Source organism: Elgaria multicarinata, chromosome 1 (genome assembly GCF_023053635.1).
Source record: "Elgaria multicarinata webbii isolate HBS135686 ecotype San Diego chromosome 1, rElgMul1.1.pri, whole genome shotgun sequence".
In the NCBI taxonomy this organism is placed as follows: Eukaryota; Metazoa; Chordata; class Lepidosauria; order Squamata; family Anguidae; genus Elgaria; species Elgaria multicarinata.
Genome location: NC_086171.1, coordinates 74841783 through 74985961, shown reverse-complemented (window position 1 = coordinate 74985961; position 144179 = coordinate 74841783). Strand labels below are relative to the sequence as shown.

The 144179-nt window shown below is 42.9% G+C and overlaps 1 protein-coding gene across 11 annotated transcripts; it reads left to right on the top strand.

Moving 5' to 3' along the window:
• Nucleotides 1-44672: 44672 nt before the first annotated feature.
• IKZF1 (IKAROS family zinc finger 1) lies at nt 44673-142372 on the top strand. Of its 11 annotated transcripts, none has more exons than XM_063130404.1 (9): nt 44673-44833; nt 67426-67479; nt 79988-80107; nt 103413-103472; nt 108640-108894; nt 122858-123025; nt 124399-124512; nt 133619-133723; nt 137570-142372. In XM_063130404.1, the coding sequence occupies exons 1-9, from the start codon at nt 44686-44688 to the stop codon at nt 138274-138276; spliced, it is 1731 nt and encodes a 576-aa protein (XP_062986474.1). In that variant the 5' UTR covers nt 44673-44685; the 3' UTR covers nt 138277-142372. The 11 variants fall into 11 exon arrangements, with proteins under 11 accessions (XP_062986474.1, XP_062986465.1, XP_062986490.1 ...); XM_063130395.1 differs by having other exon boundaries at nt 133619-133753; XM_063130430.1 differs by lacking the exon at nt 44673-44833 and adding an exon at nt 44885-44999 and having other exon boundaries at nt 133619-133753.
• The last annotated feature ends 1807 nt before the right edge of the window (nt 142373-144179 follow it).

The following is a 144179-nucleotide window of genomic DNA, read 5'->3' as shown; positions in this document are numbered from 1 at the left end:
TACACTGCCAATTATCTTCTCCTTATGACTCACCTGAGTCACTCTCCCATGCCCGTACATAGGATGGTTGTCTTCCAAGATGACATTTAGTCGACGTAATAAGTAGATAGTGTCTGACCTTTAGTTGAAGAAACAGCAGCATCTATGAAAGATTCCAAAGAAGATGAGCAGGTGCTCATCACATACACCCTCCCTGTCTTGTCCTGCTGACATCACTCACAGCAGTGAAACAGTTTGTGGTGAAGAGTGTTTCTTACCAACTACATTTGACATGTCTATTCTCAGTCAATGTTCGAGTGAGTTCATTGGCTTTGTGTCCTTTCTAGGGTTGGGACAGCAGCTGCAGGGTGACAGGATCTACACTACTACTTTATAACAGTATTGACAACTGTTGGGGCCCAGGACACATTTCAAATACTGTTTTCAAACCGTTTTCAAAGTGTTATATCCTGCTTGGTGTAGATCTGACCACAGCGTTATTATTGATAAAGTCAGTTACTGTTGTGGTTAGGTTTTTAACCACAGAAGGAAAAGGACTCTAAAGAGTTAAAAAGATGTCCTTGGCCAGATTGTCTCTGCCAGGAGAAGTCCAGTATGAAGCAGATTCTTCCCTGGCCTACGTGCGGTACGAGATGTACAAGATGAAGAGACTATTGGTTAATTGGGCCAAGGAGAAAAGTGTATTTAAGAAGTCCATGTTGTATGGCTTCTTACTGCTGGAACTTACTGCTGGAACTTACTGCTGGAACTTACTGCTGGAACTTACTGCTGATGTTATACTGCTACGTTGTTGCTGTACTGTTGGTGAAAGGACTGTATATATGACCATTTATTCTGTAAGTAATTTATTTAGTGTCAGTAAAGCTTCTTACTGACCAAAGACCGTGAGTGCTTCTTTTTGTTCCTAAATTCAAGCTGAAACCATTTCCAGACTTTACGCTGCTGCTATTTCGCACTCTGCTATATTTTTGGGTAAGCAATTACCCCGATAGGTTATGCGCCCAGAGAAAGTCTGGAAGGCATAATTTTTGGTTGCTGGAAAGCTTGAGAGCAAAGGAACGCTGGAGGGAAAGACGGAGTCGAGCTCAGGCAGTTCATCGAGCTCAGACGGGTCTGTATCCAGTGTGAGTCGCGCTCCAGCCCAGCCGGTGAGGATGGCCCAGGTTCAGATGGCATCCAGTATTCCGGTGGAACGGCTGAATGAGAGAAATTACTTAACGTGGTCATTCAAGATGGAAATGTTTTTGAAGCGGGACAGATGTTGGAACGTCGTGAGTGTCCCGAGGCCGGTTGGTCAGACTGCTCAAGAAGCACAAGTGTGGGAAGAGCAGAATGAAAGGGCCAAAGCAAACATTGTCTTGAGTATGGAGGACTCGCAAATTGTCCATATCAACAGAGATGAGACGGCAAGAGACAGCTGGAATGCGCTGAGACAGATTTATGTGCGTGCGTCGGCAAGCACACGGCTGAGCCTCACCAGAGAGCTGTATCGGTTAAAGTTGGAGGAGGCTGGAAGTTTGGCAAATCATCTCCAACAGGTGAGATCTCTATTTGTCCAGTTGCAGGAGGTCGGAATCGTTTTTACGGAAGAGCATAAGTGCTACCTGATTTTGGGGTCGTTGCCTCAAAGCTGGGACGTTCTGACAACTAGTCTGGAAAGTATGAAGACTGATGAACTCACTCTTCATTATTTGACGGGTCGTTTGCTCCAAGAAGAGAAACGGCGTCTTTCCAGGAAGGAGGAAAACTGCCAGGAAAGGGTTAAGCAGTCAGCCCTTGGCAGCAGAGAAAGAATGCAGAAAGATAAGTGTTTCCAAGACAACAGTGTGGAGAGAACCGCAGTTGCAATAAGAAAGTGTTATTTTTGCAAACAGCCGGGTCATATCAAACGCTTCTGTAAAAAGAGGAAGAAGGGAGTTACACAGGCTGGAGAGGAGAAAGAATGCTCGAATGCATTTGTTTCAGCCACAGTGAGGTGTAACGAGGCCCAAGAGGTTTGGCTGATTGATTCTGCGTCGTCCAGAACAATTTCTAATAATCCAGAGGCGTTTCGGAAGTTGGAACCAAGCAAGGTGAAGTCAATCACGCTTGCAGATGGACGAACGTCGAGGGTGGAAGGAATTGGCTGTTGCTACGTTCCATGTCTGCAAAAAGAGTGTGAACAGGTTCTGTATGTTCCAGATTTAGATTTTTGTCTCCTTTCTGTTAGTGCTCTAACGTCTGAAGGATACGTTGTTACGTTTCAGAAGGATGAGTGCCAAGTGATTAAGGATGGACAAAATGTGGCACTGGGACATGTTAAAAATGGACTGTTCTACATGGGTGCAGGTAAAGAAAGGGTGGCACAAACTGGTAACGTGCCAGACCATAAAAATTGTGTTCATGAGTTGCACAGGCGTTTAGGTCATGCAAGTTTTAAAGTGTTAAGTCACATGCCTCAAATGTGTACAGGGTTAAGCTTGCGAAACTGTAAAAATTTCTTGGATTGTTCAATCTGTCATCAGACCAAATCCCGGGTGCAGAACATCTGCAGGAAAAGTGACAGGGTGTCACAAAAGCCTTTTGAATTGGTGTTTATTGACTTGGTAGGGCCATTCACGCCTACACAAGGGGGATCCAGTTACGTGCTTGTAATTCTGGATGATTACACACGCTTTAGTTGGTGTTATTTACTGAAGCGAAAATCAGAAGCTTTTGAAACTTTTAGGGATTGGAAAACTTGGGCGGAAAAGTTCTTTAACAAGCCCATTATTTCTGTGCAGTCGGACCGTGGGGGTGAGTTTGTTTCTGGAAGGTTCTGTGAGTGGTTTAGGAAAACAGGAATCACACACAGGTTAATAGATCCCCAAACTCCTTTTCAAAATGGGTCAATTGAGAGAAGAATTGGAGTACTTCAAATGAAGAAAGATTCTCTCATGGCTGATGCAAACGCTGAGCAAGATTTGTGGGGAGAAGCATTTTTAACCGCAAACTATCTGTGTAATAGAACCTGGAGCAGGGTTACAGGCAGTTCGCCTTACTGTTTACTTTTTGGTTCAAAGCCAGATTTGTCTCACTTGAGAACATGGGGGTCTTGGGCATACGTGCATATCCCAAAGTCCAAAAGATCTAAAGGTGAAACCAAGTCTGTGAAATTACGTTTTGTGGGTTATTCTGGCATGCAATCCAAATCTTGGCGTTTTTCCCTAAGTCATGGGAAGGTGGTTGTTTCTAGGTCTGCTACTTTTCAGGAGGCAGGTTGGGACAGGATTCAAGGTTCCCAAGTTCTGTTAGAAACTGTGAACAACCAGGAGAAAACAGTAACTCAGGGGTTAACTTCTCAGAGCCCTCACATCTCTGAGAAGAGTGTTTCCACTCCCAAAAATGGAAGGGAGGAGGGAAATGAAAGGGAGGAAGAAATTGCCAGTGTACCTCGTCGTTCACAAAGAAAAAACAAAGGAATTCCACCTTTAAAGTATTCAGATGAATTCAGTGTATGTTATGTGAAGTCTGAACCTGAGAGTTACAGTGATGTGTTGAAATTGTCTGAACAAGAGCAAGAAAAGTGTTTTCAGGCAGCGAAAACTGAAAGGGGGTGTTTTCAAACACACGTGTCTGTATGCAAAGGGGCAAGCAAAAGAGTACATGATTGTGGAGCTAGTGGTTCGTCTACTGGTGGCAGGGAGTTCCCAAGACCACATTCAAGAAAACTCAGCCCAAAGCTGCAGGAAGGGTTGAAACTGAAGTCTCTGGGGAAAGTTAGGTGTTACCTTGGTGTAGAGGTAGAAAAGTTTCCAAAGGAAATTACCTAAAAAGCCAGAAGCAGAAAGTTTTAAAATTGCTGAAAGTTTGCAAGTTGGAAGATTGCAAAGTAGTTCAACGCCCCAAAGCACAAAGTTTTTCAACAGTGCTTGGAAGAAGAAGAAAAGAAAAGCTTACATATAAATAAGTCTCTGGGAAATGTAACACACAGAGAAATGTACACAATGTTGGGATTGTTGTAAACATGTAAAGTTGATTTCTTACAGGTGAAATGTAATGAAATGTAAATTGTATTTTTTCTGTAGTTAAAAATGAAAGGGTGTTGTGGTTAGGTTTTTAACCACAGAAGGAAAAGGACTCTAAAGAGTTAAAAAGATGTCCTTGGCCAGATTGTCTCTGCCAGGAGAAGTCCAGTATGAAGCAGATTCTTCCCTGGCCTACGTGCGGTACGAGATGTACAAGATGAAGAGACTATTGGTTAATTGGGCCAAGGAGAAAAGTGTATTTAAGAAGTCCATGTTGTATGGCTTCTTACTGCTGGAACTTACTGCTGGAACTTACTGCTGATGTTATACTGCTACGTTGTTGCTGTACTGTTGGTGAAAGGACTGTATATATGACCATTTATTCTGTAAGTAATTTATTTAGTGTCAGTAAAGCTTCTTACTGACCAAAGACCGTGAGTGCTTCTTTTTGTTCCTAAATTCAAGCTGAAACCATTTCCAGACTTTACGCTGCTGCTATTTCGCACTCTGCTATATTTTTGGGTAAGCAATTACCCCGATAGTTACAGCCTAACAACCTCTAAGAACCCCTTAGCATTGGTATAGTGCTTCAACAATAACCTTGCAGGGTAGGACAATGTTAATATCCCCATACTGCTGCTAGAGAGCTGAGGCTGAGAGAGAGCTGAAGCAATAATTGCCAAGCCCTGTGTTGTAAGGGAACAGGGAACATATCATCAAAAATGGCTCCTCTGCACCCAATGTATCTACCCATACAGGGGTGGGCAACTTGTGGCCCTACAGTTGTTTTGGCCTGCAACTCCCATAATCTCTCACTGGCTATGCTGGCTAGGGCTGATGAGAGTCAAAGGGCAAAATATCTGGAGGCCAAAAGTTGCCCACCCCTGCCAGAGAGGATGAGGCTCACTGCGTGACTCCCTGACCTGGCCCTTCCTCTTCCTTTTCCAAGTTAGAAGGCATGCTTAGATGAGTAATTTATGCAGAAACGCAGGCACTGGGCAGGCCTGGCTGGAGGTATTGGGGCTTCCTCACTTGGGCCCCTGAGCAGCACCTCTGCAGCTGTCAGCCCCCCTCTTTTGCTCTGGTCTCGAAGCCAAGCAATCACCATATTTTATCTTCCACAGTATTGTGGAAGCTAAATGCCAGGTGCCAATCAGAGCCAGTTTGGCTCCAGTCCGTTACAATGCCACCTAGGTAAGCCTACTCGCTTCTGAGCGCAAATGGAAAGGGCTGGCAGCTGCAGCAACCTGGCCAGAAGACCAAATTGGTGCTGGGGGGAGGTGAGGGGAGGAGGGCAGGCAAGGTGTCAATGCTGTTGGGCCCTGCTGAGGTGTGTGGGTCCTGGCAAATGCCCTATTGTGCCAGTACTTGACACCAGGCATTGCAGTGGGCTCCTCTGGGAGCAAGCTGGTAATTCTTACTCTTGCACACTCAATGCATGAATCATTTTGGCAGTAAGAATGAGGGGTCCCTCCAAGTTTATCACCAAGGAAAAAGTGCCTGACCTTCTCAGAGGTTTGGGAAATAGTGATCTAAAGTCACCTAATGAGTTCACGGCTGACGAGAAATCTGAATGGGAGACCTCCAAATCGCAGCCTTCAGCCATTTCACCAGTCTTGGTGAAAATACTTTTAACTGAGAAAGGGTGGCACCCTCCTTCCATCCATGAACACGCAATTCTGAGCCTTAGATTTGGTTATGACCGTTTTACACTTAAGGGTGTGTCGTCTAAACCACTGAAGAAGTACTTAGGAAAGAATTTGCCAGAGACTGCAAGAAAAACGCTATCAAGTGTGTTCTGTTATGAGTCTAAGTAATGTTGCATTTTTAAGCATATGGGAAGGAAATCCTCTACAGATAGATTTAGGAGACTTGAGGTACAATCAATAGGCACAATCGCTAGGAAATAACTCTGTTGAACTCACTATATAAGTAGGGAAAATAGACAGATGGGTGATGGCTCTAAAATTGGAAGCACTGGGGTTTAGAAAATATGGAAACGGCTGGATAAATTAAAATATCTCTTTAAAAAAATAAAACTTGCACTTTCATGGTGTAGTATGCAGAACTCACAACGGGGACTTTCACTTTCCAGTCCCCTCTGCCCCCCACCCCACCAGCTTCAACTGACCCCAATTGCTGATAAAACACTGCCCCTTGTTTTGCTTTGGAGGAGAATGTTGGTTCAGGACCCTGTAGTCCCACCCTCAGCCCAATGACCTCCCCCCAGAGCACAGGTGATTGGGGTTGCAGCACCTGGGGCCTACATGGACATACTGTGGGCCCACCAGGACTGGTACTGGTCACTACAGCGTCCTTCCTTAATTTTAATAATATTTTATAGTCAGGCTAGACGGCCAAGCATGAACATGGTTACATATGCTCACTCTATTAATTTTACTTTAAATGTATATTATTTTCTGCAACAAAATTGTCCTTATTTCCAAGTAAATGTGTTTTGCATGCAGACAACAGAAGAAATTTTATTCCTATATGACTGTACTATGGTTTAAGTGAGTTTAAAAAGTGAAATTGCACTTGCTCAGTGTATTTCTTCTTCTGCCTATCAGCATTGACAAACATCATCTTTGTTTGTTAACGTATCAGGAATGTAGAAGCAGTTGTAAAGCATGGAACGGGGGTTGGGATGGGAGTGGGAATATAAATACTTGTGTGCTTCACAACTGAAATAATACACATGGTCATCTGAAGGCATAAGCCCATTAAGACCAGGGTCTAAAATTACCTTGCTGAATTACTGCTTCCTCTCACAGAGTTCATGCAGTGACAAAGCTAGCAACCTCTGTGTAGCGGCTCCTTTGGGCCTTTAATTTAGTTTTATATTTCATAGCACGCTGAGGCCTGTCCTGAGGCCCCTGTACCAAGTGGCCAAGGCCACAGCTAGACCTAAGGTTTATCCTGGGATCATCCAGGGTTCGCCTCTGCCTGAGCAGTGGATCCCCTGTGTGTGACCTAGATGAACAGGTTTGACCCCTGGACGAATCAGGGATAAACCTTAGGTCTAGCTATGGCCCAAGTCTGTGAGCTACCATTTTAAATTTGACATAGTTTCTGGAGCATTCTGGGAAATTTAGCATGGCCACCTGTTGCCATGAGCAGGTAAACCCCAGATTGGAGACCCCACACACACAACATAGGAGGGGCCCCACAAGAGGGAACTTTGTCAAAGGGCCTCTCAAACCTGGAGCCAGCCTGCCCAGGAGACTGTTGGGGAAATGCTATATATAAATAGTCCCAGTAAGGCGGAGGTGCTCCTAAGGCCTCTAGCACCTGCCATCACCAATAAAAGAAAAATGGGGGAAGGAGCAAAGCACTCTAGAAATGGGCTCTATACAGGGCCGGTGCCAGACTATTTTGCACCCTAGGCAAGTCAAGCTACTTGCCACCCCCCCACCCCAAATTGCACGCAAGTCCGAACGTGTGCGGCGAGTGGAGAGCTGGGACTGGCTCACTTCGATTTGGGACCCAGCCGTCTGTAATTCACCAGGACTTACTTCCATGTGAACACAACCCGCTATGCAGCCTGGTGTCCTGATCCCCTCCGCACATTTACTCGGGGGAATAAGGCTTCCGAGTAAGGAGGCATAGGCGGATCGGGCCGCACTGGTGGCTCCCGGTGCAATGCTTTCTCGAAAGCAAGTCCCGTTGATCCACGCGTGCAGGATTGCCAAGCAGGAGAGTTTGCCTTGCGAGGAGTCCACAAGTCCCTAGCTTTCCTGGGGGAAGGGAGAGGGAGTCCCGCTTGCCCGCCTGCCTGGACATTGCGGTCTGTTTGAGAAGAGAAGCGAGGCGACCTGGTGCCCTTTCCTCGGGAGTAAGGCAGAGGCTGGCTTGGGCCAGGGTCGAGCTTGCCACGTGCTTTTTCTTCTTCTGGCGGCGGCAGCCTCCCAGCTCTGGGAGGGCGGCTTCTGGGTGGCTAGAGTGGCTCTGGGAGGGCAGCTTCCAGGCAGAAGTCCAAACGTGGAGCCCCCCCACCCCAGTGTCCCTGGCTTTGCTTCGGCTGGGCGGGTGCGGGGTCCAGCTCACAGCCAACAAGGCGCATGAGTGCTGCACGGCACCCGGTGCCCCTCTTAGCTTGGCGCTCTAGGCAGCCGCCTGAGTGGCCTCTATGGTAGCACCGGCCCTGGCTCTATAGTTTCTGCCTTAGAAGCTTCATTCCCATAGCATCCTAAGCCGTGCTCAACGTTTCCTGCCGGCTTCCTAGGACACCCTGGGTATGCTCTAGGAACAAGGCTTCTATGGCAGGAGCCATAAAGCCCATTCCTAGAACATGTTTCTTTTCTTTTTTTAGTAGCAGAGGGAAGAGTTAAAGCAGGGAATTAGTCCATCTGCATATGTGTGAGTATGTATGTGAGTGAGTGCATGGGGGAGAAGTGAGTGTATCTGAATGGGGAAAGTTTGTGCTTGCGAGGGGGGCATAGGCGGACCCCAGCATCTGAGAGATTACCCCCAAGGGAATGTCCACCACAACTGACACGCACACACACTGTCCTAAACTGAAGGTTTTTAAAGATTAGAATGTATACAAGACAAGCACAGTGGGAGTGGTGTGTGTTTTGAATGTGAATATGTGCAGATATGTGCGCACATGTTCAGCCCCTGCTACCTCAGCAGACAATGGAATGGGCCCTCGGGACTGAAAAGGTTCTGCACCCCTGCAATAATGCATAGATGAGTTCTCTCTGCAAAAGAGGGAGAAGTATCGTAGGTGTTCCTCGCACACTAATCTATATCCTGTTGACAAGTCAAATGGCACCAGGACATTTATTGGTCTCTAGTGGTTTAACTGACATGGTTTTGGTCACAGAAGATGTACTATAAATATCACGCTCAGTGTGGCTTTGCTACTACACAGTTCACTAACTACTCAGGTGCCGGAGAACATTGTTTCCCAATGGGGAAAACATGGCATTTGGCAGCTCTTCCTTCCTCCGGGAGAAGGTTTACAAGTTAAAGAACTTCAACAAGTGGGATAATTGCAGAGGCAAAACATATGTTGAGCGAAAAAGAGAGCCTGTGAGCAATGAACACCAATATTCCACAGATGTAAACAGGGATCTGGGTATTTGTAACAGTTATTCTCACACCAACTATAACTACCTGAGCCCCCATCATTAGGCTTGGCTGAAGAATGTCTTCTGCCTACTGGACACAGAATGCATTTATGCTGAAACAGCAAGTCCTTCACTGGCCTCTGAAGCAGAGCATGTTAATAAACTGACCGGGACAATTTCATAGTTTCATTGTTCAACTTACTAGTGCATTAGAGTTGCCAACTGTTTTTTGTTCTGTTTTTACTAACCCCTGCTCCTGTGCCTATAACAGCAGCTTCGTTGACAAGTAGTGACCCATCTATGCCTTGAAAAGCTCCACCTGTTGATTTTTCCAGCTCAGACAGATTGATCCTCAAGGCAGACCATTTCAGTTCAAGTCTCTTCAATCCCACTGAAATCAAGGTTTCCCTTACCACTAAGCTAGGAGCAGGGAACCTCAGGCTTGGGGGACAAATTCAGCCCTTTGGGGGTCCCAATCCACCCTCCAGCATTCCCTTGATGGCCACGCCCCCTTTCCCTGGCCCCACCTCCTTTTCCCCAACCACCTGATATTTGATGGTTTCCCAGTTTTTGTGCAACCCCCCCCCCCCTTCTAAGAAGTTGAGATGCTTTTCTAAGGCTTTCTTGTGGCAGTTTTAAGCTAAAATTATGCTGTTATTTTGCCCCCTCCCCCTTTTCCTTTGGCTCCACCCACCATTGGAAACCACCTCCAAGAGTTCTCTGAAAGTGAAATCAGCTCTTGGGCTGAAAGAGGTTCCCCACCTCTGCACTGGGCACTCTCACTCTTTGGTGATGCTGCATGGCATATCGTTTAATATTTAGGGTGCATGCAAGAACACTCTTAGTCTGGATTCAATCTAGCCATCGGCATTGTTTTCACAATCATTAGAACAACGACCAACCCTGGGCTTTTAAAATGTAGCATCCACCCCACCGAGTTGAATTCAGCCCACTAGCCATGTATCGTACAGCCTAACAGGTGCTTGCCACCCCCACCTCTGAGTTTTTTGCAGTCCCAGGCAGAGCAGGCCTGATCTAGCCTTACCATTACCTTTTCAAGACTGTCAATTGTTGTTATTATTACTGTGATTTAATTACCCTTATTTTCACCCAACTATGACAGCAAAAGTGTGTTTAAAAGAAGGGTGGCGTGTGTTTCCCGCCCCCAACGGAAGCAATCTCATAACTTCTTGTCAGTTAATTTAGTTATCAGGAATGCTTTTAGAATCAGAAACACATTAAAAATCAAGTACTCCATACTAAGAAGCAAAGAGAAAAAGGGAAGGAAGAAAACAACTTCACACCTTTTTGCCATGCTTTACACACTGTGCTGCAGCTAAAGGTCAACAGACACCTTTAACCGATCTTGAGATTATGCCCACGGATACACAAACATGCACATGCACACACACACACACACACACACACACTTCTTTCCTGCCTCCTCTCACTTCAGTTTTTAAAGTCTTCTGATAGGGATCAGTTTGCACAGTTGGATGAGTACAGCTTTTCATCAAAGTAAAACTGTCAACGCTTCCTGAACCCTTTGGAAGAAGTACTGTTAAGGCATGGCTACACTATGCCTTTTAACCAGCCGCATGCCTGTTTAACTGTTGCGGCTCTTAACCCCAGAAGGAATTATAGTTCTACAAGGGCGCTAGGAAGCTTCAAACATGCTGCAGCACGGTAGCGTGAGACACGCGTGCTGTCTCTCACCCCAAGTATCACTGCCTGACCACTGATCTCCGCCTAATATATACTACTGAAGTTTCCTGTACTTTATTTTACTCCTTTGTGCTGGAATAGCAAGACCTGCGGGATCGCCTTCTCCCGTACAATCCGCCCCACACACTCAGGTCCTCTGGGAAGAATTTACTCCAGCCAACAAAAACAAGGCTGACAACTATTACCCAGAGGACCTTTCCTTCTGCCGCTCCCAGTTTGTGGAATGGCCTGCTGGGAGAGATTCATCAACTCTGTACAGCACCATGTACATTGATGGTGCTATATAAATAAATAATAATAATAATAATAATAATAAACTTAACAGGCTTCCGGAATTTAAGAAAGCCATAAAGACTGATCTCTTCCGGCAGGCCTACCCAGTTGAAATTTATGATGCCTTTGAATAATGTGCTGCTTTTAATAATGTATTAGTTTTAAATGCTTTAATCAATTATATGTATTTTATGGTGTTTGCATTTGTGTTGTACCGGTGTAACACCAATCCAGAGGGAGAGGCGGGTAACAAATAAATTTATTATTATTATTATTATTATTATTATTATTATTATTATTATTATTATTTACTGTACACTGATTTAAAAGCAAAGCGGATCTTTATTTTGTTGGTTAAAAATATACTCAGAAAACATTATTGACAAGATGCACCTGTCAGAGACATAACATCTAGAGCAACCTTCCCCAACCTTCTAGACGTTTTGGCCTATAACTCCCATCAGCCCCAGCTGTCATGGCCAGTGGTCAAGGATTATGGTAGTTGTAGGACAAAATATCTTGAGGGATTGCCCAGAGAGTTTCAGGTATTGGGCAGTATAGAAATGTAATAAATAAATAAATAAATATTCCAGGTTGAAGTGGGCTTTCTAGAGACTCAGAGGAAGGTACTGGATTCTAAAGACTAGTAACTCTGCTAGTAACCCCCTGCCCTCCAGACTGAGTCATACTTAGAGTAGACCTATTGAAAACAATAGGACTTAAGATAACAAGCCCCATTTATTCTGATGCGTCTGTTTGACTAAATCTGGATCCAATCCCAAATCTCCCCAGAAGGCAAAATAGGCCTACAAGACCCAGAAAATTGGGGATGTTCTTAGCAAATAGGAGCCATCACCGTTCGTAAAAAGAGGAGATGTTTGTGTAACATGCCTGCTGATACTATACATGGGGAAAGCCTCACGGTGGCTGCGGATCTGCGCTGTGTCAGTTATACGATGCAGGTGCAGCTTCGAAACCACCGCAGGGCTTCCTGCAAAGCTGCGAATTGAAAAAATCGGGAACTTACCCAGACTTTTTCAATTGGAGCGACATCAGTATGGCTCTTTTGCCGTCTGATGTCGCTCTGGGGCCAATCCCGCTCCAATGCGGGGGTGGTCCCTGGTCACTTTCCACCAGGAAGAGGGCAGGGAGTGGCTCCAGTACCCAGATGGCTGCCAGAAACCTCATGCTCCCTCCTCGGCATGAGGATTCCCCAAAGCTACCCTGGAGGAAAACTGCAGGGTTTCGGAAGGAGGCGGCACGATCCCAGCACCAACCTGGCGCCATGAAGACAGACCCTTGAACTAACTGGCCCCATTGCCGGATGTGCAGCACAGTCTTATGTATCCTTAAAAAGTAAAACCCATTGAGTTTGAAAGGGCTTATTCCGATAGGATTCCAGTTTTAGGTTTCTCACCCCAGTCTTGCACCCTAAAGCTAGTGTCTAATGTGGTAAGTGAGCCTTATAACACAGAAAGGGAAATACAAGTATGAAAACATGCCATATTTATCTACAATTCTAATTCTCAACTTGCCATCTATTTCATTATCCCCGCTTCCTGAATATAGCAGTGTCCTCACTTTTCCTGTTACCCAAGGTCACTTTCTTGCATTTTACGGAACATGGTGCTTGCATACCTAATGCTAATTGGGAACAAGGGCTTCTTAATTCTTCTTTCGGTTTTTTATGACGACTCTTTTCCCATTGGCAAACAGGAAGTATTTTCAACAAAGGTCTCAGCCCCTTCCCCATCCATAACCATGACAAGATTTCAACACAGTTACTAACTGGAGACGGTATTGCCAGTACCATGTGAAGAGGGAGCTTTGTAGTTGGATGCCATCCTGGGTCCTTCCAGTCAAGGCTTTTATTGTGCAGCTGCACTGCCTCATGGGGAAGGGGGTGTTTCCAGACATCATCGTCTTCCATTTGTAGACCATTTGTTTTTTCACTGCTTCTTCCATCTTTTTCTTTTCATCTTCTTTCACGAGTAAGTGCAACACCAGGCAGGACAGGCACCCACACCACCCACGGTCTCAGGACGATCCCAAGACTGCAGGAAGAATGGGGTTTTCCCAGTGTTTCTTTATCCCTGGGAAAACCCATTCCTGTGTCGTCGTCGTCGTCCCCCCCGTCTCCAGGAGTCCCTGAGCGTCATTTGGACACATGGAGACTCAGCTGTGACCAGCCAAGACTATCAGGCTGGTGTAGAAATGGCCCAAGTAGGTGGCCATCACCACTTCCTGCAGTAGCAAATTCCACAGTTTAAATATGGGCTGTATTAAGAAGTACTTCCTAGTCTAGAGCAGCGGTCCCCAACCTTTTTGGCACCAGGGACCAGTTTCGTGGAAGACCATTTTTCCATGAACTGAGGAGGGAGTTGAGGGGATGGTTTTGGGAAGCCCCGCCCACCCGCCCCCCACTCCAGCATCCTGGCTTCGCTTCGGCTGGGTGGGCGCCCAGCCGAAGCGAAGCCAGGACGCTGGAGCGTGTGGGCGGCTTCGGAACGGCGCGCCTGGAAGTCACTCTCCCAGAGCAGCTGCCGGGTGTGCCATTCCAAAGCTGCCACCCCCACCCCAGCGTCCTGGCTTCGCTTCGGCTGGGCAGGCGAGATGGCGCCCTGTGCCCAGGTACATGGGGGTGGGGTTTGGGTGGGTGGGTGAAAGCAGCTCACCTGCGCGGCCCAGTTCCTAACAGGCCACATACCAGTACTGGTCTGTGGCCCAGGGGTTGGGGACCCGTGGTCTAGAGTAAAAATGAATGAATGAAAAATGACTTAGCTGCTATTTATTTTATTTATTTATTACAATTACATCCTGCATTTTAAACATTTGTTGTGACCCACAGTGCTGCTGCTGGGAGGATAAAACAGGATAACCCTGTGGACAACGCTGCACTCAGCTCTGTGGAGGAAAGGCTAAACCCACAGCTGTCACTAATAACAATTGTGCCGTGAGACTGCGTCAGGCAGTGCAATGCTTGTGGCTGGCCCAGGGCAGGGCAAAGGCTCAAAAGTTTGGGGCCTTTCTGGAATGAAAGCAATTACAGCAAAAACAACACGCAGTTAACATGTTAGCGAGCTGGCAATTAATTACAATAGGAAGTAGGCTGAGAGTTTTACTCTACTTACTGACTGCAATAGGAAGAGTATGGAATCAAAGTAACAATGGTTCGTCTCTAAAGGGCTGCCGCTTGCTTCATTTGACAGCTGTGGGGTGGAAGATGGATCACTCGACGATTGTGAAATGAATATTTTCCCTAATCAGAACGGAGAGCTTTATTAGCCTTATAACTGCTTGTTTAACAACCACTTACTGGATATATTTTTTTTAAAAAAAAAGATCTATGAGTAATAAAATGAGCCTGTTTATTAAATAACAGTTTTTAATTAGGGTTCATTTTTAACATGTGACATGTTCTTAATGTTTTCTCCCCTTGCAATTACTTAGATGAACGCTTGCATCGGTTACAACTTCATTGACACCAGTAGCCAAAGCAGCTGTGCCAGTGTTGTTGAACATGTTGCTGTTTTGAAGCAACCTCTGACCTTCCTCGGAGACAAAATTTAATTTATTCCTGTAAAATGTCACGTCCCGGCACACAGCGCTCTCTGTACCATGAGCCTTGCTTGAGATGCTCTGAGTCATTTCAGACGTTTCGAACCTGGGCTGTGCAAGTCCCACAAATTCAGTATTGTATACAGACTTCAATCAATGGGATCGTTCAGCTTTCTATAGATTGATGGATTTCAAAATGTTTTTTAACGGGGGGGATTCTAGCCCTTAAGGTTGTGAAGCTAGGCTTAAAACAATGCCTGCTGAGATTTCAGAAACCAAAGATGGGCTCGAGCAGGATTTCTAGTGATAGGGTTTCATTATGCTGTGTAGATTCTGGACCCTCCATAAAGGTGCAATCCTATCCGGCCATTGGCCTCTGAACTCGGAGGCTTACGCCCATCAAATGTAGACGGGGAGGATCTTCACCTCTGTGCTCCTGCCGCTCTGCATTTCAGTTAGACAAGCTTTTTTGCCCGTCTAGCTGGGGCTGGGCAGATTGGGAAGGAAGGGGGCTGGGGAGGCCTGGGCATATGGCATAAGCCGTCCTCCCTATTCCCTTCCCGCCCACCAACACACTTCCTTTCCCACTTGGTCACCTTTTCTCTCCACGCTGGCTGCAATGGGGAGGGGAGCTTGGATTGCTGGCTCCGAGGTTGGAGGGCTGACTCTGACCTTGGATCCAGGAATCGGAACTATCCTATGGCCCCCAGGGTCCATCTAGGAGCCATTGGATTGTTCCCTAAGAGTAGTAAGTTATGCAATAGTAAATTATGTAAAGTCAGCACCTTTTCATGATCTTGAGAGGTTGCAGAATTACGTATTTCTTGGGGTAGAAGCTGAGTTACCATGACATGGAATTTTTATTCTTTTTTTTAAAGCAGAGTAAACTCAAACCAAATTATCCCTTTGGACATTTTTCCATAGTCAAGGTTTTTTTAATACTTCACCCTGGAACTGGTGGTGCAACTAAGGCAGGACCTTGGGGCTAAAGTCCAGAGTCCCGCAGCCCAGGGGGGACTCCTAGATGACCACCCAGAGAATGGTATGTGAAGAAGACATAAGGAGCAAATTCCATTTAAAAACTGTAGTCATGACAGCATTATGATTTGAGTTTAATATGCAAAACTACATTGACTCAGATGAAGATGAGGAGCAGGGTTTGCAAACAGTTGTGCTGATGTTCTAACATATCAGGAATGCAGCAGCACTTTTAAAGCATGGAATGGCATTCAGAGAAAAAGAGAAATGTTAATCGTGTGCTTCACAATTGAAGTAATATACATGGCACTCTAAAATGGGGGTCAGGGTAGACCATTAAATCCAGAGTACAAAATTATCTAGCTGTACCACTGGGCTTGATATCTGGTCTAGGTAAATCAATGGAAAGCATTATTAAGGATTACATTATCAAGCATATAGGAGGACAAGTGTTGCTAAAGAAGAATCAGCATGGCTTCTGCTAAACTAAATCTTGTCTCACTTGGTGAGTATCAACAAGTATGCTGATAGGGGTGTAGCTGACTTGGGGCATGTCTACACCATACGGTATAGAGGAAGGGAGGTGGGATGATCCTGGACTTACATGCTTCTGGGATTATCGCAGGGTGTCTAGACGTGGTGCACGATGTCCCAGGAGGAAGAGGATGTTGTGCCCACCTATTTGTTTTTTATCGGAAAAGAGCGCAGGAGCACTCCACTAAAAAAGTTTTTTTTAATATATATATATATTCCCACTCACCCCACCCCCACCCCTGAGGAGCGCCATGCCCGGGTCCTGGCTCTTCGCGGTTACTCGTGAGGAACCAGGACGAAAACGCAGTCTCGGGATCATCCTGGGACCATGGGAAAAGTCGGGATAGAAGGGTAGGGTGATACCCCTGGGAAAGGGAGGGATGATCCCTCCCTGCCCTCAGGATCCCCTGTGTGTCATGTGGATGCACAGGGATGATCCCGGGGTGATCCCCGGGATATCACCCCGTCTAGCCATGCCCTTGGACTTTTAAAAGGGTTTTGATAGATTTCCTCACCAAAGATTCCTAATGGCTGTATATTACCACCAAAATGAGGTAGTATGCCTCTGCATAGCAGTTGTTAGGCTAGGCTAGGCTCTGAACATGAATAGAAGGGTGCTCATGTGTCCATGACATTCTTGTGGGCACCATGTAGGCATCAGGTTGGTTACTATGAGAACAGAATACTGGACTATACTGGATAGGTCTGATCCAATACGGCTCATCTTCTATTCTGAAGTGCAGGCAGGAGCTCTTTCTCCAACACATTCACAAAGCTGAGGCAGCTGCCTTTCACATTTTGGCATCCCTGGCAATTGTCTAGTTTGCCTCTCTAGCTGAGTTGACTCTGGTGAATGAGCCATTCTCTGACCTCATGTGGGCCTACTTCCTGCTCCTGGTGGCTCCAGAATCTGGGGAAGACTTCGCAGAGCAGTGTTTTGCCTTCACAGAACAATGTCCCAGATTGCAGCCCATTTTCTTTGTCCCCCAAAATGCAGCATTCTGACAGAGAAATAGTTTTGTGTCCAGTCTCTGGCATCTTCAGAAAAAGAACCTTAATCATTAATTAATTAATTAATTAATTAATTCATTACATTTCTCTACTGCCCAATAGTCACAGCTCCCTGGGTGGTTTTCAGGGCTGCTGTAAAAGACCTCAGCCACAGAGACCGTGAAAGATTGCTGCTAGTCTGAATATGCAGTACTGGGCTAGGCTGAAGTGAACTGTGGTCTGACACGATAAGGCAGCTTCATATGTTTACCACAGCAGTTGCTGGGAAACATGGGTGGGAGGGCGCTGTTGCACCTGTGTCCCGCTTGTGGGTCCCTGGTGAACATTTGATTGACCACTGTGTGAACAAAATGCTGGACTAGATGGACCCTTGGTCTGTTCCAATATGGTTCTTGTAATGTTTTTACCAGACCTTGAGAAATTTCATTAGTTTTATCAAAAGTCCCCTCAATATTCTTCCTCAATTTTTTTAAACTTCATTTTCAGTGAAATTTGGTGACAATCTAAGGGTGCAAAGAGCCCTCCCTGGAAAATGTTGCTAGCCTTACAGCAATTCTCTCTCCCCCCCCTTCTAAAATTCCTTACATGTTTTGCCTGAGGAGGAATATCGCCAACTCCCAGCTGCTTTGAAAGGTGACATTTCCTTGGTGAATCGACTTCGCACTCTTTGGCTTCTCCCTACCGTTGAATGCCTATGCCTGGGATTGGGTAGGTCTTTGATGAGCTCAATCACAAGAGATGGACGGGCAGCCCCCGCTTTGTTTAGCTCCACCGCCACTGAGCCAGTGGATAGGAATTACTTACTCATCATGATTGCCTCAAGAGTTACCCGTGCGAAACTAAGCCAATGTGTTTGGAAACATCCTTTGAGCTTCCCTTTAAAAAGAGAGAATGAGCAGCCTGGACAATTAATAGATGCTTTCTCCATCTTACCGGCTCCTGGTGTGTCATGTCCAGATTCAAGGAGGGCGGAAAAACAATTCTTGTCAAACTTGGCTCTTTAAAAAAAACAACGCTTGCTTTTTCAGTTGCTGGTGCCCCCTCGGTTTCTGTTGCATTGGCTTGTCCTATTTTAAATTTGTAATGAAGGGGAAAAAGCCCCGAATTTCTAAAGCTGGTAATCACGCTCCTTCCTTGTATAAAACACATCTTGTTTTTATCATCGGTAACCTGTACTACACAAGAGCTCTGACACTTGCATTTCAGGATAGATTAGGAATTGCCAGCTGCATTTACATAACATTAAAATCACTGTCTAGATACGCAAAATAAAATGAATACCATCCTGATTCTCCAGCATGGGCTTGCATAAAAACCATTTTACCTTTCTTTCATTTTTTTTAAATGCTAAAGTCTCTCTCTCTCTCTCTCTCTCTTTGTGCAGTAAATTTAGGGGAGAAAGATTTGATGGGTGAGGGAGGTAGAAAACCCACACAACCCATTTACCTTTGACATTTTCAAACACACACACACACACACCTTTAACCACTACAAGGAAGTTTAAGGGTGGTGAGAGAGCCCACCAGCCCTATTGATTCCCCATCATTCCTTGCAACTGCTGCAGAACTGTTGCCCGTCCTAACTGCATATTCTCGCATCTTCTTTTGATGCAATTTCCTCTGGTTTAAAGGATTCAAAAGGTGGGAAGGGAGAAACCAAGAGCGTCATAACACAGGAGAATATCGCTTTTCCTTACCGTTGCTTCCCTGCCTGCGCGTTTGTCCCTCATTACTTCCTCTTTCGAAAGAGGAAGTAAACAACGTGCACGTGGCCTCACATGCAGCGGGATCAAAACAGTGGGCCATTTTGATCCGGCTGCTTCTCCTGCACACAGCAGGGGAGAGCGTCAACTTCCGTCTCAAAAAACAAATCGGACATGGAGTGTGTTTTTTGTCGCACGAAGATGGCAGATGACGTCATGGCAGGGACCCGCGAAAATCTGTGAGTGCCCAGTAAAGAGCATGCAATAAAATGCTCACCTGATGGAGCTCTAAGAGTGCGTTCACGCACACCTGGTTAATCACATCAGTTGCAACCCCTGAGACTTGGGGAAAATAATACTTACATACCTTCTACAGTGACTGATGCATGTAAACTACTTTTCTTGGTCTGAGAAAGGAGTGGGCAAATTCTGGGGACCACATTGCCTCTCCCAGAACACAGGGGAGAGTGCACCCCTCCCCTGCCATCCCTGAAATTGCCACCAAAATTGCTGAGAGCGCGGCAATTCTGAAAGGAGGGAAATCTTCTATCTGAATTTATCATTGTAATGAGAAGACAGACACATGTTGACTTTGAAGTGTGAGTTCTCAACTCTCCCCAAGAGCCCACTGGGTGGAAGCATGCTCTCCATCTCCTTTTAAATGACAAAAGTCAGCCATACCCTAAACTAGCCCTTCTCCAATTTGGTGACCTCCAAATGTGTTAGATTACAATGTATGGCTGGTTGAGGGATTCTGGGAGTTGTAATCTAACACACCCAGACAGCACCAGGGGCCAATCTTCACTGAAACGCTTAGAGAAGCATTTTCAGGTTTTCTCCATTCCCCCCCCCCCCCGAAATTGGTTTTGGTCTGTCAGCAGCACACAAAGCAAGGAAAGCCGAGTGTGCACTACCTAAACCCTCTTGTTTCATGAGCTGCTCATGGGCCAAAGTCGATTTCATCATGACAAATGTCATCAACCCCATAGTTGAGGTTCTGAAATTGAGAGAGTTGTTCCCCACCCCTGTCTGCACTCCCCTGCCAACTGCCTGAGAGAAAGGGGGCAGTTCTGTGGGCAGGGAGGTGGGGGAAAGACTGGGGTGGCCAGCGTACAAAGAATCTTCCGGCCTCCCCCGGCTCCTTCCCTCCCATTCTGTAGAACCCCAGCTAGACAGGGGGGAAAGGCAGTCTAGAGCGAGAGGAGCATGGAGGCAAAGGTCGCCTCTGCACTCCCCCTGCTCTGCATAGGATGCCCAACAATCTCCAAGTTTGGTGGCTGACCAGCATCCCAGAAGGATTTCAGTCTAACTATGAGAGAGAGAGAGAGAGAGAGAGAGAGAGAGAGAGAGAGAGAGAGAGAGAGAGAGAGAGAGAGAGAGAGAGACGGAGACGGAGACGGAGACAGAGACAGACGGAGACCACAATGGCCCCATTTAGAAGACACCTTAAACCATGGCTTTAACCATGGTGAATAAAGCAGAAAGGCCTTATTCATCGTGGTTAAAGCCAGGTGACTTCTGAACACAGCTTGGCTTTCTGGCTTAACCACCATGGTTAAAGGTGTCTTCTGAATGGGCCCTGGGTAGGTGGGTGGGAGTTCTTCAACTCTCATCATGACCTGTGAAAGTCAACAAGGAGTGTTGACATTCCACTGCAAGTATTACTAGAGTTGGCCAACCAACCAACTTCTGACTTGGTCTTCCTTAGACTATTAGAAATGGGGCACATGGCACCATGACAAATAGTAACTGGAGGCAGATTTTCAATGCAAACTCCTCCATTCAGCGTGTGATGATACTTCTCCACCGGGTGACTCTCATTATTATTATTATTATTATTATTATTATTATTATTATTATTATTATTATTATTAATTGCATTTTTATACTGCCCAATAGCCAAAGCTCTCTCATGATGTCAGGTCCAGCACCAATTCTCCAGGGTAACTCACTGGATATGCACCTCTGCTTTCCTCTCTCTCTCTCTCTCCTTTGCCACCCCCAACCCTAGTCAACTCAAATTGAGGCAACCAAGCTTCCTCTGTCTCTCAGGATGAGTTTGTGGAAGTTGGAAGACAGCTGGCTATGCGTCCAGTCTTCACTGGCCAAGCAATCATGCAGCCTTTCCTTCTCTCCCCTCCCTCTGTGACTTACTGGGTTAGTGGTTTATGGAGGAAGGGATTACCTGTACGGAATATTTTTAAAATAAAAAAATGGAAAATACATACAAAAATGGCACCTCACCAACTTCAGTCCAAACAGTGCAATTCACTCTACGTCTCCATTTAATGTACTGGCTCCCTCCCTGTGGGATTCCCTGCCAGTTGATGTCAGGCGAAGGCCAACATTGCTAAAGACATTTGAATTTATACAAGCATTCCTTAAATGATCAGCCATGATTTTATGGTTTTTATTGTTTTGTATTTTTATTCTTGTTTGTTTGTTTGTTTTAGCATCCACTGCTTCGGAACCTTTGTTAGATATAAAGTGGTTAACAAATGTTGTGAATAAAATAAAATAAAAATGCCTCCTCATTCCACTACCTTCTGTTTCATGTGTTGCATGTGTAGACAAGGCCGGAAGAGAGATAATTAATAACATAAATTCTCTCTCTCTCTCTCTCTCTCTCTCTCTCTCTCTCTCTCTCTCTCTCTCTCTCACACACACACACACACACACACACACACACACACACATTTTATTAGAATGTAAGCCTATGCGGCAGGGCCTTGCTATTTACTGTTTTACTCTGTACAGCACCATGTGCATTGATAGTGCTATATAAATAAATTATAATAATAATAATAAATAGCAGTGAACTAACAAGTATAGATCCATGTTGGCAAAGGATGCAAATTGAAGATCTATGCATAAATCCTGTTAATAAGGAAACAATGTGATATCTCTGAGAAGTGACTGGGCACCCAATGAACCAGTCCAATGAACCTGTCCTGAATAGAGGCAGAATACTCAATTACACCCCCACTCAAATAAGCAATTGTGTCTTAAAACAGACCACACACACACAAACAAACAAACCAAGATCCACATTTCTGAAAATCCCAACCCCACCAACAGTTTCCTGACTGTTATTTCAACATGATGTCAGGAGACCAAGAAGTTGAAGATAATAGATAGCGGCATGTCTAACTAAGAACTTCCTCAGGATAATCATCAGATCCTGACAGAGATGATTAAAATGTTGGCTTCCTGACAGGAGATTCTTTACACAGTTGCTGAAAGGGTGGAGTTAGCCGGGTTGTCTTCTGGGGAAACCATGGAACACCTGGCTTTCTTGATTCAAGGTGGTGCTCTGGAATGGATGCATAAAAATACATGCAATTGTGACGTGAACTTGTTAGGAGCATACGAAACTGCCTTATACTGACTTAGACCTTTGGTCCATCTAGTTCAGTATTGTCAACACTGATTGGCAGCAGCTCTCTTATTGTGGATTGAGCCTAGGACTTTTTGTATGCAAAACATGTCCTCTGCCACTGAACTAGGCCCCCTGGTTCTTCTCTCGAAACCAGGCTTGTATGTCTTGAGATCCACCAAGCTTACTGCTCAATGCAGCCCATATTGTGATCTGCCAGGGACTTGAGAAACCAAAGGAGGAAAGGCACAAAAATTAAGATCATTTTATTGGCTCAATTTGCTTCAAAATGCCTTCTCCAGGGGGCACTGAAGAGGCATACCACTGTCAAGCCCCCTCTGGAAAAATCTTCTTCAGAGGATGACCTGGAGTCCCCTGAGCTGAACGAAGGAGGGGCCTTTGTTGTGGGACTTTGAGGCAGATCAGGGGATCTTAGGCCCTCGGGGGAGATGGCCATCACACTTTCCCCTCAAGACACACTTAGACCCCTCTCAGACTCTGAGGCAGATGCCGAGCAGCCACCTAGCCCCAAGGAGTGCAGGCAACTAAGAGTACATGGCTCAGCTGGCTACGAGATGCACAAGTTCCTGCCTGAGGAATAAGGGTTCCTTGTGAGTAAAGATTATACTGTCCCTCAGGTGGAACTGTGGGCCTGCAGCTGTGTTCTTAGTGGGGATTTGAAAGCTCAGACATAGAAGCCTTCAGTTCCAGGCACAGGCTGCTGGAACAACATCGTTCCACCGCCAATCTGGGGTCAACCCAGGAGCAGAACCTGGAGGAAAGCGATGGTCACCTCCCACTAGGAAGAAGGGGGCAGCTCTGGGACCCAGATGGCTGCACAGAAGCCCCTGCTCCCTCCTTGGCATTGGGACTACCCAATGCCTCCTCAGGAGAAAGAAAGTGCAGGGTTAACTTGGCTCAGTTTCCCTTTTCTGTATAATGGGATGTTGCAGTAACTATGACCCCTTGGCTCCACACCAGCCATCACTGTGTTCAGAACCCCACTCAAAGCACAGCTGCAATCCACCAGTGCCACCTGAAGTATGGTCTGCTCAGGAGCAGAGGCTTGCTCACAAGTATACCTTTACTCATGAGGAGTCCTTGTTCCTCAGGTACGCACTTCTCCTTTATGCACGAAAACTCCCTGGGACTAGGTAGCCGTTGAGCATGTGCCTCTGTGTTTGAGAGGGGCTAAGTATGTCTTGAGGGAAAGGTATGATGGCTGTCTCCCTGAATCCTCCTGATTTCCCTCAGGGTCCCTCAACACAGGCAACTCCTTTTTGATTCTCTGCTCAGGAGTCTCCAGGTCATTCTCCGCAGAGAAGCCCTCCACAGCAGATATGAGAATAGGTTTCAGGTACAATATAAAGTTTATGTTCTTCATGCTGAATGACAGCTCACCCTCTCAAAAGCTGGGGTGTTTGGGTAGGATAGAGAAAGGGACCACAGTGTATGACAGAGGAAAGAAAAGAACAAGAGGAAGAAAGTACAGTGGGGGCAGAAAAGCATATTAATTGTCAAGGCTCAGATGTTTGAAGGAGCCAGAATTCCTGCTTTGCACTTCAAGGTGTGAACTGCAGCTTCTAAGTTCTGGTGTGTGTGTGTTTGTTTCACCTTAGCTTACGCACAGGAAAATGAAGTCAGAGAAACAGGGAAAATAATTACTATTCACGACTCTTGAGATGAATAATATTTTTCACTGAATTCAGCTGTGGTCTGTCAAGATCCATTTGTCAGCACAATGCAGTGTTAGTAGGTAACCTCAACGTTATTGGCTTGTCAGAAGGTAAGTCCAGAAGCATTCTAGCGTTGTTCTCATGTGATTCATCCAGTCAGCCTCTTAGAGTTTTCCTCTCATACAAATGACATAGAACTAAGCTTGAATTATATAAACTAATTATAGTGTAATGGGGCAGTTGTGGTAAACATTTCTTTTCCTGACGTTTACTCTCTGTATTCTAATAGCCCCAGTATGACATTTATCATCCTCTGGAGATTTTTTCTCTGTGGCTTATTTCCCCATCTCCATCTTAAATACATCTTAAGGTATAACTTAGTGAGAGAGGACAACCGCAGGTACTCAATGCAGGTATCATATGAAAACATCCCCCAACGTTTATTTTGATTGAATAAAAGGCTGGATATATAGAACAAATCCCATCAATTTGGCTTGGATGAGAGGCAATAGGCATATTTCTGCAAATGGCTTTTCAGAATCCCTACTGAATGGTTTGTTTAAAGAAAGCTCCCACTTAGTAGAAAATTTGAAGTAGGGATGGGTGAGAATTTTGTTTCAGTATTGATTTTGTTACCAAAACTCATGAAGTTATCCATATCTGGAACAAAAAGAATTTTAAGATTTTTTTAAAAAAAATCATTGGAGGAGAAACTGAAACTGACTGATTTGTCCATCCAGGTCTAGGGCTTTGAGTGCTGTTAGAAGTCTGGGTCTAAATCCCTCTTTTTCCTGACAGCTATATTTTTGTTCTCTTGCTGGCATCCCTCCAAGAGTCAGTAATGACTCAGTGCTTGCATGAGAGGTTCCTTTCCTTTCCTTTAACTGCTCTATGGCAGGGAGCTACAGCATGGACCTCTCCATGTTGGAAATATTAGGGTGACCATATGAAAAGGAGGACAGGGCTTCTGTAATCTTTAACAGTTGTATTGAAAAGGGAATTTCAGCAGGTGTCATTGTAGGCATGTAGCACCTGGTGAAATTCCCTCAAGTCAACAGTTAAACCTGTAGGAGCCCTGCCTAGCGTCACCATCTGTTGTGATGAACAGGGGATTTAATTGTTGTGATGAAGAGGGAATTTCACCAGGTGCTACATGCATAAAGATAATACCTGCTAAAAATTCCCCTTTTCAGTACAACTGTTAAAGATACAGAAGTCCTGTCCTCCTTTCCATACGGTCACCCTAGAAATCGCTACACCTATTGAATTTGGCTAGTGAAGATGGATGGAAATTTAGTTGATTCATTTTTGATATGTTGAGGCAAAAGCTGAGTTCCTAAATTTAAGTTTGCCTTGTACATTACTATAGGGCTGGAAGGGCATTTGCAAGGGAGGATTGGTCATTGCCAGTTCTCCCCTGCAAACCCCACCCCCACCCCATTATCCCTTTCCAGCAGATCTCCCCAACCATCTCCAAGACCAGAGTTGTTTAATCAAAGTTATTGCAACTCATTTGAAGTGCATGGATTGAGGATCACAGGCCCCAAACACTTACACAGTTATCCTGATAGTTGCCTAGAGACTTAGCTGAATCACATGGTATAACCTGTATCACATCATTTAAATTATGGCAGAGTGATATGGACTCTTAGGCCAGATCTACACCAAGCAGGATATAGCAGTACGAAAGCGGTATATGGTGTGTGTCAATGGGCCCCAACAGTTGTCAGGGCACTTCAGTACTGCTATAAAGCAGGAGTGTGGCTCCTGCCTTTTATATACCGCTTTCATAGTGCAATATCCTGCTTGGTGTTGATCTGGCCTTAGTTAGCATGTGACATCTGCTTTTGGATCATGGAAATTTTGCTCGGTTTTCTTGAGTTGACATTTAATTGAAGCAGACCTTTATTTATTTATTTATTTATTTATTTATTTATTTATTTATTATATTTCAAATCTGTCCAATAACTAATGTTCTCTGAGCGGATTACAATCAGTTAAAAAACTAAAATGCCATATAACAGTTAGAAATATAAAATACAATACAAATATTTAAACAAATAAAATACAATATAATGAAAAACAAGCAGCACAGGAATGGATGAAACAACCTAAATGCCTGGGACAAAAGAAAGGTCTTCACCAAAAAGGTAACAACATAGGCACCAGATGAACCTCTTCATTCCATAAGTGGGATGCCACATCTGAAAAGGCTCTTTCTCTTGTAGCCTAGCTTGTAGCCTAGCTTGTTTCTCTTGTAGTCTAGCTTCCTTTGGTGAGAGCACCTGGATGAGGGCCTCCAAAGATGACCTAAGGGTCCGAGCAGGTACACGTGGGAGGAGATATTCCTTTAGATATTCTGGCCCCATTCCATTTAGGACTTTAAAGGACTGGCTCAGAAACAGACTGGAAAACAATGCAGCTGGCAAAGAACTAGTAGCCCATGATAATATTGGCCATGCTCCATGGCTAGCTGGGGCATGCTGGAGTTGTAGGCCCTTTCTCTGTCTAAACGTGCATAGGATTGCACCTTAAATAGTCTATAATCTAACTCTAGTCTGATTGGCAGCCGCCCTGCAAAGTCGCATTGTCTAGATCAAGGGTTCTTAACCTGGGGTCCATGGATGGGCTTCAGGGGGTCCGTGGAAGTCAAATAAATTTACTCATACTTTGTGTATGTCATACACAATATGAGGCAATCAATTTTCAATAAAATAAAGTATATTCATTGCATGCAAAGTTGTGTTTATGTGCTTATGTGCATTTTTCTAGGGAGGGGGTCCATAGCTTTCACCAGATTTTCAAAGGGGTCCGTGACTCAAAAAAGGTTAAGAACCACTGGTCTAGATATTAGAATTCAGATAACTTTGATGTTCTGAAGATAATCAGTATACCACCAAAACTAAGTAAGGATTTCTTACCTCTGTGAAAACACTTTACAGTGCTGAATGCCTTCAAACAATAATTGAGAAGAAATGGCCACCATAAAAGATGATTGAACTTCCCACTGAAAAGCACACAGACCAAATAAGCAGGCTCTTCCAATGCTAGGATTTATAGTACGCCTGCATAACAGTCTGAAGGTATGTACCACAGTTTTGTTGCTTAAGCTATGTGGATCGGGTGGGCTGTTCATCATGACCAATGCTTTCATGGGAAGCTGTTGTGCAAGCTTTGACCATTGGCTGTGCTGGCTGGAGCTGATGGGAACAGATGTCCAAAACATCTGGAGGGCACAAGGTTGGGGGAGAATGCCATACTTTAAGTGCTCTGCATTGCTCGGAAGGGGGTACAAGTATATTTGTCTACCATTGCTGAAGAATGGGATACTCTAAAATCAACTTACTGGTGTGATGTCACATCACATGTCCAACACTAGAAAATCTGGAGGCTTTTGTGAAAAGTATTCTCAGAGTCAGAGCGTTTCTACATGAGGATGTTAATCCACTGTATCTACTTCCAGTTTTGTCACAGAATTGAGATCCGAGCTCTACACAAAGAGCTTTTCCTTTCCTGTTTTTCTGCTACATAAACTCTAGGTGGCACTGTACTATAGTGGAATATCGCAATTACACAAGTAGGAAAAAAACTTTCTTTAGCTTTCAGAAATAACACTTCATTTTTTCCATATAAAAACGGGCAAGTGTTCTTAAAAACCAGAAGTGAAACTGGAAGATCACGACACCGTCTAAAGAAGTCATAAACAACTGTGAGCAAGGAATGATGAGTACACAATAAATGCCTCATGGAGAAAAGCTCACACTGTGCATGCATAGTCCATGACTATGGAAAACCCAGATTGCTTAATTATGAAGCTCTTTAGGTAGCCGTTGGAAAGAAACAGTGTCATCTCTCTAACTTCATTTCTCAGCTCTAATACTGGGGAGGGCTGCTGTGTCTTGCTGCATTTTTCAGCAGTTATGCTTAGCTTCACGCTAGGGATGGGGAAAACTCAAATTTTTAAAATCTCAAGTTCCAGAATATGAACTTTGTGAATTTAGGTAAATTCTTATTTTTAAAAAAAAAACTATGTGAAAAAAAATCTAACCAATTTGCACCTACCAAATTGAATAGGTACAACACTTCCAGCATGGAGAAAACCATGACATACTCACCTGCCATATAGATAAGGAGCCTGCCCCATCTAAAAAAAGATGGCAACTAGCATGGTTGAATACTTAGGGATTCAAGCCCAGACTTTTATTATTATTATTATTATTTATTTATATAGCACCATCAATGTACATGGTGCTGTACAGATAACACAGTACATAGCAAGACCCTGCCGCGTTGGTTTCCCCGATTTTTTAAATCCCGAGTTCTTTTTGTTTCATTATGGAGAACTTGTCGGGCAATTTCACCTTGGGTTCCAACCCTGGCTTGTCTCCCCCCTCCACAGAACCAGAGTTCTTGGTTCACATGGATGGAATTTCCCTGGGTTGTTTAGCTTGTAGCGATCAGCTGAGACACACCAACATCCTGTGCAAACCAGGCTAGCAAGCTGAAGCTGTCCATATTTTATTTATTTATTGCATTTTTATACCACCCAATAGCCGAAGCATCTGTGTTTCATCCAAGTTGACACACTAAGCACAGTTTTGACTACAGCTTCCCCAACCAGTTGCTCTCCAGATGTTTCACAATCAGGTAATTATGAATTTGGGCAACATCGCTAATAAAAATGGAACGAATGTTAATAAAACAATTAAAATGGATATATTTTTCCCCTCTCTTTCCCATAATACTAGAAGGACTCAGGGTCAGCTAATGAAATAGAGAAGATTCCTTTGTTTCCGTAAGTAACTTGTTTTTGTTGCCCAACTCACTGTTCTTGGAATTATGTGTTATTGTTTTGGATATTCGACTTGAATCTTCGTTCCTGCAGCCTGAGCCCCATTTCTTCAACGGCAAAGCAAGAACAATTGCTTCATACCTTCTTCTGAAGTTTGTTAACCTTTCTTTCCACAGTGTATTTTTCTCTAGGCTAAATCCAACCAGTTCTTCGCTCTCTCCTCACATGTTGCATTTCTTATGATAGGAATTTTTCACCTCTAAACATTCTCCAACTTCCTATAATGTGGCAACCAGACCGAAGGTCAATTGCATAATTCTGCAGTTTTCCTTAGAAGATCCCAAATTGCTTTACAACAGATGACTAAACACATTTTGTAACATTTGGGAGTGTCAACCCACTCTCTATCATAGTAGAGGTCAGGACCTCTGTTTACCTCAGAGGGTCTCAAAGATTTACCTTTGTTTTCCTCTGAAGGTGTAGGCGGATTCTCCCTGTGCCTTATTGGAGATTCAAGCTCCCTACAGTCTCTTACGAGTCTCCTGCCAATCCATTCCATTGAATGCTCCTGGCTTCCAGTATTCTGAGATTATCCACTTTCTCCGTACCATGCATAATTTTATACACATCTATCATGTACTCCTCTCCCCGTCACCTTTCCCCCCCACAACATTTTAGCCTTTCCTCATAGGGAAACTGCTTTAGTTCCCTGATCATTGTGGTCACCCTTTTCTGCACCTTTTTCAGTTTTATGATATCTTTTTCTTTTCTTTTTTTCTTTTTTTGAGATGGGTGGGTGAGTAAAGTCAAAGAGTATGCCAAATATGGCTGCACAATAGATCACAATCGGTGCTATTTTACTAATTTATTGCGCAGCCACATACACAACTATTATACTAATCAATTTTCAATCCCTGTCCTAACAATTCCTGGCATGGGATTCACCATTTCATGGCTGCCGCTCACTGGGTCATCATTTTAATTAAGGTATCTACTGTGATACCAAGAAATCTAGTGCCTATCTTGGTTAGTAATTACCAGTTGCATGCTCTCTGCTCTTTTTCAACAACAGCACCGCAGGTGGCAAGTGCTATTACACTACTGTCTTGGTAGGAGTTCAGTTGCCCCATGAGCCAATGGAGTTTCATGTGGTTCCGTAAAGTCGCTGACTTTGGTTTGATTCCTCTGTCTGAACACCTTTTTGCTCAGTACAGCCTCACCTTTCAGTAGTGTAGTGGTAAATTTCAAAATTCAGGAGCTCGTATGACTGTCCCACAGCCACACCCTCAAGGAGAGCCCCAAAATTCAGGCTGCTGTGTTGATCCATATCAACAAATCAGTTCTAGCCATTTTTATTTCTACCAGGAGCTGGTCTTTTGTAAATCTAATGTATCTTAATTGCCCATTCAAGTGTAAGACACCCCACAATACTTTGCATTTCAACAGGGATAACTCACAACAATGTATTGCTCTTAGGAAAATCTATTTCTTGCTGTCATTCCTCCCTCGGATTCTTCGGATGATGAAGAGGAAGGTCTGGTTGAAGATCCAGGTGAGGGTCCTAGCACAGAAATAGCCCCACAGCCCTCAGCACCAGATAATGGCCGATGCCCTGCCACAGTCCCTCTATGTGATTCAGAGGACCAAGTTCCATTGACCCCTGCAGAGTGAAGGAGGCTTAATGTAGGAGAGCAACAGAGACAAGTGTCGGCCCATTTAAGGAACAAAGCCTGCCAGAAGCCTGGGGACTAGTTACCAGCAGCTGCTCCAGGATGCTGGAGGTAAAGCTGCTGGAATTCCACAGGTCAGCACTGAAGTGCAACTTCAGATCAACACGCCAGCTCTCCTCTGCCTGTTCTGAGACCCTGAACCTTGCCCCACCTGGACACCTGGACTTCCCTGGATTTTGGACTCTGGACTGGAAAAAGGATTCTTCTCTGCCTCAGTGAATTGGCTTCGAAGAACCGGTAACATCCCAAGCCCTGCTTTGTCTCATCTCGCCCTTCCCTGGCCTTGACGGGTTTACTGCTGGTTATCTGCAGGAGATTTACGGCCATTCCTTGCAAGTCAGCATTCGTCAGCCGGCAAAGCCTGACACTTGCCCAGCTTCTGTAAGGATTGTAGCTAAGCTCAGAGGGAACAGAGAATTCTGGGATGGGGGTGACAGATGACATCAGAGTCCCTGCTAACCATAACATCCTGGTGCTTTGACCCGGCAAGTCCTGGTTCCACTACGCCACTGCTCCTGACAGATGAACATACGCAACTTACATATTGCCCAGGCCTTCCTTCAGTGTTCCCTCACCTTGCTATTCCCTTTCCAACTGTTGAGCCATATTTCTTAATTCCCTCTCCAACCTGCTTAGGACAAGTTCACATGAAGTGCCAACGCAAGCCAATCTGGGAGTTCTTTTCTCTCTGGTGAAGCATCCTGAGGCATTGCATTGGGAAACAAAAAAACTTCCCAACGTCCTTTTAGCTTGTCACTGCAATTAAAAGTGAACGTTGAGATCTCCTCAAGAAAAGCCCCGAATACAGTAAGCCCGGTGAAATTTCTCAGCAGGTTTCACTGGCCTCTGAAGCTGATTGCGCTTGTTCCAGATAAAAAGCCAAGTTGAGTAATCTCCACTCAAATGAGAATAGACTCACAGGTGCTTCTAGACAGGCGATTGGAGAGGGGGCGGTTAGGCTTCATGATTCATCACAGTTGATACCCACAACCACATAGGGACTATGCAGATTACTACTGTTGATAGGGGGGCGTTAGCAAGATCAAATACAGATTGGCCCAGAGGATGTGTGTTGGTGGGGGGCTATGTGGGTGGGGTCCAGGGAGTGGAGCCGGATGTCATCAACCCCAGAAACAAGTGTCTTTCAGCAAATGAGAGCCACTTCTTCCCCATCACTGTCTAGGCTCCCCACTGCTAATGCACTCTGAAATAAGGCCACATACAATGGGGAAAGCAGCTACTGCTCAATTCTGAAGGCTAGAAACAGTGCAATTGCACATTTATGAATGAGAAATAGGGGCTAGGTATTCCACATGACTAAAGCACCTACTGCGTAATTGTGAAGCCTAGAAACACTGCAGCCCTGCTTTTATGAATGAGAAATAGGGGCCGGTTACTGTGAATGGCGGAAGCTACTACTGTGCAATTGTGGAGGATAGAAATAGCACTGGTGCAATTTTATGGGCAATACAGGCTATGTATTCTGCCCTACTAGGGGGAAAGAAGGAATGGGGGAAAGGGGGGGTACACCCCCCTGATCAGGTCACTGGCAGATCACATAATTAGGCCTGCCCAGGATTTGACGTGGGGGGAGGGGCACACTGCAGCAGAAGCGCTCTACAGCTGCATTTAAAAGAAACAGAAAGACTTGCACCTTTTCCAGAGGGAAGCGGTGCGGTGACTCCGGTTCGGCGTCAGCTGTCACGAATGACCCGATGTGCTCTCTCTCCACCTTCAATCGGTTGTGTCGATTCGCTCCCTATGATTCCCTAACGCTGAGTGGGGTCACAGCACAGCTATGGAGTTTCCAGAGGGTAGCAAAGTCGGGCTCGCCAAATCTGCCTGTCAACACCAGGTACAGTGTAGCCTGTTATTCCCTCTCTTCAGAAAGGTTACCAAGTAGTGAAGCAGTTCAATGAGTGGATGGGATTTGTTCTGGTTAGTGCAGAACTTTGTTAATTGTTAACTTTCTGATTTCAAATGTTTTAACTGAGAATATTTTGGGTTTTAATCTTGCATTGTAAAACACTTTGAAATCTCTTCTCAGAGATTTCACATTTCAGAGTAGCTAAGGGCAGGGATGTGTAAGTGGAAAGGGAGGACAACACTCCTTTGAGCCAGTTAATGGAGTAAACAGAATAAAAGGACATTCCCCAAAGAATGATATTTTTATGGGAGAGCACCAGTGTGTGTGTTTGGGTGTGGGGAGGCAAGGATCCAACCAAATGAGACTTTGACTGTCCCAAGTGGTTGCACACATGCACGGATGAAAATGCTTTGGACCTAATTGAATTCCTGGAGATGGTGTGAGTAGTATAAATTGAAAAGGATATCCTCCTTTCCTCCCTTCCAGTCACTTCCTTGTATATTGAGGCAAAACAAGAACTTAATGCCTATATGCTGTCTTATTTCGGGATTACAGAAGTCTTTGAGCTAAAATGTGGCTTCTAAAGAAAAAAAGGGGGGGAACTGACTTTTCCGTTACACATAGGAACATCACAATTATTCTATTAGGCTGGGGAGATGCATGGGAAGTTATGGGTTGTCAGCCATTATGTGTCTCCCCTGACCTCCAGCAGATCCTCCCTTGAGATTTTATATTCCACCCTTTGACAGGTTCCCAGGCCAGCTTACAACAAGTTAAAATTGCAATTCATTCATTCATTTTTTTAATTACATTTACTGCCTAATAACCAAAGCCCAATGAAACCTATTGAAACAAAAACATTCCACGTTTAGGGTCCCACCACTGAGTAGGCCCTTTCCTCTGTAGCCACCTGCTGCACCTGAGATGGCAAGGGCACTTAAAGAAGAGCCATGATTGAAGATCTTAGCATATAGGCATGCATTAATGGAGGTAAACAGTTCTTCGGGTATCTCAGTTCCAAGCCATAAAATTCTTTAAAGGTAAAAAACAGCATTTTGAATTCAAATAAACTGGAAGCCAATGCTGTTGGCAAAGCAGAGGTGTCATGCGATCATATCACCCAGTCCCAGTTAAAGAGATTCACAGATGCATTTTAGACTCAATGCAGATTCATATATTATTTATTTATTTATTTAAAACATTTATATCCCGCCCTATATCAATAAGATCTCAGGGTGGCATACAGATAAAAGCATACAGTATAAAACAGTAAACATACACAGCTAAAAACAAATTAAACCATAAACCAAGTTAAAACGATATATAATTTAAAAGCAGTAAAACTATTAAAACAGTTAAAACAATGTGCCTAGTGAATTCAAGCATTAAAAGCTTTGTTAAAAAGCCATGTTTTCACTTGGCGCCGGAATAAAATCAGCGTTGGCGCCAGTCGGGCCTCCAAGGGGAGGGCATTCCACAGTCAGGGTGCCACAGCAGAGAAAGCCCTCTCCTTTGTCCCATCATAGCATATACGTTGCGTTAGTGGGATGCGGAGAAGGGCTCATCCAACAGATCTCAAGTCTCGGGCAGGCATACATAAGGGGAGGTGCTCCCTCAAGTATTGAGGTCCCAAGCCGTTTAGGGCTTTAAACGTCATTACCAACACCTTGAATTCTGACCAGAAGCATATAGGCAGCCAGTGCAATTCCTTTAAGACCAGAGTTATGTGGTCTCTGTAAGATGTATCCGCCAGCAGTCCAATCAAACAGTGATCAGGGCATGGATCAATGAAGCCAGGCAATCTCTCTCCAGGTAGGGTTGCAGCTGTCATACCAACCCAAGTTGCTAGAAAGTGTTCCATAGTGTTGAGGCAACTTGAACCTCCAATGACAAAGGTGGATCAATGAGCACTCTCAGACTGTGAACATGTTCCTTCAGGGAGAGTAAAAGCCCCACTAACCCAGGCAGATGAAACACCCACCAACAGGATCTCTATCTTGTCTGGAATGAACGTCACTTGCCTGGCCCTCAAGCAGACCAATACTGTACAGTTGCACTTTTCTTTTCTTTTTAGCACTATTGCCACTTCATCTGAAATGGATGAAGAAGAGAAATGAAGCTGGGTGTCTACATATAGTTGGCACCTCACCCCCAAGCTCTGGATGGCCTCACTCAGGAGTCTCATGTAGATGTGTTGTTGTTTTACTACATGTATGTGCCACCTTCAGAATTTAAACTGTACCAATGCAGCTTCCAAATAATATAGAAATAATAGAAGCCTAATAAATTATACACACACACATACACACATAATATATAGTCCAGGTGGGGCATGCTCTGAGGCCTTCTTCACCTGCCTCTCTCCCTCTGTATTTCCATGTTAAAAAGCTTTGGGAGAAAATGGAACCCTGCATAATCCCATAGCATAGATTCCAAGGAGTTGTGCACTACCTTCAGCACAACTCCTTGGCATCTATTCAAGTAGGAATGGAACTACCTTGGCACAATGCATTTAACCCCAAACTACGCAGAGAGCAGCCAAGTTCATAGGATCACTTTGGCTTAAATAAGACACCATGGTTTGTGGACACTCATTCCTTAAACCAAGCCTCCTCACAGGTTGTTGTGTTGTGCAAGAGTGAGTTCTTGACATAGTTTAAAAAACAAACCAAAAAAACACCCACAAGCCTAAAACAGCCCATGGATTTTAGGTGATTTATTAACCATGCCAATAAGCTACCCATGTAAGGTTTGCATAGGCACACACAAACTATGGTGGCTTGTTTAAGACACCATGATCATGCAAACCTGGTCAGCCTCTCTAGAAGGATACCATGGACAGCGATATCAAACGCTTCTGAAAGGTTCAGGAAAATCAACGGCGCCCTGTCCATCCCCTAGCATAGGTTATCGAACAGGCCTAGGCCTGAAGCTCAGTTTAAATGGATATAGATTAAGAATATAGATACAGATTAAGATTATTGTTTTAGTGCTGTTTTTATTGTGTTCTTACTGTTTTATTGTATTTTTTATCACTTTTAATTTTATATTGGCTTTGTGTGTTTTAGTGTTATATACCATATTGGTAGGACTTCTGCCCTGGAAGGTGGCCAATAAGTATTTAATTAATAATAGATAATAACAGGATGGCCACTTATATATTGCCCCAAAAGTGGAAAAATGTGGACACCAATTTGCATAAAATTTGCACGTAGATGGATTCTTCCTTGTGTGTAACCTAAACTTGAAGGGCAAACTACACACACACAACAACAACAACAACAACAAAACCCACCAACACCATAAGATGAAAACAACAGAATGAAATTTAATAGGGATAAATGCCAAGTTCTACACGTAGAGGGGAAAAAACAAATGCACAGTTACAAGATGGGAGATACTTGGCTCAGCAATACTACAAGCGAGAAAGATCTTGGAATTGTTGTAGATCACAAGTTGAATATGAGCCAAAAGTGTGATGTGGCTGCAAAAAAAAAGCAAATGCTATTTTGGGATGCATTAATAGAAGTATAGCTTCCAAATCACCAAGGTACTGGTTCCCCTCTATTTGGCACTGGTTAGTCCTCATCTTTATTGTGTCCAGTTCTGGGCACCACACTTCAAGAAGGATGCAGACAAGCTGAAGGGAGTTCAGAGGAGGGCAATGAGGATGATCAGGGGTCTGGAAACAAAGCCCTATGAGGAGAGACTGAAAGAACTGGGCATGTTTAGCGTGGATAAGAGAAGACTGAGGGGAGACATGATAGCACTTCTCAAATACTTGAAAGGTTGTCACACAGAGGAGGGCCAGGATCTTTTCTCAATCATCCCAGAGTTCAGGACACAGAATAATAGGCTCAAGTTATAGGAAGTTTCAAAAATCTGTTGAATAAAACTAGAATATTAATTTCTGAAAATATGCACACATTTCAAGAGTTTGATCTCTCTCTCTCTCTCTCTCTCTCTCTCTCACACACACACACACACACACACACCAGCATAAGGTTGGGCTGCAAACACACAAAAGCACAGGAAAGAGCCAGAGATTAATGGATTTATGAATTTATGAACATGTAAAAGGAAATGGTTGGCCCTTTTTGCAAGGCAAGAGTGTTCAGTAAAAGATCCAAAGAAGGGGACCAAGTGGCAATTGATCCTGAGGAACAAAACAAACCCTAAATTTCCAAAGGGTAGCCATGCTAGCCATTGGAGCAATAGTCCTGTGGCACCCTAAAGACCAACAAATTTGCCATGGCATATGTTGTTGTAGGCAAGAGCCTACCTTAGATGTATGAATCTATGAAAGCTCATCCCACCATTAAATAAAAGCTGTTTTCCTTCTGTGTCTCAGAATAATATCCGAAGACCATATTAACTGAAATCCAAATATGCTCTTTACAGCAAAAATCTGAAGTAAGTCTTATTGACTCACCTTTGAGTTTTTCCCTATGTAAATGGAGTTGGGGGAGAGTGGAATCCGAGGTTTACAAAAAAACCAAAAAACCAGAACACAAGTATCAAGTTAGATGTCTGTTTCCAGAAAACTGACAAGCAAAAGAAGTTAGGTTTGGAAGTTTTTATTTCAGGAGCTAGCAGGTATTTAAGGGTGAGCTTTCTTTGAGTTCATGAGCATTTTGAGCCCAAGAAAGAATGCACACTTTTAATCTTCTAGAAAGTATTTTAAATAGTTTTAAATATTTTTATTTAAGAAATAAAGTTAAATTTCCAGGTTTCTGAATATATCTTTGAAAGGTCAACCTGGCTAGTGTCATTGGAAAAATTATTGTTGGGGTGTGGGTTTTTTTTTTTGGAGTATGCTCAAACTTTATTTCTTATTAGCAATATATTATCCATTTATAGGGTGACCATATGAAAAGGAGGTCAAGGCTCCTGTATCTTTAACAGCTGCATAGAAAGGGAATTTCAGCAGGTGTCATTTGTATATATAAAGAACATTGTGAAATTCCCTCTTCCTCACAGCAGTTAAAGGTGCAGGAGCTATACTAGAGTGACCAGATTTAACAGAGGGCAGGGAACCTGCAGCTTTAAGTGTTATGTTGAAGAGGGAATTTCACCAGGTGCTGCATGCATACAAACAACACCTGCTGAAATTCTCTTTTCTGTACAAATGTTAAAGATACAGGGGCCCTGTCCACCTTTCCATATGGTCACGCTAGGTAGACTCTACAATTTTTAAGGTCAGGCATGGGCTATGAAATGAGTGTTTTTAAATTCTATAAAGCACTGACTCAAACTGATAATAGTAAACAGTTGTAATTTTTTAAAAGTAGTGTTAGCGTACCAAAAAACTTATGTGCTACGCAGTACAGGGCAGCAGATTTTTCCTGATTAGTTTACATGTAGAAATGAAAAAGGAGAATGAGGAAATCCACTGGACTTGTCAACAAGTTAGCTGGTAATATGTCATTAGCTGCATGACCTGCGTTTCTTCCACAGGCAACCAAGGTTAACTATCGAAAACAGTTCAACAGAGAAATGCATTTAGGCTGCAATCCTAGATTCACGCAATATGGCGTAAGCCTCATTGAACGCCATGGGAGTTCTTTCTGAGTAAACCTAACGGATCACTCTGTTAGTAAACCAAAATTTAAGCACAAGATCACGCCAAACGTAATAATTTTTCCTGGGTGAGATTTAAATTAGATCCTGTCCAAAATTCCTCTAGTTAATTATTGTGTTCTTGCTGTTTTATTGTATTTTTATCACTTTTAAAGAGTACACTGTACTCTTTTCATCACCAGCTGAAGACCTTTTTATTTTCTCAGTATTTTAACGCTTAATTTTAACTTAAATTTAATTTTACAGTCCTAACTCTGTATTTTAATCTTATATCAATTTTGCTGCGTGGTTTTATCCTGGCTGTGCTTTTTATACTGTATTTTGTATTTGTGTTTTTAACCTGTTGGTTGTTTTATTATGGTTTTAATTTTTGTGAACCGCCCAGAGAGCTTCGGCTATTGGGCGGTATAAAAATGTAATAAATAAATAAATAAATAAATAAAATAAAATAAATATATAAAAATATGCCATGTTGGGAGGACTTCTGCCCTGAAAAGTGGCTTAGAAATATTTTAAACAATAATAAAGAATAATAGGGTGGCCCAACAGGAGGAAAAAAGAGGATACCAATTTGCATAAAATTTACACATGCTAATTTATATGTATAGATGCAAATTTAGAAACCATTACTATAATTTTAACAGAAACACAAAACATGTCACGATAGTGTTCCTGATCAGCCAGCTGTTTAAATACCATCTGAGGCTGCATAACTTCAGGGCCCTTGTTCTGCCTTCTTACATATTTTTCAACTGTACTTGAACAGGACAACCTTTCAAATAGGGATGATGCCTTCAAACAGAGGACTGTCCTCTGTAAAAGAGGGCACATGCCACCCTGCGTAAAACTCAGTAACTGCCTGAGCATCTGTGCTATGCTCCGCAGGAACAGGAGCTTGCATCATTCATCTGCCTAAGATGAAACATAAGACGCCTGGCTGCCCTTTCACTTCCCTGACCCATCGAACCATCCGTGCCGTATTTCCCCCTGCCTATAATCACCAACATAGGGGCACCTTTTTCTCCCCCCAGGCCACCAGAGACAACATTCCTGGGGTATATGATCACACCATCATGGAGCAATACTAAAAACAATCAGACTCTTCCTCTTGACGGTAGGAAACGCTCTCACTTGACGCTCAAAGCGACGACACGTAAGGGAGTGTCCCGCTGCCTGAGTCAGAGGCAAGCGAAAATAACCTGTCCACCTTTAAATAGCTCCCAGGGCCATGGGCTCCAAATGTCCTGGGGGTCCCTTAGTTGTTATACTCAATATAAATGGATACGGTCGTTTTACAGTCAACTTGTTTTCACTCCCAGTTCCTGGCCTAGAAGGAAATATTACGCAGTAGCCATTAGTCTACCCATAGCGTAATGGGGAAGCAATATCCCTGCCCTGTATCCATCTCAAGAAGAAAAACCATGGTCTTTTCTGAATTAAGCTCCAATTGGTTAGCCCTCATCCAGCCCATAACCATTTCTGTGCATTTGGTCAGGACCTGAACCAATAACTGAGGATTAAATGAAAAGGGGATTGGGGGGCGGGGGAAGAGAATGAGCTTGTTGTCACCAACATATGGGATGCAGCCACACTTCAAGCCAATGAACAAACTCTTCCTGAGATGGCCTATAAGTGTCACCAGTGATTGTGAGGCTAGAACAAGGGGTTGGTAGTCGCAATTAATAGGGATGTAATATAATAATAATAATAATAATAATAATAATAATAATAATAATAATAATAATTTGTTACCCCCCCTCTCCCTCTGGATCAAGGCGGGGTACAACACAAATAAAAGCACCATAAAATACATACAACTAATTCAAACGTTTAAAACCAGTGCATCATTAAAAGCAGCACACCATTAAAAAAAGGCATCTTAAAATTCAACTGGGTAGGCCTGCCGGAAGAGATCAGTCTTTATGGCTTTCTTTATGGCTTTGGACTTGGCTGAATCCCAAATAGAATCTGATCTAATGGTTCTCTTCCACTTGTTACGGTCCCATGTTTTCTCACTGCTGCTTCCATCATTTTTTCTTTCCACAAAATTATCCATTAAGGATGGAAAGATGGAATCCATGGCCTTTTGGTTGGTTAGAACTCTGTTGGGATGCTTTTTTGCTCTGGCACAGCACCTCTTCTTTGATTGGGTGAGTCAAGAGTATTTTTCAGCCTCACCTTCCACTGCCTGCCCACCTCCATTCTCCATCCACTGCGCTGCTCCATCTTGAAACCTTTTGTTGCTCCAGCACAGCGCCTTGCCCAAAAAAACTGTGTGCGTGAGCGGCAACGCTGTAGGCAGCACTGCTCATTAGCCTCCATCCTCTGACCACTGAGATGTTCCACCAGTGCAATAATGCAGCTCTCAACCTTAAGAGTTATCCTTCAGGAATTTGTCTAATCCTTAAAAAACAAACAAAAACAACAACACGAAACTAACGCCATGTATTCATGTTCCTTCCTGAACTGAAATAGAGAGAAAGTTTTTCTGATTCAAACTAATGCCCCCACCCCAGTAAGTCACAGGAGCTCATTAATTCACATCAACAGAACCTTAAGATAAGAGAGAACATAAGAAAGACCCTGCTATGTCAGCCCATGAATGCATCCAGCATCCGGTAAAGATCTTTCTTGCACAAAAGGCCCTGCACCTATGTAGTGGAAATTTGTCAGGCTTCATTCCTACAGGAGGGACAATTATGCCTACAAATCCTATCTAATTCTGTCAACAACACCAGCAACAACGGTTACAGATGCTTTCCTGTTTTAAAAAATCCCCAAATTTAAAGTACCCTAGAAGGTTCAAACATATAAGACCGACTCTGGCCCGCTTGCACTGGCTGCCTGTATGTTTCCGAGCCCGATTCAAGATGCTGGTTCTAACCTATAAAGCCTTACACGGCTTGGGACCACAATACCTGCGGAACTCGTTTCCCGACATGAACCTACCTATACACTATGTTCAACATCTAAGGTCCTTCTCTGGGTGCCTACTCTGAGGGAGGCCCGGAAGACGGCAACAAGGGAGAGGGCCTTTTCAGTGGTGGCACCCCAGTTGTGATCTCCCCAACAAGGCCCACCTGGCGCCAACATTGCTATCTTTTCAGCACCAGGTTTTTTAAAAAATCTTTTCCCGGGCATTTAGCAATATGTGATGAGCTTCATTGATCCTGGATCTATTTTATAGTTGTTTATAGTTGTTGTTAGATGTATGTTTCTGTCTGTTGCATGTTTTTGTGGTTTTAAATTTTGTATATTGCTTTTAATTGTTTTAATCTTATGTAAACCACCCAGAAAGCTTCAGTTATGGGGTGGTAAAGAAATGTAAACAACAACAACAACAACAACAACAACCAAAATCCCTACACCTTTCTGGCTGAAAGCTGGCAAGTTGCATCCCCTTGGAAGGATCTACTATGCCTTCAGATGTCATCCACCTATAATGATAGGGAAGGGAGACACAAAGTTTGCATTTCTAAATCTGACTTTGGATTTGGCCCTGAGTCAAATCAGGCACATCCAAATTAGTTCGGGGCAAATTGAGCTATTTTCCAAATTGCTGAATTGGGTCTGAAAGGAATCATGTAGTTGGTGCACCACCACCCCTGGTTATGAACTAGGAAAATGGCCCATGAAGGACTTCAATTTGCAGTGCATACAGAAGATGCAGTGCATTACAGGGATATACATTGCATGCGTGTGTTCCCATTTTGAGATATTCTTGTGTCAAGGAGTCCCAAGTTACCCAGTGTCAGGGATGGAGATGGAAAACAGGGTTTGCCTTAACCCACAACATAAGGGAGAAAGTAAAGGTGTCCACTGAGGGACATTATTGTCGTCAGGCAAACCTGACTATCCAGAAGGCTTGATAACTTTTTCTGTTCAGTGCTGTTGCCGTCTTCATTTTTTCACTCAGGTTTTTATCTGATTATATGGGGTTTTGTTTGTTTGTTTATTTATTTATTTGTTTGGAAGCTTCTTTTGTAATATGAAAACATGCACTAAAACAGTGGTTTAAAATCCACTCTTTTTCCTCTTTCGGGTGAGTTAGTGTGCTCACCCTGTGAAAATATACTTCCTCATTATAAAAGAGGATTGGCAATGGATTAATTGGCCAAACAATTTCCTTTCTTGTAGTGTTGGAGCTGTTTTAGGTACAGGACTGGGGCTGGCCCCTATTTTCCAGACACTGGCCTGAAGGCTGGAAGAGTATTCCTTATGCTACCCACCCAAATGGATGGTGTGTTTTGCTAAAAAAAAAATAAAAAAAATAGCGCATACTTCCAAGTTTATATGGTTATGATAATTAGACTGTAAAACCACACTGCATAGTTACTTGGTAGTTATGAGAAAGGTAAACGCAGGATTTTCTACGCTCAAAGTTCTGCAACAAAAGAGCTTCCATGAAACATTTAGCCTGAAATTTAGAGTTCCATCAGATGAGTGTTTTATTGCACGCTCGTTATTGGGCATTCACGGATTTTCGCGGGTCCCTCTCACATTGTCGTCTGCCTTTCTAGCCTTTTTGCGCCACAAAAAAACACCCCAGTCAGTCCAACTTATTTTTAAAGACGGAAGTTGCAGCTATCTCCTGCTGTGTGCAGGAGAAGCAGCGGGATCAAAACAGCCCACTGAATGGGCCATGTGCACGTTGTTTACTTCCTCTTTCAAAAGAGGAAGTAATGAGGAAGAAACGTGTGGGCAGAGAAGCGACGGTAAGCGAACGTGATTTTCTCCTGTGTGATGAGTCTCATAGATAACCTTTATATGTTACTCTACCTCTGTGGGGGATGCTTTTCCACAAGCGCCCACACAGGAATATTCCCCAATGTGTGCTTTGTGAGGCAGAAATGGTGGCAAGTTTTAAATGCTTCTTGAAAACACACCTATTCTCAAAGGCTTCCCCTGGCCTGGGAGGGACTCTGTTACTACCCTCTTGTTATTCTTCTAATATTGTAACATTTTTACAAGTTTTCATGTTTAAATTATTTATTATTTTATCTGGGCTGTTATATTATTATGTTGTATTTTAATGTGAACGGCTATGGGATTTTAATACATTAAGTGATATAGAAGTATTTTAATAATTAAAAAAAACCCACCAAATAAATAAATAGCATCTAGTGCATAACTTTTAAAAGGATAACTTTCGGATAACTTTTAAATGACCCAGACTTGTGGGCTGGGACTGATTTCATGGCTCTTTCCCACGGAATTGCTACGCTTCTCCAAGGAGGGTGTCTGTGTCTTTGATATCTGTGTCTTTGATTGGCTTCTACCACATGAGCAGGGCATTTAAATATTACCCCAGGTGTACAGGAGCCACTCAAAGAAAAGTGAAAAGAGAAACATTTAATGGGCCCCTTTAGCTAAATCTTCACATCTGAATGGTCTTATGTTTGTGTTTTTCATTGCATTTATATACAGTGCCAGGGACCCCCAGCCAATGAACAACTTCAGAGGATGTGTACAGGCTCTAAACTCTCCCTCTCTCTCCCTCTCTTTCTCTCTCTCTCTCACACACAGATGTAATACCCTCCAGTCAGCATAATCCCTACACCAAAGTGCCTTTTTTATAGAAATTCTGTGATGTGGGATGCAGCAATTAGGTTACATTCTTAAGAACACTTGCTCAGAAATCTAACTGAGACTTTTGGGTAAGTGTGCTGGAATTGGATCCAGACTTGGTTAAACTTAAAGCATATACCCACTGAAATCATGAGCCCTAAGAGTCATGACTAAGTCCCATTGATTTCAATGGATCTTCTCTTACTATAAGATTGGACCCAACCCATTGAGACTCATTTCCAATGCACTGTGTGCCACTTCCAAGCAAAGGTGATTAGAAAAAAAATGCAAGCTTACAAGGGCTGTGGTGTGGGAGAGACCGTAAGAACCGCCCTTGTGTGGAATTCATTACCACAAGATGTAGTAATGGCCACCAGTTTAAAAGGGGGGTGGATAAATTCCCGGAGGAGAAAGCTATCAATGGCTACTACTCCTGGTGGCGATGGGCTATCTCCAGTATCACAGGTAGTAAGCCTCTGTACACAGTCTGGGAGACATGAGCGGGAGGCTGTCCTGCTTGTCAGTTTCCTGGGGGCAGCTGGTTGGCCACTGTAGGAACAAAGTGCTGGACCAGATGGACCCTTGGGCCATAGCTAGACCTAAGGTTTATCCCTGGATCGTCCAGGGATCAAACCTGTTCATCTAGGTGACACACAGGGGATCCAGTGCTCAGGCAGGGACGAACCCTGGATGATCCCAGGATTAACCTTAGGTCTAGCTGTGGCTTTGGTCTAATCCAGCGTGGCTCTTACTTTCTTAAAGTAGGTTAGACCAGAGATCCATCTAATGTAGTAGTATGTTTGGACCTGCGACCAAACCAGAGGCTTCTGGGATGATTACAAGCAGGGTGTGCAGGCAACTGCCTAGTCAAGTTATACTGCAGCTGAAGCTGGAGGCTCCATCCTGACTATTAGGTGTTGCTAGACCTATCGTCCTCCATGATTTTTTCCCCTATTAAAATGTAGTTATTGTTGCTGTTAATAAAGAGCCCCCGGGAAAAGGCCCCTGCACGCTCTCCATCCTCCAGTGCCCGAGGAGGAGGAGGAGGAGGGCAGCTCCTTCGCAGGTGTGTGCCCGGGCCCTGCCTCGGAGGGGCTGGAGCCAGCCGAAGGGGGTGTTGCCGTCATCCTCTGACAGGCTCGACGAGCCTCCCCGCGCTCGCTCTCCCTCCTGCCCACAAATGAAAAAGCTGCGCGCAGCCGGGCGCAGGGGCGAGATGCCCGCTGGAGCCGCCGCCGCCGGCCGCCTGCAGAGATGTTGCACTGGAATGAGGAAGTGGAGTGGCGAGGGGAGGGACTGAGAGCGGAGCTGCCTCTGCTGGGGCGAGGGGCGGCGGCGGCGGCGGCACATGGAGCTGGAGAGATCTGGGCGAGTTGTCTGCATCCAGCTCCGGCCAGAGCAGGTACCGTATTGCCGCGGCGCGGCGCGCGCGCACATCCAGCCTCGCTCTGACACTTTCGACGGCCGGCGCCGCGCGCTTTCCTTCCACACCTGTTTGAGCGCTGGGCTCTCCGGCTGCCGCGGCAAACTTCTTTTTTTCCCCTCTGGAGGGGAGACGAAAAGTTTGGGTAAGGCGCGAGGGAAAGGCGGAGAGCCGCGTGCCGTGAAGTGCGTCTGCTGGCGGCAAGTGGCAAGGAGTTCCTCCTCCTGCCCAGAGACGTCCTCCGTTAGGTATTGACTCGTTTCTCGCCACAAAGATCGGGTCGGATTCGAGGGAGTTTTACCCTCGGCGACTCTGGAAGAAGGGAGAAGTTCGCAACTTTGAAAGGGACGGGGCTGGCTTTTAAAGTTTAAGAGATGCTTGCTAAGTTTGTTTGTCTGAGGTTTTGGGGGGCGGGGTGGGGGTTTAAGTTTGCATTTTTGTTCATAGCAAATCGATCCGTTGTCATTTGGTAAATGGAGGCGGTGAGAGTTGGCGACTGCTTTCCCGAAGTTTCAATGTATGAAAGAAGTAATTTGGGCAAAGGGCTGGATTCTTCTGTGTGTGCAATTTAAACCTAAAGGGAAAACTATAAACGAAAAAACAAAACAAACACACACACCCAGCAACTCCAAATTAACTCAAAGCTGGAGGGGGATGGGCAGAAAGGTAGACAGTTTCTGAAAAATATGTATATATTACAAGAGTTTCAACCTCCCCCTCAAAAAGTTAGGCTGCAAACACACAAAAACACAAGAAAGAGCCTGAGATAAATGGATTTATGAATTTACGAACGTGTAAAAGGTTGGCCCTTTTTGTGAGGCAGGGGTTTTAGTAAAAGATCCAAAGAAGGGGACCAAGTGGCAATTGATCCTGAGGAACAAGCCAAACCCTAAATTTCCAAAGGGTAGCCAGGCTAGCCATTGGAGCAATAGTCCTTTGGCACCCTAAAGACTAACAAATTTGCCATGGCATGTGTTGTTGTAGGCAAGAGCCTACCTTATCAGATGTATGAATCTATGAAAGCTCATCCCACCATTAAATAAAAGCTGCTTTCTTTCTGTGTCCCAGAATAATATCCGAAAGCCATATTAACTGAAATCCAAATATGCTCTTTACAGCAAAAATCAGAAGTAAGTCTTATTGACTCGCCTTTGAGTTTTTCCCTATGTAAATGGAGGGGAGGGGTAATCCAAGGTTTACAAAAAGCCCACCAGAACAAAAGTATCAAGTTAGATGTCTGTTACCAGAAAACGAACAAGCAAAAGAAGTTAGATTTGGAAGTTTTTATTTCAGGAGCTAGCAGGTACTTAAGGGTGAGCTTTCTTTGGGTTCATGACCAATGTGTACCCAAGAAAGAATGCACACTTTTAATCTTCTAGATAGCATTTTAAATATTTGTGATTGCATTTTAAGAAATAAAGTTAAATTTCCAGGTTTCTGAATATATCTTTGAAAACTCGACCAAGGCTAGTGTCATTGGAAAAATTGTTGTTGGGTGTTGTTACTGTTGTTTGGAGTATGCTCAAACTTTATTTCTTAATAGTAATATATTATCCATTTACAAGTAAATGCTTATTGGTGTAGACTCTGCCATTTTTAAGGTCAGGCATGGGCTATGAAATGAGTGTTTTTAAATTCTATAAAGCACTGACTCAAACTGATAATAGTAAACAGTTGTAATTTTTTAAAAGTAGTGTTAGCGTACCAAAAAACTTATGTGCTACGCAGTACAGGGCAGCAGATTTTTCCTGATTAGTTTTCATATAGAAATGAAAAAGGAGAATGAGGAAATCCACTGGACTTGTCAACAAGATAGCTGGTAATATGTCATTAGCTGCATGACCTGCGTTTCTTCCACAGGCAACCAAGGTTAACTATCGAAAACAGTTCAACAGAGAAATGCATTTAGGCTGCAATCCTAGACTCACGCAATATGGCGTAAGCCTCATTGAACGCCATTGGAGTTATTTCTGAGTAAACCTAATGGATCACTCTGTTAGTAAACCAAAATTTAAGCACAAGATCACACCAAACATAAAAAGGTTTAAATTAGATCCTGTGCTAAATTCCTCTGATTATCCCAAATTCTTTCTGTTTATAAATCTATATGTTTCTCTCAGTCCATGAAGCAGAAACATTTGATTTGCACACTCTTAATATATATCATTTGCTTAGATATCGATAGATAGATCGATAGATAGAATTTTATATGCAGTTATATGTATATAAACTGCATATAAAATGTATATAAACTGTCTATCCTTTGGGCAAATGTAGAATTCAGTTCTATGCACACCTACTTTGGAGTATGACACATTGAACTCAGTGGGACTTACTATCAAGAACAAAGCACATCAGGATGGGTTGCACCATCAAGGTATTGAAACTATTATATCCATTTTAAATCAATGGATTTCCTACATTGATTAGAAACACTGCACCACTGGGATGTGTTTTTTCAAAATAGTGAACAATTCCGCCAAAGTCAAACTGTTAAACAGCCCGAATTAAGAGTTACACAGGTGTGTAACTCCTCCTTGAAATAAACTGGATATAAGACTGCAACCCTGAGCAAATGTAGTTGGAAGTTAATTGGATTTATTTCTGATGAAAACATAGGGTTAGATTGTGGGTTAGCTTAAAATAACTCTCACAAAAAGGTCATGAAGTATTGACTGGAAGTACTAGAAATGAGTTGTACCCCTCAGTTTGAGACTTTGAGATGCACTATTATACAGTTTTTCTCTTTGGGACGGAATATAATTCCGTATGCAAAGTACTCAAGCCAGGTTCAAGTGACTGAATTAATCAGATTTCCTCAGAAATTCTTGTCAAGCAAGTATTTTTCCCATTTTACTCCTTATAATAATTTTATAATATAGTAATTAAATAAAAATAAGAGAAATATAATTGATAAGGAGGAAGAAATATTTTTTTCCTGTTCCTGGACCCAGAATGCTTTGCTTCAGAATGAGCAAGTTTTCTGATTTCACTTAGAAGGTGTATGAAGGAGCTGTAAAGTTTTTATCAGACATTTAAGATCAGGCACCTCAGTTGAAAAGAGAAAAGCATTTGTTTTATATCAAAATAGGCACAAATGTTTATTCTAGGCTAAACACAGGCTGCATAAGAACAATTTGCAAGGATTAAATCCTACACTTTCAAATTAGTATGCAAGAATATTATACATGTATAGAAATAGATCTTGGAAAAACAGTTTTATTTTAACAGCTATAATACACATTAGCACAAGTGATTAAAAGAAGGTTTAGGCATCTTGGAAGATATTTTTACCTTCTTTTCAGATAGTGAAATAACTTCTAGTTATATAACCAGCTCCAAACCAAATATTTTGTATTGAAAATGGACAAAATATTAATTTGTAGTGATGAATGAAACTCTGGTTATTTTAATTTTAAACTGAAAGCTACATTCTAATCCAAATGTTTCAAATTAAATCTTTACATCTTGAGATTTAATTGACATTGTTAAGGTTTTAATTTAGTTGCAAACCCCTGTAGATTAGAAAGAGGTGTAATGCTTACAGCTCTTTTTGGGAATGTACCATGCACATTAATGGGGCTGAAGCAATTTTGCCCAAGACTGGAGCAAAATAGCAACTTAAACATATGCAGGGCATATTTGTCCACTTGTGGGTACAAATATCAGTGTACCAAATTATCTGGCACATTGATACCATGGTTATTGTACCAATATAGCTGACCTTTCACAGGCACAGTTAAAACGTTTTAGGACTGTCAACCAATTAACTAACTAAATAATATTCAGTTGATGACAATCTTCCTTTAACTAATCAATTATATTTAAATAAAGCTGCATATAAACAAAACCTCAATAAGGTGCCTTTCTGAAATAAAGTATCTAAAGATTAGGATTTAATAAATAAATGGTACCATTTATTGCTAGAAAGAAATACTATTTTAATAGTTTCTTTTTCATTCCTTGTTACTGTAACATGCCAGAAAAGGAAAGGAAGTATGCCCTTAAATCTTAAATGCCGATTGATTGATTAATCTACCAACTGAAATGCATTAAAGTTTGCACTAAAGATGTATTAGAAGTGCAAATTCATACCCGGATGACCTTTTGGAACATATCCATTTTATCCTAAGTAGTACAGGTTTATTTGTTGGTGGTTCTCATAAAATGCTTTCTCTGATTTTTATGCAGAAGTTTGTCAGAGTGCTCGCTAATAAATCTTTAGTGCAATGCAAGCTTTAATTGTATTAGTATGTTTAGGAGCCAGTGTGGAAACCTACAGATAAAGTTTTGTAGTTGAGTTCCTTAACGTGAAGAAAACAAAACAAGCCTTGAAACTCCTAAGTGTGATTACTTAGTAGTTAGTTCCTTTTGAAATCAGAAGGATTCCTCCCCCCCCCCCCCCGGCGCTCAAAGGGAGCATGTTTAGAACTGTGGCGTTGAATTCTTATTGTAAGGAATGAAATCGTAGCAGGGCAAAGGCAGTGCTGAACATTTTTCACGTGCCAGCTCTTATAAGACACTCACATTGAAGATTGTGGGATGCTGCAGAGTATCAACATGTGCTTTATAGGCCATTTCTGGGCATCATAATAAGAACTTGCATAAGCTCCTCTCCTTTTTATTAAAAATGCTTGTTCTTTTTTGGTGGTTGTTGTTGATGACGATGATGATGTTTTAGCTTAGCTGAAACAGTTTGCACTCCAGTAGCAACTGATCTGAAATTCATTATGACAGGAGAACGAGGTTCATAATAGTGTCTGAAAGTAGTTTGGGGTTATTTTTAGATTTATCAGAGAAACAAAATCCTCAGATGCATCTTGGTGGACGTAAGATATTTATGTTAAACGATACCCTAAAGTAGGAATGGCCAACTTTGTCAGCTAGAAATGGGAGCAGTCCTTAAGATGTTTTGGACTTCAACTCCTATCAGCCCCAGCTAGTGTGGCCAATAGTCAAGAATGCTGGGAGTTGGAGGGCACCAAGTTGGGGAAGGGTGCTCGAATGGGTAGGAAATTCAGTATTCTTCCTTTTCTGTTGCTATGTGGAACATAAAAAGATTGCTTTCCCTTTTCTGGCATTTTATTTATTCCTGATATTGGAGGAGCTCAGAATAACATTTTAGCATCACAACAACCCTATGAGGTATTTTAAGTTGCAAGAGAGTGTCTGGCTCAAGGACATGCATGCAGACATAAGAAGGAGCTTGCGCAAAAGTGGTGGATTTGAATTGGGGAAACCCAGATTCAAATCTCCGTTCAGCCACGAACCTCACCAGTTATTTGCCAAAATAGTTAAAAGGAACCCCCATATTTGGAGGCAGTAGACTTCTGATGCCAGATGCCTGAGCCTGGATATAACAGGGGAGCTCTGCTGCTTTCATGCCTCCTTACGTGCTTCTCAGAGGCTTGTGCCAACCCAGTGTTGGAAAAACCATGCTGGACTAGATGGACCGGCGTGATCTGATCAAGCAAACCTCTTCTCATTGGGTTGTTGTGAGGCTAAAATGTTATTTTGAGCTCCTCCAAATTCCAGAATAAATAAAATGTCAGCAAAGGGAAAGTGAGCTGTTTGTGTTCCACATAGCAACGTAAACAGAAGTGTACTCAGTTTCCTACCCTTTAGAGCAGCCTTCCCCAACCTGGTGCCCTCAACTCCCAGAATTCCTGACCACACTGCCTGGGGCCGATGAAAGTTGAAATCCAAAAGGACTTGACTCCTATGAGCACTGGGCAGCATGGCCAATGGATAAGAATGCTGGGAATTGTAGTCCAAAACATCTGGAGGGCACCATACTCTACAAAATAGTTTCCCTATATCCTAGGAAAAGACCTGGATGCCTATGTTTTGCTGAGCCAGTAAGTTATAACTGGTGTTTTTCTTTAAATATTCTTATACCTGTCTTTACATTTTATACATTTTTATAGTTTTATACTGATGAAGTTCAACTAAATTTTAATGTATAAGCCTTGCCAGGCTGTACGTTGTTTTAACATTATTATTATTTAATGAGTCAAGTTAGCATATATAGTTTGCAGCCACTTTTTAACCTTCCCATTTACAGGCTGATTCCCCTTGAAAATAAGTAGCATTACACTGGTTTGTATGCAGAGACACCAGTTAAAGGTGTTTGTGGATAACACTAGACATGCATATCAGGTACTGATAGTGTGTTGTGCCCTGTTGGACAATATGTGCTTCTTCTGTCCTGTGATAAACTCAGGCTTCTATCTGATTATTCCACAGAAGGGTTGTGGACAAGAGGGTTCCGTTTCCCCTCTTCTACTTCCTGTAGCCATAATCTGTAGCAAATCACTGTGGAAGTTCTGGGCATAATCCCAGAATTTTGCCCAGTGCCCTCTTAAGTTCAGTGGAGCTACTGTAGGGAAATTTGCCAGTGGATTGTTTCTCTAGTGTCTGTTGTTTGGTGTTCAGCAGATGGTAGAGTGTGGAGCCCAATGTGGCTTCCCAGCAATTCTCCAAAGGGATGGGCAATTGGTTTTGAAGCCTCCTTCTCCCCACTGAGGCCTTAGCTAGGCCTAAGGTTTATCCCGGGATCGTCCCAGGGTCATCCCTGTTCAAGTAAATGACACACAGGATATCCCGGGAGCAGGCAGGGACGACCCCGGGACGATCCCGGGATAAACCTTAGGTCTAGCTAAGGCCTAAGAAAGCAACAGAAGCTTTGGCGGAGTCGGTAGTAACCAAAGTCCAGGGCCCTGCAGTGCAGGAGACAGCCACAAAGACCACCCAGAGAGCAGCAAGTGCAGAAGCAAACTCCATTTTATCCCTAAAGTGGATATGGCGTTATGATGGTGTAATGAAATGCAAAGCTGCACATGCTCAAGAGTATTTTTCTTAAAATTAGGGCTGGCAAACAGTTTTGTTGTCGTCTTTCTAACGTTTCAGGAATCTAAGACCTCTTTTAAGGCATGGAAGTTGGAGGAGGGAAGAGAAATGTTAGGTGTTTTTCACAACAGGAGTAATATAAGTGACCATTTAAAAGTGATCCCCATTGGGCAAGAATGGTTAATAAGTGGAATTAAGTTTCTTATCATTTCCCTGAGAAATTGCTGTAAGTATTTAGATCTCTTGTCTATTACATATTGTATGGAGGTTTTATTCCTATTGATTTATGGAGTCTTTTAAAAGTTGGAGTATTATAAACGCTTTTCAATAATCCTGTGCATATTGTGCTCTAGGAAACATGAGGAGAATACTCAGCCTTTGTTGCCATCTGTCCCAAAGCAAAACTTTATGATCTAGCCCCCCCCCCAAAAAAAACCACCCTTTCCCAAGCTCCAGCATTGATTGTCTCAAACATGGTGATCTCTAAAGAAGGGCAGAAACCACCACAATGTCCACTGGTTAAAAGGAGAACTTGCAAAACCTCTTTAATTGTATGTCAGTTTAGTGGCGAAGGGCAAAACTGATTACACAAAGCAAGTCCTTCTGTGGGTTGCTTGGCCCGGCTATTTAAACTATGTGTGTGCAAAATAGCATTTAAACTCGCCTGCATGACATGCTTCAGGGAAACTGTGATATTTCTGCAGCGTTTTCACACAGCACTGATTGTAGCTCAGTTTTGCCTAATTTAGGCCAATATGAAAATGGTCAACCCTCTTCATTTGGATGGGTGCTGCTGACCAGACAAGGTTATTTTGGGCTCAGCTAAAGATAAATCAAGGGGGCTGGCCTACAAGGGGTAGGGGCAACCATCTCACCTTTACTCTCTTCTTCGTACCAATGCCATAACAATCAGGCCACGTGGTCAGTATGGTGGGCTGGAGCCAGGTTGCAGTGGCTGCTCTGCAACAGCTCCATTAGTGGAACCAGTGGCAGTTTCCAGAGGTTGCCCTTCAAAAGAGCTTATCGTTGTCTGTAGAGCAGCCTTTCAAAGAAGCCCCCAAAGGTTATTAGTCAGCGTGATTGCCATAGTCATAAGTACAGGATATAAATGGAAACAAATGGATAAATAAATACATATAAAAAGTCAACATCCAATTTGACACTAGCATTAACACAAATAACAGCAGCACCAATAGCAGGAAACCTGTCACACCAGCAAATGCTATTGGCATTGTGCCAGATGTGCAACATAATTTGTGTAGTGCTAGTGTCAAATTGGATACTGCCCAATATTTCCTGTTTAGTCACCCAGAAGAAATTCTTACCACAGATGACCAGCTGAATGGCTGTTTACAAATGCGTAAGAATGAGCCATGCTGGATCAGACTAAAGGCTTATCTTGTTCAGGATCCTGTTTCCCAGTGACCCAAGCAAATGGCAACCTACAGGCAAATAAAAATGAAGTTCTTCGGAGTATATGTGGCACCTGTTCTCTGGGCAGGATCTACACTACTGCTTATAATGGTTTATAATGGTTATGACAACTGTTCAGGCCCAGGACACATTACAAATACCATCTTCATACCGTTTTTAAAGTGTTATATCCTGCTTGGTGTAGATCAGCCCCTGGTGTTTTACTAGAACAATCTTTCAATCTTATAGTTTTCTCATCCTTTTTTGCTCTCAACACCTGAAATATTGGTCCAGAGATATATGGCTCCCATAACGCATATTTTGGTCCTGACTGACTATTTGGGAATCATGGATATAAGCAGAATTGCAAAGGAGTCTACAAAAGTTAATCACCCATACTAATTTTTACTAGACTTCCTGTCTACAACATTCTTACATTAGGCATTTGTGGCACCAACAATGGACTAGATGGGAAAAGGAATCCAGGGTTGTTTGTTTTTAAGTTATTCATAAAACAAAGTAAGCTGTCTTGTCCCTCATTACATGAAAAAAATCCAAATCCATAAACAGGCAATATATTTATGGTCCTGACTGTGGAATTTGCAGGTTGCCTGGAGCAGATTCTTAATTAACACAGGCGAGTAGCTCCATACGCAGCTGGTGTCAGTGATGAACCTGCTAAATGTATCTTTAATCTGAGTCATTTAAGCATTTCTGTCAGGAAGTAATGGATATGGCACATGGGTAGACAACCTTGTTGGGCTTGTGGACATATTTGGCAATTTGAGAAATTGTCCTGGATACCACCACAAAATAGTTGCCATAGGAGTTGTGGCTACTCACAAAGGACAAGTAACCTACCCAAAAGACTGAGTACACGTCAGAGATGGGTGGCTGAGCCCCAACACAATAAACAACTCATTTGAACTCACAGTTTCAGTACCAACAGAAATTTTCCCAGAAGGCAAACTGGTTCTCTCCCCCTGTCTCCATCAGAAAACACATTGCCCCATCACCTTTTCTCGTTCACTCTGCATCACCACCCCTTATACTTGGCAGACACCAAGAAATGTATCTGGGATGCATTGGTGCCCATGGGCATCATATTGCTGACCCCTCACATAGTATCTTTGAAGGATCAGCTGTTTGGCTTGAAGTTCATTTTGATCTAAAAAACAAAAGCTATTCATTCATTATATACATTTAGACACCAAAGTTAAGACCTTCTTCTTTAAGCAGACATTTAATCTTTAATCTGTTGCTTGATTATTAGTTTTATTGATGGCTCCTCAATGTTTTTAATATTTTTAAATGTTTTTAATGTTTAATACATTATTTTCAGACTCTTATTGTTGTATTTTTATTGGTGGTATTTTGTTGTCGTGGTTTGGTTTTATGATTGTAAGCTGCCCCAAGGGCATTTGCCAGTTGGGCATATTCCAATCTAATAAGTAGATGAATACATACAATTTATATACTTTGCCATCGGCATTGTTATAAACCAACCTAATGCTCTCCAGATGCTTTGGAATTGAACTCCCATCAGTTCTAGCTGGAATGGTCAATGGTCAGGAAGGCTTGGAGTTGTAGTCTATGAACGTCATCACACTGTGGGAAATCATGTTTCCTTACCGTTGTTTCTTCACCCACGTGTTTGTCCCTCATTACTTCCTCTCTCAAAAGAGGAAGTAAAGAACATGCGTGTGGCCCATTCAGTGGCCCATTTTGATCCCACTGCTTCTCCTGCACACAGTAGGAAATAGCGGCAACTTCCATCTCAAAAAATAAGTCGGACTTATTGGGGTGTTTTTTGTGGCACGAATAAGGCTAGAAGGGGTGGGAGACATGCGGGACACAGACAATGTCATGAGAGGGCCCATGAAAATCTGTGAGCACCCAACAATGAGCATGCAATGAAACGCTTGTCTGATGATGCCCCAAAACATCTGGAGGCTAACAGGTTGGGGAAGGTTGCTAAAGAGAAGCATAGGACAGTTGAAGTGAAACAGGAATTTACTTGCTACATGAACAGCTGCAGCAAGCAAAAGTTTAAGAAACCTAGCAATATGTGTGTGTGTATTGGGCTGGAAAGAATAAAATGAATATGGCTGTTCTTGTCCCTTATCGGTAGTGCATCCTTTCTCCTCTGGAAAAGAAATAAAGTGGCTAATTGAAAGAGTAAAAAGGACTGTCTGTGTAACACCAGGTCAGGGACAACTGCATTAATCATTTTAATCCACCTCATTGAAATTAATGGGATGTCACTCATTTAAAACGGGAGTCAGCAGGCACAGAAGTGCTGTCAGATACTCAAGTAAGCAAACCGAAACAAGATGAGAGGCGGGCGATACGTTGATTGAAGTAATTTTAGGAATCCTTTTGCCTATCTGAGTTGCAAACATGCGTCCAGAATTTCAAGTTGATGGATTCCTCTCTTCTTCTCCCCCCCCACCACCCCTTTCATTTGAAATTCCTTGAACAGTCTGAGCGAAATTAGGAAGTCATGTCAGAATGACTGAATATAGTTCCTAAAACATCTTGGAATTGAACAAATCAAACAGACTGAGGATTCTTGCCCTGACCAGAGTATCCTTCTGACAATAGGGAACCTTGCTGATCACTGGTCCATGCTGTGCGAAGCAAATTTCTTTATAAATTGAACCACAAGTTGAATATTGAGAAGACTCTGAGGGCTGCAATCTTATGCAGTTAGGCATGCCTAAACCTATTAATTTCATTGGTCTTAGGTGCACCTAACTATTCATAGGACGGGGGTTGTACATTGGGCTTTTATATATACTGTAATATTTGCAATAAAATGGAAGATTCTCTCCCCCAATGCTGTTTTGAATACTTGTATGTGAAAACGAACAGAGAGCTTTAAAAATTATTTACAAAAAAATATATCCCTCCTGTTATTACATATGTTGGTATAAATTGTTTTAAATAGAAGAAAGTGTTCTGAATAAATAAACTAGTAGATAGTCTTGCTAGCATTCATAGTGCAGTGACAACAGATGACAGAAGAATGGATAATTATGTTAAGTTTTCTGTAAATATTTGTTTTCACAATTGTTATTTAAAATTTAGAGTAAATATTATTATTTTTACCTAGGATAGACGTGCTTCACATTTGCAGCCCAATCCTGCATATATTTCCTTGAAAGTAAGTCCCAGGGAATTCAATTGCACTGTCTTCCAAGGCAATGTGCATACCATTGTGATGCTATTTTATTTATTTATTTATTTATTTATTTGTTGCATTTCTATACTGTCTAATAGCCGAAGCTCTATGGGTGGTTCACAAAAATTAAAACCATTCAAAGTATAAAACAACAGCATAAAAACATGCATGCAGGGCTAAGTATGCAAAAAGGAGGAGGAAAGAACTACCTTTACCTGGTAGGCAGGTACCTTATGTTAAATGTTGTCATTTGTCACTATAACAGTCAATTCCTATAATTTACTAAGCTAGAAACAATGACTAAGTGTCTCCCTTTTTTCTATAGAAAAGTTCCATATAGATGTGCTAAGAGAAAGCAGGAGGAAATGAATTGATCTTAATTATAAACTTTGTTTCTTACACATCTTGATAGTCCTTGGGGGGAAAAACTTACTTAATGGAAATGAGAGAGCGCCTGGCCTGTTTCTCAGTTTCTGTTTCTAGAATGGACTTTTTTTTTGTTAGTTATTATTTGTAGTGTGCTGGAGAGGAAATTAAAAATAGAATTAAAATGGTTTTAAAGTAGAATCTTTCATAGGGATTGAGAGGTATACTTTATTAAATTCCAGTAATAAAGTTAATTATCAGCTTCTGCTGGAGATATTGAACACTTTTAATTAAAACCAGTTTGCAATTTTGGACAAGGATTTCCATCCATATCCGTCCAGAAGAAACGACATGTTCAGTTCAGGGAAAACTCTGGTCCAAAGAATTCCCATTATTGGGTTAGCCTAAAAGTAAACTAAATAAATAAAACTGTGTGTGCACATGTATGCATATATCTCCATCTATTTTTAAAAAGAAAGTATATAAGGCCTTAGCTAGACCTAAGGATTATCCCAGGCAAATGGAGGGGTCATCCCTGCCTGCTCCCGGGATCCCCTGTGTGTCATTTGGATGCACAGGGATGATCCCAGGACGATCCCGGAATATAGGCCTGGTCTAGCTATGGTCTAAGAAGGTCTCTGCTGAATCAGACCAAGCGGGCATCTAATCCCTTCTTCCCCAGAATGGTGCCCTCTAGATGTTTTGGACTTCAATTTTCATCAGCCTCAGACAACATGGCCAATGGTCAGAAATCCTTAGAGTTGTAGTCCAAAACCTCTGGAAGGCACCAGGGCAGGATCTACACTACTTCTTATTATGGTTTATAAGGGTTATGACAACTGTTCAGACCCAGGACACATTACATATACCGTTTTCATACTGTTTTAAAAGTGTTATATTCTGCTTGGTGTAGATCGGATCCAGGTAAGGGAAGGCTGACATCATCCTGTATCCAACAATAGCTAGCTAGGTGCTTTCTGGTAGCCCACACCAGGCAGTAACGGCAACAACCTAGCTCTGTTGTCTCTTCCTCAGCATCTTATATTCAGCAGTGGGAGAAAGAAAGAGCCATGTGGACAGTATGGAAATATCCAAAATCCATATTAGGCAAACAAAAACATCACAAGTTTTTTTAAAAAAAAACTTCATGGGGGGGATCCGCATGTCACTCCCAGAGTGCTTCTATGCGACCCCAGTGCACCCCGAAAACGATAGTCTGACTTCCCTGTAAAAGAAACGAGGAAGAGCCGTCCATGCCGCCGCCGCCGACGACGAGGAGAGCTCTCCGCCGGCGAGGAGAGCTCGGCAAAAGAAGGCGGGGTGAAGAGCGGAAGAAGCTCTCCACCCCTCCTTCTTTTGCCGAGCAATCCTCGCCGGGGGAGAGCTCTCCTTGGCGGCGGCGGCGGCATGGACGGCTCTTCCTCGTTTCTTTTACAGGGAAGTCAGACTATCGTTTTCGGGGTGCACTGGGGTCGCATAGAAGCGCTCTGGGAGTGACGTGCGGATCTCCTCCAAGATCTCAAGATCGCTAAATTAGGCAAGGTGTTACGAATTGGTTTGGCAGGGCGGTGTGGGGGATGAAGAGAAAAACCTGCCTTGATGGTGAATTCACAGTGTCTGCATGTTCTGTTAATTTCACTGAATGACCTCAAGTTTTGCTGTTAGCTCCAATCACTTTGGCTGACCCTTTCTGTACCTTTTCTAACTCCATGATATCCTCCTTGAGATGGAGCAACCAGATAAGAGGTAACACACCTCTTTGTTAGCCTTCAGTCTCATAACAATCTGGTTAAAGGAAATTAAAAAATGACATCTAATGCAATTGAAAAGCAGGAAATAATGCAAGGATAATTGGTAGGCATTTACAGTTTGGGGCAGGGGGGTTCATCCATCAATTAATATTTGGGGATTTTTTTAAATTACTTTTGGTACCCTTAAAGATAATGTTGCAAGTTTCCAGATGCATGTTGATCTCAAACTCTTTTTCTCGGTGAAAATTTGTTAGATTTGCCTTTCCCCTCTGAGACATGATATTAGTGGGTCACCATACATGAATAGTTGGATGTGTTCAGCTCGGTGGGTGACACGTTGCACAGGCCTGGCTTAAGGGATACAGTCACAAGGGGCCTGACCATCCACATAGACTCTGGGCCATCCATTGTCCATGCCTGGGCATTTTCTAGGAGGCGAAATGAACAGAAATTAAAATGATCAATGGTCAATTATTTAAGGTCAAAGAATAAGGTCAGCTTTTCTCATTGAAATTTGTTGTTGTTTTGCTTTTTTAGTGAAATCGTTGCCCTGTTCATTCTTTAAAGAGATAATATTTTGCTAGGATCGCTGTGGTACAGATCATCAAATAGGTGTTGTGCAGTGAAACCTACACATGGTTGCTTGGGAATATGTCCCACTGTCTTCAATGGGGCTCACTTCCAATCCTGTGCACAGTTACTTGCAAGTCAATCCTACTGAGTAAAGTGAGGCAATTCAGAGTAAATGTGGTATAGAATTCCCAGTCTTCAGCAGTACAACTCCTATTTACATTTAAGCGATGGCATTCAGGGTTCCTTACGGCATAGGGGCAAGGTGATTAAGTCTCACCCACTGAAATGTGTGGACCTTAAATTGCTTAACCTTGTCCCAAATCCTGCCACCCCAGTCTTTAAATATGCTCAGAAAATCAAGGAAAACGTTTTCAATGCATGAATGACTTCTCAGTGCCATTTCACACATTGTGTAGCAGCAAATCTGGGAGCGGAGACTGGAAGCTGTAGCCAGTTCTGGCTCCCAGATGAGTGTACCTGTATGATACGTATGTTTGCAAATACCTGCTTGCTGAATTTTGCAAATTACAATATTTTAGGTATGCAAGTGTTATTCATCTTTTAAAAACAAAAAAACAAGACAGTATGTGTGGACCTAGCATGTTATGAATGCTGCATCTCAGGCCCAAACTAGATGTGATGTTTGCCAAGTATATATGCCTAGCATGCATGCAGACCTTTAACACAATAACCAGCACAGGGGCATCATTCCCTGGACTGGGACCTTAAACTGAGATCCCAATTTGATTCAGCCTTCCCTCCCCCACCTATTTGTTTGGGGGAAAGCTCCCATTATCTCCGATGGGAGCTTTTTCTTCTGCAAATAACAGGTGTGGTCCCCACCCCATCTGGATCAGGACCACAGTGGAGGGGCAAAGGATTAAAGCCTCCAAACTTCCCACTCCAAGATCCCAATCTGGATCAGGGTCTTTTGGTTGGCTTTTTTCCCCCCAGTTGTGTACAGTATTTGACAAAACTCACGTGTAATTTGGATCCCAGAGGTGTTTTTTCCTCACATAGATGAGTTGCAGAAATTATATAATTATATTTTCTTGTTGGGCGGGAGCTGCATGTTACGGAGATTCAGTGTACAACATGGAAAACAAAAGTGGAGAATTTAGGGACTAGCTACACCGATTAGGGTAACTTGTATTTGCCAGTATATGTTTGCAGTTTATTGTGCCATGTGAACCTGTAACTCTAGCCTGTCTCTCCCCAGACAAGCCACCATGGTTTGTTCATTAGCCCAGAGTTCCCAGTTTGCTCATCATGATAATAAACAAAGCATGAATGGAAGGTCCATGGTTTAGCCATTCCTGCTTGTAGTGAGAGTGATCAGGCAGTGTGCAACAGCCAGTGTGCACCATTATGTGCGAACCTGCCCATTATGTGGCTGTAAACCTGAATTTGAGACCAGGTGTTGGATCCAGGTTTATGCTGGATCGGCTGTGCTGATGGAAGAGGATTTCATTACCCGCTCCTTCCCATGGCATCTCCTTCAGCCCCCTGAAAATGCAACACGGAGTCGGGAGACTGCTGAATGAGGAGAGGTGTGGTGCATGTGTGGTGGGAGAATTGGGCAGAGGAAGCTTCCATGACTGGAGCACTTCTTGCGGAAGGTCTCTTCTATTCATGGAATGCAAATCCTGGATCCAACCCTAGGTATACACTTGGTAGGAAGCTACAGCCAATTCTGACTTTCTGTAAGATTCTTGTATTTCCAAACGCATTTTAGTCTCATTGATACATAACATTTAGGTGTACATGTAAAAAAAAAAATCCTCAGGCATGTACTTTAAAACTATAGGGTATGGCACTGCCCTAAAATTAGCACTTTTAAATACCATGATTTCACTGATATCATTCACTAGGACTTAAAAATAGGACTTTCAATAGGACTTAAAAAGAAAAATAGAACTTTTTACTTCATTTGGATCATGCCGCCCATAATTTGTGACTCAGCCTTGAGCAGTATGTACTTACTTGAAGATGTCAGGTTTTCCCTTCCATCAAATAAAGTATATTTCCCACTGATTGCTGACTAAGAATAATTTAAATAGGAAACTAATGTTGATACAAGTTGTGGAGCAGAAGTGAACTTGGTTACTTTTACCAAGCTATTGTGCGATCAAAGCTTTTATCAATTGTTTGGAAGAGTATGAAAATTGATACACTGTAGAAAACAAAATCATTGTTGTAATTAGTTGCAAAAAGTGTTTCCCATAATAGCAGGATGGTATTGAGACGATTCAGCCCTAAAGCAATTTTTGTCATAAAATTCTACAACAAAGATCAGAAAGATTGTGCTGTATGCATAAGAGAACTCTCCATTTTGGTCTTCTCCTCTGCCTCTCTGCATAATTTTTTTAAGGACAGAAATGAAAGCAATGTACACATAAAGGAGAGGCAATAAAGAAATTAGGAGCATGAACTAATCCATACAAAGTACTATCCAGTCAAAGTTAAGCACATTTATGTTCTATTGATTTCAATGGGAAAGAGTTAGAGCACGTGCTTAACTCCCCTATTGAATTAAGCACGTAAAAGTGCATAACTTTGGCTGAATTATGCCCATGCAGCATGGGAACTACTTAGATTATGGCACGATCCCCACACAGTTGTGGTATGCAAGTGAATACTGAAGTTGTGTGGGCAGAATCCGCCATGTGGATTTTTCCCACCCAGAGCTGGCTCTATCAATTGGCAAAGTGAGGCAGCTGCCTTCCTCCACCTAAGCTAGTCTGCTTCCCTCTAGTCCACTGGAGAATGCTATCCCACTGACAGTGTTGAAGTAAGATTCAGCTGCCAATGCAATCCGCTTCCATACATGTAAGGGGGAGTACCATCTTGCCTGTTGCCCCAAGCAGCAAAAAATCTTTTCCCATCCGATCATCACCAGCAAAGAAGGAGGATAACAATCAGTTAAGAAAGACTTACATGATTGGTTTTGTCCAGGTGGTAAAAATAAAATGTATTGTGGCTTTTTGTGCAGCATATTTTTAAGTCATAGGCAGAGGTTTTTAATTTTCCTTTACTATACAATACTAAGTGTAGCCTTAATGCATTATTAAGATGATGATGAAGAAGAATACATCTACGGGCCTCATGGGAACAAAATGTTCAGCCCGTGTTTATTCAGATGCCAACTGATCCTCCATAATTTCAGGTTAACAGCAAAGAGCTCCGTCATACCAGTGTTATAGCCCGCTGTCACGGTGCACTGCATACAAATGACTCAGATGACGCCGTCCATGTCCTGCCCTGATCTCGCCTCTTCCCCGCCCCCCTGTGAGGTTTCCAGGTGTGGGGAAGGAATGTTTTTTTTTTCCAACAATGCACTCAACCCTCTACATGTAATGTTTATCCTATTGTACTCAATCTGATGTTCTGAGGGTGGGCGGCATTGCTGATGAAAGGGAGAGGGCATGCCAGGGTGAGGTGTCACTGCGAACATCCAATAGTTTGTAAGAGGAGGTACAAATGAGATCTGCGGGGTGGGGGGGAAACAGTGATTCCGAGGAGAGGTGTGGAGATGCATGAAACGTAAGGCTTTCAAATGCAAAGTGAACAGAGGGGGGTAATATAAGGGCAAACGTTCAGGTGTGATGGAGCTTATATGCACACTGAGTTTCTGGCAGCCTCTGTTGCCATCTTTGAGATGAGAATCACAATGACTTTATTTACAAGACTTACCACTGAGTTGGACAATTTCTTGCTGATCATGTTTAGGGATAGGGTAGGCTGATCTGTGACCCCCCAGATGTTTTGTCCTGTAACTCCCCATGTTTAGGGATAAGGTAGGATGATCTAAATACAAGAATTTTGGCCTGTAGCTCCCATGAACCCTAGCCAGCATAACCTATAGTGAAGGATGATGGGAGTTGTAGGCCAAAAACTCTGTAGAGCCACAAGTTGCCCACTTAAATGGGTGATATTAGTGGAAATGTTTCACACATAAAATTATACATACTTGGGAGATCTGTGTATTCTATTTGAATCGTGAGGAAGTGTGAACAACCAAAACTTGGGTCCCACTCCATTACAGCTTAAAGTAATGTTCAGATTAACATCAAGTGATACTTCAGCACTGTTGAATTATTGGGCATGAAGTAAGGCTGCTAGGTGTCTTGAAGCTCAGACTTTGAGCATCAAAGTGCAGTTGATGCAATCATTAGGAAGTGGTGCATCATTAGCTGCTTTGAGTGCAATTTTTTGGTAGAAAAGTGGAGTATAAATCAATTAAATAAATAAATGTCTTCAAATCTTCAAAAAATGAAAAACAGGTTTTACCCCCCCCCCCCCCCATTTTCATAAGGACCGCAGCAGGGTGGCTGTTTTCATCAGGCTCACAGCTGGGAAGGGAAGGGTTAAACCTCCCCTCCTTGCACACTGGGATCCCAGTGAAAATTGGGGATGGGGGGGTACATCTGTTATTAAATAAATAAAAAGTTGACAAAGTTTGTAGTGATGCATTTAGCATCATTTGTAGTTTGATGCTGAGATGCAGAGGCAGTGCTTGGGAGCAAGGGATGACGCCTAACAGGACAATGAGTGGCGCCTGGTGGGATAGTGGGTGGAGCTTAGAGGGGGCAGAGAATGGCACCTGTAGAAAAGCCTGGCTGCGCCTCTCCGAAGAGCCAGATGGATGGAATGAAGGAGGGGATTGGAAGTAGGTGGCAAAGATTCTCAAGGCAAGCAGGATATAGCCTGCTTCCTTGGTTCTGGCACCTCAGTATGAGATGTTACACTTTTCCATGGAAACACTTCAGAAGAAAGTTAAAACCCTGGGAGTGCTACAAAAGACAAATAAAAAGAGAGCTCAAAGTGCACTCACAGGGTACTGTCCAATGTTAGTCCTACATAGAGCAGACCCATTGAAATGAATGAGACTTAAGTCAGTCACAGCTAACTTGTCCCATTCATTTTAATGGGTCTACACTACATACGACCCACATTGGATTCAATCAGTCGTGAAGTGAAATGCCTTTTACGTGTATGTGACTCTGTAGCATGTAAGCAAATCCAACCTTGGTGTCTGCTGTCGCTCATCCACACTGGCAGGGGTCCCCATCCCCTGGGCCACAGACCAGTACCTGGGGTGGGGTGGCTTCAGACCAGTGCGCCCGGCCGGAAGCCGCTCTCAGAGAGCGACTTCCAGGCGTGCCGTTCTGAAGCTGCCCGCCCGCCCCAGCATCCTGGCTTCGCTTCGGCTGGGCGCCCACCCAGCCAAAGCGAAGCCAGGACGCTGGAGTGAAGGGGGGGCTTCCCAAAACCATCCCCTCAAACCCCCCCCCTCCGGTCTGTGGAAAAATTGTCTTCCACGAAACCGGTCCCTGGTGCCAAAAAGGTTGGGGACCACTGCACTACAGGGAGCATCCCTTCCCTGCTTTCTCATTCACCTGCCTCCTCTCAACTGCTACTGCTGCCACCGCCACCTTCACCATGAAAAGAAAGCAGCCCTGGAACCATGTGCCTTAGATGGAAACACTGAACAAGCCAGTGTGGTGTAGCAGCTAGAGTATTGGACTGGGAGTCGGGAGATCCGGGTTCTAGTCCCCACTCGACCATGGAAACCCAGTGGGTGACCTTGGGCCAGTCACAAACTCTCAGCCCAACCTACCTCACACGGTTGTTGTGAGGATAAGATGGAGAGGAGGAGATGGATGGATGCTGCCTTGGGTTCATTGGAGGGGGGAAAAGGCGGGATATAAATGCAATAATAAATAAATAAACAAACAAACAGCATCTGGGCACCTCACTGGAAGTGGAAGAGACTGGGGGCCAAAATAGACATTGCTTTAAATCTGTGCCTACCAACTATAACTTTTGTTCATTTTTACTTTAGAATAGATGCAAGGCTGCCTGATCTGGATCTCAAAAGGTCCCCCCTCCCCCAGCTAGGGTCCTAATATGAATTGGGAGCCCTATATCTACTTAGAGAATCATTTTTTAAAAAAAAATATATAGCTGCTAGACACAGATGTAAAGGAATGTCTGTTTTGATCTTGAGCTGACCAATCAGCATGGAGGAGCATTTTGGATTCTCTCTTTATATTTCGTTTGTATTTTAACCTGAAGCTGCAGGTTAAAATTGCTGATATCTGGCAACTGTATGAAGGAATGTGGCTGATACCTTAAGGCTTGAGACAGACAGCCTAATAGACTTCGAGGGATGAGTTTACAGTCACCCCTTTTAGGACAGATCTATGCATTTCAAAAAGAAATTAAGCCAGGGAGCAAACAATTCTTCCTTCTAGGAGAGGAATATTATTATTATTATATTAATAAATAAAATATATAATAATAAAACTGCTTCCTATCTCCCCAACCCTCTCTCTTGTGTTAATTTTTTATAAAAATAATAAAAATTATTTTATTTAAAAGATTCCTTGGCCACCATTCAGGACTGAGAATACCTGCCTTTCCCCAAGCGGCATGCAACAATAAAATACACAATAAAACAGATGCATTATTAAAAATGGTAAAAACACAATAAAAACAGTAAAAACACAATAAAAATAGTAAAAAATAAATAAAAACAGAAGGTTGCTTGCCCAATAAATAAATAAATAGGTGCTGAATAAATGTTTAAATGGCTGAACATGCCAGGTGCCTAAGAGAATGTTTTTAAGAGGGAGGAAAAGCCACCTGAAGCCTGTACATGTTGCAAGGATGGAATTCAGCATGGGATGAAAACAAGAGACATTACCTGAGGAGTAAATGTGGTGAAGACATGCCACAGCAGAGGGAGAAATAACCCCAACACGTTCCTAAAGGGAGCTCTGTCTGTTTCGGGCCTAACTTGGATGGCCTATTTATTTCTTACACTAGCTGTTCTTCAAAGGAGTTCTGAACTGCATTTTAGCTCTTCAAATAGAGGATACCTTCAAATAATTGCAAATTAGGACCCCTTGCTTTCCCATGTTGCATAACCCAGCATGCCAAATGCAGCCCACCAGCCATGATTTGTGGCCCTGTCGTGTGCTTGACTGCACCTCTTTTGGCGGTCCAAGGAAAACTGAAAACACCGTTTTGGGGAGCCTCGGCCAGGTTGTCATATATGACTGTGTCCAGTTGCTCAGGCATTTTGTGGCGCACCAAGGCGAGGGCGATCATTTCAGGAAAACGACATGGCGCTAGCTAGGAAATATTTTGTACGCTAGCCCTGAAATCCTCCTCTCTTTCCATCTCCTTTGTGAAGGTTGACCTCTGGCTTTCTGTGGCAACTTTTGAAATTGCAGAAAGCTAGACCCCTGGAGGAGATGCCTTAAGCAGAAAGACTGCAAAAAAGACTTGTTCAAAGAAAGGTGTACCGGTTGGAGAACCTGGTCTGAGCTGCTTTTTCCTAAAGAGAGGTTACCTGAGTTACCCACACTGTGCTGAGAGAGTTCATTGCTGGGGTGTGCTGAGAATACCTGCCTTAGCAAGGCATTTATTATCCAAAGGGCCAGCAGATGTCCACCCCAGGCTCAGGAGACCTCAGACCTGTAGTCTTGCATTCCGAGCAAAGACTTTGACCTTTTGTTTCTAGCTCACTAAGCCCAGCCATGCTTCTCCCTGGTGCCTGTGGTCACTGTGCAACTTTATTCTTTGGAACATTATGTGTCGCAACAGAAGGGCAAGCGGTTTCCCAGTATTTGTTACCAATCTGTGGAGCCGAGCCATCTGTCAGTGAAACAGGAAGGCCTGGGTTCCCTTTCTCTCCAGGGCTCGCTTTGCTATTTTGGGGAGTACCTCTTCTCCCCACGTCGACGGGAGCCACGGTGGTTCAAAGCAAAGGACTGTCAAGCAAGAGAAGGCCAAAAGACTGAAGCGGCTGTTTTGCCCATCTGCCACTGCTTGAGGTGTATTCATTATTAATGGAGGTAGTGGCGGTTGCTGTTCAGATATGCAGGCCTGCCTGGGTAAATGAGACATTCTTCAGCAAATTGCTTCGTTTTTTGATTGCTGATTGTACGCGTGTCACCAAGCTGACTCAAGGTTCATCGATGCATGCTCAGTAAATTAGAAAGAACATAACTATGGATCAGCCAAGAGAATGAATTCTTTGCCTACAATGACCCAGGGCCATTTAATTTTCTGCTTAATTTTGTTGCAGTCAGTTTGCATTTTGGGTTATTATGCAGTAGGAAATTAACAATAAATAACAAATTTGGTCCTCCTGTGCTTGTAATGATATTTTTATAAATCTTTGTAATGCTCTTTTTAAAAGGATCAAGGTCTGTGCCAGCCTGATACCCCCACAAGTATGCAGGATGGGAAAGAAAGGGGGAAAATACATTAGTCCTGCCAGATAATCTTATAGTTAAATAGCAAAGATGTTTTTCCCCTTTCTCCCTCACTTCTCCCCCCACCCCACCCCCTCTCTTCGTTTCTCTCCTGTGATTTTGTATTTCACATTAAAGTTAAGGCTTTTCGTTTTCTCTTTCTTTCAGATAACTTAAGGAAAATGGAAACAGATGGGGCTCAAGATATGTCCCAAGTTTCAGGTGAGATCTGCTAAAGAACATGAATTGGAAAGGAGTGGAGGAGGAACCCCTCCATCCTGAAATCCATTTGGTTCTCCAGCAGAACACAGTATTGTTATTATTGTCTCTGTAATTGCTTTGGGTCTTTTGTATTGCCAGAGTGGAAATCAGGATATAATTAATGTTTATCACTTCATATCAAACCCAGTAGTGCATGGATTTCTTTTTAAGTAACTTTACATAAAGAAATAAAGGAGCCCAAGTAGAGGGAGGGAAACATTTTAGTCTTCCTTGTTGTATTGGCAGATCAATCTGTGGGGCACATTTGGATTCGTGGTCAGCTTTAGATCAATGTCATATTTTCTCAAACCCCAACACACTGAACCGTAGCAAATACAAACAAAGGTGGGAAGAGAAATGCATTTTGTTTTTAACACACCTTTCCTGTCAAATTACTAATATTTCTCTAAAGCTCCCATGGCTTCAGTTTTAGGATAAAAACCAAAGATGAACTGCTTAGGTTTCCATGCTACAGACGCACAGATGCATTTCTGTGTAATGAAGCAGAATGCGGTATGTGGACCCATCAGCGTTTTGGGCCTCAAGTAGGGTGACCCAAAAAAGTGGAAATGCATCACTAGAAAAGAGGACAAAAGAAGGCATCAATTTGTATAACATTTATTTTCTAATTTACATATATGGATGCACATTTAGAAATATGTACTATAATTTCAATAGAAATACAAGCCATCTCACCATAGTGAGGAAGACTGGCTAGGTCTGCCATCCAGTTTTTAACTGTGGAAAGGCAACTTTAAGATGCCACCATTGCCTTCTTGGAGGTTCTTTGATTTTAAACCAATCATGGGTTGGGCAGACCATCAAATAGAGGACAACTTCAAATAGAGGAGTGTCCTCTGAAATGTAGGGTGTCTGGCCATCCCAGTTGCTCAAGTACGCTGCTGAGATCTGGAAGCTTTCTTACATTCCTGGTATACCTGCCATGTATGCTCAGTGGTGTAGTGGTAAAGGTTGAAGTGCAGGTACTCATCATGCCAGTGCCCATAGCCACTTCCCCAAGGACAGTCCAAAATGGTGGGCAGCTCTGTCGATCCACATCAACAAGCCAGTTCTAGCAATTCTAATCTCCACCAGGAGCAGTTCTTCTGTAAAGTTAATGGGTCTTAATTGCCCATTCAAGGCCAGGCCACCCCAAAAGATGACCACAGGGAACAATATAATGTTGCTGGGGAAGAGAATTCCCCTGCCGCCCCCCACTGCTGCGCCCCCTGAGGGAAAAGAGAAGTCCGGAGGTGGCACTTGACATCAGCATCCCTGCTAATAAAAAAAGTACTGGTGCTACACCCTTGTGAGCCCTGCCTCCACTACACCATTGTGTAATGCTTCTGAGGACTGTGGAGAAGACTTGGAGAGCTGGCAACTGGAGACACCCAGTAGGAAGCAAGTCAACTTAGGCAGTGCCTCTCCTCCCACCAGTTCAGATGCCAATATCAATACCATGCCCCTACAACAAGGCCTACAAGAATGAGTGCCAGGTTTGGCAACCTGAAATTGAAATTGCTAACAGGTGTAGATGGGTTTCTCAGAAGATACCCTTCTCAGGGGATAGCCAGTCCTTAGCTAGTCCTTTAGACATCTTGAATGACCTAGGATGGCGTCTGGAGCCCGGAGAGTCCCCGAACACAAGTCCATCACACTCTTATTTGCCCATTCTAGATCACAAATTGAAACAGGATTAATGTTTTTACTGGGTCACAGCACCAGCAGCACGACACTTTCCAGACTGCCCATTTTATTTACTCACAATTATTTCTAGGCTGCCTTTAAGATTAAAACCCTCTCAAATGGTAAAAGCAAATATAATGCTACTGCTACAAGTCACTGTTCTTTGGTTCAAAACCTGGTCCACTCTGAGTTGGATCTGCTTATGGATTTGTGTATAGAATTATACAGTTATGGTAGGTTTAAATATGAAAAAAAAACTGCAATTGTTTCCGCATTTGGAACTGCCTCTTTCCCTGTATGGGAGAAATGAATGTCAAGTCATCCAATCTTTCTTTCCCTCTGCATGTAGATACGCAGACATACACATCTCTACACACTCATTAACTTCCAGATTTGGCCCACAATTGCATTTTTAATTTGGGTCTGTGTGATTTGCAGCCACCATGCCAAATGCAGCTTTGCTTTGGATTTGGAGCAGTCCACCAAGGCCAGTAAACCTCCTGTTTCGGTTGCTTGCCAGAGTCGGCTAAAATAAGGTTATTGCAAAGCCCCAATAGGTGACATGAGCTGCATTTGCCTAATGCCGCATATTTGCAGACTTGTCTTAATTCAAAGTTTGTGGATTGAGAGAGAGAGAGAGAGAGAGAGAGAGAGAGAGATTTTGAGTGAAACTTAAAGGCATAGGTTTAAGTGAGTGGCAAATCCCGCTAAAACCAAGCAGTGGAGGAGATGAAATACCATTTTTGCAGTATTTCCTCTTGTCTGTGGTTTCCTGTAGAGACACCTGCATAAGAGGGAGCGGGTGGGGATTAGGGTGGGGGCAAAAGCCAAGCTGTGCAGGGCTTCAGCAGGCTGGATGTCAGGACAGGAAGAACTTACTCATAATATCAAACATCCCCTCTTCTAAAAGCTGTTATCTGTCTAAAAGTAACTTAACTCCCACCAATAAACCTCTGTGCTAGGGTTGGGGAATGCGTGGCCCTCCAGATGTTGTTGGACTACATCATCCCTAGCTACCATAGCTAATAGTGAGGAATGATGGGACTTGCAGTCCAATCACATCTAGAGGGCCACACATTCCTCATCCCTGTCCTGTGTAACCCACACCTCCGTGAAGACTTAACCAATTATACCAACAACAGTTTCAGATTAGGCAAATCCATAGAGCAGGGGTGCAGAAACTGAGACCCGGGAGCCAAATCCAGCCCTTCAGTGTTTCCAGAAATCTTTGGCCCTTCCCTGGGTCTCGTCCCCAGCCACTGATTGTTTGGGGTTTCCTGGCTTTTGCACAGTTTTTCCTTGAAATGCCTGCCCTAAGGCTTAGTTACTGACACTAAGAGCTATAAACTAACATAGGCTTGTATTTTTGGCCACGCCCCTTTTGCCTTCAGCCCTGCCCACCACCGGAATGCAGCTGCCAAGAGCCTCTCCAGAATGGCATTCAGCCCTTAGGCTGAAAGAAGTTCTGCAATCCTGTCATAGAGGTTAAGTCTATCCACAGTAGTTAGCCCTGATTCTTGGCTGGGAGCTCTTTGTGCAAAGGTAGCATTCCCCTGAAGACCAGGAACTGGGGACAAACAACAGAGCCTGGCCACCACTTGTTGGTGAGCTTCCCAGAGGGAATGAAGTTGGCTGCTGTTGGAAATTTAATGTGAACGAATGGACCTTATATTCTTAGCTAGTTGGCAGTAGCGCCACTGCAATAAAACATTGTGGCCTAAATTTCCAGAGGAATGGTGGGAGCTGGAGGAGGTGACATTCCTCACCTTCTTTATGTCCTGCCTTTACCCTGAAAGAAGAAGTTGAATGAATTCATTATAGGAGTGTTGATTTTTCCCTAAATCAATGAATAAAGACCGTTCTTCTACCAAATCTCACGTTTATATTCAATGTAAAGCGTGTGTTGTTGGGTTTTTTTTCACAAACTGGTTCAATTTTCACCAGAACAGAGGTGATAGGAAGACACTTTTGTTGCAAATTATCTTCTGCTGGCATACAAACTCCATTGAATTTTAACTGGATTAAACTCCAGTGAATTTTTATAGAGCCAGGTGAATAGGGCCAGTTTGCTACCAGCTGAGATTCTTGCATAAACTAGAGCTGAAAATAAATAGCTAAGGCTGCCAAAGGGGAAATCTAACAAGAAGATCTGTGAGAAAAAAAATCTTTGGCCATTAAGATGAAGGGTGGTGAGAAGTTGGGGAAGAAGGATTCCCTGATCCTTCCAATTAGATTTTGCTACCCATAGCCTATTTTTAGTTATTATCCAGTGTGCAAATGCCATTCACTGGGTTCACATGTCACGGTAAGCCATGATGGTTTATTTTTCTGAACAAGCCAAAGAGTTAGAGCCCACACCCCTTTTTTTCTTTTTTGGTCACTTTTCCATGCACAAGAAAAGTCATCCAATATAGCATTTGGAGGCTCCCCATGAGGAGACCCCGGGCCTTGCTAGACCTACCTGAAAATTCGGGCGTGTGGAGGGGCCAGCGGGCTGTCATTCCTATCCACACGTCAGACGCAACGGGCTGCAGGAAAGCCCTGTCACGTCCGCCATTTTGTTTTACTGCTTAAAGGGCCGGGTGTGCAGGAGCACACCAACAACCAAGGTAAGGGTTTTTTAAAAAAAGGGTTCCCCACTCCCCCCGCCTTCAATTCCCCCCCCCAGCCGCGATTCCCCCCCCCAATCTCTCCCTCTGCCCCGATGGGCCCAGCGCTCCTGCGGAGCGCTGCGCCCTGTCCACCGCTTTTCCTGGCTACTCGCGAGTAATTGCGGTAGCCGGGAAAAGTGGCAGACCTGTCTACATGCCCGCGGTCTCGGGCTCAGCCCAAGACTGCGGGAAATACCATGCCACAAGCAGTGCCAGTTATCCCGGGCCAAGGGAGGGTTACCCCTGCCTGAACCCGGGATCCCCTGTGCATCATCCGTACGCTCGCACCGGGCTAACACATCATCTTGCAAGGCCCCTCATGTATAAAATTTCACCCCATTCCAGCACACTGTCAAGGAATTAGAGTCCGCACCCTCTTTGGTATACATGGGCAGGGATAAGGGAACAGCTCTGAAAACTGGCTGGAAAGCGGATGGTGGCCATGGGAGGAGGGGCGGGAGGAGGAAGGAACACCTTGCGAATAGGGTTGTGTGGGGCAAGGGCAAGTAGGAGACTGGGTAACAATTGGCATCACACTGATAATGGTGGGAATCCAGGAGAGACAGGAGACAGAAGAATGTGCAATCAGAGAGATGCCGGTGACGTAACGGCAGCTCAGGGGACTCTGGGATTTGGTTTCCAATGCAAACAAAGCTGGGATACCATCCCAGCTGAGCAGGAGGGGTGAGGGCAGGGAGAATAAGTTATGCGCAGTAGCTTATTTGTTCAACCGTGTAGGGGATAACAGCAGCTTGTTTTCAAATAAGCGACTGTGAGTAGCTTTTAAACCATCATGGCTTAACTTGACTTGTGAACCCGGCCATTGCGGTGCACCTCCAAGGCCTGAAACATTTGATTCCACAACTAGACATTATGAAGAAAGTGCAGGAACACTGGATTAACCTGATCCACTTGCAGGGGAGATTAAGTGGATGTGTTTGTGTGTGTGTGTGTGTATACACGCTTAATCGTCTGCCATCCACCAATTCTTGGTTATAAATCTCCCTGTCTGCTTTTAATAGCCTTTTTCTGCAGCTGGACTGAAACTAGAAGTACGTTTGGCTGAGGATAGGCAGCTGCCAAGGTGGCACTTGCAAGGGAGAATCAATAATCTCCGGTGGGGGTTATGCACCCCACCCTCCCTCCTGCTTGGATCATCTCCTGTAAGTGCCTGGACATTCCCATTATCTCTACAAACACACATTTGCCAGTATAACAGCTATTTCCTCCCTCAAATTTCACAAATGTTTAGAAAAAGAACACCAGGGGCTATGACTGGAACCTATATTTAATAAACAACACCCCACCCCGGCTGCCAAAATAAAACTACCCCTTCCAGCTGGATGTAACCATAAGGGGAAGAGGGAAATGTCCCTTCCTTAATTTGAGAATGTGGGGTGGGGCCCATTTAGCTGCTCCACGTGTGGTTGTAGTTTCCCATCCCAGGCCTACCGTTCCTTTGTCCCTGGCAGGATCTAATCTGTTCTATAAAACAGTTTATAACAGTAGTGACAACAGTTGGGGCCCAGGATACACTCCATACACAGTTTTCAAAGTGTTATCTCCTGCTTGGTGTAGATCTGGCCTCTGTAGCTTAAGGTTGGAAGGAATTTCTCCTTCCTCATGTGGTATTTTTTCTGGCAGTGCATTTCTTTTAGCTTCAATGCCTCAGGCGCCTCATGGAAAATGAAGCCCACCTGCCCATGGTTTCTCCTCCACTTGCTAGGCAGTTTGGAGTAGCATCACCCCTGGCCAGTTGCCTTGTAAGCCTCCCTGAGGGCCCAAAACAGATGTCACTTTAAAGACATAGCCAGCAGCAGCCATGTCTTTTCTTTATTTTTTTACTCTAGAGTAGACACAGTCCAAATCCTAGCATGGGAAGTAGGGGGGCTTTAATCCTCCCCCCCCCAGCTGCTGTGGGCCAAATCTGTACCTACAGTTTCCATTGCAAAATCATGACTTCTTTCCTGCTACCTTCGTTTTTCAAGTAATGTCTGTTTTGGCCCATAATCCTTTCTGTGAGAGAAGCGGATGGGAGAGAAAATATGGAGTACATCCGTCAGAGAGAGCATTTTCATTTTTAAATTGATTGAAATAGGGGAGGGAAGATCGGGGTGCCATTTTATATTTTAATAGGGGTCTGGTGGCATGAGGTTTAAGGGTGCAGGAAGAAATTCACACCAAAGTTCAAAGGCCTGCTTTTAGATACAAGCAAGATTAAATTGTAAAACAAACTAATAAAAGGAGCCTCAGCGTATTTTAAGAGGATTCACGGTGGGTGTTTTGCTATACTTCATGAGAACTATTGCAATGTCATGAACAAAGATCAATCAGCCCATTATCCTCTGCTCCTCTCCCCTCCCCACCCCATTATTCTAGTTTTTTAACCTAACTTAAAGCAGGCCCCTCTGTGCACAGAATAAAGAATACCCCACAGCAGTTCCTCAAGTCCCCTGGAAACGCTACACAGGGAATCAGGAGATCCTGCTGAATGAGTTGAGCTGTTCTAGGAAGGGGAGGGGGAGTAGGGATTCTCCAAAATTGGGCGGAGAGAGCTTCCATGAAGGAAGCCCTTCCTCTTGCAAAAGGTCTCTTCCTGTCACAGAAAGCAGATCCTGGATCCAACCTAATGTCTGCATCATGTACAGAATCCTGTTGAGATATGCACATTCACCATGGCCTGTTACAGATTCTGCAAGAAAATGCACAACATGTTGTTGAGATATGCACATCCCCTAGGGTCTGTTGGAAAGTATGTATATTAACTAGGAAATGTGCGCTCCCTCTTAATGAACAGATTATGTGCACGCTTTCTGTGAAGCATGTTGAATATACACAAGGACTAGTTTATTATTTAATTAATTAACACATACCTCACCTTTTGGCCAAACATAGTGCTCAACAATAATAAAATACAGGATAAAAACAAAATCTTAATAAAAACGTAACATAAAAAACAGAACCATTGAGGCACAATTGAAAACACAACAATAACAGAAATTTCACATATCTTCTGAGCATTCACACACACACACGCACACACACACCGGCAACAGACCAGGGGGCTGCCTATATGGGGCTCGGTTGCTGCCGCCTTAAGCAAAACCTCGCACTTTGTCTGCAGCAGGTTTCCAGCAGCCATTGGCACACCAGGTACACCCCTTGTCCTCTGCCTGGGCAGACAGTGACCAATCACCATCTGCCTGGGGATGCTTCCACCACAACTCTGGATAGACTATGGATGCACCATACTCGCCTTGCTCTGGGGCGGGGAAGGGAAAGCCCCCGACTTTTTAAAGCCGAGCTTTGCAGGAAAGCCCCACATTGGCAGTGAAGTGGCTGCTGCATCGTATAACCAATGCAGTGCCACTGCACACCCACCATGGGGCTTTCAAAACATCTAGGCAGCCCCCAGTTCATATGCCAAAGGACCGCCTGAATAAAAATCATCTCCTACTGGCAGAAGGACAATAGCGAGGTGGCAAAGCTAGCCTCTTTTGGCAGGGAGTTCCAGAGACTAGAAGCGGCCACCAAGAAGGGCCTCGTTCTCATCCCCACCAAAATGCCTCTGATGGTGGTGGGGCAAAGTCCTTATGTACAGGAGCTATTCATTTGCATTACCTCTAACATGCATGTACAAAATTACCAAATACCACAGGACCACATCACAGGGGAGTGACTTGCAGGCCACTGGGTTTGCGGGTAATACTGACAAGACAGGATGGGAAAACAAGCCAACATGGCATAATCTTAGTGGTTATGAAGGGAAGAGAATTGTTCCCTGGCTTAAGGCAGGTTAGGATTCAGGTTTGCTTGAGGCAGCAGATAAACAAGCCAGCAAATGTAAATGAGACGAGAATGGCACATCTGTTCCCACTTCTTGGAATGTGGCCATTGCTAGCTCCTGAAGGAACTCCCTAGGCTGCATGATAATCTCAGAGTTCACACTTCTGTCCCCCTCCTGAAGGCAATATTTATGAGGCAAGCCATTGCCATGCTAAAGTGGAAATGCAGCAGTGCTGACACACATTGAACCAAACAGTATGCGGCATCCATGCAGAAGGTGCAAAGATGATATTATCTGACTGCTGTAGCAAACGTTTTCCCTACTGTTCCTTTCTGGATTGGCTCTAACCAATGAAAAGGGATCTTTAGCCATGCTGTAGGATGGTGGAAACACATGCACGCACATGCTTACCTCTTGTTTCGTCTCTTTTTGGGATAGCTGAGATCGACTTAATCAATTTAGGATGCAATCCTATGCATATTTGGACCAAAAAAGAGTCCTCCCAGCATTTCCCAGATAGCCACGCTGACTTAACTTAATAGACTTAATCCACTTTAGTCCCATTGATTTCAATAGGCTCTGCATTGAAGAGCCAACTATTATTCTATTGACCTTCTTAATAGTTGGCTCTTCAATGCAGAGCCTATTGAAATCAATGGGACTAAAGTGGATGAAGTCTGTTAAATTAAGTCAGCATAGCTATCTGGGAAATGCTGGGAGGACTCTTTTTCGGTCCAAATATCTGACAGTGCCCGTCACTTTATTGTCTCCGGAGTAGGCCACCCATAGCCCCCATTTCTGCTGCTGCTGCTTCTCAAGCTCTCAGTCCACATAGCCTCGTCCATACAACCAGCTGCTCCTTCTCCCAAAGCCCAGTCCTTACCTGTGGTCCACCTACCTTGAAAACTCACAGAGGTCAGATTGCCACTTCCTTCTCCTACAGCCGGATCCTCAGTGTGTCTCTTTGGAAGTGAGTCATTCTACAAATTCAACAGTTGTGGTCTTTTAAGAATTGCAGTACTCAACTCTGCCAAGAACTCCGTAGGTAGCCGTAGGTAGGCCCACTCTTTCTCAGCCTCAGCACCACCACCACCACTTGCAACATGTATTTATTTATTAGATTTCTATCCTGCCTTTCACCATGAGGTGACACACAACAGTCAGCAACAACAATAAAATGCAGCACAGCACAAACAATTTAAAAAAATAAAACCATAAAGATAAACCAGGAGAGCCAGAGGATAAAAAATAGCAGCTAAAAATAATTAAAAGGATCGTAAATATTAAATGTGGAGATAACACTGACCTACCTTACAGGCTTCTTGTAAGGATTACTGAGATAACATATGTGAGGTGCTTGGAACACATGAATGCTAGGTCAAGTTATAATCCATCAGTATGGGCTTTCAGATGCTTAGCTTTCAGATGCTTGGTTTTCTCTTCTCAGTGTTCATGAATAGCCCTGATCCAACTGAAATTAGTTGTGACAAAGGGCCATTCAGACTAGGTGTGAGCTGAAATGCTGCTCCCCCATCCATTCTTTCCACCCCATTTGCAGGTAACAAACAATGGGAGTTTTGGCAATTTGTGGGAAGGCACAGAATGGGAACACCAGGACAACTTAGCAGGGACAAAACGGTGCTTCTTTGGATGTCTGGTGGCTGCTGTGAAACTTGCAGTAGTGAGAAAAGATGAGGGAGGAATTTCGTGTTAAATCCTCTCCCCACAAAAACTGTCAAGCTGAAAGTTCTCAGCAGGGGGCTTTCAACACAGCCGTATCTGAAATCAGTAGAGTAAATTACACTTAGACAACATGGGAGTAAGTAAGTACCACCAAACCCTCTGGGTTGGATCCAGACTTAGTCATACTGAGAGTAGAGCTATTGAAATCAATAGGACTTAAGTTAGTCATGACTACCTTAAGTCACATTGATTTCAATATGTCTACTCTCAGTATGACTTAAATCTGCTCCAATCCTCTGAAATGTATTTCTGAATGAGCATGCATGTGATTGGGCTGTTAGTAATAACTAATTTTAGCGTTGACTGGGGCCTGTGTGAACTCCACTGTGCCCTTTGAGGCCTCTTGTAGCGTGACATCAATGTGCTGGTGTTGTGGAACCAAATCTTCAACTTTCATTATGTTCACAGCTTCCTCTTCATAGGCCTATATGCACCAGCGATAAACTAAGATGTGAAGTCTACAGGGCAGCAACTAAGGTTTCGGTTTTCTCTCTTGATTTAGGAATCCCAAATTACCCTTCTTGTTACCTAATCTCTGTACTGTGAGAGATGAGGGGGAATGCAGGGCTATTCCACCAGCCCTGCTAAAATAATGATCCCCCCATCCCATTCTTTTTTCCTTGTTTCTTGTGTCTTTTTAGATTGTAAGACTGGGGGCAGGGACTACCTTGTCTAATTTGATTGTATGTAAGCCACTTAGGGAGCCTTTTTGGCTGAGGAACAGCATAAAAATACTGCAAATGAGTAAATATATAGTCCTGAGAAAAGTGATTGCAAGGACTAGAATAAGGCACCCCAAGCTCTTGCGTGTATGTGGCACTGGCAGGCATAGGAACTCCCAAGAATCCTGCATTAAAGTTTTGTAGGAAAAGGCAGTATTTAAACAAACATTCCAAACTAAATACATCAGGGTGAATGAAAGCACTTTGTCTTAGTCTTGATTGAGCAAGAAAAAAAAATACATTTTAGGACTCAGACGTTTAGGTGGCATTTAAGTATTTTTGACCCAATATATGCTTCTCTCTTTAAAATTGCCTACCTAGCCGCAGTTAATATTCTGGACATGCCTCTTAGAAATTAAATGGAGAATGGCTATTTTTTCCCCCATCTTTCCATTTTGAAAGTCATCTGCTAGAAAATGTTAGTGTGATTACACATCTCTAAAATTGCCACGCAGTTGTGAACTTATCAGGGTCTAACAACGTAGATGAAGTTAAGGCATGAAATATGAAATACCATGCTCCGCCGTCCAAGAGAAGAGGAGCCAACATGTATCACATTGAATAAGCTTAATTTTTTCTCAAAAGAAAGGTTGTGCTGAGAGATACACAGTCTGCAGAAACAAACATTACTTTTTTTGACAAGAGGTGTTGGGACAGAGTTTAGGGATACTCAGCTGTACAACATTGGTTTTTGACTTCAGTTAGGGCTAGTTTACACAAGAACAGTGCACAGTGTCCTGTAAGATCTGTGGAATTGTCAGTACTCTGGGGAATGTGGTTAGGTACTGGACATTATAACTGTTACCCCTTTATTCTACAAAGAGGTACGGATGAACATTTCATGAGCTTCTTCATGAACCATTGTAGGAACAGGCAGGAGTATCAGTGTGGAATTTTTTTTGGACTTCCCCTTATCTTGGTGCTTTTAAGATGCTTCCTCACCCCACCAAAAATAATATTTCCTATGAGGTATGAAAGGGGATTAGATATGTAGTGCAACAAATTAATGGTCCCAGAGAGAATTAATTAATTGTTTATAGGAAGTAATATGTGGGCACAATATCTATTCACCTAGGGCAGGGATGCAGAAACTCTAGCTTGGAGGCCGAATCCAGCCCTCCTGGGGTCCCAGCCAGACCATATAGGATTCCTCAGAGTGCCATGCCCCCTTCCGCCAGCCCCAGCCCTTTTCTTTGGTGGTTTTCTGGCTTTTGTGCAGTTTTTTCCCCATTCCAAAAGGTTGAGATGCCTCTTCTAAGAATGAGTAAGAGCTTTAAACTAAAACATGCCGGTATTTTTTGAATTTCTGGTCCATCCCTTTTGCCCTCAGCCTCGTCCACCACCTGAATGTGGCCCCCGAGAGCTTCTCTGAAATGGAATTCGGCCCTCGGGACTGAAAGAGGTTCAACAGCCCTGATTTATGGTGATATTCCAAATTTCCCATAATATGAAACTTCTTGTACAACATATAAGGCAGAGACATTCATTGGGCTGGATCCAGACTGAGATAGTTGCGCTTGGGTCCCCTTGAAAGCAGTGTGAAAAGTTAGTCATTACTAGCCGAAGTCCCATTGATTTTAATGGGACCTAATTACAACTAACTTGGCTTCAACCCAACATATTAAAAACAAAACTAAGTTGTCTGTTTATTGTCTCTGGATGGGCATGAGAGAAAGGTGGGGCAGAATTGCCTTTGCCATTATGACTTGCTCAACTGAAAACTGTTCTCCTGTTAAAAATAATTGTTGATTAGGAAGCTAACATGATGGTTCATTAGCTTCCGATGGGTCTGGAACAACAAGATTATCCATACGTTATTTGAAAAGGGGCATGGACAGAGTATATGTATTTCTTACTTGGGCTCCGTCCTTTATTAACAGGAAAAGAAAGTCCTCCAGTAAGTGATGTCCCAGATGATGGGGATGAGCCTATGCCTGTACCAGAAGATCTTTCAACCAGCACTGGAGGACAGCAGAATTCAAGGAATGAGAGAGTTTTGGGTAAGACGATGGTTCTATTACTGCCGTACACAAGGTGCTTCTGAGATACTTGAAAGATACTTGAGAGTCTACGATCAGCCCTCAATTCTGACAGAGGCATTTTTGTTTTGTTGCTTTTCTGTCTTAAACTCATACTTCCACCAGAAACTCCCCCTTCTCATTCTGCATCAAAAATGCTTTCAGGGTAGAGAGACAAAGGTGGGGAAATGTGGGAGTTTCAAATGGAAGATTATGTTTTTCTGGAACCCCCATACAATTCTGTGAATGAGACAGAGTTCCCATGAGGGTGAGAGAGGGGGAAAAGAAACAAATATAATTCATTTAAAAGTTAACTCATGGCCTAGCACTGGCCTACTACTTTAAGGTGATTACCTCACAAGCATATATCTTAGGGGGCCTGAGCAACGCTGAGTATGTCTGCTAGTTCTATAATAAATGTAGCAGCCCTTGAAAATGTAATATATGGATGGATGGTTGGTTGGATGGATAGTGGTGGGAGGAGAGAAGGAGAGAGCTTGTGAAAAATACAAAGTGCAGTTCATATCAGAGGTTGGTTTCAACAATTGATGGATGGATCCTGGGTCTGCAAAAATGAGGGCTTCTGTACAACCAAATTAGTGATGATTATCAAGAGGTTGGTGAAGTTTCTCCAGAACTTTGGATTTAAAACACAAGATGTGATCCAGGCAAAGTCCCATAGATTTGTCATTGGTGAGGACTACAAATTTGCTTGACTCTCTCCTACTGAAGTCAGGGGAACTTAAAAATGCTTAACTTTGGCTACCGAAACCCTGAAAGTGGCATCTGTAATGGCTGTGTCTTCTCTATATATTTGGTTGTCACTTTCAAATTGTTTTAAATATAAAAACAGGGTTTCTATGTTTTAAAAAAAGCTATAGGAGTGTAATTCTCTAAATATTTGTTCTTTGGTTGGTGAGCTCTTTGGCCATTCAGGTGCAGATTTTTGTTAGAATAAGTGACCTTTATTGAGTCAATGGAAATCCTTCTTATATCCCGTAATGCTATCGTCCTGTGCACGATTTTCCTGGCTGAGTTTGGTTGTTGAGTGCACATTCAGAAAGAAGAAATGACAGAGCAAATTTGATACTCTTTGTATAATTTGACCATTTTCATTCACTGGGTATCCGTTGATTACCCAGCATTGATGACTCTCAGCTGGAGGTGTGAATGGGCTCCATCAAAAAACAATTTGTGTCTGAGGTGATATAAAAGCTTAGGTTGTGGCACTTCATCTGTGATGGCTCAGCCACACATGCAGGTCACTGCTCCATGCTGCAGTGATAAACATGCACTTGTGAATCAACCCATCATTGGAATCTGGCCTATAGAAATCCAGACATATTCCATCAGGCAAGGTTTCTAAATGCAGTCGAACAAATGCTCAATCGCCACAGCATTAGGAACCCAATAGGAGAAAGTTTCCTCTTTTACTCGGTGTGTGTATGTGCGTGTTTGTACTAATTGACTCCTGTGGTCCCTTCCCACTCTTGTGTTTCTATTGATTCTAAGATAAGTAACAATACAGATAAGGCTTGGGTTTCTTATCATGGCAGCTGCAGCACAGCCATGAGGAAACATTCTTACATGGCAGATGGATGACACGTCACTATATGGTGTGTGTTTTTAATCAGCAGAACCAGAGTTTCTCCTTTCCCTCTTTATTGTCACAAGCGCCAGTAGAACTAGCTGACTGACAAGAAATAAGTTTGTGTAATGCAGGGCTGGCAAACTCTTCTATTTTTTTTAATTACTGGGAGCATTATATTTTTTAGAACACTAGCCTGGGGTCAAAACAATAGTATCCCATTAGGCATCACTGGCTGGATTTGACCTTGGATGATATGAGGTCACTGGCAAGGTAAGTCTGCCCAATTCAGGCAGCAGGTTGGAGGGTATTATTCAAGGGCAGCCATTTAATAGGGATAAAAACACAAAAAGACAGAGTGATCTGGTCAAGGTTTAGGAGTTTTAGGTCCAACTGATTTTCCATCGAATAGAGCTAAGTGCTTGCTTAATTCTCCCAGAGAAATCAATGGGATTTAAAAGGTACTTGATTTTGGCAGGATTGTGCCCAGATTTCTTAAAAATAAGGAGATTCAGGTAATGTGGGGGGGGGGGCTGTCTTTTCCAGGAACTGTTATTGAGGTCATTGTTGTATTCCTACAATACTGGGAATGTTGTGAGCTACCCTGAGTGTGCCATAGGATTGACATGAAGATGATTAAACGCAACCTCCATTTTGTTGGAAATATCAGATCATCTCCATTAACCTTGGGTTGATGCAGCAAGGCAATTCTTACGTCTTGCTTATGTATAAGCTAGAATAAAGGAAAGTTGTATGGAAACAAAAGGAGTAAAAAAAAAAGGGCAGGGCTGCCAAATTAGAAGAAAGAGGAAGTGCCCTACCCCAAATTGAGAAACACAATTTGGGACAGGATGCTGCTGCTGTAGCTATCTTAACAAAAGTAATGAATATCCAGAACTATTTACTAGCTAAAAGAGAAGAGAAGATGGAGGGGGAGACATGATAGCACTTTTCAAATACATGAAAGGTTGTCACACAGAGGAGGGCCAGGATCTCTTCTCGATCCTCCCAGAGTGCAGGACACGGAATAACGGGCTGAAGTTACAGGAAGCCAGATTCCAGCTGGACATCAGGAAAAACTTCCTGACTGTTAGAGCAGTACGACAATGGAACCAGTTACCTAGGGAGGTTGTGGGCTCTCCCACACTAGAGGCCTTCAAGAGGCAGCTGCACAGCCATCTGTCAGGGATGCTTTAAGGTGGATTCCTGCATTGAGCAGGGAGTTGAACTTGATGGCCTTGTAGGCCCCTTCCAGCTCTGCTATTCTACGATTCTAGGGAGTTGCTTTCTTACAGCTTCCCTTGTGGTGGGGCCCTCCTAACTCTGTACCACTTCAAAATGGGAGTGGCATCGCATGATTTATGCTTCCCCACATCCAACACCCACTTACAGCCTTGTTTTCTCTCTGATGTGCTAGTTTTCTATATGCTAGGAATTTTTCATGTGAGGTATACATTAACTTCTGAGGTGCAGAAAAAACACTTGCATTCTGAAATAGTACAGCTCAAGGTGGGCTGAACCATGTGGTTTCTCTGAACACACAACCCTACCGTAAGTCTTTGGGTGCTCTTTGCTGTAGCTACACTCATGTGGAGTGGGAGAAAGGAAGAGGAAACAACCACTTGAGAATGGAAAGGGCATTGGAAAGCTTGCATTTTTTTCAGATTGCAAGGTCATGTGAGATAACCCATGAGTGATGTGAGCCCCACTCAGTTTGAAAAACAGGATTTATCCCACAGATATTCTTATTTCTTTATACATCGCCATCAGTGCACATGGCACCTCAGGCAAAGAAGACAGGTGCCTGCCCCAAGCACTTTACAATCTCAGTGTTAATAGTGGGGAAGATAGCAAAGGAAGGGGGAGTCAGCGAGGCAAAGATAAGTGAGCAAATGCTGGTAACATGTACATAGTCCTTTGGAGTTCTTGGACTTATTCCTATCTCCTGGGATAGTTACCAGTTACCTAGGGAAGTTGTGGGCTCTCCCACACCAGAGGCCTTCAAGAGGCAGCTGGACAACCATCTGTCAAGTATGCTGTACGGTGGATTCCTGCATTGAGCAGGGGGTTGGACTCGATGGCCTTTTAGGCCCCTTCCAACTCTACTATTCTATGATTCTATGATTGCAGTGGGTATAGGATAGCAGGCTTCATTTTTTGGTTCCGCAATATACATGATTTTTTATTTTAAAAAAGAAAAGAAAGAAATCCCCCTTCCTCCACTCTGTATCTGTTAAATGTGTGGAACTGATGTCAATTCTGGATATCAGAGAGTAATACGGCAAACAGAAGAGAGGCTTGCTGATGATTATCACTCATCTTGAGGAAAGGAACGAACATTTGGGCTTTATGTGCTGGGGAGAGGAAAAAAACAGCAAGGCACTGGCTAAACTGGAGATATGAGAGTGTGTGCTTAGCCGTGTGGCTTTTTTCGGTTCAGATCGTGCGCTTGCTGATCTTATCTGCAGTGGGAGGAAGTTGGCTTTATCTGAGAAACACATCTCTCCCATTTCTGATAAAGTCCCGTTAGCTGGGGAGTTAACATTATCTAGAGGGATCTTTGGCTCAGCAGCAGCAAGGCTCAGCTCAGGTAGGTAGGCTCATTTTCACCCAGGAAAATCCTCTTGACTGAAGATCAGCAGCGCATGTAACCGTTGGTTCTTTTAAAGGAAGGATCTACTTAACACTTCTGATCCCACCCACCCCATCCTCCTCCTCTGTGTAAGGTAGACTGGATGAGCCAAAGTCCAAATCTTTAGGGCCGTAGCTAGACATAAGGTTTATCCCAGGATTATCCTGGGGTCAAACCTGTTCATCCAAGGCCACAGCTAGACCTAAGGTTTATCCTGGGATCATCCAGGGTTCGCCCCTGCCTGAGCACTGAATCCCCTGTGTGTCACCTAGATGAACAGGTTTGACCCCTGGATGATCCAGAGATAAACCTTAGGTCTAGCTATGGCCTAGGTCTCTTTGACATGTGCTGGTTCTTAAAAAAGCAAGGGCGTGTTTTCACCGCATTGACATGTGCCAGTTCTTAAAAAGCAAGGGTGTGTTCCCAGGGTACAGCCCCAGGAAAAGCTGCTGTCATTCAGATCAAATTGCAGATTTTCGGTTAGTGCTCTACTTCCAAGTTTGTTTTAAAAATGAGTTCTTTAAAGAGGAGCATTACTTTCCCACTTGCCGCTTTCCTGCAAAAATTCCCACAAACCATTGCACATGGGTGCACTGGAACAGTTGCTGAAATTCTGTATTTAAAATATATTTTAAAGAACTTAAAAACTTGGCAAACATGCAGTTTCAGGAGAGAGAACTCAGTGTGAACAGAAATTCACAAAGTTTATTTCAGGACAAAATGGGACAAGGCAGGTGCAATAAGTCAGTTAGAGAAGTAACATTGGACGAATGTTGGTGATGAAAGCGCCCTTTTCCTCAGTGCCTCTGGTCTTACAGTGAAACCCACACAGTTCTTCACACCACATGCTGACATGTGCATGTACACACACACACACACACACCTGAAGCCTACCTGATAAAATGCAAATAACATCATGAAATGGAGTCGGGTGTGGTGGGATGGGGTAGGTGTACTTTGAGTGAGTTGGACATTTTTTTCAATTTGTGTTGCAATTTATTCAAGAGGAAATATTCATTCGCTCTTACTTCATCATTTAAAAGCTTCCTGTATTTGCAACATCACCATTTTGTATAGATGTGAACTTTCTGCATATCTGTGTCTTTATTATGATTGGAGGCAGTGAATCTTGAAATAAATGAAGAAGAACTTTGAGCTTCAGTGTGAATTTTGTTCTCCAGAAGGAACCTGTATGGCAGTTTTAATAGGTTCTTCCAAACCAGATGTTATGCACATGTCCTTTAATAGGATCTCCTGCATGTTAAAAAAAAAAAAACCAAAGCAATGGGACGGGCAAGGGCAGGGGGAGGCTGAATTTGAATCTGGGCTGCAGGATGGGGTTTAGCCCTCTCTTTCTCCCTTTGCCATTTTCCTGATTGAAATCCTTGAACCCATCCCAAAATTGCTGTTTGCTTTAACGGAAGAAACGATGCCTGTATTTTCTCCTACATTGCATAGGGCATTGCATCAGTAGGTTCTTGCAGAAATGCTGCCACCCAAAAAGTTGTGTCAGTTTTGCTCTAGCCCAATGCAAAAGGACTTCAGAAAAGAACAGCGCAGAAAACTACCCAGTACAGTCCCTGAAATGCCAAGGCACTGGTTAGAGGTACATGGCTGTTGATCTCTCTTTGCTCTCCAGAGCCATCGCTTTCCCCTGCTGTAGTAAAGGGAACAAAATGACCTCTTCTTCTTTCAGCCCACCTCAGCTGCTTGCTGCTGCTCCACACTTCCTAGAGATTGTTTTCATGCCATCACTGTGAAGGAGCTGCAGGACTGATTTGTGTTAAGAACACAAGAACTTAGAAAACTGCCTTATACTGAGAGCTCCATCACACTAGTAGTTTAATGCACTCTCGCCACTCCTGGGATCTGGTTTTGCAGCGCAGGACTCGTCGTCCCTGTCCTGCACCCATTTCGCCTATTTCCCTCTGTTTTGCATATTATTTTGGTGCGGGAAAGTCTATATTACTTTCCCCAAGCGACTTTAATGTGCCTTTAAACCTCCATGTAGTGCTGTCCCCTCGCTTTTTCCTTTGTTGGGGGCATGTGCTTTGAATGGAGTCTTGCTGACGAAAGGGGAGGGCGGGGCAGTTCTCCTCCTCCAGCACTCAGTGTGGAATGTTGGAATGAATGGACTTTTTACTGCTTCAACTCCAACCTCCTTGCCCACAGCTCCCTCATTTTTAAAGATAAAGAGATGAAATTTTGGGGCTTGAGAACTCTTAAGTAGAGCTTTCAGCATGCCAAGTTTGAATCAGATCAGTTCATCCCTTGATTTCTTAGGAATTTTTTAATTCCCCTCCCCCTAAACCATTTCCCTGATACTCCACCAATGCGAAATTCCACCTGTTTGCATTTGTGAAAGATCTATTTTCCTTTACTTTGATCATGTGAAGCTGTGCATATCTAGTTCATAAAACAGAGATCTGCTGTTCCCTTACTCAAGAGTAAATCCCATTGATTTCAACTGCATTTACATCCAAGGCCACAGCTAGACCTAAGGTTTATCCTGGGAACATCCAGGGTTCGCCCCTGCCTGAGCAGTGGATCCCCTGTGTGTCACCTAGATGAACAGGTTTGACCCCTGGACGATCCAGGGAAAAACCTTAGGTCTAGCTATGGCCCCAGTCATACTAAAATCTGATGCATGATTACCTTTGAGTAAACCCCATTGAACAGAAAGAGACTTACTTCTGAGTAAACACGTACAGAACTGACTTTTAACAGTGTGGTCCCTCAGAAGCTTTGTTTTAAAGTCTAAAACAGCAAACTGGAAAGAAGTGCTCTGCCACCCTACGCTAACATCTGAGGTCTTTTGTTTACTCAGAAGTAAGCATGCATCGGATTTTGGTATGACTTGGATGGTTTGCCACTACTGTCATGTCAGAAAATTCAGCAGGGCAGGGAGTAGCAAAGACAGCCATGGTGGTGGGGTGGGGATATATGCAGCCCACAGGCTGTGTGTTGCTCACCCTTTGTGTAAATGAAACTGAGCAAGTCCAGTCTTCATTGTGGTGATCTCCCTTGACCGTTGCTTGTATGTGATTTCCTCCCTGAGATCCTTGTGATATAGGGCGGAATACAAATGTCTTAATAAATGGATGGATGGATGGATGGATGGATAGAGAGATAGATAGAGATAGATAGATATCCCTATTGTACCTTCTCCTCCTTTGTGGATTTTCTACGGCAAGGAAAAAGCCACAGTGGGAAACCACAAGAGGGCTACAAGTGGAACATGGCAATGTCTGGACCTCCTGGAAAATGCCAGGAATGTGGCAGAGTGATGGTTTAATAAAAGCCTCATCTGAAAGCTCCCCATGTTTTTGCTGGCTGAAAGCAGCAGAAGTAATGAGAGGAATAAATGGGAGGAACAGGGTTTTCCTTGAGAAACTCGACTCTCCCATTGCATTAAGACAGGAGCAGTCACCCCTCCAGATATTTTGCCCTACAACTCCCAACAGCCAAAGCCAGCATGGTCAATGGTTAGGGATTATGGGAACTGTAGTCCAACACATCTGAAAGGCAGCCTGTTGCTTATCCCCTGCTCTACACAAAACTCCTGATCATCAAGATCATGATAACTGTTGCAGTCTGGCATATTTATTTATTCTTTGCAGTCATGGGGGGTTTCTTCTGTGTATTGGCCCGCACAGCAGCCTAGAAATTAAATTAAGAAATGTTAATTCATGAGAAGATTTTGTTGGCTTTGGAAGCCATCAGACATAGAAAGGATGGAATAACAATGATCATGTGGTATTATCTGAGCCTGCAACACATTTTCTTAATTTTATCTCAGTGTTGCTAGTATATCCTAGTGAAATTGGTATCCTGTCATGGGCTTTATGTTGATGCTAAATGGAATTTCTTATACTTCTAGCAAAATGAGTTGTGGGAGGGGGGAGTCCCCTGTTGTTTATTCTTTAATGAAATCCAAGGAGGTCTTGTACATTTAATGATCATCGGAATAACTGCAGTAAGTGTTCTTCAGATGATAACCACATTTACCTTGACAGCAAAGGCAATTTAATTCATTAATTAATTCAACTTGAAGGCTGCATTCCTATAAAAAACAATAACCAAAGCAGACAAATCTTTGCCTCAATTCCATTATCTTTTCCAATATTTCTGTGTTGCACTCTTTTTCTTATCACACATGAGGCTGTTTTTGCTATTATGATACTCCATACTTGGGGTTGGATCCAGACTTCGCTATCCTTAGAGAGCAGCCATTAAAATCAATGGGACCTAAGTAAGTTATGGCTAACCTTAAATATCACTGATTTCATTGGGTCTTCTTTGTGAAAGATTGAGTTTGGATTCAACCCTTTGTATATTGTGGAGACAATCCAGCCCTGCTGTGGAGTCTTATGGAGGGGAGGGTCTTTATAATGCAATTCTATACATTACTGAGAAATAAGCCACGTTCGGTTCAGCGATACTCACAGGTAAGTGGGAGTATCAATGGCTATGTGCTACCTCCAGTATCAGAGACAGTATGCCTATGCGCACCAGTTGCAGAGGAACATGGGCAGGAGGGTGCTCTTGCACTTGTGTCCTTCTTGAGGGTTCCCGTTCAACAGCTGGTTGGCCACTGTATGAACAGAATGCCGGACTAGATGGACCCTTGGTCTGATCCCATATGGCTCTTTCTTATGTTCTTAAGTGTGTATAGGATTGCACTAATGCATTTAGGATTCCCCTAAATGCATTGATATAAACCAGCCTTCTTCAATCTGGTGCCCTTCACATGTTTTAGACTACATCATGCCTGACCATTGGACATACTGGCTGGGGATGTTGAGAGTTGAAGTAAAAAAATCTGGAGAATACCAGGTTGGGGAAGGCTGGTATAAATTCATTTTTTAAAAAATAATAATTCCAAACTGAATTAAACCAACAATACATTTTCTGTGCAAACTACTGGGAAACTCTTCTGCCCAGGTCCTATTCAAATGAATAAGTATTGAGCATAAACACTACCGTATTTGGTTTACTGCCACATAGGTCCTATTCACTTCAATGGGGTTGCGAATTGTGCTTTTAGTCATTACCAGTTGTCTGTATTAAGCATGTTCAGACAATGTTGGCAGTGGATGTGAGATACTGCATTAAATATCCCCCAAATTCAAAATTATTTGAACATGCCATTCTTGCTGGAATCCATTTTTTAATGCAACGTTCAGAATTTTGTGTTTATTATCATGTATTAGAGAAGAAGGATTGGGATGACTTATATCATAGTAAGTGGACTAGGGGCAAAAGAACAGAAAATAAGATCCCGATGGGAAACTGGGCCCAGGAGAGTACTTCCAGCTCTAGACTGATGGTAGCATAACTTAGCTGTAATCCTATACACACTTAGCTAGGAGTAAGCCCCATTGAACTCAGTGTGACTTACTTCTGAGTAGATATGTCTAGGGTTGTAATCCTATGCATATCTGCTCAGAAGTAAGTTCCACTGTGTTCACTGGATTGCAGCCTTAATTGGTCAAGGTAGAATGCATTTATTTATTTACAAGATTTATATACCACTCTACATCCAATAAAATATCCAAACAATGAACAATAAAAAGGGGGAGAAAGCAGCAGCAGCAGCAACAGAAATACAGAATTAAAACCACTAAAACGTTATGAGCTAAACGTTATGGCTTAGTGTGTCGTGTGAACCTTTCCTAACCATGGTGGCTACATAACCACGGTTTAAACACACTCACTAACCCTTTGGCAGCCTAACCGTGGCTCAGCGTATGGTCTGAATAGGCCCACTGGCTCTCCAGCCATGACAGAGAGTAGCTTTCCCTAACCCGGTGCCCTACAGAGGTGTCGGACTTCAGTTCCCACTGTCCCCAGCATGCTACCTGGGGATGATGGAAATTGCAGGCTGACACATCTGGAGGCTCCTGCATTGGGAGAAGGCTGGTGTAGCACCTGCAGACGGCCTCAGGTTCAGTCCCTGGCATCACCAGGTGGGGCTGGAGAAAACCTTTTCTCTTCTCCCAAGCAGGTAACAACATATGCGGAGTTTTTTAACTGACCCCAGAATAGTTGTTTTAAATGGATATTGTTGTTTTTACGCTTTTAATTTTTTGTACATATGTTTTTAACGTTCACTGTTTTTAACTTTTGTACACCGCCCAGAGAGCTTCGGCTATGGGGCGGTATATAAATGGAATAAATAAATAAATAAAAATCAGATCCAGAAGTTCTCCTTGGCAAACCATTGTTGAAATGAATTGGAGCTATGCAAGAGCAGTCTTCTGTGTGTTTCCTCAGTAGCCACGGCACCTATGAATTTTGGTCCTGTTGAAAGCGGAAAGCTCGGGCCTTCAGAATTCCCTGGCAAATAAAAGGTTCCATGTTAAGAGAAGCCATATTTGCAGGCTCGCCACAGCCTTCTCAGTATCCAAACATTGAAGTGCATTACACCTGCCTAGTTTTGTTTTTTAACAATCCCCATTATATGGGAATCAGCCAACAACTCTGAATCTGGAAACAAACTAACACTACTTAACAAATGTTTGCTCTGCCCATATTTCGCTAAGGTACAAGTAGCAAAGAAGGCCTCACTTAGCTAAGGATATATTATGTGGCCTCCAGAAGAGTGGGGAGGCCTTCAGCATTAATATTCAGTAGGAGTATTAAAACTGAATAGAAAGAGACCTTTCTTGCTTTGTGACATGTATCTTCTCCCAAACGCGACAGAGAAGCTGTTATTGTCCTGTTTCCTTAGTCATGAGAATGGAAAGAAGTAGAATCTTCAAACCAGTTCAGTCTTTCTTCTGTGGATTGATGGGTACGGACTCCATGGGTTGGATCCAGAGTTAGTCATACTTAGAGTAGTCCCACTGAAATCAAAGAGACTTAAGTTAGTCATAGCTAACTTCAGTCCCATGGCTAACATCATTCCCATTAATTTCAGTGGGTCTACTTTAAGTATGACTAAATCGGGATCCAACCTCATATACATGTTCCATCTACGATCATTCTTTCTCTTTATGTAACATTTCAGTTTTCTAATCCAATGTGAACAACAATCGTCTGCTCACTAACTCCCAAAGATGTGTCCTCACCCAAGCATGTCATAGAAACATAGTACAGAAAAGAACAAACAAATCCCTTTAATTGAGGACCACACATGCAAGCTTTGCGTATGATGGTTGTTCTTTTGGCATGTTTAGATGCATATCGGGTGTTGTTGCACACGTTTTGGAACCAAATATAAGGCACCCCAAATAGTATGGGTCGGCATCACCATAGCATTGATTTGGGGGCAAGAGGGGGGGGGGAATAAGTAGTGGAACAATTCATTTCTCTGCCCCAAGAACCAATGAAGTCACACAGAAAAGCTGAGGTTGACAGCGGCCATTAGTCCCGCTAAACTTATTGCTTACTTACTTGTTAGTTCCATTGAACTTACTTAAGATGACTTTAGAAGGGGACTGGACAAATTTCTGGAGGAGAAGGCTATTGGTAGCTACTATATGCTGCCTCCAGTGTCTGAGGCAATATGCTACCAGTTGCTGGTGAACTTGGGTGGGAGGGTGCTTTTGGAGACATGTCCTATTTGCAGATTTCCTGTGGGCAGCTGCTTGGCCACTGTAAGAACAGAATGCTGGACTAGATAGACCCTTGTCTGATCCAGCATGGCTCTTCTTATGTTCTTAGTAAGCGTGCTTGGGATTGCAGTCTTAATTATTTTTAAATTTTATTTATTCTTTCATTCAGTTCAAGTTTTTATCAGATTCTTCCTTCAAAGAGCTCATGGTAGCTGTATGGTTTCCCCTTTCATTCTTACAACTCTGCAAGGGAGGTTAGGCTGATAAGGGAGTAGAAGGGTGAGTGGCCCAAGAACACCAAGGAAACTTTGTGGCTGACCTGAGATTCCACCCCGGGGTAAATCCAGCACTTTAACCATTGCACCACATTGTCATTTCTGTTTGAGAATGTTCCTTTCCTCTAAAAGGAGATATCTACAAAACAACACACTGTGGAAAGTTCTCCTTGCAGTGTCATGTGAATCACCCATGAGCCTATTCCTGAAATCCATCTCTTGGTCACACTGATGGGGTCACAATGTTTCCCACTCATTTCTGTGAAAGGTCTCCAATTTGGGACACAGATGGAACAGGATCCCTGCAATATATAGGCTCTGCCCCGCCTCCCATAATGAGTGGCATCTCACAATTGTTTAATATAAAGCTTCTTGTTAAAAACTCCTAGGTGTCTCTTAACCAACTGGATACTTTTCTACAAGACGTTCCAGTGAATTTAATAAACCTTCAACAAGGGGTAAGCATGTTTGAGCACCTGCCAAGAGCCCACACCCCAAAGGGGCCCACTGAGAACAGCCCCTGGAGCTGCTCCTCTTCAGCATTGCAAGATGCTTGTTCCCCGGTCTCTCACTCTACCCCAGACAATGGGGGCGGTGAAAAGGAAGAGGAGCAGATTCCCTGCCTACTTGCTTGTTGGCTCTCTGCCTGTCAAGCAAGCGGTAACAATGATGAAAAAGAGGAAGAGAAGCAATAGCAGCTGGGGACATTGATAATGAGAAGATAGACTCACTGAGGGAGGGGGCTCATTGAAGGTACCCTACCATGAGCCCTCAGGAAGCCAACACCGATTCAACAAATGGACTAACTGCTTGTTATCCGGTTTTATTTTGTTTTTAATAGTATTATCAGCCTCCCCAGCTTGGAACCCTCCAGATATGTTGGATTACAGATCCCATCATTCCCCTGCCAACAGGGCCAGTGGGGAATGGTTTTGGATAGTCGGAATGGTAGTCCAGGACATCTGCAGCATGCCAGGTGTGGGGAGGCTGATAATTATAGCCTAAGAGCTGGGGGCCTGTGGCTGTATGTTAAATGTAGCTCTTTACTAGGGTGATTTAGTAGGATCTGAAGGTGATCACCTGTCACCTAGGCACCAGCCTCCCACAACCCAATTACTCAAGACCACAAAGCAGGTGCACTATGGTGAAAGGTGCCTGCAAAACAAAGAGTTTCAGATGACGTAGGCCCTGTAGTCCTAGAAAACCCAATTCTTCCTGTGTGAAGGCTGATGTTGGCTCTGTGAAATTCATTCTTCCTCCCCACCTTTTTTTTTTTTTTTTTAACCTTTGCAGCATTTAGATTGTCAGATATGTGCGCATTTCCTGAGAACAGAATGATCCCCTCATTTGGGGCTGTGGCTTTGTTTGGGTTGTGTTTTTCATGTTGAGACGGGAGGAAAGAGATCAGCAGCAGATAGGTTTGGGGAGAGTTCTAGCAAATAGCACATTTACATAGACGCAGCAGCAACAATCGCACAAGGCGTGCAGGGAAGGTTTGCTACAGTGCACTGCGGCAGCGCTCCAGAGACCCTGCACACTTTTTTCACCCTGTAATGACATCAGTAGCAAAAGAAATCTGCCTCCCTTTTTTCTGCCTCATTTCTCCAAAGCCCCTCTTCCTGATATATGGAGACTTAGGGCATGTCTACACCAGCCATTTATCCAGGGATCGTTCCAGGATCATCCCGGTGCATGCAAATGACACACAGGGGATCCCAGGAGCAGGCAGAGACGATCCCTCCATTTTCCTGGGATAATCCTTAGAAAGAACCTTAGGCGAGGTCAGTGGATTTCAAACTTTCTATTCTTAAGGAACCTTTAGTGTTATGTTTCCAGTTTGTACGCCTAAGCAACTGGGGATCCTGTTTATACACACACACACACACACACACACACACACACACGGGTTGTGTGTGTAAGCCCCCATGTTAGATACGGAGAGTGGGTTTTTCAGTAGCTAACGAAATGAAACCTCACATAACATGGGTGATGAAGGGGATAGGACCTTCACTGAGGATCTTGGACTAAATCTTCACAAACTTGATTTCCTCTTCATTGGCTTGTTAAAAAATAGTTGAAACCTTTGAAAAAAGAAACAGATGCCAATTTTGTTTATAAACCTAAGAACAGTTTTACTTGTGGCATGGTTTGGGTCACTTCCACAAGGCAGGGGTAGGCAATTTGTGGCCCTCCAGATGTTTTAGCCTACAAGACTCATCAGCTCTATCCAACATAGCCAATGGTGAGGGGATGATGGAAGTTGTAGGCCAAAACATCTGGACGGCCACATGTTTTCCACCCTTGACCCAAAGCATCCTCTCTCTGACATCCCACCATCTCCACCCATCATTGGTTGAAGTGACTCACTGATGAATTCTTGTCTAAGCACACACATGCCTCCCAAGCACTGATATCTGGATCTCAGATATCAATGCTTGGACAGGTCTCTGCTTGACACCTTGAAGAGCTTCTCCTAGTCAGAGGAGAGAATTCTAGATTTAGTGGAGCAATAGCTTGACTTGGTGTAAAGCAGCGTCATAGCTTCATTTTACTCCAAAAGCAGTGGAGGCTGGTGGCTCCGATATCAGTAGAGCAATGTAGCCAATCCGGGTTTTAGCCAGAACTCTAAAGGAGATATGAAGCATCTTAGATAGCTCTTTTAGAGTTTTGACTCGTTCTGACTGAAACCCAGAGCGAATTCCCTGCCCAGTTGACATCAGAGCCACCAGCCGCCATTGTACTTAAGTTAGAAAAAGAAAAGGGGAAAAAAACTTTTAAAAAAATATAAATCCCTTAGTGTTGGTAATGTAACTTTAAAAAACAGAAAAAGAAACATCTAGCAGGCACTTTTAAAAAAAATCCCTCTGTAACAGATGTCCGAAGGATTGTCAAATCACTCAGAGGAAGAAAGCTGCCACCCGTGGTTATTTCAGGGGATACAGCTGGGAGGGGTGGAGGAAGCTGCTAGCCCACTGAGGAAACCTGTCTGGAGCCTGAACCAGATGTTCCAGACTTGAAATATATACAGACTAGGTCACCCTTTTTCAACCCGACTCCATCCAGATGTGATGAACTACAACTCCCATAATCCTCGGCCAGGATTGCAAATGGTGAACATCTGGAGGGCACCAGGCTGGGGAAGTCTGGCAATGTGATGTGAACATATGAACTGCCTGGTATCCAGGCCTTAGTGGAAAACTCCTTTGACCATGTGTCCTCATAATCCTTGTCATGGTGGAGCTCCCAACTAAAAAACAAAATGGCTTTGGAGTCCCCAAGCACAACGAAGGGCCTGCTCACACAGGCTTGTAGCCAGGGCCATCCCTACCATTAGGTAGAATGAGGCAATCACTTCAGATGGCAGATGCTGGGGGCAGAGATGGCAGCCTCCTGAGCTTGCTCCCACCCTCCATTTGAGAACAGAGCTGTGTATGCCACACAATCTGTCCTGTACTCCCTAAACTGTCCTGTAGTGGAGTGTCACCATCCCCCTTACTGCTTTTGTATGTGGAACAGGGGGAGGATGTCATTTTGACCTTCACCTCAGACAGCCCTTCACTATGTGGACTGACTGCTGAAAAGTACCGAGGTTGAACATTTATTCCGCAGTAATTAACCTGTGATGACCGAGTCACAGATTCTACAGACAATAAGTGAGTGTAAACTAATCCTAAAGCAAAGTCAATAGGATTTGGTAAACAGAAGTCATTCTTTTCTCAGGTATGGGAACTACGTTGGTCAATTGGGTCAGGTGACATTCTTTAAGGTCCCCCACTCATAAAAACAGATAATAAAACCAAACCATATACAATCTGCTTTTCAGAAGTGACACATTTTGTTGTGGAGTGTGTGAAACCCATAAAGCCCAAAGCATTGACATGGACAGTCTCTGCCCTTTCCTAATTGCTCATCCTGTGGACATCATGAGGGCTAGAAACAAGCCTGACGTGGTAAAAGGACACGGGAGGGCCTGCTGGTCTATTGTGTCTTATCCATTCCCCCTCTTTTAATGCTAACCACTTTGAAAGGAGATGTGTGGCCCTCTTAGCCTTCATCCCTTAAGATAGGTAGAATTAAGCATGTGAAGTGGAGGAGAACAGAGGCTGCTTTCTAAATGTACAGGTCACCTGTAGCAGTGGAGGGCAATTGCTGATTGTGCTAAAGCTCTTGTCTGTGTTTCACGTGCTCTACTATTTCAGGTGCCTTTATACAAACCTGATTTTAGTCGTCTACATTAAGGGTGGGCAACTTCTGGCCTTCTAGATTTATTTACTTTTGGCCTACAACTCCCATCATGCTGGCTAGGGCTGATGGGAGTTATAGGCCAAAAAATCTAGGCATCTACAAGTTGTTCACTCCTGTTCTATGCCTCCACTTCCCTAAAAATCATACAGTTAGGCACAAACCTACTGAAAACCTGAAAGCTATTGCCTGGATCATCTCATTCAGCTTGCTACCTTGAGTCAATTCTACTCCATGTAAATAAATTAGTGTTTCTGAATGCACTCAGAACTCCCTTTGTCACCTGGCTGTCCATATAAGGACAAAGAACGTTAATTAGAAACAATCACAGCTATGCAAGAATCATCCCATCAAAGTCTTGACATTCTTAACACGAAAGAATCCTATTCAGAGTTCTTTTACCTAGTTTTCTTTATTTCATTAACAACCAGCATAAACATTCCTAATGAAGTCGATAGAACTTTCTTAAAAGTATCCTTTTAAGCTTTCTTAAAAGTATTCTTTAGGGCTAGATATAAAATATTGATTTTGTTTTCTTCTGTTAATGCTGACTCACCCAAACTGGCGACATTCAGATGTGTTGGGTTACAAAACCCAGCATCTTTTAGTAGGCTGGAAGTCCAATGCATCTGCAGAGCATCCATTTTGGATGTCTGCATTGAAGCATGTCAAAGGGAACTGGGGTTTTAGATCAGCATCCAAAGGAGAGTTTTATTCCAGTTGACTCCCTGTGTGTGCTGGGGGTGGAAAAAAAGAAGAGGAAATGGTTAGCAAGAATCTACAAAACCTTCCTGTTGCATGGAAGTTTCACTCTGAATGAACAGGATGAAGAATGTCACAATCTCTTTGGAAAGACCTTCTCCATTATCCTCCTCCATGCGTTGGTAGATCTAATGTGCATTCACATATTTTGCAAGTAGCAAAGCAATCATCTCTTAAAGATGCTGCATTTTGAGAATAACTCCACAGTGGATTGTAGTAATACTGATTGGAACAGTGCTAATGACATTGCTCAAAAGATGGGTTTTAGGTCCGTCATTCCAAAAGCATGAGTCTTGCTGTGGTTTCGTCTAACTTTTATGTTCATTTGTGAGTAACAGGCAGTAGTCGTTGTCTTATGCGTAACCACCTGAGGCAAAAAGATTACATTTCCTAATCCGAATGGAAAATTTAGAACCATCCTTTTCATTCTTGTTCTTTTCTTGTTCTCCTTTCTTGTTCAGCAGTTGCTGTTGTCCATTCATTTACCCTGGCTAGCACTTCTACATTTTGCAGTGTTTTTTAAACCGTATGCCTGGAAGCCCGTAAGGGGTTCCTTGGAGGATTATCAGGTCTTCATCAATAGTAATGGCAGACTAGTTTCCCAGAAAGGCAACTCATCCTCCATTTCTAATTTCCCCCCTACAATATAGGCAGGAGAGCATAAGGCACACTGTAAGTTCATGTGGGGTAACAGCCAGGCTCAACAAGCTTGGACAGCAACTTAAATGAACCAAATGTGCTTTAGCACAAGGGTAAGCAGAAGGCTGATCTCCAGTTATTTTGGGCTTCAACTCCCAAAAGCCCCTGCCAGCATGGCCAATGGACAGGAATGCTGGGAATTGAAGTCCCAAACTTTTGAAGATGTATTTTCTTCCCATCCTTGTCTTAGAAGACACTGGGAAGCGGAAGGGTTGCACAGCAGAGGTGCAGAGGTTCTTTGACTGACCATTGGAAGAGTTCATTGAGAATAGAAACTTTGAAAAAGAACTGAGTTAATGTGTAAGCAGAGGGAAATTGGTCTTTGCATATTGCTACACAGGTTTTCTGTACTTTGTAAGACAGAGGAAGACAACCTGGTGACCTCCAAATGTTTTGAACTGCAGCCCTAGTCAACATGGTCAACGGTCAGGGATTCTGGGAATTTTTGTAAGACGTTGTAGCATGGATGGCTAATTCAGGGCAGAAGAGGCCGGCTTTTCTGCTGGCTTTGTTGTTGTTTGGCTTCTCAGCTAAGCCACCAAGTGCAATTCCTGGCCTGGGCTTCCCTTTCTGTCACTTCTCCATAACTCTTAGAATTTCAGTTAGGCACTTGGTTGCCTGCTGCTTCCTCTTTTTCCTGCATTCCTATATTTCATTATTTGCAGCTTCTTCCTCTTCAGCCGCTTTTACAACAACATAAGGAGGATGTGGAAACCCAGTTACATTATGAGCAGCGACCAAATCAGTCTCCAGAAACTCTAAAAGGAGCTGCTAGGGAGTTTAACCTCTTGGACTGTGGAGATGGGATAGCTCTGTGCACACGTGTGCATGTGAATGCCACATAACAGAAGAGTACAATCCACAAGGATGTTCTCTGGACACTCCTTGACCTAAGTGGGAGATGAAAAAGACCGCATCTCCCATTCATGTCAATGGGTCTTGAGCAAAAAGGTTTTGGTCAAAGAAACAGAGTACAACACCCCATTAAAATAGAGCCACCACAGGTATAGAAGAAGGGAACTGAAGCCTAGCCTTGTATTCCCTAACCTTATCAGAGGAGATTCTCAAGACTTCTCTCTCTAAGTCACCCAGAAGAAGTCTTTCCCTCTTTGCACAATACTTAAGCCAATGGGAGTTAAAGGAATGGACCAATGAAAGCCCATGAAGATGATCTCCACTAGATCCCAAAGTTTAGCCTTCTCTCTGTGGGGCATTTCCAGTGACCCGCAGGGCTGACCAAAGAGATTTTGGTTCCTGAGATACTTGGCAGTGAGTAGACCTACTTGTTGGAATTCTAGCCCATTGCTTGAAATAGGGGCATTCTGAGACAGAAGATTGTGCTTCTCTAGTGCGCTTCCAGCCAGCGGACATATGGGAAAGCACCCAGCCTGCTTGTTCTCATGGCAGGCCGGCCAGGGGGTGCTTACTCATGAGTAATAATTCCGCTGCCCTTTGTGGAGGCGAAGTGGGCATCTGCAAAGAATAGCAGAAGAATTTTCTGGTCAGTGGAGGGAGAACATCCCTTTCTTTTTCTCAGCACAGAACTCCATGGTGCAAACAACGCACTGTGTGGTCGGCTACAGTCTTGTGCACAAGCAGATGAGGAAGAAAAGACTGGGAGGAAAAAACCCAACTGCGGGAAATGGAGACCAGGCATCAGATGCCCAGAACTGCTGTTTGTGTATGGAGCTAGAGAGGAACAGTAGATGGAGGTTTCCTGTTAGACCAGACAGGGGGAAGCTGTGATGTGCTGCCTCAGCTATACTATCCCAGTTCCCTAGGGAACTCAACGGTTCTTCACCTTTCACCTCAGAGCAGCTCTTCTGGCCCACATAGCTTCACTACCCAGTCTGTCCTTCTAAAAAACATCTAGATTTTCAGCAACCAAAATGCAAGTTTTATTAGTGGCCAACTGTTGCCAAGCTCCCTTCTGTAACATTTTGTTTATCTATTTAATCAATTCACTTATATGTTGCCTTTCCACCAAAAAGAAGGCTTAAGGTGGCTAAAAATAATCAAATATTATTGTAAGCTGCCCAAAGGGTATTCACCAGTTGGGCAATATACAAACCTAGTAAATAAATAAAACAGGTAAAATACAGAATTGTAATTAAAACATAAAAACCAATTCTATTCAAGCACATCAGTAAAAAAATAAATAAATAAACAGCACCTATCAGCTAAAACCTACTTTAGCAAACAAGTCAGTTTAAAAGCAAATGCCTTTCTGAGTATGAATGTATTTTCCTATCAGCAGAAAACCCACAGAGATGAAGCTAGCCATGCGTCCCTTGGCAGAAAGTTCCAGAATCTGGGAATAGCCACCAAGGAAGTCCCCTCCCACGTTCCCACCAAGCGTGCCTCCAATAGTGTGTGGGACAGGGAGAAGGGCTCTCCCGAGGAACTGAAAAGCAAGGCAGGCTCCAGCCGTGAACCATCATTGGGAGTGTTACCCCATCCAATATAGGCTGAATTCATATTCCCTGATCTGCCTTTTGACTGACCTGGAGCACCTCTGTCTTGTCTAGATCTAGCTTCAATATCTTTGCCCTCTTCATTCAATCCATTGCTGGCATCAGACACTGATTTAGAACCTGAAAAACTTATTTGGATTTGGATGGAAAGGAAAGATAGAGTTGGGTGTTACCCTCATACTCCAGACAACCTCTCCCAACAGTTTCATGTGTATGTTAAATAGAATAGAGGTCAAAAAGGAAACCTGAGGGATACCATATGCCAATGGCCACGGCATTGAACAGGAGTCCACCTGCCTTCTGAAACTGCCCCTCCAGGAAGTACTGGAGCAACTATAAAATGGTGCCTCCAAATCCCATCCCAGACAGGCAGTCCAGAAGGATACCATGGTCGATGGTATCAAAAGTCATCAAGAGGTCTAGAAGAACCAACAGGGACATGCTCCCCCTGCCCAGTTCCTGGCATAGATCATTCACCAAGGTGACTAAAGCACTCTGTCCCATAACCAGGCCTGAAGTCAGATTGAAATGTCCCTAGATAATCCGCCTCCTCCAGCAACACCTGAGATGCCACTACACACTCCAGCACCTTGCCCAAGAGTGCAATATTGGTTGATTGGACAGAAATGATCCAATACAGTGAAGTTCAGGGAGGTTTTTTAAGACAAAATCTCACCATCACCTCTTTTAAGTATGATAGAGTTACACCTTGTTGTAACAAGCTCTTCACTACTCCCCTTATCCACTCAACCAATCTCCTCCTCCCCGGATGCTTTTATAAGCCAGGAAGAGCAAGGGTCAAGCCCACATGTGGTCAGTCGCACCTCTCCTGCCTACATCCTTGGGCTGTGCAAATGGAAAAGTACTCATTATAACTGGACAAGCAAGGGGAATAATAAAATACGCAGCTGAACTAAATGAAGATGGTCAGATGTTAATTATCCATGGGAAAGCTCAGGCAACACTCTGACAACATTGTAAAGATAGATACCCCAACATTCAACTCTGGTAAGCATTCATCCCAGGAGATTGTTTAATATAGCACAGCTTTTTCCCACTGTGGGACCATGGGAGAAGCAGGGTGAGAGCTTGCACCTGATGACCATCTGGCCACATTGAACTTTATGGAAGCATCTATTCATGTAAACAAGGATGCACAGTCCTACCTGGGCTTGCTAGCCCACTGCAAGCCTACTGATGGAATAGTCAGGACAATTTCAGTCAGTGTGTTGCAGAATTCAACTCTATTTTCATGAATGAAAGTCTTAGCAAATGGTTTAAGCATCTTGCTAGAATTGCAATTTTTTAATAAATAAATAAATCCATCTCTTCTTCATTTGTGCATCTGATTGTGAATCCTTTTGTACTGTATGTCTCATTTTAATGAAACTGTCCCAGTGATAAGATCATATCTACACTTCAAATTTAAACTAGTTATTCTCTTTCTCCGGACAACTCTGGGAATAGGGCGCAGGGATGAGGGATCTCTAACAGAGAATTCTTAGCACCCTCACCAAAGGACCTTTGCCTAAAGTCTTAGGGGGATGGGATGGCATGACACATGCACCGGACTAAAATGGAGACACACACACACACACACACACACAGAGAGAGAGAGAGAGAGAGAGAGAGAAATATATATGGAATTAACAGTTTTACAATTGCAGCCTGAGCCATTGGCACAATTCACCAGGAAGGCTTTCCTGCCAGGGTGCAATTGAACTGAATGGGAACGACACAGGAGCCTCTTGTACATTTCCCATTCATTCAAATGAGGCTTGTGCAGGAGATCTTCTTGATGAGCTATGACCATGTCTGGTTGTTTTCATCATCATCATCAACAACAACAACAACTTGCACACAAGTTAAAATTCTTACTCCAGAGAGTAAGCTGCTAAAGGATTGGAATCACATTTATAGTTCTACCCCAAATAGTTAGATACAGCCAAACTAAAATAAAAGGTCACGGCTTTCCTGCCTGTGGTTTGCCTTGGATGTTTTAATTCAGGTTTCAAAGTATGCACTGAGAAACCACTAACCTCTGGAGATGGGTGGAGCTCATTTCTCTGGTTGTTTAGCAGGAGATAGCTTATCTGTGGGAGGCTACTTTGCAGAAATAATTCATATGTACTTGGAAGTCCAACTCCAAAGGCAGGGAAGGAATTAACACACAAAGCTGGTTGGTTGGATCTGTAACCAGCATTCCCTGGGAAGATTAACCAGAATTTGTTGTCATTTCTCCTAACAAGTTCACTGCATATGCAGAGGCCCCAAGCTGGGGATCCAATGGCATATCTATGCAACAGACTTAGGCTGGTTTAATAGTCATCTACCCCACCCCAGGGTATCTTTATTTATTTATGTATTGCATTTTTATACTGCCCATCAGCCAAAGCTCTCTGGGCTGTGCACAATTAAAAAACAAACAAACTGTAGTTCAGTGAGGAGCTCAATATCTTGAAAAGAGAATACTTAGCACCTTCACCAAACTACAACTCCCAGGATTCTTTGCGGGGAGGAGGCAAGCATGACAGTTAAACTGTTCTAAAAGGGATGTACACTCATGATGTAGTTATGCCTTCTAAATGTTGCCCTTGTATTTATTTCTGCTCAACTCACTGGTTCTATCTATTGAGTGACAGTTCTAAACATTTAGTTGGGCCTGTGCACCAGGCATGCATGTCAAAGGCACAAATCCCTTTCCTTCGAAAACAGGGTGACTGACCTGTGTCGATAACATTGCTATCGTCATTGTGGCATATCAGAAAACAATGCTGTTAAAGGCGTTTTGTTCTTGTTTGTTTAGCAATGGCGTATTTCGAAGCATAGGTCTTTAAACCCCATGCTGAAATGGCATCTCCGGTACACTTGTATATTAGACACCCAGGGCTTCTAAAATCCTATGGGCTTGCTTCTGTACTATATTTTTTTCTGTATTGTATCTCTGTTGGTAGTGGTGCCTGTCTCTTTCGTGGAAGCAGTGTCTTGAATGGTTGTTTGACTTGTGTTACTGGCCACCTTACAACCTAGTATCCTCTTTGCCTTCTTTATTGCAGCTGCATATGGGGCTGACGGCTTTAGGGATTTTCACGCCATCATCCCCAAATCCTTTTCTCGTAAGTATATACTGTGCATGTGTTGTCAGTATAACGCCAAGCTTTTCCACGTCTCGCACATGCTATTTCTGTCAGTCTTCTGTTTCCATTTGTCTGTGTTTTGCTGTACTTGAATTGCCGTGCGTTTATTTCACTTCCTGTTGTCCTTTTTGCCACTTGCGAATATTTTTAGTGCTAGACATGGGTACATCTGCTTTGAGAGAAGACTTGCTTGCCTGGTATTATATTATTATTATTATTATTGTTGTTGTTGTTGTTGTTGTTGTTATATTTAGTTTTATCCCGCCTTTTGTCCAATGCTGGACTTCAAGGTGGCATTTCAAAATTTAAAACATATACATTTAAAACCTATAAATAGAAATATACAAAGTTAGAAATATATTAAATATATTCCAATATTAAAACATTTTAAATGACAGTTTTAAAAGTCCTTGGTAGTTTTATGCAATGGTGGGGAGGAGCCCTGGTTCAGAACTGGCTAGAAAGAGTCACATGAAACAACCAATAATCAGTCACTTAAGCAACATTGACTCGTAAAAACATGTGCACAATGCAACTAAAGGAAAGCACTTTTGCTTTTTCATTGATGTGAATTTGAGAATGAAGTGTGGGCTGAATTTTCTCCCAGTGGCATATAGAAGTGGCTGGATTGTGCCCCAGTTACCCAAATATTTTTTTCTTAGATGAATCCATTGCTTTTTGTTGTCATAGTCATTAGAATATATATATATTTAGGGGGCGAATTAAGCATAATTTCATTTTCAATTATAACACACACTGCTCGCAGCTTCCTGTATGTATTTAAGAAAATAAATCCATTTTTACAAAATAGCGTGACCAGAAGCCCATGATACAGGGACTGCGCTGAAACTAAGCAGCTCTGGGTCTATTATATGTCACCTTGCGTTCTGTGGAAGAAAGGCAGGTTATAATTGTAATAAAATAAACAGTCAATAAGTACAAAGTATCTAAGGCTGTTGTCAGTGGTAGAGCACATGCATACACATAAGGTCCCAGATTCAATCTCCAGTTGAAGGATTGTGGATAGGGACTGAGGAAGACCTCTGTCTAGGCCACCCTTCCCAACTTGGGGCTCTCCAGACAGTTTGGAGTACAACTCCCAGCATTTCTGACCATTGGCCATGCTGGCTGAGGCTGATGGGAATTGAAATGCAAAACCTCTGGAGGGCACCAGGTGGGGGAATCCTGGCCTAGGCATTGGGGAGCCATGGCTAGTTAAGCAATACTGATGGGCTAATTACTGGACTAAGGATAAGATAGCTTCTTATGCCCCATGTATTCACCCTGCTTGATTCAGAGCAGGGATGGGCCCCACAGTCCACCAAATGAGCCAAAAATATGGGGGAAATGGCATCTGTAGCACTATGGAGCATCAAAAAAGGTTAGATTTAGCTTGTTTGTAAATTTGACCTGTTTGGCTCTCCGTAGTGCTACAGATGACATTTTCCCCATTTTTTAAAATTTGGGGTGGGGGAGAGGGGGCCACAGTGGGTCACTGGGGTCTGTATGCATCCTGTGTGTGGGCCATGTGTTGCTCACCCCTGATTCAGAGCCTTCTGTGTATTCCAGTGAGTTTCTTCCAGTTTATCTTCAGTGTAGGGGGAAACCCTGTGCATCCACAGAAGCACATGATACTTTGCCTGCTGGGAATTGCCAGATCAGGGTGATGGAATTTAAGGTATATAATAATGTCCATCAGGTCCCCTCTGGTTTATCCTATTGGCTCAAGGAATAATCCACCCATAGCCAATTGTTCTATAACTGCAGGCCAGTTCTTGCATTACAACAGCGGCTTCCCACACTGCTCTGGCCATCTTTGAACATGGGAGGTTGTATTTGTGTGTGTATGTTTTGGTGGTGTGTGGATTACTTCCCACACGAGCATTGAACAGTATGATAACAACTAATTCAGATTAACCTGGTGTTTGTAGCTGATTGCTGTAATCAATTATTTTAATTTGGTTTTTTTTAAAATAGAACTTGTTCTGCAGTCAGATTGATAATTTATTACAGCTGACTATTTTAGGATAAGTGCAGAGCAATCCTGAGCTCGTTTACTCAGAAGTAAGTCTCACAGTTTCCATTGTAGATGTGGATAGAATCACATACCCAAATTCATTTTCTGTTTAGAATTAAAGAAAGCAACAAACTGGAAGAATGAGATCAGAATACAGTGTGTTGGATCCCTTGAAATCAATGGGACAAGTTAGTCATGACTTACTTGCCCCATTGATTTGAAAAGGTCTACTCTAAGCAAGATTACATCTGGATCCGTGACAAAGCCAGGGCTTTTTTTAAAATCCATTTAAATTTCATATTTCAGTGACAACTTCATTTTCAGATTTCAGTTTACACTTTTGAAGTCTTTCTGGCCTTATTGAAATAATATATATATAATAGAATTGGGGTGGTGGTGTTTTGGGTTCTCCAAACAGGAAAGTGTCAGAAAGAAAATACTTTAACCCACTATTATAAATAACGAAGAAGCATCATGCTATGATCACAGTAAAGACATTCTTACTTCACTGCATACACATTTTCTCACTTAACATTTGCAATCATGTGGATAAGAAACTTTAATGCAAAGCAGGCTAGCTAAAACTTCCAAGAAGCTAGGTTCTAGTTTTTGCTCTGCACTCATAATATGAAACATATATTGTAATAGTCTGCAGAGCCTCTGCAAATACTTCCCCTTTAACATTGTGTTAAAGGTAAATCCCATAAAAAGTATCATCCTTTACGTTGAAATCCTATTGTGGAAACATGTTATTACTATGGAAGGAATAAGAGCCAAGCTATAGAAACAGCAGAAGAAATGAGGTGCAGCTCTGTGCTGGTGTGGGGTGGCAAGTTTGCATGTTCTCTGCTACTAAAAAACAAAGCTCTCTGCACATAGAAAACTAGCAGGTCAGGAAGTAAGGCTTTGCCTAATTTTCTCCCCAATGTCCTAGTTTTCTATATTCAGAAAGTTGTGTTATATGGGAGAGCATTCCAACATGCAATATCCCTATCCTCCAATCTGCAGTGGTACAGTCCAGCAAAAGCTGAACCACATACTTCTCCTGGCCATGTAGATTGGCCCTGCTTGGTGAAGCTATTGTAACTGAATGCAAACCATTCATCTAGTTCATTTGAGTTTTCAGATCTGCAATGCATGTGCATAAAGATAACAATCACCTATCAGAGCAGTTATTATATTGTACATGACAAAATGCTCTACCTCTAGTGTATTCAGATTTGCAAGGGGAAACATTTCCATTTATGTCCTTTGACTTGTAGCACCTTTTATGCGCAAGTAATTCAAATGTCTTCATTTGTGCAATGAAAAGAGAAAGGGGTTGGAGGACAAAAACAGAAAAAGAACTTTTTTTCCTGGTTTCCTTCTCTAGAGTTAAAGTACAAATCCGTTCCTTGACAGACCTGTACAACTTGTGACCTACCTAGGTAAATGCACCACATTAGCCATGTATGGTGGCCTCTAAGGCAGCAGTTTCAAGTGGTCCTCAGCTTAATCTCAAAAGCATGTGATCAGCCCAGACCTCTGGGAAAAAAGCAGCTGCCCCTTCTCTGGCAGCCAGTTGGGGGATATGGATGAGAGAGAAAGAAAAAAAGTGACCCCGCCTATTTTTGGTTCTGGCCCTGCCCACCTCTTACTTTCAAGTGCCCACCACTGACATGTAGCCCATCACAGTACCATCACAATGAGCAGGGCTGGAGTATATCTATTTGGTATAACAGGCACAGTAGCCTAGGGCCTAGGAAACTCCAAAGGGCCTACAAAAAAGTTTGGGGGCTACAAAAAGCTTTGATTCAATTCAAGCAAATTATTGTTTGATATAGCAGTTTATTCATACAAGTACGCGCCAATGTAAATTACGCTTTAACAACGTAGCTCTTTTTTCCACGGGGAAGGGGGGCAAAAGAACAGATTATGTCTCTCTCTTTTTTTGGCAAAAGCTCATTCTCAATTAAGATTAGTACAAGTGAAGATGAGTCATATTCGTCTCATGGTTGATCTGAAATAGTTCTTAATGCATTTCAACTCTGAAAAAGAGTGCTCCCTTACAACTCGTTCCAAAAATGGCAGGACACTTTCAAAAAGCAATACTGACATTTGGAAAACTTGCTACCAGCTTGTCCGTTATTTGTGCAATGCCCATCTCAATGAGAAGTTTATCCATTATAGGATAGAAGGACTGTAGGCAGAATTTGTCACTGGCACTCAAAACCGAGTCAGTATTATCCATGACAACTTCATGCTATTTGCATTTTGTAGTCTTCTTTTAGTTTGAAGATGTGCATTCTTTTGCAAAAGCATTCCCATTGACTAATGGCCAGGAAAGGCTTTCAGACCTTAGCTTTGCCAAATTTTGTAACGGTGGGTTTAGCCATATGTCCTATCCTAATTGGTCAGTGTTCCAAACCTTTTGAAAATTGACAAGGGGGGGGGAGGGAAACTACCAGGAAATCCCACCCCTTCCTGAAGACAAAGGATAGACCTCTCTGGACAGCATTTCTAATTAGCTTTGATAGAATAATTGGTGACAAAAGCATAGGTCAGAAGGACAGAAAAGTTCTGGTATGTTTAAATAAAAATATATGAATATGGGGGAGATCTGTCTTGGGAGCCTACATTGATGAGAATGCCTAGGGCCGACAATGACTTTAATTCAGTACTGCCTATGAGGGAATATGGCCCTTGTCAGGTAAAAAAAGGTTGCCCAATCTGTTCTGATTTTGCTGGGATTTACTCACCACTTGGCAGGCCACAATACATGCTTGATGGGCTGTGATTGATCATGATGTGCAGGTATTGTTTATCCAATCACATTACAAGAAAGCCATACTGGTTGTGCATTAAGGTGCTATCGTGGCCTGCCAGGTGCTTGACAACTCTACCATTTTGCACTTAATACGGGACTTACGGAACGTAGAGGTATCCATGCCTAATATTGCACATGCACTTGAAATAATTCCATTGGACACATAGAAATGTAAGTACGTCAGGAATTTGTCACTTAAGTGTGTTATACGTTCTGCTCAGAAATGCTTTCCTTTGTGTTCGTTGTTTCTTTGCCACAATGTTTTTTTTATTATTGTTTAAGAGAAAAAACACTGAGTGGCGTCCCTCTATTGTTTCTTTCAGCCAGTAATATTAAAATAGAGAAACAGAGTGATGAAGAGAATGGGCGTGCCTGTGAAATGAATGGGGAAGAATGTGCGGAGGATTTACGAATGCTTGATGCCTCAGGAGAGAAAATGAATGGCTCACACAATGGCAGCAAAGCCCTGTCAGGAGTTGGAGGCATTCGACTCCCTAACGGAAAGCTAAAGTGTGATATCTGTGGGATAATTTGCATCGGTCCCAATGTGCTTATGGTTCACAAAAGAAGCCACACTGGTAAGGCCTAGCGGAGTTTTTTTGTTTCCTTTAGACACTGAAGGAAGTTCCTATTGATGTGATTTTCCACATCAATAGGAAGGTATTTATTTATATGAGTCTTGTGAGCATGTCATCTCTTGCCTGATGTGTAAAATTTCTTAACTAGTTATAGTGTCTTCCTTTCACACAAAACTATTTAATTCCATAAAGTCATGTCATAGATGCCCCCTTCAAGTCAGAGAAAAAGATGTATGAAGGCAGTTTCCACACGTAGATTTGGTTGTTGAATTGGGAGCTGTGTATACATGCATGCACACACACACACACACTGATAGGATGAGGATGTTTAAGAGATCCTAATGCTGTATAGACTTTTATTTTCATTTCTTCCATTTTTATCCTGCTTTTCAGCCAAGTCAATTCCAAAAGTCAATCCTAAAATTGAATGGAACTAAATCTGTTTTATTCCGGCAAAACTGATGTTTCATACTTTCCTTTAAAAACAACAACACCTGGTTATAATTTTTTATGAATCCCCAGCTTTAAAATCATTACACTGGCTGCCAATTAGTTTCCGGGCGAAGTATAAAGTGTTCGTTATTACCTTTAAAGCCCTACATGGTTTGGGTCCAGCCTACCTGTGGGATCGCCTTCTCCCATACAATCCGCCCCGCACACTCAGGTCCTCTGGGAAGAATTTACTCCAGCCAACAAAAACAAGGCTGACAACTATTACCCAGAGGACCTTCTCTGCTGCCACTCCCAGACTGTGGAATGGCCTGCCAGGAGAGATCCACCAACTCAATAATCTTTCTGAATATAAAAAAGCAGTGAAGACTGATTTCTTCCAGCAGGCCTACCCAGTCGAATTTTAAGATGTCTGATTGGCTGTTATTTTAATAATGTATTAGTTTTTATGTATTTTAATCAGTTTTATGTATTTTATAATATTTTGTATTCTATGTTGTTCCCCGCCTCGATCCAAAGGGAGAGGCGGGTAATAAATACTATCATTATTATTATTATTATTATTATTATTATTATTATTATTACTACTACTACTACTACTACACTTTTTGTGAGCTCTATAATATGGGCAATGCAAATCATATTTAACATATTTTACAGTAGAGTGGAATATTATAGTTAATACATACTCAGTGCAATCCTATACATGTCTACTCAGAAGTAAGTCACCAGTTCCTTGAAGCTTACACCCAGGTAAGAGAGTATAGGACTGTTCCGACAATTGATCAATCACAGATTAAAATTGTAAATGTTTAGTCTGATTTCTCTTCTCTTTCTTAACAACCCTTCATCGAAAGGATTCCAGAACATTGTATGAAGTGTGAGTAAAACTATTCACACACCATATAAATATAATATGGCAAAAATAATAAATAACCATAACAGAATACAGCAACCAAAAAAGAAGGATAAAAACAGACTAAGAGAGCAATTGTATGGTCCCTGAGAGAACATCCCAGAAATGATAGGAATTTTCAGATTCCCCATCCTGAGGCCAAAAATCTGCTCCATCACTCCTGCTCTGCTGGGTGTCTGTCTGCAGAGCATAGGGTATTTGGAGCGCACCGACATTGGAGCACTCCTTCAAAAGATTGCACTCTAAAGCTAAAAACAGAGCCAAATGTCCTCTGAAATGCCTGGACAAATAGGAAGGTATTTCCTGGGACCAAAAAGATTGTAGTGTCGGTACCAGTGGAGCGTCTTTAGGAAGAGAATTCCACTGTCAAGGGCAACTGCAGGCAAGGCTCTCTCCACTGACAATGCATATCACATATCTGCTAAAAAATGTACACTCAGAGAAGGACTTTGCTTTGAAAGGTTTGTTTGTTATAACAAATACATAAATACGAAAATGTTTCCAGTAGCTTTAAAGGTACATAAGAAAATGTTCATAGAATCATAGAATAGTAGACTTGGAAGGGACCTATAAGGCCATCGAGTTCAACCCCCGGCTCAATGCAGGAATCCACCCTAAAGCATACCTGACAGATGGTTGTCCAGCTGCCTTTTGAATGCCTCTAGTGTGGGAGAGCCCACAACTTCCCTAGGTAACAGGTTCCATTGTTATATAGAATCATAGGATAGTAGGACAGAATCATAGGATAGTAGGATAGAATCATAGGATAGTAGGATAGTCATATGGAATCATAGGATAGTAGTAGAATCATAGGATAGTAGTATCCATGTGCTGGGTACTTTATGTTTTCTTATAAATACATAAGAACATTTCACAGGGAAGCAAAAATGTTTGTTCAAAAAAAGGGGGGAGTTTGAATTGTTGCTCTGGTGGTCATTTGTTACACAGCATTGGCAGTACCAGTTTTCCATTTCATAAAATGGAAAAATAGGATTATCCATTTTAAGCAAACATGCCATTCATTTGCTGCATTAAGTGGAGTGACGTTGTCACCTTTTCATGAAATGGAGAGGAATCTCTGTCCACTGATTGCAATTTCTGAGAGATGCATAAAGTGGAGAAAGTTTATCTCCTTTTCATGAAATGGATTGAAATGTTGCCCAGTTACTGAACAAAACTGGTGATAAGAGAGTGTGGTAACTTCTTAGTTCCAGGTAGTGTTGGATTATGCCAATTATTTAGATCCATTCTGATTCAATTTCAGACATGGTTTTGGAATAGAAACTGCCTTGGTCACCCTTGTGATTAAATATATACCAGGAAATTGAGGGGGTAGTGCAACCCTATTTGTTCTCCTGGAACTCTTGTTGGCTTTCAACACCATTTGCCATGGTATCCTGAACCAATTTGTGTAGGCTGGTTTGTCAGTACACTGTTATGGTGGTTTAAGCTCTTCCTGGAGGACTGGTCTCAGAAGGTGGTGCTAGGGGACTGTTGTTCCACTCCATGGGCATTGGGGAAGATCCTCTGGAGATCTAGCCTGAGGAGTTGTCACTATGCAGATAGCACTCAATACTACCTTTCACTTCCATCTACTCATCCCAAGGAGGCTGAGGAACTCTAGAACTCATGTCTGGAGGCAGATGTGGACTGAGTGAGGGAAAACAAGCTGAAACTTAGGTCATTTCTACACCAGCCTGAAAATCTGGGCTGGTCATGGCTGAGTCCCTGTGCATCCAAATAACACACCGGGACTCCTGGGGGCAGGAGGGAATGAACAGGGGTTTTCCCAGTGATAAATAATCCCTGGGAAATCCCGATTCTTCCTGCGGTCTCGGGATCGTCCCGAGACCACTGGAGGTGTGTGGCTGCCTGCCCCTGCTTTGTCTTGCCTCCTCACGAATGGGCATGGGTCACGGAGCTCTTCAGGTGCTCTGTGCCCGGCGGGGGGCGTTTTTTTTTTTTACTTACATTTTTTTGGAGCACAAGTGCACTCATCTCCATTAAAAAAAATGGTGGGCGCGACATCCCTCCTTCCACCCGGGATGTCGTGTTCACATGTGGACTTAGGGAAGGATCACGAGCAGAATATCGCGCGATTCTCCTCCCTCCCTCCCGGAACACCGGAAGGTATAGAAAGGGCCTTAATCTACACAAGATATAGGTACTACGGACAGGGAAACTGACTATTCTGGATGGAGACTTGCAGCTGGTCCTAGATGGGCTTGGATTTATTATTAATTTAGAGAAGCTCAGGTAGCAGTGGGGGGGCCAGGGGTGCTTTTCAGCAGTTTAGGCTGGTACATCAATTATCTGAAGACGATGGACCTTACTTCAGTATCCATGCTCTACTGGCATCCAGGCTGGATTACTGCAATATGCTCTGTGTGGGGTTGCCTTTAAAGACATTTTAGAAACGTCAGTGTGATGTCCTGCCCACCTGTGTCGTCTTGGCTTCACCTGAGATGCCCACAAGCCACCTGACAGGACTATCCACACTACTAGCATCCAGGACCTATTTCAATCCCCACTGTGCTGATGACGTGTGTGAGGGTTTAGGCCTACTGCTGCTGCTCCTGTCTCACCTTTATTCTTTAGGCCCCACAGCTCCACAGCCCAGCAACCTAGGCCTCAGTTTCCCGTTCCACTGCCACCATTAACTGTTCTCCACTCCGTCACTCCTCCACAGACCACACCAGTTGTTTAAAAGTTATTAGAATTTATTAACATATGTGCGTGAACAAGCGTACTGGTTTCCTCAGTTCAAATGCGTATGGTTACAAGGTTCTAAGCGTATTGGTTTCTAATAGTTCTCTCTTTAAAGGTTCCACTATATAATACTACTATCTATATACTCAACTATCTTTAGTCTCACAAAATCATCCAATTCTCTCATATATCACTGTTCTCACAGAATCATATACACATTCTTTAATCACCCCTTCACTCTCTCTACCCCACTTCTACCCTTCACTTCACAGAATCATAACTCACACCCTTATCTCAAATCATACCCGTCAGCTCAGACTCTTTATATAAACATTTCTCCAGCTCCTCCCACTCTCACACAGCCAATCCAAGCACTTCCCCTCCACCATCCAATCAGCACTCAGGCATTCAACCCCCCAATACAAATTGTAAGTACATTGAGGCCTACTTACTTCCTGGAACTTTATGCCTAATATAACCAATAACTTTTCATATATTTACATTTAAGGCATATTAAGGCATCACAATCAGCAAGTACAAATGCAGCCACTTGAATATTGGTTGGTGTTAGGCAGTTGGATCTTTGCACGGTTGCTACTGTATCTCCAGGCCCAATTTACAGTGCTGGTATTTTGGATTCTGCATTAGAAACATGTAATGTATATATAAATGCATGTGAAAATACACATACCTTGTTTAAATGATTCAGAGAAGAGATGCCTTATTGATCGATGCATATTATATGTATTGTAATATGCATTGTATTAATCTTGTATGGGGCAGTGATGTTCTGGATGATAGTTTTTACTAGCAGAACACCAATATACTTTTCGTTTGTTTTAATTAAGGTGTTGGTATTGGCCTTTTATTGATTGAGCATCAAGGAAATACTTTGATCTGAAATTGGCAGATTTTCAATATCATAGATACCAGATCACAAACTAAAGATAGAATTAGAAAATTCAGAAACAAATTGGCTACTCTAGATGTATTAACAAGATGCAAAAAAGGTCTAGTAGAATAGTGAAAATAATTGAATGATAAATTAGCAGTGATTAAACAAGTTGATGAAGAGCCAAATGATTAGGATTTCCTTATCTCTGTACTTCAATAGATTATTTTTTGTAGTAATGTGTGGGATTAAATATCCTTAGATATTGGGGGAGGCTTCTGTGGAACTCTGAATGGAAAGCTGGGAGACCAGGAAAGGAATCTTAAATAGCAGGATTGGTTCACTTAGTTGGGGCTTCTTACCTTTTGAAGCAAGATCACCTCTGTCATGAACCAAAACAAGGAGGCCACTTATGGGTGGAACATTTTGTACATTGTTTTCATGCTATTTAATTTTTTTTATGGGGGGACCATTCAGATTTTTTCTCCTAGTGTGAAGTCATTTCCATATGTCTGTGGTAGCGTTTTTCAAACTTTGCCTGTCGAGGAACCATTGAGCCTTTGCCACAGAATCTCCATGGGTTACAGAGAATTTTGTCGCTAAGGTAGGCCACTGGGTTGGCCCGTTGGATCTGACTGTTACCTCACATGAATTAGTAGTGGCGCACCAATTCATGTGAGGCTCTCCTGTCTTGTGTATTGCTCAGGATGATTTGTGTTAGAAGATGAGCTATCTCTTGGGGAAGCTTGTTTCCCATTGCAGATAGTCTAACCATCTTCCAAAAAACCATAGGGTTATTAAGAACAATTTGAAAACACCTGGCCAGGTGAGTGCAAACTGTTACTACAGTATATCAGTTTGAAGTCCTTGTGATTAGAGTCTGTGACACTGCAGTGTGGTAAAAAGGAAAGGACTAGACCCAATGGCTCCAGGTGTTCTCTTTGACTGCCAGATTCTCACTGTGTGCTTCATGCGCTTAGGACGAGAAACTTAAAAGTATATGCAGCATCTGCAGGATGCATCCTGGACCAGCTAACTCTGACCTTGGGGGATCTTTCCACCTTCCTGCTTGATTGAGCTCCATCTGGCTCAATGAATTTGAATCTCCTGGATTCCATCAGCTGTCTTTTCTCTCTCCCCTCCTACCCCAGAATCATATTTCTGTAATGCTGAGTTCTTTAATCCCCCAATATTAAGTAATATCATTATTGGCTCTAGGTTTTAGGTAGGGTGGCTAGGTGTCCTCTTTTACAGTCTTCTATCTGAAGGGCTGTCCAGTCCAAGTCTGTATTTTATATTATGGTTTTATACTGTTGTTTTATATTTGAATTGTCTTAAATTTGTAAACCGCCCAGAGAGCTCTGGCTATTGGGCAGTATAGAAATGCAATAAATAAATAAGTCCGGTTGAAAGATAATTAACCCTAAGAATGGCTGCCCAACCATAGTTAGCACCTGGGCAGCAGGGTGAACAGGCAGGCACAAAGGGCACCGGATCACAGACTCCCACAGTACGGTGGGATTTACTGTACTTTTATTTAAATTACAATAATTATTTCTACATTTGCATCTATACATATAAAGTAGCATATGGACGTGTTATCCAAATCGCTGTCTACTTTTGGTACCTTTTTTGGGAGCGATGCATTTCTTCTTTATTGGCAATTCATCAGGGGCCACCCTAGTTTTAGGAGGCCCTTGGCAAGATAAGCCAAGTGCCCCCCCCTTTGAGTGGTCAGTCCTTCCTTGCCACTGTCGTCATTACCCATTTGCTTGTCCTTTCCAGTTTGTACCCACCCCCCTCCAGAGGGAGAATGCACAGCAAGCGGAAGAGGCTGCTCCATTCCCTCTCTCTGGTCACTGCTTCAGTGCTGGGAGAGGGTAGATGAACAGGCATCAACAGCTAGAAGGAGGTGCGGCCAGACTGTGAGGGTTGGCAATGGACCCGTTGCAAAAGGGCCCCTTGATGCCTGCCCATTCAGAAATATCACCCTTTCACAACTCCTATCACGAGTAAAGTTCATGTCAGTAAAGCCCAAAGTCGTGTTTCATATTAAGGAATTGGGGAAAGTGAGTAGGAATAAGCCCAGCTTTTCCTAAACGAAAGGGATGGAACGAGAAAGCAGTTCTATCTCCCCGCACCCAGGCCTTTCAACAGCCCTGTGAAAATTAAATGTGGAAATGGGATGCACACTGTAAGTGAGTTTTCAGTATGTGTCTGATGAAGGGATGAGGCTTGCAAAATCGGGCTGCTAATTTGTCTAAATCCTGCACCTCTCTTAGATGGATGTTCTGTTAAATAAATATTTGACAAAACGAATAAAATTTTGTCCTGGCAAGTGCCAATTGTGATGAAGGACTGACCCTATTTGAAAGGCACAATTATGTTCAAGAGAGACACCTGTAGACATGCAAAACAAGTACCTGATACTTTCCATGAAAACCAAGGCTCTAAAGCTAACTGACCTGATCTTTCCCCCTTCCCTTCCTTACAACACATATTCTCTCCACGGTGCCTGACTAGTGTTCGTGTTTCAGTCTTTTTAAAGGACTTTAACCCTCTGCAGCTGATCCAAGCCGTAGCACAATGCAGCAAGCATAGGAATGCCTTTTATGATCAGTGTCCCCATACATTTCAGGTACCTTACTTGTTGTTGTTTTTTTAAAGTGGTTAATCCAGATCTGTTCTGGACTGGACACCGTTCAGGTCAGGGAGGATTCTATTGAATACTGCTGAACTTCGTTGAGTTGCTTCTGTTTGAAACAGCATACTAAGCAATGACGTCCCACCACTTACAATGTCACAGTGTAGTTTGGCTATTCTTTAGCTGCCAGGAATTTACTCGAAATCATCCTTACATTAGGATCCGAGCATAATACATTGCATAAGCTTCACATAACAAATGTCATAAATCTCAAATTAACTTTATTTAGAGAATAGGTGATAGCCATGAATAGATGTGGAAAGTTTTTGCTCATTCAGGATAAGAGCAGAAAGCATTACCTTCACTCTGAGTTGGCTTTCTGACATTGTCATGTAGCCAATTGTGATTGGCTACATGGCATCCCATTCAGAGTGAGAGCAGAAGTATTGTGAGATATTGCATGTTTACAATGAGATTTCCAATTAGTCCTAGGAATAAGAAAATGTAGGTTTCTTTTAAAAAAAATTGTGCTGGAGTGAGGGCTGAACCAAAACCAATCCCTTTTGTTCCTTTTTGGTTTGAATTCTGGATGTATGGATGGTGACACCCAGCAAACCTTTACCAGTGGAGGGGAAAAATAATACGACATTCACCACTACCACCAGAGCTCTTCCCAGCAGATACCAGCTACCTCACTGGCACCCACCATTTTTCCTCAGAAACTCATGTTACAGTGGTGCTATGTCATCATGATTTATCTGGAGAATTTGAGGAGGAAATGGTCGCTGCTAGCCGGCAATTATCAGGAGGACCTTAGGCAACAGTAATGATCTCCCCCTCCATTTCATTCTTACCCAGAAACTGCCCCAGATATTTCAGCCCAGTACCAGCTGGTACACATCAAACACAGTGTGGTGTAGTGGCTAAAGTGTTGGACTGGGAGTTGGGAGATCCGGGTTCTAGTCCCCACTTGGCCATGGAAACCCACTGGGTGACTTGGGGCCAGTCATGGACTCTCAGCCCAACCTACCTCACAGGGTTGTTGTGAGGATAAAAATGGAGAGGAGGTGGAGGATTATGTATGCCGCCTTGGGTTCCTTAGAGGAGAAAAGGCGGGATATAAATGCAATAATAAATAAATAAAACACTGGGAGCTTTTTAGGGGCACATTTCAGGGGGCCCTTTCATGCAAAAAATGTTTGCTTGAGAGCATTCCTCACAGCCCTAAGCAAGAAGTATCCCTTTCCAAGGCATTTCCTTTTCGATAGTACATTTCATACAGTTTAAAATAAAAACAAAATAGCATTGAATTTACTTATCCATATAATTTAGCTTCCCATTCTGAAATAGTAGGAATCAATGTCATTTCCCCGAATTAGCACAGCACCATCTTGCAGCTATGTTAATATGTGTGATACTCTCACATTGACACCTTGATAAATTTCTGATATAGAGTATTACATCTCTTTCCAATATAACTTTGCATGTCTGCATATGAAAATACCTTGTAATCTTTCATAGTCTAGCATTTTCAGCACTGGTTATCTAATGTACTTCACATTCTCAGATGGCATCATCATTGTTTTAATTTTCCTGGAAGAGTCATATAGCTCTAAATATTTGTGTCACGAAAGGTGATTATTCATTAACCACTTAAGCTCGTCATATGACCAGAAATAATTGCAATTAAATAGATAGTCTACCTATAGTCCAGGAAACAATCCTAAGACTGCATTTCTATTAAAGTCATGGTTATAATTAGCTGCCAGTCTTGAAGCCTTTGGGGGTTAATTCTCCAATATATGTATCTCATAACTTGATTAAACTATCTGTAATACATTTTCCTGATTTTTAAGCCATAGTAATAATTCCTTTTATACTATATTTTCAGTCTATTCCAGGTCAGCAAAGAACTGACCTGGTTGTACAAGACTTCCTTTTCTTTTTTCATCCTGCATTATTTTTCTTTGCTTTGTAGTTTCTTTTTTGCCCAGAAAAAAATGTGATATTGTTGCCATTTCTTCAGATAAATATCATCAAGTTTTATCAGCAATATTTGAACAGGAACTGTGGAAAAAATATAAAGTGGCCACTTTCTACATAAATCTAGATTTAATTTTTCCAACAATGTCAGTAGCAAACACTTTAGCGTGCCTTTTTTTAAAAATGTGTTTTGATCACTTGTTATTGGCCAATGTTTTAGCTCTGGGTGTTTTCATAAATAGCCTTGATACGTAATTTGGAAATGCTTCCAAATTTGAAAGGTTCCAGTACTTGAAAGAGAAGGGCTATTCAACATTGTTAAATGCTTTTTCCACATCTAGGAACATAGTTATTGATCATGTGTTGGCCCCAGACTTAGGCCAGATCTATTCCACTTGTCAAATCGTTACAAATGTGGAATAAAAATCAGGAAATAACACTATGAAAGCAGTATAAGGAATGTGGATTGTGCCCTAAGAGTTATCAGTGCACTTCAATACCACTATAAAGCAGTAGTGTAAATCTAGCCTTAGTCGTAGTTAGAGTATACCCACTGAAATCAATGGGACTTACGTTTATCATAACTAAATTGAGCCCCATTGTTTTCAAACAGTCTCCTCTAAGTATGACTAATTCTGGATCCAATCCCCTGTGTATCTCATTCTTACAAAGCTGATAAAACATTTCTCAAGTATTCCACTGCCTGGTCTTTTGCATTTGCGGGGCTTTGCAGGCATCATGTAATTGCAGTTTCAGTATCGGTTTGCCAACTTATTTTTTCTTTCAGTACTGTTACAAGTTTCTGGCTCATTTTTTCTGTCTGACTGTTGTTTCCCAGCTTGTGTTTTTGCCCTTTCACAATGAGACTTGTTGGCTAAAGGTAGATTTCCTTTTACTATTCATACATATTTTTTATTATCCTTTTCTAGGCTATCTTAGCAGATACAGGGAAATTTAGAGCTCAGGGCATGTTCCAACACATGATCCCCTCCCAGCAAGTGTGTTCAGTTGCATTGAGAATTGCCTTTGCTAATTCAAGCTGGGATTGGCACTAAGTGTAGAGTTGAAACCAGGTCATACAGTGCAGCTGGTAATCATTCACCATGCTTCCTAATTTCCTGATTATAGGTGTCACCTTTTCCTGGACCTACTTTTGTGCCTTTATTTATAGCCAGACACTTAGGAGTAGAACCCCATAGCCATGGCACAGCAATCCATGTTTTATTTATTGTATTTGTAGGTTACCTTTCTTCTAAGTGTTGTTTTCACCTCACAACAACCCAATCAGGGTGGGTTAGGCTGAAAGATAATGGCCACATTCAGATAATCAGTGGGAGAAACAACACACTATGTGTTGTTTCTCCTGCCCCCACATGTGCCGGTCATGCGACCCCTACTACAAGCCATGGGTTGTAGGGTGGGTAAGACGTTACCCCTACCATGTGTGGACCACATGGCACATGCAGGGGCATCTGATCATCCGAACCCAACCAGTGACTTGATCAAAGCTGCAAAGTAACTTTTATAGCCATGAAGGGCTTGAACCTGAGTTTTCCACTTTGGACACTGTGCCACACTAGCCCTCAAGATAAAATTGCTTTATCCATTAGGGGTGGGATTAGAATTCATGACTTCCATAATATAGCACTTTCAACCTGTGATACTACTGCTGTGTTATAACTGACATAAGAGTGGCAGAGGGGAAGGCGAATGACTCCAAATCAAATAGCCTTGCCTTATAGATTAAATTCATAATTTGAGAGAAAACATGTTTGTTGCTTACACCTAAAACATAAGAGAATGTGTTAGTTTACTATGGCAAACCTATTTAATACACCACAACAAATTAGCATTTAAAGCCCCACTAAACTTCACAGTCAGAAAACAAAAATCGGCAAGGATTAAGGAGACGGTCCCTAACCTTTCCTTGTAAACTGCTCCATAACTGACTGCTGCTTTGGATGCATTCTGAAGATCTCCACCCTTATTAGAAAATTTAAAACTTTTGTTTTAAATTGGGGCATATTCTGTTCTTCTATGGGCACTATTCCTCTGGGTAGGAGTAACTTGAGGAGTCCTGGTGATTGGAGAGAGGGCTTGATCATTGCAGGAGACAGGCACATCACTCTCTTCTTCTATATACTATGCGGAGTGCTATGACCTGTGCACATCAAAAAAAGGAGAGGGAGGGGTGGATTTGATTGGGCCTTATAGCAATCCATTTCAGAGGTGTGGGAGCAACTGCAAAAGACTAGATCTTGTCTTAATACTGCAAGCTGTAATCATTTCAACTGATACATTAATCAACTAAAGCTTTGGTTTATTTATTTATTTATTTATTTATTACATTTTTATACCGCCCAATAGCCGAAGCTCTCTGGGCGGTTCACAAAAATTAAAACCATCATAAAACAACCAACAAGTTAAAAAACACAAATACAAAATACAATATAAAAAGCACAACCAGGATAAAACCACGCAGCAAAATTGATATAAGGTTAAAATACAGAGTTAAAACAGTATAATTTAAGTTAAAATTAAGTGTACTGAGTGAATAAAAAGGTCTTCAGCTGGCGACGAAAGGAGTACAGTGTAGGCGCCAGGCGGACCTCTCTGGGGAGCTCATTCCACAACCGGGGTGCCACAGCGGAGAAAGCCCTCCTCCTAGTAGCCACCTGCCTCACTTCCTTTGGCAGGGGCTCACGGAGAAGGGCCCCTGTAGATGATCTTAAGGTCCGGGTAGGTACATATGGGAGGAGGCGTTCCTTCAAATAACCTGGCCCCAAACCGTTTAGGGCTTTAAATGTCAATACCAGCACTTTGAATCGGGCCCGGACCTGGCAGCCAATGAAGTTGTAAAAGGACTGGCGTAATGTGATCTCGCCAGCCAGTCCCTGTTAGTAAATGGGCTGCCCTGTTTTGTACCAGCTGAAGCTTCCAGACCGTTTTCAAAGGCAGCCCCACGTATAACGCATTGCAGTAATCCAAGAGAGAGGTTATCAGAGCATGGATAACTGTAGCTAGGCTATCACTGTCCAGATAAGGGCGCAGTTGGTATATCAGCCTAAGCTGATAAAAGGTGCTCTTAATGGTTGATTAATGGTTGATTAATCATTGAGGACAAACTTTAATCGATTTAGGCTGAGAGTACGGCTATTTTGGTCCTGGTGTGTTACTGTAATAAGGAATGAATAAGAAATATTCAAGATTCCCTTTCCTTCTCAAAATGGGCGATAGCTTTAGTTCATTGTAAGCTAGCATCTTCTGACCTCCTTCAGTATTTAACAAGGCATCTATTTTGAATCTTTGTTAATATGTAAATTTATTTTCATTAATTGTTGAAAAGTAATTAGCCTATTAATTGGTTAAAAAGCAAATGACTAAGCAACTGAAAAAGCCTATAGTTGATTGACATTGCTAGTAAAACTCATTGGTCTACCCAAAAATGCCCATCCTCCTCAAGAGGCAATCGTAACAATAAAATAATCCCATTTATAAATCTCAGTATTGACAAATCAGACTAGACAGTGTGGGCTAATTTATACCAATTGTTCTGTACTCCCCCCCCCCACACACACACACTGAAGCATCGAAGCAAAAACCAAAAGCAAAGTATATCAGCACAACTCCTATGTGTCCTACCTACGAGGAGAATCAGGACTTCTGTATCTGTATGGAAGATGCGGTTTCCTTTGCTCTGTCTTAACTTCTCTTTTTAGTCCACCCCACCCCACCTACCCCCAGAGCTTTTCTCTGTCTCTTTCCTGATTTGGCTGCTTAGGGACAGCCAGGTAATGGAGAAGAAATTGAAAGGGAAAATACAGGGAAAATGTAAATGAAAAGAAGTTATTATAACTGTTATAATGAAGTGCCTTTCATTTAAATATAAGAATGTAACGCTGAAATGAACTTGTGATCCTGAAATGCATTTTTAATGAGTTTCCTTTTTATTTTGCTGCTTCAGTGGCATATTTTAAAGACCCTTTGAAAAAAGCCACATTAAAAAACCCCACCAAATGCCACAACATGCAAAATTGGATATTGGTTTATTCCAAAACTGCTGATCAGGAAGAGTGGCTCTTCAACACAAAATGTTGCAGTCACTTTATTTAAATGAGTTTGAATTTGCATTGTGATGTGCCATTCTGATTTAGAAAAAAAAAATTAGATTTTCAGATCAAATTGACCCAGCCAGTGAAGCGTTAAGGAACTGGCAGGTTTAGTCTGAAAGGCTCATGTTATATCAAACCTGCAGCCGGTGGAAGTCACAGAGCGCCAGTTGGAAAACAACTTCCTCACTGAAATCTTCCTCCTGTTACAATGTAAGAGTTTTGTTCTCACATATTTTTCCCTCTCGTTCTCCCTATAGGCGAACGCCCCTTCCAGTGTAATCAGTGTGGGGCATCCTTTACTCAAAAAGGCAACCTTCTCCGCCACATAAAGTTACACTCCGGCGAAAAGCCGTTCAAGTGCCACTTGTGTAACTATGCTTGTCGTCGTAGAGATGCTCTTACAGGCCATCTGAGGACCCATTCCGGTAGGTGTCCACATTAGAAAATTGTAGAAAAGGTTTGGTGGTTCTGCCTGGCCAGGCCAGAAATCCAGTGCCAATGCCACATCTGCGACTGATTCAGGATGAAAGAGATGTCACTTCAGTTTTCCTCTGCCCTTGTCTTGAAACCAAAGGCCTACTAGCCATTTTAGATGTCTGGAACCATTATTGCTAGTTTGTGTTCCAGGTGGGCCTGCAAAAGTGCTGCACACGATCTTATTTATTTATTTATTTATTTATTTGTGGCATTTATATACTGCTGGCTATAATAAAGCCTCTCAGCTGAACTCAGCTCACCAGCCATGTAAAGAGGCTTATCAGAAGCTTGGTGAATCTCCTGTTTTTCCTGCCTTTCTGGGATTGTAAAAACAGGGGAAATGTCAAGTCTGTGATAGGGCACAAAATATGGCTGATAGGCGATGTTCTGCTTGGTGGGCCATAGGTTTTGCAGGTCAGATTTATGGCCAACCGTTTGTCAGAGAACAGTAAATAATGCTAAAGCAATTCACGCCCTCGCGATACACTCACAATCTGAAGTAGCACAGGGGAAAGGAAGATGTGAAATTGAGTTTGGAGGAAGGATTTAAAAGATGGGAAATTATCCTAGTTAATGTGTTACATGAAGAACTCAAGCTCTATGGCTTCAGAAGTAGATTCCATACTGCAAGGCCAGTAAAGATTTGAACTGAATCTAAGCACTGGAGCAGGCTGTTCTACTGTACATGATCTGGCCTGAGTGGAGGTTGTGTTAGGTTTGCCTGGTAGGTAGGGGCCAGCCAGGAGGATTCCTGGAATCTGGGACTCCTTCACCATCTGATAACCATATAAACCCTTTAATACTCCCACTTCACAGATTGTGGGGTTGAGTCCTGGCATTTAACCAGTTTCCAGGACAAAACCTCACCAAACTCGCTTTTCCTATATAAGAAATGCAAAACGACTGTTTCCAAACAGTTTAAAGAATCAGCCAGTTTCAGCTGCACATCAACATTTATTTTGATTTGTATCAAACTCAGACTTTCAACCCCATATTGCGCAAACTCTAATTTGTCAGAATTAGTTCCCTTCTTGTTAGTGATCTGCTCTTCTGGGAAGCTTCTATAAGAGAAGACAGTAATTAAACTGGTATAGAATGGGCCTGTTTTTCGCTTCAACAGGACTGAAACACTTGCATCAAGAACGCAAGGACGGTTGTCCACAGTTTGCTTCTTTATGGAACATTGATTCTAGGTGTTTGCTTGACTCTGCTCGCTTCTGCTTGATTCATTGATTCTGGGTGTTTGCATTATTTGACTCAGGATTATGTTACCCCGTATTTCATTTGGCTTATACGGTCAATTCCGTTTCCCCCCCTGCAGTTGGCAAGCCCCACAAATGTGGATATTGTGGCCGGAGCTATAAGCAGCGCAGCTCTTTGGAAGAACATAAGGAGCGCTGCCACAGCTATTTGCAAACCATGAACCTCTATCCCGGTAAGAGTCCTAAGCAGAAAGGAAACATTAAGTGCTTTCTCTCATTTCTCTCATTCCAAGATGCCATTACAAGCAAGGCTGCCCAAGTGCATAAGCAACCCAAGTGGTCACTTGGGGTACCAATATTTTTTGGGGGGGGGGGGGTCACCAATGAAGCAGGATGGGCACTGAGATGCCTGCTGCATTATACCTTACAATGTCACATAGAATGCTGGAAAACGATCTTCAGAGCATCAGTATATTATGGAGGTGGGAAGAACTGGCAGATATTGTTCCACTTGCAAGTTCCCAAAGGCGGAAGGTGGTAGGGACCAATCTGTCTAGCTCACCTTCATGGAAGTTCTCGATTTGTCACTGCTATGTTTGTTCAATTCCATTTCCACATTGGATTGCATTTTTTCCCCAGCCAGCATAAAAATGCATACTTATTTTTGTGTGCATTTTTCAGATTTCAGACGTTTTGGTAAACATTTTTAAGTGTATGCATTTTGGACACACTTTCAGATATGTACATGTTTGGCAGGTGATTCCCTTTCCATGAGCCTATCATTCAGCATCCATCCCTTTCCCAGCTCCCCCACTGGGTTCTGGCCTTCAACCACACATATGTTGCTGTCCTTTTAAATGCCTGTCTGCGTAAAAAGACTACCACTGCCTCCTTCTGTTAAGTGCGGATGGTTATGTAGCACCATTTGCTCTGGACGAGGGCACCTGCTACTATTAACTTTTTCAATAACAAGTGCTTTGGGCAGAGGGAGGTCATCTAGAAAGGCTCTTAGATAAAAGGTACCATTCTTGTACCCAATAAAAGCTGCTTTGTGGCTGGGGGTTCGGGAAAGCAAAGGGGGAAAGTTAAGTAGCTCCTCCCCCTTTCCCCCACCCATCAGCAGCCTCCTCCTTTAAACTTCTGTCTTAGCGGCTGTGTTTTATATATAAGACACAAAAAGTCTGGGGAAAGAATCATGGAACTACAGGTAATGGGTGTCCATTATATATATCAAGGCAGGGTACCTCTTGTAGTCCGAGGGCCAGATTCCATTTTGGAGACGTTCTCCCGGGGGCGGGGGTTGTATTGCAGTGGTGGGTGGGGCCAAAATACCGAAAATGCCAGCATATTTAACCTTACGGTTCTTACAGCCAATATAACAAAGCTTTAGGAGAGGATTTCAGGCTTTTAAAATAGTGAGGGGAAGCATGCAAAAGCTGGGATACCATCAAATAACTGGCAGTCAGGAGAAAGGGGTTATGGTCAGGAAAAGGGCGCATGGCCATCAGGGGAAACCTGGAGGGCAGGACTAGGACCCCAGGAGGGCCGGATTTGGCCCAGATGTGTGAGGCTGCCCACCCTGGTATATACCTACATCACCCATGGAAGCCCATTCAGTGTACAGGAGCTGCCTGTAGGTGCTGTGTTCCACCCCTTTACAAACAAATAGAGGGTGATTGGTGAAAGCAGTGACCACCCCCAGCTAAAGCAACATGGGGAAGGTGGGAATTTGCTAATATTGGAAACTAGAAGGAAACTAGCTGACTACCTAAACCAAGGGTGAATGGTACTCGTCTAAGATTCTGGCATTGTTCTTTCTGTGCACTCATATGTGCGCATAGCATTCATTTTTGTTTATGAGCAGCAATGACATCTGCTGTGATGCCTGGTTCTATACAGCTTTAAAATAGATGCAGAGCTCTGCTTGTACAAGGGTCACTTCAGTACTGGATGATACCTGCATGAATGTAGCTGTCCAACGTGGAAGAGCCAGTGTGGTAAGGAGAGCCAGTATGGTGTAGTGGCTAAGGTGTTGGACTGGGAGCCGGGAGATCCAGGCTCTAGTCCCTACTCAGCCCTGGAAATCCACTGGATGACTTGGGGCCAGTAAAGACTCTCAACCCAACCTACCTCACAGGGTTGTTGTTGTGAGGATAACATGGAGAGGAGGAGGATTCTGTGCGCCACCTTGGGTTCCTTGCAGGAAAAAAGGCAGATGTAATACCGTATTTCTTCGATTGTAAGACGCCATCGATTGTAAGACGCACACTAATTTCAGTACCACCAACAGGAAAAAAAACCTAAGACACACCCGTGATTCTAAGACACACCCCATTTTTAGAGATGTTTATATGGGGGGGAAAGTGCTTCTTAGAATCGAAGAAATAGGGTAATAAGTAAATAAATACATCTTGTCAGTACATGCTATGCAGCTTGTCAAATGACCAAAATGGAAGGTTGCCCATGACCTAGCTGTAGTGATGGATGCTTCATTTAATACTGCCTAGCTGGACAGTGCTTGGGTAGCTGGGTTTTGTTTTCTGGTGTTATCAGATAATGTAGAGTGCATGTATGTGATAATAACATGAAAGGCAGCCAGGAGGCTTTTGATAGACACGCATGCTCAAGATGTGGTGCCCCTTCCCCTTTTGCTAAGTATATGGGGAAGGCTGAAACTAACTGGACTTGCTACTATCGTCTGTCTGTCTGTCTGTCTATATTCCATATTATAGTGGTAGGCTTTAGAAGTTAATATTTTGCTTGGAAATGGAAATACCCTTATCTGCCAGGAGTGGGAGTAGAGTCGAGGAGGCTGCACCAAACTATTTATTTCAATGCAAAAAATCAAAAATGGAAGAAATCCAGTGAATTGAATGCAAGAAGATGCCTTATACTGAGTGGGGCCTAAGCTTATTGGTAGAGCACATGCTTTACATGCATAAAGTCTACGGCTAGGAGAGAATCTTGCCTGAAAGCCAGGAGATCAACTGCCAATCAGTGTTCGCCATACAAGGCTAGATGGGCCAAGGGTCTGACTCAGTATAAGGCAGTTACTTGTGTAGACTTGTGAAGGCTTGGGGGAAACACACACACACACACACGGCAGGGGGAGAAACTGGGAAAATATTTTTTTTCTCCCCATATTTTTGCCAGAAATTCTCTGAAAAATTTGGGGAAGACATCTCTAACTAAACCAAACCAGTGAATTTGGGGCGGGGGTGGGTGGGACTGGGTAGAGGGGGGGTGAAGGGGAAGGATTTATCCTCTCCTCCCAGAGCACCATGATCCCAATCTGAATTGCGGCCATACATGCTTACACAGGAGTAAAAAGTAAAAGAAGCCTCAGCTGCATGCGATGCAATCAGAGTAACATGTAGTTTGGCCCTTAGGGTTCCAGCCAAAATTGCACTGATTTTAATGAGCAAGCCCCATTAAGCTCAATTAACATATTTCTGAGCAGATATGTAAAGGGTTTCACTTAGAACGTACTCATTTTTGCTGGAAAGTGCTGATTTCTCTATAGAGAGTACAGTCTTCAGACTATCCATTGGTATGGATTCCTTTCCTGCACTTTGTAGATTGGCCCAATGTATAAACCATAGGAATGTGAAATAAAATGTACTTAGGGCACAATCCTAGGCATGCTTAGACTGGAAAAAAAAGCTGACAACTCCCAGGATTCCCCAACCACCATGGCTGCATGGAGAATGCTGGGAATTATAGGACCTTTTTCTGTTTAAACTTGCCTTGGATTGCACCCTTATTTATTAAACAGCTGTGAGAACTTCCAAAGACATTGCAATGAAGATAGCAGATATTTGCATTCACGTTCTAGCAAATTGCTCCAGTGTTCATAAACCTAAACAGATTAAATATCAATGACCATGAATTTCTCCTCCTTGGGATGGGTAGAGTCATGCAGCAGTCGCTTGTAACCTTACAGCTTTGGTCACGGTGGCCCAAGGGCTCAGCAGTCATAGCACAACTAGCAGCTGCAGGTGGTTAAAAACTGTAGCCGTGCCTGACTAATCTCTGGGTTTGCAGGGAAGCTTAAAAGATGGTATCTTTCTCATCAGTAAACGCCTGCTGATGGAACAGGATGAGCTTTTGGATTTCAGACAGCCTTCACATTAAAAACGATCTGAGTGAAACAAAGGGTGCTTCCAAAGGGGGGTGGGTGGGAGACTCCTCCTGAGTGCTACCCATGAAGAGGCATTGTGCAGCTGTTGTGCTTTTCCTTCCTTAACAGAAAAAAGAAGCAACGGTGGAAAAACATGGGAGGGTTGGGTTGCATATCGCAGATACCAATGTCTGAATTCCCCTGCCCCCATAAAACCCTATGAATCAGGTAGGGTGATTGCCCAAGAAAAGCTTCATCCCACGTACCTGCTTCACTCGGATTATCGCTGTAGCGCTAAGCTTTCACAGTTGTTGTTTTTGCTACCGGGCGACAGCTATCCTTTGCATACCAGGAAATGAGTTTAAGGGGAGAAATGTAAAAAATCATTAAAAAAATCAACGGATGACCCAATTCAATTCAAATTTGGTATGCTTAAAGCTCTCCCTAATATCTATTACTGTGCCAATTTTGGTGTCTTTATCTTTAAAGCTTACGCAGATGTAAGCATTTCTTTAAAATCCTGTTCCTGCGCCCCAGCAGCTGCTCGGAAGAGATGCTCAAAATGTAGGGGCTAAATACGGCGAATCTTTTTGCTTTATTGCACAGTTAAGCCAGGATGCATGGGAGTACTTCACAATCAAAGCAGATTATAAGGTGGAAAACTTGTGAGTCCTTTGCATGCACAGTATAATGCTGGTGTGATAAAGCTCAAAAAGCCTCACCTGGACACACCCAGCGTGAACTTGTGTGTAACAGATTTCAGGCACAGTCCTATGCATGCTCAGACAGAAAAAAAACTCCTACAATTCCTCTGTGGCTGGCTGCAGAGTGCTGGGAGTTGTAGGGCTTTTCCTTTCTACACGTGCTTAGGACTGCACCTTTAATTGGTTCATTAACTTGGGACATCCCTAGACCAGTGATGGAACGCTCTCTGCAGAGAAGTTTACCTGGCACTTACTTTATTGTCCTTTTGACTCATGGCAAAGATCTTTTCATTTTCCTGAATTTTTCAGCTACAGTTTTAATCCTGCTATTTTTTACTGCTTTTATGTTTTTGTGGCTTTTCATTTTATTATTTTGTTTTTTTTATATTTACATTGTAATTGTTTTATCCTTTATGTAAGCTGTTTTAGGAATAGGATTGCAGGCAGAATAAAAATTCTTTAAATAAATAGACTGCAGACTTGCACGGGTCTAGTGGTCATTCCCTCTTCCTAAGGAATTTCTGTGAGGATGGGATGGTTGAACAAACAATTTTACCTTACCCTACCAAACAATTTGCACAAAGCCTCGACAGTTAAAACTGGAATAAAACAATCCTTAGACAGTTTATAGTCTAGATGTGTATTAAATGGACATCCTCCAGAAAGATAATTAAGGTTGCAATCCTATACACACTTACCTGGGAGTAAGTCCCATTGAATACAATACAACTACTTCTAAGTAGACATGCATAGAATTGCACTGTGTGGCTGCAATTCTAAACACATTTACTAGAAGGTAGATCCCATTGAACACTTGGGGACTTGCTTCTGAGTAAACATGTATAGGATTATGCTATTGTTTCAGTTTGGCTGTGTGCTTTCTGGTGGAAAAATCTTTCATGTTGACATCATTCCTCTACCTCTCTTCATTCAGTTACTATTTGTACCAATCTTCATTCGTATCTTTAATTTTTTTAATTATTTGACTATTTAATAAAAATACCTCCGTTTTTCTGCATAGACACCAGATGAAAATACATTGTTCAGGTTCACTGATGCAATAACGCTCTTGCATAGAGCCTCTACCCCATATGATTTCTTGAAAAGAAGTACATTGGAGTATTGGAGTCCGTGAATATAAGCCCCGTGCACGCTGATCCCCATTTAGAAGGACGGTGGTGGGATAGAAAGAGATTCAGCACCATGCTTCAGCAGGTGCCCAGTGACATGGACCAAAGCAAAGACTGTTAGTGTGGGAGAGCAATAGTGTTTATACTGGCTGGATTGTGAAATACCCGCCTTTATTCCACTTTAAAGACAACGGATTGCAAAATACAACCAGGAAATATGGAGGGCAGGGGGTGGGGGGGGTTGATGGTGATATGAGAGATAGATATGCAATATTATGTGAACAGCACCAGCTAATCATGGTAGAAAAAGAAAGGAGTTGTATGAACTTGCAAACATGAGGTTTTTTTAAACAAAGAATTTGTGCAGGAAGGATGATCCCATACAGCATTTCCTCAAACTGGTGCCTTCCAGAGCTTTAGGACTTCAACTCCCATTAGCTCCAGCCAGCATGACCAATGGTCAGAAATCTTGGGGGTTGTAGTCCAAAACATCTGGAGGCTACTAGGTGAGAGAAGGCTGCTGTAAAGTTGTACCTCTGTTTCTTGTATGGAATGGTCCTATATAGCCAGATCCTTTTGACCTGCTGCATTGAAATGGCAGCTCCGTGATGGATTGACAGCCAGAATGCCCTCCCACAATCAAAGAGGGAAGGAGAATACAATTAAACACATCTGCATCACTTTGTGTTAGTTTTCCAAATTAACCTTTAGTTCAAACTCAAACCAGCAGTCACATAGAGGAGCCTGTAGAATTAGTCACTTGCTGACTGCGGCTGCCTTGTGTCTTTGGCATGTTGCCAGGCAAATTGTCCCCATGGAATCGGCCTATTTTCTTCTAGCCCCCAGCTTAGCACTTTATTTGATCCTCTTCCACGCAAAAGACAAACACAGTGCTGCCTCATGGGGCAGAGAGAAACAGCAGCCTGCAGCCCTTGCTTATTGAAACAGACCATACCGTTAGTTGCTGAGATTGAACTACATGTTAGGCTCAGTCTGAGAGCTCCATCACATCTAGGTAGAAACGCGCGACATCATGTGAGCAATCCTTGAGTGCCCAGTAAAGAGTGTGCAGTAAAATGCTCGTCGGATGGAGCTCTGAGCCTGGCTGAGTTTGGGGATCCTGTTCCCCTACCCTCTATTGCAGATTTGGATTGAGTCGGGGCATTGCAAATAGGTTCTACTGCTAAGTTCTGGCAGGCCTTGGCTCAGCTTAATTAGGGACAGGAGAAGCAGGGATGGGAGAGCTCCCCAAAATTCTTCAAACTTCATTTTGAAGCTCAGTTCAGCTCACTCCCTTTTTCATTTATGACGTTGTTGTTGTAATTCATTTGAATTCTCCTACATCTTTAAAATTAACCCCTTTGTTAATTTGCCTAACATCATTAGTGCTTTCAGTTTTACATAAACAAGTGATTCACTTAAAATCTCCAATCGCAAACTGCATGCAATCAGAAGCAGGTATTAATTCCGGACCATTTAAAAGCTTGGATGTATCTGTTGTTTTGTTTGGGGGCAATGGAATGTATTCCCTAACACTGTATGAACTTATTCCATGTGTTGTGGCTTAGTTTCTAAACGAGAGGTGCTGAGGCTCAATTTTGTCTAAACCCGGGATTGGGCAGAAAGTAGACCTCCAGATTGTTTGGACTTCAGCTCCTATGATTCCTGACCATTAGCACACTGTGCATGAGGAAAGGCTTTCTTCCATTTTAAAATGCTACAAATGTATTAGTGCGGGAAAGGGACAATTTTTCATTTGTTTGTTTATTTTAAAAGCATCTCAATGAAATCCCCATCAGCTAGCCCCATCAACTCAAAAAGTCACCACCGCCAGTACTACAAGGTCTATTGTGCCTTTTGTTCAGAGACAGGGGAGCTTTTCTCAGACTCCTTTGTGTGGCTTTTTATGGGTGCTTCTGCCTCAAAGACAAAGAACCTGCTGTAAACATGCACTGGCCAAATGGGAGTGTAGAGCTGGCTGACTGCACGCCCTTCCAACTAAAGTTAGACAGGTTCCTGGAGGAGAAGGCTATCAGTGGCTACTAGTCCTGATGGCTATATGCTACCTCCAGTATCAGATGCAGTATGCCTATGTACACCAGTTGCTAGGGAACATAGATGGGAGGTGCTGTTGCACTCATATACTGCTTGTGATTTTTTGGTCCACAGCTGGTTGGCCATTGGGTGAACAGATTGCTGGACTAGATGGACCCTTGGTCTGATCCAGCATGGCTTTTCTTATGTGTCCAGTTCTGGGCTCCACAATTCAAGAAGGACGCAGACAAGCTGGAGCGTGTTCAGAGGAGGGCAACCAGGATGATCAGGGGTCTGGAAACAAAGCCCTATGAAGAGAGACTGAAACAACTGGGCATGTTCAGCCTGGAGAAGAGAAGATTGAGGGGAGACATGATAGCACTCTTCAAATACTTAAAAGGGTGTCACACAGAGGAGGGCCAGGATCTCTTCTCGATCCTCCCAGAGTGCAGGACTCGGAATAACGGGCTCAAATTAAAGGAAGCCAGATTCCAGCTGGACATCAGGAAAAACTTCCTGTTAGAGCAGTACGACAATGGAATCAGTTACCTAGGGAGGTTGTGGTCTCTCCCACTCTAGAAGCATTCAAGAGGCAGCTGGACAACCATCTGTCAGGGATGCTTTAGGGTGGATTCCTGCATTGAGCAGGGGGTTGGACTCGATGGCCTTGTAGGCCCCTTCCAACTCTGCTATTCTATGATTCTATGTTCTTAAGTTGATCTATAAGCACTCTTTCTGCCTGCCTGTGCTGTGAATGTAAGAAGAGCCCAAGTGGAACAGACCAAAGACCTATCTAGTTCATCGTTCTGTTCACTCAGTGGCCAAGCAGCTACCCACAGGAAAACCACCAGTAGTAGGTCTCAGTAGGTACCTTCTTTTTAATAATATTGCAGTCATATTGCAGACCCTCTAAGCTAGAGGGCTGTTTGTTTTTTTAAGTGAGAGTGTGGTGAGGAAGAAATCAATAAAAATTGATTTTTTTACATGTGCAGTTTTGGATATGCCTGTTTATTCAGAAGCAATGGGTGGGAACATTATTAGCTTGTACTGTGCCATCCTGTTAGAGCAGCCTTTCCCAACATGGTGCCCTCAAAATATTTTGGACTGCAACTCCCATTAGCCTCAGTCAGGATGGCCGGTGATCGGGAATTCTGGGAGCTATAATCCAAAATATCTGGAGGTCACCAGATAGGGGAAGGCTGACTCAGAGACACTAGTATTTGATGCCCCAAACTGCTTCTGGTTTTGCAACTTCTCGGCCACTAGTGCCATTCTGTAGACTGTGTCTCAGCAAAAATCTGGATATTTGTGTGTCTAAGACATTGGTCTCCTTTAACTTTTTTTTCCCCAGTTATGAAAGAGGAAACTAGCCAGGGCGAAATGGCTGAAGACCTGTGCAAGATGGGGTCAGAGCGATCCCTGATGCTGGACAGACTAGCAAGTAACGTCGCCAAACGTAAGAGCTCTATGCCTCAGAAATTTGTTGGTAAGAGTTAAATGTTTGCTGCCTCCTTTATGTGGTTGGGTTGTTCAATTGTGTTTGTATATCTCCATTGCAACAGGAAGGGCAAGGCAAAGCAATTAGCCAAGAAATTTTGATTCCAGGCTGTTCCTAGCTCTGGTCAAATCAGAAATAGGGAAATATTTTGGATCAATCGTTTACCTGCCATTTTTAATCTGAGAAATCTTGAAAGCATTTTGTTTGTCTCAACATAATCAAGCACCTAAAAACGGATATATCTGAACATACAGCATGATGTCCTGGCATTGTGCACAGACCATTTTGCTGATTTAGGGCTGCTTTCCACCACTATTTATCCCTCTTTTTCTTAGGAAAGCTCAGAGTGTCTTAAAAGAGGCTCCCATCAGCCTCCTATCCAGTTACTGGTCAGGATCGACATGTGTTCAGTTTCAACAGTGCTGTAGCATCTGGTGCTCCTAGAACATTCAACAGACCAGCCTTCTGCAACCTGGTGCCCTCCAAATGTTTTGGACTTCAGCTCCCAACAGCCCCACTCAGCATGGCTAGTGATCAAGAATCCTGGGAGTTGTGGTCTGAAACATCTGGAGAGCAACATGTTTGGGAATTGTGCACTAGACTGCCTAGTACTTCCACCCCCATTTTGACTTCCCTCCCCTAAAGCACTTTTACTGATCCACTGCTTCCTCTGCTTGTCTCAACATTATCACAACTTCTGCTAAAAAAAAAAAAAAACCCTTTGAAGTGTGTGTGGAAAAAGCTCGGCCTCTGCAGCCAGACACAAAAATTAAGTGCATTTACATAAGAATGCTATTTTTTGTAATGACCCTTGGAAACAGAAGTAACAAGCACTCTAGGCACAACGTAGAATGTGCCTGGTACACAGAACGGGTTTGATTAATTAAGTTTAGCCTGCAGAATTTTTCTCTAAGGGCACAATCCTGTCATATTTATTCAGAGAAAAAGGCTGGCTGGCTGGGGAATGCTGGGAGTTGTGGGGTTTTATCCTGTCTGGACATGCATTCGGATTGTGCCCTTATTTATTCAATTCATTATTCAATTTCTATCCCACTTCCCATCAGTGCCTTCAAAGTAGCTTAAAGTGCATGAAAAACAATACAAAATTCATTAAAGGACATCAATATAGTTTTTAACATTTTTAAATGAATCCACATAAATCATAAAACCACACTAAAAATCTCAGTGTTGCAGCGCATAATTTACTACTCCAAGCATTTCATATAAAGGAGAATTCTGCCCCATGAAGAGCTTTTACTGATTTCTTAAAGGAGGAAAATAAAGTTGTCAGATCAGCCTCCTTAGTTATGGAGCTCCAGAGGTGTGACATCACAGCCAAGAAGGATCTACAGTAGTCCCAATTGCTGCCTTTCTGTAATGGCAGCACCCTAAGCACAGCCTCCTCAGATGAATGTAAAGAATGGGTAAATAAACAACTTTCCTAATGGACATTCCTGATGGTTCTAACATGTTCTCTTAAGGAAAATGTCGTGTTTTCCCTCAGAATTGATTGCCATGGGGTGGGGAGACCCTGTCTTCAAAGTATGTGTCTGTCCTGTGAATTTATTAAGAAATGAGATTTTACAAGGATTTGTCAAGAACATTTTCAATTTAAGATGCATTCTGCTCTGGGAATAAGGCCAGACTCAGATTTCATTCTCTCACTTCCTTACCCTTTTGGTAAGAAAACCTGCCACATATGAGGACTGGAACACTGGCGTTTCCTGTCAGTTATTTGGAGTGTGGTGTAAGAAGATACCATGATGACAGTACAAGTTTAGAGAGGCACAGACTAAACTTCAAGCGATTCCATTCCTTATGGGAATGAAAGCAAGGGTTGCCCTCCCAACCTCAATTCTTCTTTCCCCATGAAGCAGAATCTGCTCTGCCTTTGGGCGATTTCCTCTCTTTCTCACTATTTTATTTTGGATGACCATTATGTGCCATTACAGTTTACTGTTGCCCATGCTTAATTTCTAGAAAAAGAGATGGTGAGACTCAAGTCTGAAAACACCACCTCTTAATCCCAGGTGTGTGGGTGTTTCTGTGTAGTTAACTCAGTGGTGAACGAAACATGATCCTCTGCGCTCAGGACTAGGTGAGAGGGTGAGGGATCCATGATTGGATATCCTGCATTTTTATAAAGTTAAAGTAGCAGAAGAGGCGGGCAGGGGAGATATAAACACCCCTCAACGCCATTGTCGCAATTTAAATTGCCTCTTCCCTTTGCCTCCCAATTTAGACACACCCAAAGACGCTATTTTCTACACAGGAGAAATAGAGAGAGAAAGGTCCATGCAGGTATGCATGCTCCTTCAAAGGAAAAGTAGCTTTGGGGGACAATTATTTAAAGCAGTGGTGAGGAAGAACAAGTTCAGGCACACACAGCCGGAACCCCTAGGTTGGGGAGTGGCTTGTGTGGGGAGTTGCAGAAGAAAAGCAATAGGTGGAGAGAGTTTGCGTGTAATGTGTTGTTTGGCCCTGATATTAAAATCCCCACAGCCTCTTCTAGCATCCTGTTTTATGCTGGAACAGGACTGGATGGGCAAGAGAGATGTCAAAGACCAGACAAAGTGGGTAAGAAGAGATCTTTCACTTTCCTGCTTTGAGCCTTCCCAGTTGATGGCCTGCGTGCTGATGTCTCAACAGAGACTGGACTGCCTACTAATCTTTCCCTTGAATAGGAAGTGGGTGAAACAGTTTTCTCCATTCACAGGCTGTGTTGGCCCCTTCTCAAAGGGACAGTGGTTGGAGGTGGTTTCTCCCAGGCCAGTAGGCTGCCTGGCTGTGACACTCCCCACTACTTATAGTGGGGGAAGAGTGGCAAGTGAATGGAATTCCAGAAATGAAAGGAGGGCTTGGTGCAGAACTGCCAAGTTCATTTGGAAATCCATATCTGTGGTGATTCTGCAAGAGCTCTATATATGCCAGCCTTCCCCAATCTGGTGCCCTGCAGATGTTTTTGGGCATCAACTCCCATCAACCCCAGCCAGCATGGCCAATGGTTAGAAATCCTGGGAGTTGTAGTTCAAAACATCAGGAGAGGTCCAGATTGGGAAAGGCTGTTACATGCCACTTATATTCTTCATATTCACTTAGAATGTACCCAACTCCATACGGACCATGCCACCATTTGATTTGCAAGAGAGGAATCAAATGTTAACAATTTTTAAAAAGTGATTGAAATGTTCAGCTCTAGATTTCAAAATCAGGCACCAGAGTTCAAGTGGCACAGTCCACAACATGTATCTGTTTTTGCAATTAATTTCAAATACCAATTTAAAGAGTTGGATATCTACCCCCAACTGAGTATTTGAATCTTGAATTTCTTATGTAGGTTCTGAAAATTAATGGCTACAACATGGCAAATTAGCTGGCTCAGTACACCAGTTCCATGCCATTTGATTTATGAATGAATGAAATATGTATGTATATATGTATGTATATGCTTATTTATTTTAAAATATGTGCCCTGCTTTTTGACAGTTGTGGTCCTCACATGTTGACTTATGATGATAAAGTAGGATGAAATCAATCAAAAGCATTTAAGACAATTGAATTGTTGAAGTGCATTCCATAGTGATGCTGCTCCTATTTTTAATTTCTATTACAAAACATTTGCATCTTTGCATAAACTTTCCCATAACGGCTTGAATTCTCTGAGAGCCACCCCATAGCATAGCAGCTTCAGATGTAGGTTTTGCATTAGGTTCTGCAATGACACACTCAGTTCTGATTGGTTAATGCAGATCTTGAAAGAGCCTTTCCAACCTATGTCTAACTTCTGACTATTTTGAATTGCAGGTGAGAAATGTGTATCTGATGTTCCTTATGATGCAACCACCAATTACGAGAAGGAGAATGATATGATGCAGACCCATGTCATAGACCAGGCTATTAACAATGCCATCAGCTACCTAGGGGCAGAGTCACTGCGGCCCCTGGTGCAGACCCCACCGGGCGGCCCTGAAGTTGTGCCTGTCATCAGCCCAATGTATCAGCTCCACAAGCCCCTTGGGGACAACCATGCTCGATCCAATCATGCCGCACAGGACAGTGCTGTAGAAAACCTGCTACTACTTTCCAAAGTCAAATCTATCTCTTCAGAAAGGGACCCTTCCCCTAACCACAGCTGTCCAGACTCCACCGATACAGAGAGCAATAACGAGGAACGCAGTGGCTTGATCTACCTAACAAACCACATAGCGCCCCATGCGCGGAACGGCCTCTCGATAAAGGAGGAGCACAGGCAATACGAAGTCCTGCGGGCGAGTAATGACAGCTCCCAAGATGCCTTCAAAGTAATCAATGGCAACGGGGAGCAAGTGAAAGTTTACAAATGTGAACATTGCAGAGTCCTGTACTTAGATCACGTCATGTACACCATCCACATGGGCTGCCATGGGTTCCGTGATCCTTTCGAGTGTAACATGTGCGGCTACCGTAGCCAGGACAGGTATGAGTTCTCTTCTCACATAACCCGTGGGGAACACCGTTTGCACATGAGTTAAATAAAACGCTTCCGGTATAGAAGTTGCCCATACAACTGGAGCTCCGAGAACAGCAGCTAAAAAAAGGCAAACAGACAAAGTATTACAGGACAATATCCGCCAAAAACCAATATCAGAAGGCTGGGTCCCAGAAATGAACTCTTCTTGTAGCATGCACACACAATTCAGTTTTATATTATTAATATTGATGTTTTTATTGCAAACATAGGTCACCCAAAACTTTAGTACATTAAGTAGGGGCTTTTGTAGTTCGGTAGAAGAAACCTTTTCTTGCTAGCAATTGTTTCCTGCAGAAACCCTTCCCTCCCCCTTTCTTCTCCCATCCCAAGGCAGTTAACTGTGCACATTCATAGCCAATTCTGATTGAAAACTAGAAAGATGAAATTACTGTTAACCATTTTTGTGTTGATATTCTGAAAATACACTTTTTTTTACACCACACGTATTTTCTGACTTCCTATGATGATTTAGTGCATTCAACTAATAGCAATAATCCACATTTAGAATAGGTTAAAAATCACATAACATTTTCTGGTGGTCTTGGCCCTGTTGAATCCAATCCTGGGCTGTCTATATGCGGGGAAAGGCTCATGGTGGCTGCGGAATTGTGCTGCATCAGTTATATGACACAGACGCAGCTTCGCAGACGCTGCGGGGCTTTCCCATAAAGCTGTGTGTTGAAAAAGTTGGGGACTTAACCCAACCTTTTCAATGGAAACAAGGTCAGTACAGTTCTTCTGCTATCTGATGTCACTCTGGGGGTGTTCCCTGGTGGAAGGCAACCAGCGATTGGTCGCCTTCTAACAGGAAGAGTTTGGGGGGGGGGCTCTGGTACCTCAGTGGCCATCGGAAACCCTGTGTTTCCTCCTTGGCATTGGGATTGCAAGACTCCACAGTGAAGCAGTAAAAACGCAGGGTTTCTGAGGGAGGCAGCGTCAACTCAACTCCGTGAAAACAGTCCCCTGGACATAATTTGCTTGGTTTATAATCTTCAGAGGATGAATGGCCTGAATACCATCAACATAGATTACTCTGAGTATGCTTAGAATGGTAATTGAGCATGCTCAGAAGAATCTAAGGTGATGCTGCCCATAACAGGCAAGGTAGATAACATGGCTGTGATTATGTTTATCACTTATACTTTTCTCAGAAAAATCCCAGCTACAACACTTGTGTCAATTAACTTGGAGGAGCATGGAATGCTTTGGTCAAATCCATACCCAGACTGTGTAAATCAAAAAATCCAGTGTCTTATGACTCTGATCCAATTAAAAAAAATGAACCTAATCCTAATTGAGATCCAATTTAATTCATTTACAAGCTCAGTCTAGAGAATGAAAGGTAAGCGCAATGAATTGTCCATGTGTAGTCGAGCTTTAGGGCACAATCCTATGCATGTGTAGACAGAAGAAAGTCCTACAACTCCAAGCATTCCATGTGGTTGGCAGGGGAAGGCTGGGAATTGTAGGACCTTTTTCTGTATAAACCTGCACAGGATTGCGCCTTTAATCTATTTTTGCCAATAGTAACACCCTGTGTTGCATCTCAAGCTATTGTTTAAACTCATCTGGGTTTATAAAGCAAGATATAATCCTGTGAAAGGGAGAGGGGGAGCAGCTGTTCAACAAATGGTTTAGAAAAACACACATCATATCTGTGCAAACTATTGTGTGTACACATAGGGGGTCATTAGGTTAGGGCCATTGTGTGGAAGGGAGTGTCTTCATGGAACTCCCATCTCCACATAAAAATGCTGCTGTCAGCTTTACTCCCGCAAATGGTAGATGAAATAAGATGGTAAACAAGTCAAACGTTGTACATATCAAAATATGCACTCTAATGTGGGTTATATTGTTTCCTCTGTATAAGGCTGTTTCAAGTACATTAAGTACCTACCTATACACACTTTTACCTGGAAGTGAAGTCAATGGGAAGTACTATTGAGTAGCCATGCAAAAGATTGCATGTGAACGTCTTTGTGTAACACACAGCAGTTGGGCTTGCACGTTTTCTACAGACGAACTTAGCACATGGTTAATAAACTTCCTGCCCGCCTCAGTACTCATCAGCCACTTTAAAATCAAAAGATGAGCTCCCTCCCCACCCCGCTTGTATTTTAATATTTCACATTTATTTAAGAATGAAAGAAAGTTCATGATTGGCAGTGGGTGTTTGCCTGTTGTTGTTGTTGTTGTTGTTTTGCACTTATTCATTCTCTCTTTTGACTACTTCTCTCTTTTGACTACTACTTTTGACAACTACTTTTAATCATGAGGCTAAACCACATCTGCAACACCCACACTTTGCCCATTTTGCATTGGAAAGTGCATCTTTTGCTTTTATAAAGAGGCCTCTCCTTTGTGCTTCAACTTTAACACATGGGGCACAATCCTACGCATGTTTAAACGCGGGGGAGAAACATCCTACAACCCCCAGCACGGCTAGGTGGAGGATGCCAGCAGCTGTAGGACTGTTTTCTTTCTAATCATGCACAGGAGTGCACGCTTAGTGAAAAATCCTGCAGGATGAACTTATTTTTCCAGGCCCTTGCTTAAACAGGCACATTCTACCTTGTGCCCGAAACACTTGTTAATTCTGTTTCCAGGGGACATTACAAAAATTAACATGCTGATGTAAATGAACTTAATGTGTATATCTGGCTGCAAAAGCTTTTTTTGTAGAGAGCCTTTTTTGGCTGAGGAGCGGGGTATAAGTATGATTAATAATAATAATAATAAATAATAAAAGCTGAGTTTTATCCATACGTAATTTAAAGGAAAATGTTAAACAGGCTCAGGGTTGCATGAATAGTGGCTAAAGGCTGTTTCATACAATACTCAGCAACAAACATTATTATTATTATTTTATTATTATTTATTTATATAGCACCATCAATGTACATGGTGCTGTACAGAGTAAAACAGTAAATAGCAGCAGCCAACCCCTGTTTGTCATGTTCACTCTCTGAGTTTTTACATATACGCTTTAAAACATGTGGGTATGTACCTAAAAATGTAATGTGTGAAGAAACCTTATACTGGATGCCACAGAAGAAATGCACAAGTGCACAAAGCCACAATGGGTAAAGGAAACCCCTTTCCTTTACTCTCGACTATGGGCATCAACCTGTCTTATAGCAGTATTTCATCTGACCTTCAATGTTGAGAAGACTAAGGCTTTTAAATACTGTATATGCTATCTGACTTGTCACATTGGCTGGTCACTGCTTATCACTCCTGCTCAGGATGTCCTGCTCAGGACTATCTCCATTCATTTCAGTGGAGGCAGCAGATCCGTGGCCTCATTCCTTTTGTTGGGTAAGGGGCTTAGCTCCCTTCACTAAACTAAATAGGCCTCCTGTGTACAAGAGTTCTGTGTGCTCATCTGAATGCACATGGTGCTCAGGACTGGAGAATCTATATGCAGGTTCATGTCATCTTTAAAGTTTACAAGACACCCATGTGTACACATGTCTATGATGATATGTATCATACTTCTACTTATATAGGCATCAACTAAGACATTATCAGAGTGGGTGTGTTCCTTGGCTCTATGTTTTCCTATTTATGTTGTAACTGAGTACATGGATATTGAAAGCGAATACAGTTAATGAGTTAGCATATTAGTCAGCTACCAGAAGTCTTGGCCTACTGTGAACGGTCCCTTCTGCCTCTCCCCACCACACACACCTATCCCAAATGAGTCTTGTTTTATTTAAAAATAAAACGTCCTGATTATTTTATTTTAAATGTATGATTTTGATAAACTCAAAGAACTCTATTCCGGACTATTTATACTCTCATAAGAGTGAACTGGAGGAATTGCTTTACATTGATGTTTGTTACTATAGGATGCCTCACATCTGTAAATAGCAACAGATAAAGAAATGCTTTTCAGACTTCACACCCCATCCCGACTTTGACACTGCCTTTTTATACTTGTACTTAACATATTTTTTTGCTGTGGTTTTATATTGTAATCCCAGTTACCTTTTCAGACCTATGTATTTAAAAAGAAATGAAGCACATTTGTCTAAAAAAATATATATCAGAATGTAAGTAAAATTTTGTCTGAAGGCAAAGACATATCCTTTGTATCACAGAGTACTCGGCACGTTCCTTCTAAAGAATAGAAAGTTGCATGTCGAACAATTTTGGGCTTATGATTGACTGCTTGTGTATGCCTGCAGACGTGTGTGTGTGTGCTGGCGAGGGAGTGGAAGAATGAACAAGCAGAAAGGGAAAGAGATACATGCAACAGCTGTGTCCACCCTAATGCCCCTTAGTACTGCTGAGGGATTGCTTTTCTGCAGTTAGCTAGGAGCAGAATGAAAACTGCTGTTCCATGCAACACTATTTTATCCTGTCATGCCCTTCCCCGGAGCCAAGATCCTTTTCTAATGTTTAATAAGAAGTCACTCCTATACAGCAAAGGTCATGCGACGTTCATTGCAACCTTCAGCCTTGCAACTTCAACCCATCGTATTGCTTCCTGTTGAGCAGAGCAGCACTTATACAGCGACAGGGGAAAAATAGGAAATGCACCACCAAAGCAAAAAGAGGATAAAAGGGGACACCAGTTGTTAATTGCTATATGTGGTTGCAAATTCAGAAACAATTATTAGAATTTAAATAGACATACAATAAATCTCACCATAGTGGGGAGAAGACTATGGCCAGTCTTGCTGTCCAGGTCTCAGTGTTGATGGTCAACTTCAAGGCCCCTGCTGCTTTCCCTTCTTAGGGCTCCAACATGGACTGGACAGCCATTCAAACAGAGGATGCCTTCAATTAGAGGACTCTCTTCCGACAGGTGTTCAAACAGGACTGTCCTCTGTAAAATAGGACACAGAACAGCAGCATGTTCACTAATAAATAACTTCTTAGTTACCACTTGACCCTGTTCAGACAACACGCTAAGCCATGGTGGTTAAGCATTTTGAGCTAAACATTATGGCTTAATGTGTCGTGTGAATCATTCCTAACCATGGTGGCTACATAACCATGGTTTAAACATACTAAACATTTGCTGCAAAAGGGTTAGCGGCCTAACCAGGGCTTAGCATGTTGTCTGAACCGGCTCACTGGTTCCCTTGTAGGGTGGTGGTGGTTATCTAGCAGGCTTCATCTCTCTCCCTCTCTTGTTTCCCCCTCCATTTTCTTTCTTATATAGGAAAATAGTACTATTTTGCTGTGAGGAAACCAACAGTGAAGGATGCCCCCCTCTCCAGTTAGAGAACTGGAACTGACATTTAAGAGTAATTAAGAGAGGCTATAACTAACAGGCTACTAATCAATAATGACATAACTGTGCTCAATGTAAGGGACAAATGCTGCAAGGAGGAAGTTATAATTAACAGCACAGTAGGCCCCCAAAAGCTTCTATAGCACTTTGCCAGTCTACAGTGGACAAGTTGGTGAAGCAATTGCATTTAAAAAGTGTTAAATCATTACAAATTGGGTCTGGCGGGTGAAGAGGAGGAGGACAGCACAAAAGGTATTAGAAGGAATGGGCCGCCAACAATATCAATTCAGTTCTCTGAAAACGGAGTGAACAAATTCTAGATTAGTCCCATTGATATATCTGGAATTTTTAAGCCACATGAACAGGAGAATCATGTGGTATGAATGCAGAGATTTCACATTAAGAAAATAACTTTGTTGCACAAAGTTAGCAACATCATAGAGAGGAGCTGGGCATAATTTTCCCTCCTCAATGGGCTGTCTTCCTAACTGCAGTTTTTTGTATGTGGATGTGGCAATGGGGGAAATTTACTATTTCTGTAACAGTTGAGCATAAAGTAAGTCAGAAAATGTGGAAAATAATCCTAATTCATACTAGCAGTTTAAATGGGAACACTTTGCAAGATCATCTGCATTTCTCACTAAAAGCTAAAAGTTGCA

Coding starts and splice junctions, on each gene's coding strand:
- IKZF1 (XM_063130395.1), top strand. CDS start 44,686: ATGTTGCACTGGAATGAGGAAGTGGAGTGGCGAGGGGAGGGACTGAGA. Junction 80,108..103,412: donor AAGGAATGAGAGAGTTTTGG/GTAAGACGATGG, acceptor TCTTTATTGCAG/CTGCATATGGGGCTGACGGC. Junction 133,754..137,569: donor TATGCCTCAGAAATTTGTTG/GTAAGAGTTAAA, acceptor TTTGAATTGCAG/GTGAGAAATGTGTATCTGAT.